The 144,179-nt window shown below is 47.5% G+C and overlaps 1 protein-coding gene across 1 annotated transcript; it reads right to left on the bottom strand.

Moving 5' to 3' along the window:
• Window positions 1-94,355: 94,355 nt before the first annotated feature.
• Window positions 94,356-140,924, bottom strand: LOC140395130 (E3 ubiquitin/ISG15 ligase TRIM25-like). Its single transcript, XM_072482594.1, has 6 exons — window positions 140,324-140,924; window positions 119,649-119,744; window positions 115,619-115,852; window positions 112,532-112,554; window positions 101,726-101,871; window positions 94,356-100,442 (listed from the first exon to the last, which is right to left on the bottom strand). The coding sequence occupies exons 1-6, from the start codon at window positions 140,885-140,887 to the stop codon at window positions 99,865-99,867; spliced, it is 1,641 nt and encodes a 546-aa protein (XP_072338695.1). The 5' UTR covers window positions 140,888-140,924; the 3' UTR covers window positions 94,356-99,864.
• Between the last annotated feature and the right edge of the window lie 3,255 nt (window positions 140,925-144,179).

The following is a 144,179-nucleotide window of genomic DNA, read 5'->3' as shown; positions in this document are numbered from 1 at the left end:
GCAAATGGCGGCACAGAAAGGAAAGGGGAAATTAGATCAAAGAAGGGCAAGGCTAAGGAGTGAAAAGATGGCAGTGAAGAACAGAGAAAAGGAAGATTGAAAGGTAATGAAGGAGAAGTGAGTAAAGAAAGGGAGAAAGGGATACAATTGAAGGGAAGGGGAAAGGAACACATTGAAGCAGAGAGGGAAAGGGAGAGGTGGAGGGTGAGAAATGGGTAACAAAGGGAGGGAGCAAAGGAGAGGACACAATGAAGAGAAGGGGAGAGGAAGAAATTAAGAGAAAAGAGCAATGCATGATAATAATAATCTTTATTAGTGTCACAAGTCGGTTTACATTAACACTACAATGAAGTTACTGTGAAAAGCCCCTCGTCGCCACATTCCGGCGCCTGTTCGGGTACACAGAGGGAGAATTCAGAATGTCCAATTCACCTAACAAGCACGTCTTTCGGGACTTGTGGGAGGAAAACGGAACACCCGGAGGAAACCCACACAGGCACGGGGAGAACGTGCAGACTCCACACAGTGACCCAAGCCGGGAATAGAACCCTGGTCCCTGATGCTGTGAAGCAACAGTGCTAACCACTGTGCTACCGTACCACCCTATCTTGTGACATAAAAAATACCTATTGGTCAGTGTTACCACTCCTGTGGTGCTGTCACCTCTCATCACAGTTTTACAAATTGCAAATAGTTGGGTTCCCATCCTGGATCCTAACAACCGTTCCATCATAACCGCCCGGCACTTATAATCTATGGCTCGGCTAATAAAGGCAAGTATCCCATATGCCCTTTTAACCATCTTATCTACCTGTCCTGCTGCCTTCAGGGACCTCTGGACATGCACCCCAAGGCCTCTCTGTACTGCCTAGCGTCGTACTATTCATTGTGTATTCCCTTGCCTTGTTAGTTCACCAATTCTAGATCACAGGAATCAGAGACTGGGAATAGAGACATCACAGTAAACAACAATTGTCAGCCTGGCACTCCCTGCTCACTCACCTTAAATCGACCCCGGACTGCCTCCTCGATCGGCGTGCGGGCCTGAAGCCAGAACGTGTGGTAATACTCCACCCTGTCCAGCAACTCCAGCCCACCAACTCAAAATGTGTCAAATCGGCACCTGCTGCCATTTTGTTTTCAGAACCTATTCTCCGCTCAGTCGCGTTTCGCGATTTTGCCATCAGTCAACGGAGAATGCCGTCCATTATTTTTCAAATATGAAGACCAAAACTGCAGAAACGAATGAACTGGTCATTCATTACATTTACTGTTTGTGAGACCTTGCTGTGTGAAAATTGGCAACTGTTTTTGCTGATGTAACAACTGTGACTAAATTTCAAAAGTAACTTGTTTGCTGTGAAGCACTTTGGTCCATCCCAGAGATATGAAAATTGCCATATAAGTGGAAGTTTGCCGATGCAAAGATATTTAATCTTTGTGTATCTCAGGCAGGCATCGGCAACATTTGTTACCTGAGGAATCTTTTAAAATATTTATCAAAAAATAACAGCTATCGGGAGCTGCAAGTCAAAATCCCGGCATTTCTAAACCAAATACTTGACAAATTGCCAAGTATCTCTGGTAGAATGCAGAATTTTATATAATCCCATAGAATCCCTACAGTGCAGAAGGAGGCCATTCGGCCCATCAGTCTGCATCGACCCTCCGAAGGAGCACCCTACTTAGGCCAAATCCCCCACCTATCCCTGTAACCCCACATAATCTTTCGGACACTAAGAGGCAATTTAGCATGGCCAATCCACGAAACCTGCACATTTTTTGATTGTGGGTGGAAATTGCACCACCCGGACGAAACCCACGCAGGCACGGGGCGAAAGTGCAAACTCCACACAGGCTATCACCCAAGGTCAGAATCGAACCCAGGTCCCTGCTGCTGTGAGGCAGCAGTGCTAACCACTGTGCCACCGTGCCACCCACATTACACGTATAATAAACAGAGAAAAACATTGAAATTAAAATAGGCCTAACCATGAACTATGATATTTTTTAACAAAAATTTTGTTAGTAAAAGAAATTTTTTAAAGAAACTTTAATTTAAGATGTGTAAAATGAGGCATTAATTCTAGATCACTGGAATTCCACCATTAATTCTCAAAAAAAACAGGGGGCTGGATTTTCCGTTTCTGCAACTATACGACAGGAAATTCGGCGCCGCACCTGCACCGATTCTGCTACCGGTGAGGGGCTAGCACCGGTGCCACGTGGAACACCATCGAATTTCATGAAAAACGGTGCGGGATTCGCCGGGTCAGTGATGGACATTTGCAGGGCTGACAAGCTGCAGCCTTACACTCCCCACACACACACACTGATCGGGGTCGAAAAGATGGGACAGGTTGTGCTGGAGCACCGATACGGCAGATGGGTCGGCTGGGGCCAGAGGGCACCCAAGGGGATGCCCCCGGGGGGTCACCTATATGACCCAGGGCACCAGGTTTGAAGCGGGCTGTTAGCGGCATGCGTAACTGCATGGCTGCCTTGCCGATTGCGGTAATGGTGTTGCATAACCATCCATCCCGACCCCACAGCCCACCTGCTGGCCACCCCTACTACTCCCCCCGGTCCTGGCAGAAGCCCCCCAGCCAGCGGCACGATTGTCGGCGAAGTATGGCTGTGCTGGACCCTGACCGTATGCCCTCTCTCTCAGCAGCCACCACGCCAGGTTCACGATTTCTGAGAGCACATGTGAACCGCGCCGTCGGGAACTTGGCCCTTCGGAGGCGGAGAATCACGGGTCGGCCCTCTAATGATATGCAAATGGTGTTTAAAGTACACGCGGCCTGCATCGCATTGACGCCATTTTCAAGGTGACGGAGAATCGCGCCTGCCGCAATTTTGGCCTCAGAAGCTATTCTCCACCTGAATGCATGCCCCGATTTCGGCTTTGGCTAATAGAGAGTACTGCCCAGGGCTGTTGAGAAGAATTTATCACCAAATTAGAAACCAAATTAGAAACAATGATGACCACAACCGAAGGTGTTATCTATAATCATGATGTACTTATATCACTCAAACAGGGGGTCCTTTCCTTCCGCATGATAAAGGACAAAATATTCACTGGGAAATGTCTTATTTATATTAGTTCTTGAGTATCTGACTGATTATTCTAAAGCAGTGGTGGGCAACCTATGGCCCAGGGGCCACATGTGCCCCATCTGGGTTCTGAGTGCAGCCTATGAAACACTTTTGTTGACCGTTGCCAACGTGCAGGGTTGCCACATTCCGCTGGTTTCCGTCTGCGCAGTTTTTTCCCTACAAGTATGGCTAAAGTGATACGTATGGAAAGCAAGGGCAAGTGAAGTGAGGTGCATGCTGATTGCATACATTGACTGTGAAAGCCGTCCGCTCCCTCGGCTTCCAATCAAAGCGTAAGCGTTTATTTTGCTTTTACTAGTTGAAGTTGATAGTTTTATTAATTTGTGAATGATTAAGCATATTCTATAACTCATTATGAAATATTTGGCAAGTATTAAACGTAGTCCATCTCATTCTTGGGTCATGGTTAGTGAACAAGCCCGATTTCAATCTCACGGCCCACTGAGATGAAGGAGGGTCACTCATGCGGCCCACTCACCAGCCTAAGTTGCCCATCACCGTTCTAAAGTATCCAGCTTGCTTCCTGAAGAAGAATATTGAGTTCACAGAACCCACTTGGGTCTGCGCAGAATTTGATTTTCAGGTTGTCCACTGCGATGTACATTGACGTACCAAGGCCTCGGCAACATTCATTCGACTCTGCACAGTGCTTGGGTGAAAGCCAGGCCAACTTGTTCACAATTGTTTAAGGTGGGCATGTATTGAAAGCTGGATTGGTCCACAGTATCTTGTGCTCTAAGCATGAGTACTGGAAGGTGAAACGGTTCTGGCCTAATATTCCTGCTGATGCACTTTCTTAATCGTAATATCAATCCAGGAAAAGCCAGGCAATCAGACACCCACTGGCATCTTTTATTCCTGAATGAACACAGATAGATCTGAAAGGGAAACAGATCTCTTTCGGGGCAGGATTTTCTGGTAAAGGAAAGTTGAAGAACACTCTGAGCTGTTGGCAATTAATTTCCAAAGCAGATTGGAACACCGTGGCAGCTCAATCACTACCTGAGGCAGAACAAAACCACTATCAGCTGCAAACAGTCACTTGCACAGGCGAACTTAAAGCTCTTAGCCAAAGTGTTTCCTCACTAAACATAAAAGCAGAGTAACAGGAGTGCCACTGCCCATTAAAAAGCACACCAAGGCCCTCACCTAAACCTAAATTTAGGCTGTATCAATCCAATCTCCATTCCAGTGAAAATGGACCTTCTGGCCCAAACCCAATTGTCTAATTATGAGATGTGAAAGCAAACACTGCAGAATGGAGTGTATGAAAAATGTACTAAACAGAGATCAGCTTCCAATGGCTTCACACAAAGTGGACAAACACGCTTCAATCCATTGCTATGCCTGGGATAAAGTCCATGACATCAGCTCAAAGAATGTTACGCATCTCTGCATCAAGCTCTGCTTCTGGCATATTTTTCTTTGTGTTATTTTCTAATTTCAAGCCTTTAATGGATTTTTGATGCAAACTCTGCTGAGCGCACAACATCTTATCAAGTCGAGGGCGAGAGAGAGAGAGAGAGAATTGTGGGTCCTGGCAAGCTAGTTTAAAACTTTGATTTTATCAGTGAGAAAAATCCTTTGATTACAAATGTACAAAATGCAACACTTTTCATTTCTGAATTTAGAATAATCATTCACAGAATAGCATAAACATGTCATTCTTGTTTTCTTAAGGAGCCGAGCAGTTGGAGGCAAGGCCCCCTCAGGCAATCCGGAGAGTCACGATCCTGTGCCTCTCACGGATACCAGTTTGAATCAACAAATCCAACGAATCGACTGAGAAATGACAGGTGGATCTTAACGCAAAGTTAAACATTAGAACAGGAAACATGTGTGTATAGTGAATATGTGTCCATTAGCAAAGGTGGAGAGAAAAAAAAGATTGGTGTGATTGTTCCTCACTCATTAAAGCTTCTAGTCAAAGTAAAGGTGTTTTCAACAATGCAAAGTGCCAGGATGAGTCTGCAGGGTATGTGAATGTGAGTCAAAGGGAGTAACTCTATCCTTTCATGGATTATTGTTGAGCCATGTTTGGCGTATTAGTCTGGAACTGTATTTTGTGATATTGGAATAAATGAAGTGACAACCATGTTCAAACAGTGAAGAAAGGAATGTCAAACAAATGGTTAAGTATTAGTGTGCTATACTGAGGAGTAATTTTTAGATTGTTGTATGTTATATGTACCCTTCTGTCACAAGGACATTAATGCTTTGGTAACTGCTCGTGGCTGAGGTACAAGATTGTTTAAGTAGCTTCATGCTCTAGTCTTTTATATAACAGAGCTTTTTCTCATTGGAGGAAAGATTGAAGAGATATTAAGAGAAGAGTGGATTATAAAAGATTGAGAATTGTGTAGAGGGGACAATTTTTAAATAAATTATGATTCCGTGCTTTTAGGGCGAGGCTCAAATGTTTTCAAATGTTCTTCAGGGATGTAACTGGTGCACTCATATAAATGTAATGTTAGACTCATAATTACACAAATATCATAGAGATTCAAGGAAAGATTTCCTTTGGGATCATTGATGGACTGTTACGGCACTGACTTCAAACAATATAATCATACTTAATTACAGTCACTGTTGAGAATACCACTGGGATCCTTAAACAGATGTCCCATTGCTTGGATTGTTCTGGGTGTCATCCAGTATGTTTCGGTGGGGTGTCTCCCAGTTTATTATAATATGCCATATCCTGCATAGCATTATAATAGTCAGAGAAATCCAACTGGATTATGGGGAAGCCTCCAATTCTGAAAAGGAACACGAGGAAGAAAAAGGAGCCTTGAGAAAGCACAAAGGAACTCGGGCACCAACAGGAGATCTCCTGATGAATACTTTTCCCAGAAGCTCTCATAACGTTTTATAGCTTGATTCAATTCTTGGCCTTTAATCATCCACTACAATGAAAGATACTATAATCATCTGGAAAAGCAATGACACCAGTCCAAGAATAATCATTCCACCAATTGGAAAATCTTCAGATCCCTCAGGCATGAGATGGAAATTACACATGGCATTGGCTAGAGTCACTACATTTATTACACAGTGAGAACCATGTTTTCTGTGTCTGACAAAGTCTTTCCACCACAGTGCTGCCCCTTCCCAACACTGGGAATCTTTCATGCACAATTAACTAATCTTCTACACCTCCTTCGTGGAAGCTTAGGAAGTAGGAACAGGCTTGGGAATGGAGGCTGATTATTGATGTCAAACTCTGGGACCTGAGGTGGATGTCATCCTTTGCCATTCGTGCCTTCATAACCTCGAGACTTGACTATTCCAATGCACTCCTGGCTGGCCTCCCATATTCTACTGTCCATAAATCTGAGGCCATCCAAAACTCTGCTTCCCATGTCTCAATGCACAGCAAGCTCCATTTCGCTACCACCCCTGTGCTCGCTGATCTATACTGAATTCCAGTTAGCAAAGTCTTGGTTTGAAAATTTTCAATCTTGTTTTCAAATCCTCCATGATCTTGCCCATCCCTATCTCTGTAATCTCCTTCAGCCCCACAAGCTTGCAAGATATCTACACACCTCTCTGCATCCCTGATTTTAATTGAAGGCCATGCCTTTAGTTGCCTAGGCTCAAAGCTCAACGAGGCAGCACGGTAGCATTGTGGATAGCACAATTGCTTCACAGCTCCAGGGTCTCAGGTTTGATTCCGGCTTGGGTCACTGTCTGTGTGGAGTCTGCACATCCTCCCCGTGTGTGCGTGGGTTTCCTCCGGGTGCTCCGGTTTCCTCCCACAGTCCAAAGATGTGCAGGTTAGGTGGATTGGCCATGATAAATTGCCCTTAGTGTCCAAAATTGCCCTTAGTGTTGGGTGGGGTTTCTGGGTTATGGGGATAGGGTGGAGGTATTAACCTTGGGTAGGGTGCTCTTTCCAAGAGCCAGTTCAGGCTCGATGGGATGAATGGCCTCCTTCTGCACTGTAAATTCTATGATTCTATGAAAGCTCTGGAATTCTACCTTATTTTCTTCCTTTAAGATACTCTTCAAAACGTACCTCATTGGCCAAGCTTTTGGTCATCTGAGCTAATATGTCCTCACGCAGCTCAGGTGTCACACTTCTTTTTTTTAATTACTTTATGGAACGTGGGTGTTGGAGGGCCAGTATTTTTTGCCCATCCCTAATAGCCCTTGAACTGAATAGGTCTAAGTATTGGGTGGCATTTTCCTGCCGTTCCTGTTGGCAGGAACGTCCGGCCCTGCCTCTGATGACCGCCTGTTGGCAGGTTCCCCGTCTGTGGAAGATCCCGCTGTCCGGCCAATGGCATACTGCCCCCCCACCCAATGGAAGACTCACAACCAGGCTTCAACTGTGAGATATAGCATGGAAGATTGCACTGTCAGCACTCAGGCACCTCTGTCTGCTTTCAATTCTGTGCACCAGACAATCCAGGTTCTGTACTCCAAACCTTCCTGTCGCCATGTTTCGTAAGCTGCTGAGTATATCCCCAAGCAAATGCAACCGTCCATCAGGCTCCAAAAACATTCTTATTTTGGCTGAGTTCCATCAATTGTACTGACTGCACTGAATTCTGCAACAATTCCTCACCTGGACACTCGCCTCCCTCCACATTAATCACCCATTCTTTCAGAATCTCTTCCTGTGAGTCTGTAGTCCCATGGCATTCCATGACTTGCGCCCGACACCACTGAGGCTCCACGCCATTTGTAGAGGCTTGTAAAACCCTTGCAAATGCAAAGGGTCATGTATCCATTGCCTTTAATGAAGTGTAAAGCAAGCATGCAGGCACAGCCCCACTGTTACAGTTATGGAGCAAAATCACAAGATATCTTGTGGAAAAGAAGTTTGAGAGGAGATTTGGCAGAGCTATTCAAAATGATGAGAGGTCTGGACACATCAGATAGGGAGAAATTGTTCCCACTGGTGAAAAGATCGAGAGCGAGGGGGCACAGATTTAAAGTAATTAGCAAAAGACACAAAAAAAGTTTTTCGCCCACAATGTCCGGTTAGAGCCTGGAATGCACTGTCTGATAGTGTGGTGGAGGCAGGTTTAATCAAAGCTTTCAAAAGGGAATTAGACTGGTGTAGTAATATAGGAGACACAGAGATAAAGGTTAAATCAATTTTATTTTAACTCAATGGTAAAGCCGCACCCACAGCATAAAACACTAGTGTTTCAGCCCAGGACTAACAGGAACTCCCAGTCCAGGCCTGGGACAGTATTTAAAAGGCTCAACAACGATCCCAGCTGGGCGGGCCTCAGCCTGTGACCAGTGCTTGAAGAAGTATTCATGTGCCACCAACAGGAGTGTCCAGCGCTGAATCCGAACCGAGGCGATGGGTCCGATCGCCTTGTTCTCCTTTGAAGGCCTTACAGGGGTTTATGGTCCATGATTATCGTAAAGTGTTGGCCGTAGACGTATGGATGTAATTTCTTCACTCCAAATATCACGGCCAGATCCTCTTTTTCGATTAGTGCATAGCCTCGCTCTGCATTTGACAGGGTTTGTGATGCATCTGCAATCGGTCGCTTGGTGCCATCGTCACAACGATGGGAGAGGGCTGCCCCTACCCCGTAGGGAGATGCATCACATGTTAGTACCAGCAGCCTTGTGGGATCATAGTGCACCAAGATATTGGACGACAGTAGCTGTTGCTTCACTTTTGTGAGTGCTTCGTCCTGTGATGCCTGCCACAACCACTTCTGGCTTTTCTTTAGCAACACGTGTAGAGTTGCCAGTAAGGTGACCAGGTTGGGGATAAATTTCCTATAATAATTGATGAGGTATAGAAGCGACTTCAATTCTGTTGTGATTCGTGTGTTGGTGCCCCTTTTATGGCCTTTACCTTGTCCTCTATAGGGTGCAGGCCATCCTTGTCGACGTGGTAACCAAGGTATGTCACATCACCCGCCTGAAACATGCACTTTTCCCACTTAAGGAAGACACCTGCATCTGTGAATCATCGCCCAACTTACTCCATGTTTGCCAGGTGTTTTTTCTCATCACCTTGGTACACTGTCACACTAGGCAGCCCTATTTTCCATTATGTGGAACTAGTGCAATTCCAACTAACGCTGGTGTGTGATTCACCAGGGTCGGGTTCGGCACTGACAAGGAGGAGCTGCATATAGGCACTCTACTCGCCAACACTCTTGTCCCAGCCAAGAAGATGGCACAGGTTGCACTGGAACATAACCATCCCATTGATGGGTCGGCATTGGAGTTGCATTCAAAGTAAAAAAAATGAATACTGAGAAAGGAAGATCTCTCAATATGCAAGCATGTCATAGATGTTCCCAGGTGGGGCATTCTCCGTGAAAACAAATGTTGCAATTGTGGCAAGAAAGGTCACATCACAAAGGTGTACTGGGTCAGACAAAATCTTCAAACCTCGAAGATGGGTAAACACAAGATCGTACCCAAATTCAGAAAATTAATCGACAGAATGACGGAATACACTGAAAATTCACAGGAAGACTGATGTCCATGGAGATCAAAGAACTAAACTCTTCTTGACAACATCGATGAAATCTGAGTCTTTCTACTATGATTAATCGTTTGGGCGAGAAGTGTTACATAGAACAGTACTGCACAGTACAGGCCCTTCAGCCACGATGTTGTGCCGACCATTTATCCTATCGAAGATCTTCAAGGGTCTTTGTTAATTCTTCGTAAGTTATTGTACAGGGACTTCCGGTGACGGCGGACGGGAGGCAGCCACAAATTGGAAGGCTCCCATTCGGGAACGGAATTTTTGGGGTTTAACGCCCGGTCCCAGGGGCAGCGGAGGTGGCAAAAGCAGGGAGAAGGCACAGTGAAAGGAAATATCGAAAATAAGTTTTAAAAGGGTCATGAAAAAAGCAGCTGAACGTCCGTCGGGGAGTGGCTAGGTCACCGCGGGGACGGTAGGAAAAGTGGAGGCTGGGGCACCAGGGGAGGCCGTATTGCTCACAGCTGAAGAAATTACTAAGGTGATGGCCGTGGAACTCGAAAGGCAGTTCACAAAACACATGGAGGCGATGAGGACGGAGGTGGGGGCGGTATTGAAAGTGCTGGTGGAGGAGGCGATTGCCCCGGTGAGGGCGGCGGTATTGAGCGCAGTGGCGGAGGTGCGGGAGCAAGGTGAGACACTGAAGGAAGTAGGAGAGACATTATTGCAGCACAGTGATCAACTTACCTCGATGGGGAAGGAGATGCGGAAGGTGATAGAGATCAACAAGGGTCTGCGAGCCAAAATGGACGACTTGGAAAACAGATCCAGGCGACAGAATCTGAGGATTGTGGGTCTGCCCGAAGGAGTGGAAGGCCCGAGGCTGACTGAGTATTTTGCCACGATGTTGACGAAGCTCTTGGGGGAGGGGGATGATCCCTCCCGATATGAACTGGATCGGGCTCATCGGTCGTGGAGGCCTGTACCAAAGGCGAGTGAGCCGCCAAGAGTAGTGACTCTGTGTTTTCGTAGGTCCTGTGCTGGGCAAAGCAGAAGCGGGTGGTGCAGTGGGCTGGTGCTGGTATACGCATATATCAGGACTTTACGGTGGAGCTGGCGAGGAGGCGGGCTGCCTTCAGCCGGGTGAAGAAGGCACTGTACATCAGTAAGGTGCAGTGTGGCATAGTATACCCAGCTAAGTTGAGGGTGACCTACAAATCCAAGGACTTTTAATTTGGGACGGCGGAAGCAGCGGAGGAGTTTGCAAAGGCAGAAGGACTGTGGCTGAATTGAGAAATAGTCATGTACCGATGTAGCCTCATGTAACTGTATTTTTTCACTGCATGTTGGTGTATGTGCTAAATGAGCCAACGTTGTATATATTTGGACAAGGGAAGAGATGTGACTTTCACTTGCAATGACGGTTCTTTGGGGCTTGGGTGTGTATGCGGGGTTTGTGTGCTGAAGGGGATTTCTTGGTTTTCCTGGGACCGGGCAAGGGGGAAGGAGACCCGGGCGGGGGCCTCCGCGCTGGCCGGTTTAAGCTGGCGAGTGAACGGGAGTGAGGTGGGGGGAGGGGCTGCAGCCATCGGAGCCTGACAGAACAGGTTCCGATGAGTCTAGCCGGGGTGGAAAGTTGGGGGGAAGGAACAGACGTTGGGGGGAGTAGTTTTATAAGAGGAAGTGGAGGGGAGGAGTCGGGGAGGGGGGTGGGGTTTACAATTCATGGGTGTCATTTACGGTACTCTTTCAGGGATTGGATGGCATTGAATGTTAGGGGGAGGGGGGTGTGGTGGACTCTATAGGTCAATGGTGACCACAGGTGATTCCTGATTATTTTTTCTTCTTTTTTTTCCTTTGTTTTTCCCACCGTGGGAGGGTTTGTTTTATTGGATGCTTATATTGTCAGGTGGGGCATTGTTTGGGAGGTGGTGGGAGGATGGGATCGTTGTTGTTAATAAGGGGATTGACATTGTATTTGTTACCGTTTACTGTTTGTTGGTGAGGTGTAAATTCTGAAGAAAATGTGAAAATGGAGAATAAAAATATTTTACAAAAAACGTTATTGTACAGGCTTTGCAGGATGGACAAGACTTTGTTATCGGGTGAAGATGGTCCGTCCTATTACACACAAGAAAGTTGCTACTGTCATTGCATCCGGTATCCTGTTTCAACAAGGTAGAACGGGAATTTCTCTTCACAGGTACTCCGTGATTCCACAATCTCCTCGATTGGTCCCATATCGCCATCGCAATTCTCTGTTCTATCTGTGGTAGTACGTTCTTTAATTTTTCGTCCCCTCCTATTTCTTTCTCTCCCAATTAAATTTGTATTAGTTCTTATGCTGTTTCTTAAAAAATCATATTGGTTGGACTGGGCTTTAAGATTTTTTTTTTTTTGCAAAACATCAAACAGAAGACTTCTTCTGTAATTCTGCATAATCTTGGTTATTATCGTTTTGTTTTTTTCTTTTTGAGCAGTTGTTTTTCCTAAAAGCATGTTTCTCTCTCTCCAAGTTCGAGGATCCGACACTGCTGCCTGCCACTTGCGAAGGCGCACAGATGGAAAAATTCCCCCGCTCGATAAATAACTTGTTTCTTTACAGCCTACCTATTTATTCCCTGGCTTTCTCTTTTCTAGGATGTTTTTTTTTCTTCTGAGCCCACCAGTTGCACAAATTGACCGGCACAACAGTCAACGCTCTGGGTGAAACAATTTTCTCTTTCCCCGCCTCTGACTCTCCAAACGCTCACGCGTCGTGGTCGGGTAGAAACAATGTAATGAGCGGTCCTGAGCGCTTTCCGCCACTTCTGAAATTAACATGCACTCTTAACAAGGCTAAAAACCCTGTTCCCAATGGCCAGTTTTACCGCACATTTATGGATGGTGGCGTGATCTCCCGAAAACCGTTCTTGGCCTCGAGGTCCATGTCTGCCTGGCATTTTTTTCCCTGTCTATTTCACTGGAAAAAACATCCTCGTCTCCAGTTTTTTTTTTAAACTGTTATGTTTTTGGGGGTTTTACTTTTACTCACAGTATAAACAATGGATAACCAATTTGTCACACCGTAGGTTACTTAACCAGTTGTCGGAGTTCATTGTTCGCAGTCTAAGATGGAAGTAGAGGGAAAATGTCCCAAGTGCATCTGATGATGTCCCCATGTAATCATGTGACACACTATACAGAGAGGCATTGGTTACACTACATAATAATAATCTTTATTAGTGTCACAAGTAGGCTTAAATTAACACTGCAATGAAGTTACTGTTAAAATTACCTAGTCGCCACACCTGTTTGGGTACATTGAGGGAGAATTCAGAATGTCCAATTCACCTAACAAGCACGTCTTTTCGTGACTTGTGGGAGGGAACCGGAGCACCCAGAGGAAACCCACGCAGACACGGGGAGAATGTGCAGACTCTGCATAGACAGTGACCCAAGCCGGGAATCAAGCCTGGGTCCCTGGCGCTGTGAAGCAACAGTGCTAACCACTGTGCTACCGTGCCGCCCACACATACAATACTCATCTGTGAGCTTCTTTTATTTCAGCCTGCTTAAATTTTGGGTTTTCATTTTGATGATTTTCTCTACTTCTATTTCTATAGATGAGCTCTCCGCCCCTATGAACGTGAGTATGCCTTTAACTTCCCTACATCTCGTCAAATTGTAGCAGTCCCAGAGTAGTAACAGAAAACTCTATTCACTATATTTTTGCTACTGAATATATTTTGTGCTATCATGTGGTTAACTTCAGAAGAGAGTAGAATAAACACTCCACTAGATTATAAAGTTCAAATGAAACTCCAATACTTAGAGAAGAGAAGGTTGAGAGGAGATTTAATGGAGGTATTCACAATCATGAGATGTCTGGACAGAGTGAACAAAAGAACAAAGAACAAAGAAGAATTACAGCACAGGAACAGGCCCTTCGACCCTCCAAGCCTGCGCCGATCCAGATCCTCTGTCTAAAACTGTCGCCTATTTTCTAAGGATCTGTATCCCTCTACTCCCTGCCCATTCATGTATCTGTCTAGATACATCTTAAATGACGCTATCGTGCATGCCTCTACCACCTCCACTGGCAATGTGTTCCAAGCACCCACCACCCTCTGCGTAAAGAACTTTCCACGCATATCTCCCTTAAACTTTTCCCCTCTCACCCTGAACTCGTGACCCCTAGTAATTGAGCCCCCCACTCTGGGAAAAAGCTTCTTGCTATCCACCCTGTCTATACCTCTCATGATTTTGTAGACCTCAATGAGGTCCCCCCTCAACCTCCGTCTTTCTAATGAAAATAATCCTAATCTATTCAACCTCTCTTCATAGCTAGCGCCCTCCATACCAGGCAACATCCTGGTGAACCTCCTCTGCACCTTCTCCAAAGCATCCACATCCTTTTGGTAATGTGGCGACAAGAACTGTACGCAGTATTCCAAATGTGGCCGAACCAAAGTCTTATACAACTGTAACATGACCTGCCAACTCTTTTACTCAATACCCCTTCCGATGAAGGAAAGCATGCCGTATGCCTTCTTGACCACTCTATCCACCTGCGCAGCCACCTTCGGGGTACAATGGACCTGAACACCCAGATCTCTCTGTACATCAATTTTCCCCAGGGCTTTTTCATTTACCGTAGAGTTTGCTCTTGAATTGGATCTTCCAAACTGCATCACCTCGCATTTGCCCCGATTGAACTCCATCAGCCATTTCTCCACCCAACTATCCAATCTATCTATATTCTGCTGTATTCTCTGACAGTCCCCTTCACTATCTGCTACTCCACCAATCTTAGTGTCATCTGCAAACGTGCTAATCAGACTACCTATACCTTCCTCCAGATCATTTATGTATATCACGAACAACAGTGATCCCAGCACGGATCCCTGTGGAACACCATTGGTCACAGTTCTCCATTTTGAGAAACACCCTTCCACTACTACTCTGTCTCCTGTTGCCCAGCCAGTTCTTTATCCATCTAGCTAGTACACTCTGGACCCCATGAGACTTCACTTTCTCCATCAGCCTACCATGGGGAACCTTATCAAATGCCTTACTGAAGTCCATGTATATGACATCTACAGCCCTTCCCTCATCAATCAACTTTGTTACTTCCTCAAAGAATTCTATTAAGTTGGTAAGACATGACCTTCCCTGCACAAAACCATGTTGCCTATCACTGATAAGCCCATTTTCTTCCAAATGGGAGTAGATCCTATCCCTCAGTATATTCTCCAGCAGCTTCCCTACCACTGACGTCAGGCTCACCGGTCAATAATTACCTGGATTATCCCTGCTACCCTTCTTAAACAAGGGGACAAAATTAACAGTTCTCCAGTCCTCCGGTACCTCACCCGTGTTCAAGGATGCTGCAAAGATATATGTTAAGGCCTCAGCTATTTCCTCTCTCACTTCCCTCAGTAACCTAGGATAGATCCCATCCGGACCTGGGGACTTGTCCACCTTAATGCCTTTTAGAATACCCAACACATCCTCCCTCCTTATGCTGACTTGACCTAGAGTAATCAAACATCTATCCCTAACCTCAACATCCGTCATGTTCCTCTTCTCAGTGAATACCGATGCAAAGTACTCGTTAAGAATCTCAACCATTTTCTCTGACTCCATGCATAACTTTCCTCCTTTGTCCTTGAGTGGGCCAACCCTTTCTCTAGTTACCCTCATGCTCCTTATATATGAATAAAAGGCTTTGGGATTTTCCTTAACCCTGTTTGCTAAAGATATTTCATGACCCCTTTTAGCCCTCTTGATTCCTCGTTTCAGATTGGTCCTACATTCCCGATATTCTTCCAAAGCTTCATCTGTCTTCAGTCGCCTAGACCTTATGTATGCTTCCTTTTTCCTCTTAGCTAGTCTCACAATTTCACCTGTCATCCATGGTTCCCTAATCTTGCCATTTCTATCCCTCATTTTCACAGGGACATGTCTGTCCTGTGAACCTCTCTTTAAAAGCCTCCCACATATCAAATGCGGATTTACCTTCAAACAGCTGCTCCCAATCCACATTTCCCAGCTCCTGCCGAATTTTGGTATAGTTGGCCTTCCCCCAATTTAGCACTCTTCCATTCTGACCACTCTCATATTTGTCCATGAGTATTCTAAAACTTACGGAATTGTGATCACTATTCCCAAAGTAATCCCCGACTGAAACTTCAACCACTTGGCCGGGCTCATTCCCCAACACCAGGTCCAGTATGGCCCCTTCCTGAGTTGGACTACTTACATACTGCTCTAGAAAACCCTCCTGGATGCTCCTTACAAATTCTGCTCCATCTAGACCTCTGACACTAAGTGTATCCCAGTCAATGTTGGGAAAATTAAAATCTCCTATCACCACCACCCTGTTGCTCCTACATCTTTCCATAATCTGTTTACATATTTGTACCTCTACCTCACGCTCGCTGTTGGGTGGTCTGTAGTACAGCCCCAACATTGTTACCGCACTCTCCCTATTTCTGAGCTCTGCACATATCACCTCACTGCTCGAGTCCTTCATAGGGCCCTCCTTCAGCACAGCTGTGATATCCTCTCTGACCAGTAATGCAACTCCTCCACCCTTTTTATCTCCCTCTCTATCCCACCTGAAGCATCAATATCCTGGGATACTTAGTTGCCAATCATGCCCTTCCCTCAACCAAGTCTCAGTAATAGCAATAACATCATACTCCCAGATACTAATCCAAGCCCTAAGTTCATCTGCCTTACCATACTACACTTCTTGCATTAAAACAAATGCACCTCAGACCACCAATCCCTTTGTGTTCATCATCTGCTCCCTACCTACTCTTCCCCCTTAGTCACGCTGACTTCATGATCTAGTTCCTTACAGGCTTTAGTTACTACCTCCTTACTGTCCACTAAACTCCTCATTTGGTTCCCATCCCCCTACCACATTAGTTTAAACCCTCTCCAACAGCGTTAGCAAAAGCACCCCCTAGGACATTGGTTCCAGTCCGGCCCAGGTGTAGACCGTCCAATTTGTAGTAGTCCCACCTCCCCCAGAACCGGTCCCAATATCCCAAAAATCTGAACCCCTCCCACCTGCACCATCTCTCAAGCCACGCATTCATCCTGCCTATTCTTTCATTTCTACTCTGACTACCACGTGGCACTGGTAGCAATCCTGAGATTACTACCACTGAGGTTCGACTTTTTAAACTTGGCTCCTAACTCCCTAAATTCTGCTTGTAGGACTTCATCCCGTTTTTTTACCTATATCATTGGTGCCTATATGCACCACGACAACTGGCTGTTCACCCTCCCCCTTCAGAATGTTCTGCAGCCGATCTGAGACATCCCTGACCTGTGCACCTGGGAGGCAACATACCATTCGGGAGTCTCGCTTTTGACCACAGAACCGCCTATCTACTCCCTTTACAATTGAATCCCCTATGACTATAGCCCTTCCACTCTTTTTCCCTCTCTTCTGTACAGCAGAGCCAGTCACGGTGCCATGAACCTGGCTACTGCTGCCTTCCCCTGGTGAGCCATCTCCCCCAACAGTATCCAAAACGGTATACCTGTTTTGGAGGGAGATGACCGCAGGGAACACCTGCACTGCCTGCCTGCTTTTTCTCTGCCTTTTGGTCACCCATTCCCTTTCTCCCTCAGCAATCTAATCTGTGGTGTGACCAATTCGCTAAACGTGCTATCCACGACCTCATCAGTATCGCGGATGCTCCAAAGTGAGTCTATTTGCAGCTCCAGAGCCATCATGCAGTCTAACAAGAGCTGCAGCTGGACACACTTCCCGCACGTGAAGGAGCCAGGGACATCAGTCATGTCCCTGAGCTCCCACATTGAGCAAGAGGAGCATAACACGGGTCTGAAATCTTCTGCCATTTTTAATCTTAAGCTTAACTTAGTCCAACTATAATATCAAATAATAGATAAATGAAAGAGATAAATTGTTACCAATCACACGATAAAAAAAAGATAGAAATAGAAAAACCCTACCTTATCAACACACCTCATGGAAAAGAAAAACTACTTACAAGTCACCGGCCAATCACTTACCTGCTGGCTGTGACATCACGGTTCAACTTCTTTCTACTTCTACCTGCCCTCGAGTTTCCCTCGTGATCTTTACTTGGCTGGGATCCTCACAGTGATTTTTGTTTTTGGTTAGAGGAGGAGGTAGGGAGGGAAACACTGAAGAAGTGTTTGGGGTTTAACTGTCACTTGACAACAGCTCCTCCACAAACCATCTTCTGGATACAGTGACCGCAATGCACTGATGCAAATTTTCCCCGCAACAGCCAATCAGCATCTCCGCTCTGCTGCCCTCTGCTGGATGGATCGGGAAAACCTGTTTCCATTGGATCCAGAATAAGAGGGCACAGATTGCAGCTAATTCCAGGCAAAAGAAGTAATGGAGACATGAGGTGGAACTTATTCACACAGTGAGTAGATTTTGAATGCACTGCCTGAGAGTGTGGTGGAGGCAGGTTCAGTCGAGGTATTCAAGAGAGAATTGAATTATTATCTGAAAATAAAGAACGTGCAAGGTTATGGGGAGAAGGCAGGGGAATGGCACTAGGTAAATTGTTTGTTTGGAGAGTCGGCAGAGACACAATGTGCCAAATGGCCTCATTTTGTGCTGTAATAATTCCATAGGCCGAATGTTTCCATCTGGGATCAAGTACTGTGGCGGGGATGGCGATTATTTCTTGCTATGGAGGCTGACGGGGATCCAGGCCATTTCTTCCTACCTCAATCTCATTAATTATGTATCAGGGGGTTTAGCACAGTATTCTGTGGCAGGGCAGGATTAATTGTGTGCGTCCCAGCATCATACCTGGATTCCATATTGAAAGGTCGCCCAACATCACAGACCCACCATTGAAGAATGAAGATGGACCTCCAGAAAAAGAAGATGGATGATGGATCTCCAGGAACACTCTGAGGCTGGAAGATGGGCCACTTTGATGACACTGAAGCTAGAAGATCCAACTGAAAGATGGTCCCCACACCCACTGCCGTGGTGCTCCAGGGTCCAGGGTTGCTGGCAGTCTCCATCCCGTATAAGCTGTGTTCTGAACCGGTGAGTTTTCCCGCTGGTGTTGTGGAGAATCGGGAGTGGGGGGAGAGATTCCGATTGTGGGATGAAAGTCAGTTTCACACCAACAGGCACCAGCAGAAGATCCCACGGTAAATTCATGCCGGCATAAAACTAATGTTTGGGCCTCCTGCCGAAATTTCACCCCTGCCCACCATTGATCTCGCTATTGGACGGGTATGGGGGTATTTTGCACTGTGATTCTGTTAAAACAGAAAATACTTAAATTGAAAGCGACCACGGGCGCGATTCGGCGGACTTGATACTAAGTCCACTTTCAGGTGCGTATGGCGGAGTGTTTCTCGGCGGATGCAATGCCAAGATTCACCCCACTATTCACCAGCACGTTGCCAGTTCTTTGGGCCTTGGGGAGTTTCCCCCCACCGAGGCCATACATCAGTCGATTTCCTGCTGGCGAGATCGGGGTACCATTTTGACTGGCAGCCCCGATCTCTGCACCCCCCTTACCCTGCTTTCTGGGCCCCCAACTCTCAAGTCGCCCCTGGAACGCCCCCCCCCCTCAACTCCACTCTAATGGACAAGGCCTCCCCGCACCCGACATCTGACACTCAACCTGGCACCCAGGTGCCATGGCCCTGCCAGCCTGGCAGTGCCACTGGGCACCAGGTGAAAGCGGAGTCCAGGTATATCATAGAATCATAGAATCCCTACAGTGCAGGAGGAGGCCATTCGGGCCATCAAGGTTGCATCGACCCTCTGAAAGAGCGCCCTATCCCACTCAACCTGCACATCTTTAGACACTAAGGGGAAATATAGCGCGGCCAATCCATCCAACCTGCACATCTTTGGACTGTGGGAGGAAATCGGAGCACCCGGAGGAAACCCACGCAGACACGGGGAGAAAGTGCAAACTCCACACAGTCACCCAAGGCTGGAGTTGAACTCGGGTCCCTCGTGCTGTGAGGCAGCAGTGCTAACCACTGTGCCACTGTGCTGACCATTAATGGCTCCTTTAAATATGCTGAGTTGGATCACACCCAGCGAGGGCATGATCCATATCGCGCCGGGCGGAGTGAGTCAGGTGGCTTGCGATCTGTCTGGAGCGGAGCAGCTTTCGGTCTCATGGGATTCATCCATTGCTCTCAACTCTGCGCAGTGCACAACGCAGTGACTGAATCGCACCCCATGATACCCTGCAGATTTATTTTAATTGCTACGGCAGCTAGAAATTAGAGATATTTACTGCACTAACTTATAATATAAACTGGACCAGAAACAAACTTAAATTAAATACAAATCTTTACTTACTACTTTGTTGCCCATTGAGCCTCTCTGGCATTTGTATCATTTCCTGATGGTCTTAGACTGACTGCTTAATTGGAACAAAACAGGCTAAGAATCTATTTGTAGTTTTCCATGTACGAAGCTACTTTTGTGATGGGACATTTCTCTGGGAGTGGACAGGCTTAAGAGGATGGCAAACCTCAGTGACTGCCAACCCTCAGGAAGTACAACGGCAAGTTCTCTTGTCAAATACCCTGGTGGGCGCACCTCAGTCCAGACCTGCGGCTCCTGGGACCGAGCAAGTGGACATGAGATGCCGCAGGTGCATTTCTACCTTCAAAAGAAATTCCTCTTCCTCCCTCAAACTGAGGGCTGCCATCAGAATGCTCCTCGGAATTTCCAGGAAATGCTTGCTGAAAGAGAGCGATCAGCTGGCAAAGGTTGGGGAAGACAATCTTGTATTACACCAGGCATTTTCAAAGTGGGGAAGCGGCCCACGGGTGGGTGGCAGGCGGGTGTCAAGAAGGTCGCGGAGCCGTCCATCGGGTGTTCCCGATCGCGGGAATTCACGTGCAACAGCCGCAGCAGCTGGCTTTTAACAATGCAAGCGGCTTTACAAATGGCGGCCACGATCAGCTAAGAAAATGTGGGCGCTCATAACATTACTCAAATGATCTGGAGAGAGTATATATTCCTCATGGTTTAATCATGGACAGAACTGAATGTTTGGTAAGGGATATAATGAAAGCCCTGAGAAATCATCACATTGTCGCCCTCTGTGTATTGAAGGGTGGCTATAAGTTTTTTGCTGACCTTTTAGGCTACATTAAAGCATTGAATCGAAACAGTGACCGGTCAATCCCAATGACGGTGGACTTCATCCGTTTGAAGAGTTACTGTAATGATCAGTCAACAGGGGAGCTACTCAGTGTTTATGAACTGAGGTACGAAATCCACGCTTTCCTCCTTGAGAAATTGTCCTCGCTAGCTTTCCTGATGAAACTTGGAAACTTACTATGTCTTACCTTGCAGGCATCTTTTCAATTCTAAATGAACTGAACCTCAAATTGCAAGGGCAGGATGATGATTTCCTTCGGCACTGTGAAAAAATCGCAGCTTTCCAAAACTCATTGAAAGTTTGGCAATGGTGAGTGCAAAGCCAAAATTACTACATGTTCTCCACACTGCTGTGACACTTAAAAAAAAACAGCATCAGTAAGGAAACTGTAAATGGACTGGCAAGCCTGACTCCAAATAAAGCTGACTGAACTTCTGCGCCTCAGCTTTGACAGCACATTAAAAACACGGCACAAGTCATTGAAACTGTCAGCATTCTGGAGTAGCGTCTCCGAGGAGTATCCGGAGCTGAGTAAAACAAGCATTTTGTTGCTTTTGTCCTTCACAACAACCTACATTTTCCATACTCACAAAGATGAAGACTGCACAAAGGAACTGACTGAATCCTACACCCGATATGTGCATAGCCCTCTCCTCCTGTGAACCTGATTGGAGTGTGATCGTGAGGACCAAGCAGGCTCACCTCTCGCATTAAAGGTAAGAGAAAATGGTGGGTCACGAATGTCGTCCGGCGTGGATCATTAAGGTCAGCTGGCATGGGTCGCAAAGGTCGACCGGCGTGGGTCGCAAAGGTCGGCCGCCGTGGGTCGCAAAGGTCGGTCGGTGTGGGTCCTGAAGGTTGGCCGGTTGGTAAAAATGGGTCCCCGGAAGAAAAGTTTGAAAAACACTGCATTCCACCAAGGAAACCACCAGAGCAGCAAGGAGAAGTAATACAGCAAGAATGCCGATGTAGGTAACCTAAAGGAACAACAAATGGAAACAATCTTTAAAGCTAATAATACACGATTGGATTGGATTTGTTTATTGTCACATGTACCGAGGTACAGTGAAAAGTATTTTTCTGCGAGTAGCTCAATAGATCATTAAGTACATGGGAAGAAAAGGGAATAAAAGAAAATACATAATAGGGCAACACAACATATACAATGTAACTACATACGCACTGGCATCGGATGAAGCATACAGGGTGTAGTGTTAATGAGGTCAATCATAAGAGGGTCATTTAGGAGTCTGGTGACAGTGGGGAAGAAGCTGTTTTTGAGTCTGTTCGTGCGTGTTCTCAGACTTCTGCATCTCCTGCCCGATGGAAGAAGTTGGAAGAGTGAGTAAGCCGGGTGGGAGGGATCTTTGATTATACTGCCCGCTTTCCCCAGGCAGCGGGAGGTGTAGATGGAGTCAATGGATGGGAGGCAGGTTCGTGTGATGGACTGGGCAGTGTTCACGACTCTCTGATGTTTCTTGCGGTCCTGGGCCGAGCAGTTGCCATACCAGGCTGTGATGCAGCCCGATAGGATGCTTTCTATGGTGCGTCTGTAAAAGTTGGTAAGGGTTAATGTGGACATGCCGAATTTCCTTAGTTTCCTTAGAGGAAGTATAGGCGCTGTTGTGCTTTCTTGGTGGTAGCGTCGACGTGGGTGGACCAGGACGGATTTCTGGAGATGTGCACCCCTAGGAATTTGAAACTGCTAACCATCTCCACCTCGGCCCCGAACACTTTAAGAAACAAACTCCCAAAGGCAGAACAGCAAATTGCAGCAATGGCTGCTTTTTTTTAATGGGGCGGCTGCACAAATTGTGTGACCAGTTGAAAACGGTCAGGGGACTTTGATTTGGGACCGAGGTGCACACAATGGCTGAAGACCACAGACAGAGAGAGAAACTCTCAAATGCAAAACGTTCAAAAGATTTCTGGTTGATGAACTCACCACCTCTTAAATTGTGTGCTCCTTCAGTGACTCAAGCTGGCACCATGTGTGGGTGTGCCCACAGATTGCACTGTTGGTGGGTCAGCCATAGGATAAAGAAGATATTAGAGCAGAACAAAACCCTGAAACAATAGAACTGGGCTCTGTTCACTAGGGATTAATACATGCTATTATCAGAATGTGTGCATCATAGACTCGGACAACCAATAGGACTTTTGGCTGAAACAGTTTTTCCTCTTGAGAGGCTGTAAGGATGATTTGTTTTACTTGGATATCTGCAAGATCCAGTCTGGACAGTTTTGCTGGAGCAACAAACTGCAGGAGAATTTGACAATACGCACAGATAATGCTGAACAATTACTCAGACATTGGCTTCCTGACACATGTTAATGCACCAGCAACATATCATTTCATTCTGCCTCGAACGAAACCACCTCAACTTGATTAATTTCCAGATTAATTAACTCAGCCTGGTTCCAATTAAGAGTTAAACTTGTTTCCTTCACTTGGAGTTATCACAGTTTCCATTTCAACTCCGGCTATTTAAAAAAAATAACATTGTATTCAATAACGACAGAATTTCCCCTGGATGCCAATGCAGAAAGGGAAAAAAAAGAATGATTGAAAACAGCAGAAATGGTGCAGAATCCTCTTCCTGGAAAACCTGCTGTCCACATTCCCCTTCCAGGAATGCAGCGCCGTCTAAAATAATTCTGCCTTCAGCCAACACACACATCCCAGCAAGAATGACTGAAATAGTAATTGAGAGGCTGATATTTTTACCCTCTTCTATTACCTACGGTGAGCAAGTGTCATCCACCATTACCACAACTAAGGTCCTCCAAGGGCAGAAACCATGTCTACCTGAAAAGATTGCTGAGTTTATAATCTCGACTAAAAGATGGCATCACAAAAAACTGAAGCGTTCCTTTGGTCCTGCACATCCGACATACAACCCACCTCAACGTAAACAGGAGTTCTGCACCAACCAACTTAGCTCTCCTTTAATGGAAATTTGTGGCACCATACCAGCCTTTGCATCTCATGTTTGGGCACATTTTATTGCCCCCAAGTGTCTGGCAGTCTGCTGAAGCCTGCAATGTGACAGGGAACCTATCTGATTTTGATGTCAGGGTGGCAGCAGACAAGTGGCATTAGCCTCAGATTTAGTGGCCATGTTCGTAAGTCTCTTATCATTAGCTGCAGAAACACAATCAGGAGATTCTGACCTTGATCTGCAAGTTCTGTACGTCAACCCTCCCCCCCACCCCACCCATCTAACCTGCAGCTTGAGGCCTTGACTCAGCAATTGAGGAGCCTGCTGCAAACTGAACTGCTGCCAGATGTCACAGCGAGTGCTAAAAGATGAAGACATTCTTTTGTTATTGAGACAAGGCCATAGTGAGACTCCAGTAACAAACAGTTTTTGGATATTGAGCGAAAGAGGTAACTCGAGACAACGTCAAATTTATCTTCCTCAGCTCTACCTGAATCATTTATGAAGAGGACAATGCCAGCGCAAGGCAATGTGTCTCTCACAAAACCCTGGCTGTCACTCAGAATGTTTGGCTCATAATACAGTTTTTATCTGCTCTTACTGGGGGTAGGATGAGAGAGAAACATAAGCTAGTTCTCTTTCTCACAGGATATTCTCAAACCCGCAGGCACTACCAACTGAGATGGAAACATAAGAACACAAGAAAAGCCAAGAACATGAAAAGATCTTTAGCTCATCAAAGCTCATCCCTCCAAAATAGTGTCATTTTAGTATTCTGAACGTCCCTAATGATGATGACTGGCAGATTCTCCCAAACATTAATCACCCTTTGAGTTATTCCCAATGCTTGCTTTAAATTTACTTCTTGAAAATTTAAATTTAAACCTTCAGTCTAACTTACTTGCGAATTAACTTTGAAATATTATTCCAAGATTAAGCTCTCTATGCCATTTAACATTTCTATATCGCAATGAGATTTCCTCTTAACTTCTTTCTCTCCATAATGTTGAGTTTAGATTTATTTAATCTTTCCGTACGGTATATTCAATTGCTATTAATCTTGCTACTTTTTCTCTAGCCTTTCCAATGCTTGCAGCTACTTGTGGTGATGTAGCCAGAATTGAATAAAGCACTCTGTGGGCCCTCTGTTACGAAAACCTTCTCTGTCCCTGATACCCCATTCATATGTGCCCGTTTCAGAGTCACAACCATTTTGGAACATATGATCATAGGAATTAGGAGCCCTTCAAGTCTGCTCCACCATTCAATCAGATCATGGCTGCTCACTTTCTGGTCTCAAAGCCAGCTCCCTACCTGTTCCCCATATGCCTTTAACCCATTTTGTATCAGAAATATATCTATCTCCCTCTTGGAACCATTTGATGATTCAGACTCCACCGTACCATGAGGCAGCGAGATCCACAAACTCACCACCATCTGCGAGAAGTAGTGCCTCCTCATCTCAGTTTTAAATCTACCCCTCTCAACCTATATCTGTGACTGCTTGTTCTACATTGCCCCACAAGGGGGAACATTTGCTCTACATTCAATTTATTGTCGTGTTGGGTGTTCCGATACACAAATGAACCAACACGGTTGTAGATGGTACAACTCTGTTTTATTATTCTGTACAATAATAACTATTAACTTCTGTCTGTGGTTCGTACTTCACCAGCTAACCTGTGGACCCAGCCCTATCACTATCTTAGTGAGGCACTCAGCACATGGTCTATGTCTGAGTGGCGCGCTGTGAGCTCTGTGCTCTGAGCTATCTCCTGGTAGAATGAGCGGGAAATGTGGTGTTCCCTGTTTTATAGTGCGTGTGCTCTCACTGGTGATTGGCTGTGCTGTTGTGTGTGTGTTGGTTGGTCCATCTACCTGTCCATCAGTGTGTGTGTGTGATTGCACCATGATATGTTAATATGGATATAATGACATTTATCAATCGCTTTTAGTATTTTATATTCCTCAATCGGATCCCCTCTCATCCTTCTAGACTTCAGCGAGCAGAAGCCCAAACTGTTTAATCTCTCCTCTTATGTCAACCCTTTCATCCCCGGAATCAATCTGGTGAACCTCCTCTGAACTGCCTCCAATGCACCACATCCTTCCTCAAATAAGAAAACCAAAACGGGACACAATACTCTGGATGTGGTCTCACCAACACCCTGTACAATTGTAACAATACTTTGGATTAGATTCTACACTTCCAACCAACCTCATCTCCCCCCAATAATACAAGAACATAAGAAATAGGAACAGAAGGTCATACAACCCATCGACTCTGCTCTGCCCACAATTTGGCTTCAACTCCACTTTACTTCCCACTCCCAACATCTCTTGATTTCCTGAGAGACCAAAACACTGTCTCTCTCAGCCTTAAATATATTAGGACGTTGAAAGATGCCCTCGTACGAATGGGATATGGCACTCGACTCATCGATCGACAGTTCCAACGCGCCACAGCGAAAAACCGGACCGACCTCCTCAGAAGACAAACATGGGACAAAACCGACAGAATACCCTTCGTCGTCCAGTACTTCCCCGGAGCGGAGAAACTACGTCATCTTCTTCACAGCCTTCAACACGTCATTGATGACGATGAACATCTTGCCAAGGTCATCCCCACACCCCCACTACTTGCCTTCAAACAACCGCGCAACCTCAAACGAACCATTGTTTGCAGCAAACTACCCAGTCTTCAGAACAGTGACCACGACACCACACAACCCTGTCATGGTAATCTCTGCAAGACGTGCCAGATCATCGACATGGATACCACTATTACACGTGAGAACACCACCCACCAGGTACGCGGTACATACTCGTGCGACTCGGCCAACGTTGTCTACCTCATACGCTGCAGGAAAGGATGTCCCGAAGCGTGGTACATTGGCGAGACCATGCAGACGCTACGACAACGAATGAACGGACATCGCGCAACAATCACCAGGCAGGAATGTTCCCTTCCAGTCGGGGAACACTTCAGCAGTCAAGGGCATTCAGCCTCTGATCTCCGGGTAAGCGTTCTCCAAGGCGGCCTTCAGGACCCGCGACAACGCAGAATCGCCGAGCAGAAACTTATAGCCAAGTTCCGCACACATGAGTGCGGCCTCAACCGGGACCTGGGATTCATGTCACATTACATTCATCCCCCACCATCTGGCCTGCGAAATCCTACCAACTGTCCTGGCTTGAGACAATTCACACCTCTTTAACCTGGGGTTACCCCATCTCTGGATCTGTAAAGATTTAATCACCTGCTAATGCTCGCATTCCTGGCATCTTTGAATTTGTCTATATATGTGTTTCTGGAACAGACCTCTTCATTCACCTGAGGAAGGAGCAGCGCTCCGAAAGCTAGTGACATCGAAACAAACCTGTTGGACTTTAACCTGGTGTTGTAAGACTTCGTACTGTGCTCACCACAGTCCACGCCGGCATCTCCACATCATTAAATATATTCAATGATGCCACATCCACAAATCTCTGGGGTAGATAATAGATTCACAGCCCTTTGAGTGAAGACATTTCCTCAATTCTAAATGATTGGCCTCTCATCCTGAAACAGTTTCCCCCCCTTCCCCAGTCAGGGAAAACAACACGTCAGTGTCCACTCTGTCAAGCCCTTTCATAATCTTGATTGTTTCAATTAGATCACCTCACATTCTTCCAAACTCCAGAGAACATAAACGCTCTTTTATTCAGCTTCAAAGGACACCCATCTCATATCAGGGACCATACTGGTGAACCTTCACCCTACTGCCTCCAAAGCAAGTATATCCTTCCTTAAATATGGAGACCACAACTGCACACAGTATTCCAGGTGTGGTCTCATCAAAGCCCCTTACTATTTGTAGCGCACAATGACTTACGAGAGAGACGAGTAGAGATGAAGTCGATGAGGCTTTATTAAGCGAGACTTGTCCCCAGCAGTTCAGCAACAGAATGGAGCGGCGGGGAGAAGCTCGGGTTCTTATACTCTGCCTTCAGGGCGGAGCCAGGAGTCAACAGCCAACCAGGACCCGGGATCTGTCAGCCAATAGCATCACGGCTTCACAGTCCCACATGACCCCTAATACATACTACCACACTATTGTAGCAAGACTCCTAACATTCTTGAACCGAACCTGCTTGCAATAAAAGCCACTATGCTATTTGTGTTCCTAACTGCTTGCTGTGCCTGCATGTTAACTTGTTAACGTTCCTTGTATGAGCACACACAAGTCTTTCTGAACATTGACATTTGCAAGTTACACGTTTTTTTTAAAATATTCTGCTTTTCTATTCTTACGAACAAAGTGAACAATCTCACGCTTTCCACGTTATACTCCATCTGCCACCTTTCACATATAACCTGTCCATTACGCTTTGCAGCTTCCTTACGTCCTCCCCGCACCTTGCAATACCCCAGCTTTGTATTGTCAGCAAACTTAGACATATTACTTGTCTCTTCATCTAAGTTATTTATATCGATTGAAAATGATCCTTGCGGCACTCCTTTTGTCATAGCCTGCCAACTTGAAAATGTCTCATTCATCCCTACTCTCTGTTTCATAGAATTCCTACAGCGCAGAAGGAGACCACTCAGCCCATCGAGTCTGCACTGACCCCCTGAAAGAGCACCCCAACAAGGTCTACTCCCTGCCCTATCCCCCTAACCCAACAACCCCACCTAACTTGCACACCTTTGGATATCCGGTCCATAATTCCCTCTACCTGCTAATATAGCACTGGGGATGTGGTGGTGTAATGGTGTTGTCACTGGACTAGTAAACCAGACACCCAGGGTAATGCTCTGGGGACCCAGGTTCGAATCCCACCACTGCAGATTGTGAAATTTGAATTCAATAAAAATCTGGGGCGGGATTCTCTGACCCCCACGCCGGGTCGGAGAATTGCCGGGAGCTGGCGTGAATCCCGCCCCCGCCGTGTCACGAAGTCTCTGCCACCAGAGTTTCGGCGGGGGCGGGAATCGCGCCTTGCTGGTCGGCGAAGGCGGGAATCGCACCGCGCCGGTCGGCGGATCCACCCCCGCCGATTCTCTGGCCCGCGATGGGCCGAAGTCCCGCTGCTGGAATGCCTGTCCCGCCAGCGTGAATTAAACCACCTTTTGAATGGCGGGACAAGGCGGCGCGGGCAGGCTCTGGGGTCCAGGGGGGGGTGCGGGGCGATCTGGCCCCGGGGAGAGCCCCCATGGTGGCCTGGCCCGCGATCGGGGCCCACCGATCCACAGGTGGGCCTGTGCCGTGGGGGCACTCTTTTTCTTTCACCTTCGTCATGGTCTTCACTATGGCAGAGGCAAAAGAGACCCCCTCCCCTGCACATGCACGGGGATGACGTCAGCAGCCGCTGACGCTCCCGCGAATTCGCCGATCTGCGTCGCCCGGGGAAGACCATTCGGCCCCGGCTGGCATGGCGCCAAAGGCCTTTCCCGCCAGCCGGCGGCGCGCAAACCACTCCGGCGCGGGCCTAGCCCCTCAAGGTGAGGGTTTGGCCCCTAAAAGTGCGGAGACTTCCACACCTTTGGGGCGGCCCGACGCCGGAGTGGTTCCCGCCACTCCATTACCTCGGAACCCCCCACCCCGCCGGGTAGGGGAGAATCCCGCCCCTGGAATTAAAAGTGTAATGATAGCCATGGGACTATTGCCGATTGTCATAAAAACCCATCTGGTTCGCTAATGTCCTTTAGGGAAGGAAATCTGCCATCCTTATCTGGGGCAGCACGGCAGCACAGTGGTTAGCACAGTGGTTCACAGCTCCAGGGTCCCAGGTTCGATTCCCGGCTTGGGTCACTGTCTGTGCGGAGTTTGCACGTTCTCCCCGTGTCTGCGTGGGTTTCCTCCGGGTGCTCCGGTTTCCTCCCACAGTCCAAAGATGTGCAGGTTAGGTGCATTGGCCATGATAAATTGCCCTTAGTGTCCAAAAGAAAGGTTAGGCTGGGTTACAGGGATAGGGTGGAAAGTGTGGGCTTAAATGGGGTGGCCTATCCATGGGTCGGTGCAGACTCGATGGGCCAAATGGCCTCCTTCTGCACTGTAAATTCTATGTTCTATAGTCTGGCCTACATGTGACTCCAGACCCACAGCAATGTGGTTGACTCTAAACTACCCCCTCAAGGGCAATTAGCAATTAGCCAGCGATGCCCACGTACTATGAATAGATTCTTTTAAAAGGCAACCTGTCTTGTTTATTAACCTATTGTGTCTTCTGGAAATTTAAGTCTAGTACTCGGTTCTCCTTTACCTATCCTACAATTACATCTTCATAAAACTGTAATAATTTTTCAAACATGATTTCCCATTCGTAAAACCATCTTTATTTGCTTTATTCATACTATGATTTTCTAAATGTTTTATTAAGCCCTTCCTTAATAATAGATTCCACCACTTTCCCGATGACTGATGTCTGGCCAACTAGACTGGAGTTCTTTGATTTTTTTCTCTCACCTTTCTTGAATGACAGTGTTACATTCGCTAACTTCCAATCAATCTGTTGGGACAATTACAGAATCTAAGAAATTTTTGAAAATCATAGCCATCACATCCATTTGGGGTGATTTTGCCATAAGCAGGCCCAAAATATCAGGAGAGTCAGAAAACGAGATTCTCACTGGCGAAATTTTGTTTCACAAATTTCCCCGCCCTTCGCCGTGGACGTAACCAGGGTAATACCCAGACAAGAACCTCATTAAATATTTTTTTTTTTTAAATATTGTATTAAAGGCATTTTCATTATATACATAGAAATATCAGAAAACAAGAAAACCATAGATACAAAAACACAAGTCAATCACTGACACAGGTAACAAACCCACAACTCTCCCTGCCCCATTAGTTTTATCCCCCTTATCTCCCCCCTCCACCCCATTTCCCCACCCCAGCCTTGGGTGACTGTCTGTGTGGGTTTCCTCCGAGTGCTCCAGTTTCCTCCCACAAACCAAAGAATTGCAGGTTAGGTGGATTGTCCGTGCTAATTTGCCCCTTAGTGTCCAGGGATGTGAAGATTACGTGGGGTCATGCAGACAGAGTGGGAGAGTGCGCCTAGGTAGGGTGCTCTTTCAGACAATTGTTTCAGACTAAATGGGCTGAATGGCCTCCTTCTGCACTGTAAGGATTGCAAAAAAAAAAGTTTTTAGATAAGATAAGACTTGATTTGCATAGATGGAGTAGCCTCCTGATATCCCTGGTGGGGAAAGCCATTAACTTGAACATTCTGTCACAGTTTCTACTTTTGTTCTAATGCCTTCCTATCTTTCTCGCTAAATCATTCATTGTCAGGGTGAACAAGTTAGTGAATTGCTTTATATGGGCAGGTAGGCCATTGACAATTTGCAGGGGCCAGCAGTTGGGGGACTTGGCACTGTTCAATTTCCTCATGCATTACTGGATGGCCAGCATAGAGAAGGTATTGGGGTGATACAGAGAAGCAGACACCATATGGGGGAGTATGGAGACAAATATGTGTAAACGGTCGAGCCTCTGGGCCCTAGTAACGGCAACGCTCACACTCTCTCCAATGAGATTTACCTCAAACCCAGAGGTGATCTCCACTTTGAAGATATGGAAGCAGCTCAGACAACATTACAAGCTGAGTCCGATGTCATTACTGGCTCCTATGAATGGTAACCATTTGTTTGTGCCATCGGGTTTGGATTCAACTTTTAAGGCATGGGAAGGGAAGGGACTGGAGTGCTTTAGAGACCGGTTTATAGATGGATGGCTCGTCAGTTGGGAGGAGTTCTCGGCGAAATTCCAACTAGCAGGGGCACACTAATTCCGATATTTTCAACGGCACAGCTTAGTTTGCGGGATTTGCCCTGTGTTTCCCTTAGCGCCACAGCCTTCCCGGTTGGAGGAAATTGTGTGGTTGGCAAGAACTGGAGGGGGGGGGAAGATCGCGAATATCTATGAGCGGATCACCTCATTGGGTGAAGGTGAAATGGGAGGAGTTGGGACCAATCTTAGATGAGGATGTGTGGAATGAGGTTCTCTGCAGTGTAAATTTCACCTCATCCTGAGCACGGTCCAGCCTCATCCAACTCGAGTTGGTTCATAGAGCTCATCTGACCAAAAGTAGGATGAGTGGGTTCTTTGATGGAGTGTGGAACAGGTGAGAACGGTGTTCTCGTGGGCCTGCCAACCATACCCATATGTTCTGGTCTTGTCCAAAGATGGTGGGCCTTTGGGTCTCCTTCTTTAGCACCATGTCAGCGGTTCTTAACATTGATCTGGAGCCTTGTCCATTGGTGGCCATTTTCAGGGTGTCGGACATTCCGGGGCTGCAGACGGGGGTGAAGACGGGTACCTTCTTTGCCTCACCGATAGCCCGAAGGGGAGTTCTGCTGGGATGGGGGGCGTCCGCTCCACCTAGTGCCTCGGCCTAGTTGGGTGACCTTATCGACTTTTAATACCTGGAAAAGGACAAGTATGCCATCAGGGGGTTGGTGGAAGGATTCTACCTGTGGTGGCAGCAATTTATCTCTCACTTCAAAGAGTTAATTACCATCTGCTGTTGCGGGGGAGAGGTAGGGTTTATTGGTGGGGTATGGGTGGTATTGGTTGTAGTCTTTGCTTTGAGTTTTTCACCTCTGATTTCTTGTGTTGTTAACACGACAATTGTACCATGTTTGAACTATTTCCATAGTTGTGTTGTAGTTCAGATCGTGTTTGTAAAATATGGAAATTTCAATAAAATATTATTTTTTAAAAAAGGATGGGCCTTTCTTGCTGAGCTTTTATTTTTCAATGGAATGTCTTTTTGTTGAACATTTTGAATTGTTTTATTAAATGTTTCCCACTGTTTATTAACCAGCATACATTTTAGTCTACTTACCCAATCAACTTTAGCCAGCTCTCCCCTCATACTGATTGCCTTTGTTTAAGTTTAAGGTTCTTGTTTGCTTTCAAACTTAATGTGGAATTCAATTGTTTAATGATTACTATTTCCCAGTGGATCTGTTACTATGATATTGCTAATTAAAGTTGCCTCATTGCACAATACTAGATCTAAAATAGTATTTTCCCTGATTGTTTCCACATCATATTCCTCCAGGAAACTGTCACAAAAGCACTCTGTAACTAATCTTCCGGATCAGCTTTTGCCAATTTGATAGGTCAAAGAACAAAGAACAAAGAAATGTACAGCACAGGAACAGGCCCTTCGGCCCTCCAAGCCCGTGCCGACCATACTGCCCGACTAAACTACAATCTTCTACACTTCCTGGGTCCGTATCCTTCTATTCCCATCCTATTCATATATTTGTCAAGATGCCCCTTAAATGTCCCTATCGTCCCTGCCTCCACTACCTCCTCCGGTAGTGAGTTCCAGGCACCCACTACCCTCTGCGTAAAAAACTTGCCTCGTACATCTACTCTAAACTTTGCCCCTCTCACCTTAAACCTATGCCCCCTAGTAATTGACCCCTCTACCCCAGGGAAAAGCCTCTGACTATCCACTCTGTCTATGCCCCTCATAACTTTGTATACCTCTATCAGGTCGCCCCTCAACCTCCTTCGTTCCAGTGAGAACAAACCGAGTTTATTCAATCGCTCCTCATAGCTTATGCCCTCCATACCAGGCAACATTCTGGTAAATCTCTTCTGCACCCTCTCTAAAGCCTCCACATCCTTCTGGTAGTGTGGCGACCAGAATTGAACACTATACTCCAAGTGTGGCCTAACTAAGGTTCTATACAGCTGCAACATGACTTGCCAATTCTTATACTCAATGCCCCGGCCAATGAAGGCAAGCATGCCGTATGCCTTCTTGACTACCTTCTCCACCTGTGTAGCCCCTTTCAGTGATCTGTGGACCTGTACTCCTAGATCTCTTTGACTTTCAATACTCTTGAGGGTTCTACCATTCACTGTATATTCCCTACCTGCATTAGCCCTTCCAAAATGCATTACCTCACATTTGTCCAGGTTAAACTCCATCTGCCATCTCTCCGCCCAAGTCTCCAGACAATCTAAATCCTGCTGTATCCTCAGACAGTCCTCATCGCTATCCGCAATTCCACCAACCTTTGTGTCGTCTGCAAACTTACTAATCAGACCAGTTACATTTTCCTCCAAATCATTTATATATACTACAAAGAGCAAAGGTCCCAGCACTGATCCCTGTGGAACACCACTGGTCACAGCCCTCCAATTAGAAAAGCATCCCTCCATTGCTACCCTCTGCCTTCTATGGCCTAGCCAGTTCTGTATCCACCTTGCCAGTTCACCCCTGATCCCGTGTGACTTCACCTTTTGTACTAGTCTACCATGAGGGACCTTGTCAAAGGCCTTACTGAAGTCCATATAGACAACATCTACTGCCCTACCTGCATCAATCATCTTAGTGACCTCCTCGAAAAACTCTATCAAGTTAGTGAGACACGACCTCCCCTTCACAAAACCGTGCTGCCTCTCACTAATACGTCCATTTGCTTCCAAATGGGAGTAGATCCTGTCTCGAAGAATTCTCTCCAGTAATTTCCCTACCACTGAAGTAAGGCTCACCGGCCTGTAGTTCCCGGGATTATCCCTGCCACCCTTCTTAAACAGAGGAACAACATTGGCTATTCTCCAGTCCTCCGGGACATCCCCTGAAGACAGCGAGGATCCAAAGATTTCTGTCAAGGCCTCAGCAATTTCCTCTCCAGCCTCCTTCAGTATTCTGGGGTAGATCCCATCCGGCCCTGGGGACTTATCTACCTTAATATTTTTTAAGACACCCAACACCTCGTCTTTTTGGATCACAATGTGACCCAGGCTATCTACACCCCCTTCTCCAGACTCAACATCTACCAATTCCTTTTTTTTGGTGAATACTGATGCAAAGTATTCATTTAGTACCTCGCCCATTTCCTCTGGCTCCACACATAGATTCCCTTGCCTATCCTTCAGTGGGCCAACCCTTTCCCTGGCTACCCTCTTGCTTTTTATGTAAGTGTAAAAAGCCTTGGGATTTTCCTTAACCCTATTTGCCAATGACTTTTCATGACCCCTTCTAGCCCTCCTGACTCCTTGCTTAAGTTCCTTCCTACTTTCCTTATATGCCACACAGGCTTCGTCTGTTCCCAGCCTTTTAGCCCTGACAAATGCCTCCTTTTTCTTTTTGACGAGGCCTACAATATCACTCGTCATCCAAGGTTCCCGAAAATTGCCGTATTTATCTTTCTTCCTCACAGGAACATGCCTGTCCTGTATTCCTTTCAACTGACACTTGAAAGCCTCCCACATGTCAGATGTTGATTTGCCCTCAAACATCCGCCCCCAATCTATGTTCTTCAGTTCCCGCCTAATATTGTTATAATTAGCCTTCCCCCAATTTAGCACATTCATCCTCGGACCACTCTTATCCTTGTCCACCAGTACTTTAAAACTTGCTGAATTGTGGTCACTGTTACCGAAATGCTCCCCTACTGAAACATCTACCACCTGGCCGGGCTCATTCCCCAATACCAGGTCCAGTACCGCCCCTTCCCTAGTTGGACTGTTTACATATTGTTTTAAGAAGCCCTCCTGGATGCTCCTTACAAACTCTGCCCCGTCTAAGCCCCTGGCACTAAGTGAGTCCCAGTCAATATTGGGGAAGTTGAAGTCTCCCATCACCACAACCCTGTTGTTTTTACTCTTTTCCAAAATCTGTCTACCTATCTGCTCCTCTATCTCCCGCTGGCTGTTGGGAGGCCTGTAGTATACCCCCAACATTGTGACTGCACCCTTCTTATTCCTGATCTCTACCCATATAGCCTCACTGCCCTCTGAGGTGTCCTCTCGCTGTATAGCTGTGATACTCTCCTGAACAAGTAGCGCAACTCCGCCTCCTCTTTTACATCCCCCTCTATCCCGCCTGAAACATCTAAACCCTGGAACGTTTAGCTGCCAATCCTGCCCTTCCCTCAACCAGGTCTCTGTAATGGCAACAACATCATAGTTCCAAGTAGTAATCCAAGCTCTAAGTTCATCTGCCTTACCCGTAATGCTCCTTGCATTAAAACATATGCACTTCAGGCCACCAGACCCGCTGTGTTCAGCAACTTCTCCCCGTCTGCTCTGCCTCAGAGCCACACTGTCCCTATTCCCTAGTTCTCCCTCAATGCTCTCACCTTCTGACCTATTGCTCCCGTGCCCACCCCCCTGCCATACTAGTTTAAACCCTCCCGTGTGACACTAGCAAATCTCGCGGCCAGGATATTTATGCCTCTCCGGTTTAGATGCAACCCGTCCATCTTATACAGGTCACACCTGCCCCGGAAGAGCTCCCAGTGGTCCAGATAACAGAAACCCTCCCTCCTACACCAGCTGTTTAGCCACGTGTTTGTCTGCTCTATCTTCCTATTTCTAGCCTCACTGGCACGTGGCACAGGGAGTAATCCCGAGATTACAACCCTCGAGGTCCTGTCTTTTAACTTTCTGCCTAGCTCCCTGAACTCCTGCTGCAGGACCTCATGCCCCTTCCTGCCTATGTCGTTAGTACCAATATGTACAACGACCTCTGCCTGTTTGCCCTCCCCCTTCAGGATTCCCTCTACCCGTTTGGAGACATCCTGGACCCTGGCACCAGGGAGGCAACATACCATCCTGGAGTCTCTTTCACGTCCACAGAAGCGCCTATCTGTGCCCCTGACTATAGAGTCCCCTATAACTATTACTCTTCTGCGCTTTGACCCTCCCTTCTGAACATCAGAGCCAGCCGTGGTGCCACTGCTCTGGCTGCTGCTGTTTTCCCCTGATAGGCTATCCCCCCCGACAGTATCCAAAGGGGTATATCTGTTCGAGAGGGGGACAACCACAGGGGATTCCTGCACTGACTGCCTGCCCTTTCTGGTGGTCACCCATTTCTCTGCCTGCACCTTGGGTGTGACCACACTTACATAACTGCGATCTATGACGCTTTGCGCCACCTGCATGCTCCTAAGTGCATCCAATTGCTGCTCCAACCGAACCATGCGGTCTGTGAGGAGCTGCTGTTGGGTGCACTTTCTGCAGATGAAGCCATCCGGGACGCTGGAAGCCTCCCGGACCTGCCACATCTCACAGTCAGAGCACAGCACCCCTCTAACTGACATTGCGTCAATTAATTAAAATTAAAATTTGTCTTTTTTCTTTTTTTTTTTTTTAAATACTTTTTTTTTTTAAATTACAAAGTTACTGTCAACTATCTGTTTCCTAGCACTAGATTTCTAATAGAAATGCGATAGCTAACTATAATATTCTCCGATCTCTGGCTTAGATATCCTCTAAATTATAATTAAGTTATTATGTTTAATTAGTTCCCAAATACTCAAAAAAATTTAGGTTAGAACCCCAACCAGCCACTCAGGTCACAGCTTTTCTGTGATGTCACTTCAGTTTCCCCCCGACACACACAATTTGAAAAAAAGGTATAAAAGTAAAAATCACTTGCTTACCTTCTGAGATGTTCTCAGGTTCTCTCGCTGACAGAGACTGCTCCTCCACCTCCAATCCTTGACCTGCACAATGCTAATAATATAATAATATAATATGGCACTTACCTTACACCAATGGGTCTTATTATTAGGTTAGAGGAGGAGGGTGGGTGGGAGACACTACACGTGTAGTGTCTCGGGTTTCCTCTCCACCAGAATTTATTGGTGGGGGGGGGGGGGGGGGGGGGGAAACTTGCCAGAGGTCGAACTTCCGGTTCCCGCCGAAATCCAAAGGGCTGCTCCTGTAAAGGTAAGTGGTTTTAAACTCACTACTCACCTCCAAGAAGGCCCCTGCGCACCGCTGCCGCCGAAATCCAAAGGGCTGCTCCTGTAAAGGTAAGTGGTTTTAAACTCACTACTCACCTCCAAGAAGGCCCCTGCGCACCGCTGCCGCCGAAATCCAAAGGGCTGCTCCTGTAAAGGTAAGTGGTTTTTAAACACACTACTCACCTCCCAGAAGGCCCCTGCGCACCGCTGCCGCCGAAATCCAAAGGGCTGCTCCTGTAAAGGTAAGTGGTTTTAAACTCACTACTCACCTCCAAGAAGGCCCCTGCGCACCGCTGCCGCCGAAATCCAAAGGGCTGCTCCTGTAAAGGTAAGTGGTTTTAAACTCACTACTCACCTCCAAGAAGGCCCCTGCGCACCGCTGCCGCCGAAATCCAAAGGGCTGCTCCTGTAAAGGTAAGTGGTTTTAAACTCACTACTCACCTCCAAGAAGGCCCCTGCGCACCGCTGCCGCCAAAATCCAAAGGGCTGCTCCTGTAAAGGTAAGTGGTTTTAAACTCACTACTCACCTCCAAGAAGGCCCCTGCGCACCGCTGCCGCCGAAATCCAAAGGGCTGCTCCTGTAAAGGTAAGGTTTTTAAACACACTACTCACCTCCCAGAAGGCCCCTGCGCACCGCTGCCGCCGAAATCCAAAGGGCTGCTCCTGTAAAGGTAAGGTTTTTAAACACACTACTCACCTCCCAGAAGGCCCCTGCGCACCGCTGCCGCCGAAATCCAAAGGGCTGCTCCTGTAAAGGTAAGTGGTTTTAAACTCACTACTCACCTCCAAGAAGGCCCCTGCGCACCGCTGCCGCCGAAATCCAAAGGGCTGCTCCTGTAAAGGTAAGTGGTTTTAAACTCACTACTCACCTCCAAGAAGGCCCCTGCGCACCGCTGCCGCCGAAATCCAAAGGGCTGCTCCTGTAAAGGTAAGTGGTTTTAAACTCACTACTCACCTATAAGAAGGCCCCTGCGCACCGCTGCCGCCGAAATCCAAAGGGCTGCTCCTGTAAAGGTAAGTGGTTTTAAACTCACTACTCACCTCCAAGAAGGCCCCTGCGCACCGCTGCCGCCGAAATCCAAAGGGCTGCTCCTGTAAAGGTAAGTGGTTTTAAACTCACTACTCACCTCCAAGAAGGCCCCTGCGCACCGCTGCCGCCGAAATCCAAAGGGCTGCTCCTGTAAAGGTAAGTGGTTTTAAACTCACTACTCACCTCCAAGAAGGCCCCTGCGCACCGCTGCCGCCGAAATCCAAAGGGCTGCTCCTGTAAAGGTAAGTGGTTTTAAACTCACTACTCACCTCCAAGAAGGCCCCTGCGCACCGCTGCCGCCGAAATCCAAAGGGCTGCTCCTGTAAAGGTAAGGTTTTTAAACACACTACTCACCTCCCAGAAGGCCCCTGCGCACCGCTGCCGCCGAAATCCAAAGGGCTGCTCCTGTAAAGGTAAGGTTTTTAAACACACTACTCACCTCCAAGAAGGCCCCTGCGCACCGCTGCCGCCGAAATCCAAAGGGCTGCTCCTGTAAAGGTAAGGTTTTTAAACACACTACTCACCTCCCAGAAGGCCCCTGCGCACCGCTGCCGCCGAAATCCAAAGGGCTGCTCCTGTAAAGGTAAGGTTTTTAAACACACTACTCACCTCCCAGAAGGCCCCTGCGCACCGCTGCCGCCGAAATCCAAAGGGCTGCTCCTGTAAAGGTAAGTGGTTTTAAACTCACTACTCACCTCCAAGAAGGCCCCTGCGCACCGCTGCCGCCGAAATCCAAAGGGCTGCTCCTGTAAAGGTAAGGTTTTTAAACACACTACTCACCTCCCAGAAGGCCCCTGCGCACCGCTGCCGCCGAAATCCAAAGGGCTGCTCCTGTAAAGGTAAGTGGTTTTAAACTCACTACTCACCTCCAAGAAGGCCCCTGCGCACCGCTGCCGCCGAAATCCAAAGGGCTGCTCCTGTAAAGGTAAGGTTTTTAAACACACTACTCACCTCCCAGAAGGCCCCTGCGCACCGCTGCCGCCGAAATCCAAAGGGCTGCTCCTGTAAAGGTAAGTGGTTTTAAACTCACTACTCACCTCCAAGAAGGCCCCTGCGCACCGCTGCCGCCGAAATCCAAAGGGCTGCTCCTGTAAAGGTAAGTGGTTTTAAACTCACTACTCACCTCCAAGAAGGCCCCTGCGCACCGCTGCCGCCGAAATCCAAAGGGCTGCTCCTGTAAAGGTAAGGTTTTTAAACACACTACTCACCTCCCAGAAGGCCCCTGCGCACCGCTGCCGCCGAAATCCAAAGGGCTGCTCCTGTAAAGGTAAGTGGTTTTAAACTCACTACTCACCTCCAAGAAGGCCCCTGCGCACCGCTGCCGCCGAAATCCAAAGGGCTGCTCCTGTAAAGGTAAGTGGTTTTAAACTCACTACTCACCTCCAAGAAGGCCCCTGCGCACCGCTGCCGCCGAAATCCAAAGGGCTGCTCCTGTAAAGGTAAGTGGTTTTAAACTCACTACTCACCTCCAAGAAGGCCCCTGCGCACCGCTGCCGCCGAAATCCAAAGGGCTGCTCCTGTAAAGGTAAGTGGTTTTAAACTCACTACTCACCTCCAAGAAGGCCCCTGCGCACCGCTGCCGCCGAAATCCAAAGGGCTGCTCCTGTAAAGGTAAGTGGTTTTAAACTCACTACTCACCTCCAAGAAGGCCCCTGCGCACCGCTGCCGCCGAAATCCAAAGGGCTGCTCCTGTAAAGGTAAGGTTTTTAAACACACTACTCACCTCCCAGAAGGCCCCTGCGCACCGCTGCCGCCGAAATCCAAAGGGCTGCTCCTGTAAAGGTAAGTGGTTTTAAACTCACTACTCACCTCCAAGAAGGCCCCTGCGCACCGCTGCCGCCGAAATCCAAAGGGCTGCTCCTGTAAAGGTAAGTGGTTTTAAACTCACTACTCACCTCCAAGAAGGCCCCTGCGCACCGCTGCCGCCGAAATCCAAAGGGCTGCTCCTGTAAAGGAAAGGTTTTTAAACACACTACTCACCTCCCAGAAGGCCCCTGCGCACCGCTGCCGCCGAAATCCAAAGGGCTGCTCCTGTAAAGGTAAGTGGTTTTAAACTCACTACTCACCTCCAAGAAGGCCCCTGCGCACCGCTGCCGCCGAAATCCAAAGGGCTGCTCCTGTAAAGGTAAGGTTTTTAAACACACTACTCACCTCCCAGAAGGCCCCTGCGCACCGCTGCCGCCGAAATCCAAAGGGCTGCTCCTGTAAAGGTAAGTGGTTTTAAACTCACTACTCACCTCCAAGAAGGCCCCTGCGCACCGCTGCCGCCGAAATCCAAAGGGCTGCTCCTGTAAAGGTAAGTGGTTTTAAACTCACTACTCACCTCCAAGAAGGCCCCTGCGCACCGCTGCCGCCGAAATCCAAAGGGCTGCTCCTGTAAAGGTAAGTGGTTTTAAACTCACTACTCACCTCCAAGAAGGCCCCTGCGCACCGCTGCCGCCGAAATCCAAAGGGCTGCTCCTGTAAAGGTAAGGTTTTTAAACACACTACTCACCTCCCAGAAGGCCCCTGCGCACCGCTGCCGCCGAAATCCAAAGGGCTGCTCCTGTAAAGGTAAGTGGTTTTAAACTCACTACTCACCTCCAAGAAGGCCCCTGCGCACCGCTGCCGCCGAAATCCAAAGGGCTGCTCCTGTAAAGGTAAGTGGTTTTAAACTCACTACTCACCTCCAAGAAGGCCCCTGCGCACCGCTGCCGCCGAAATCCAAAGGGCTGCTCCTGTAAAGGTAAGGTTTTTAAACACACTACTCACCTCCCAGAAGGCCCCTGCGCACCGCTGCCGCCGAAATCCAAAGGGCTGCTCCTGTAAAGGTAAGTGGTTTTAAACTCACTACTCACCTCCAAGAAGGCCCCTGCGCACCGCTGCCGCCGAAATCCAAAGGGCTGCTCCTGTAAAGGTAAGTGGTTTTAAACTCACTACTCACCTCCAAGAAGGCCCCTGCGCACCGCTGCCGCCGAAATCCAAAGGGCTGCTCCTGTAAAGGTAAGTGGTTTTAAACTCACTACTCACCTCCAAGAAGGCCCCTGCGCACCGCTGCCGCCGAAATCCAAAGGGCTGCTCCTGTAAAGGTAAGTGGTTTTAAACTCACTACTCACCTCCAAGAAGGCCCCTGCGCACCGCTGCCGCCGAAATCCAAAGGGCTGCTCCTGTAAAGGTAAGTGGTTTTAAACTCACTACTCACCTCCAAGAAGGCCCCTGCGCACCGCTGCCGCCGAAATCCAAAGGGCTGCTCCTGTAAAGGTAAGGTTTTTAAACACACTACTCACCTCCCAGAAGGCCCCTGCGCACCGCTGCCGCCGAAATCCAAAGGGCTGCTCCTGTAAAGGTAAGTGGTTTTAAACTCACTACTCACCTCCAAGAAGGCCCCTGCGCACCGCTGCCGCCGAAATCCAAAGGGCTGCTCCTGTAAAGGTAAGTGGTTTTAAACTCACTACTCACCTCCAAGAAGGCCCCTGCGCACCGCTGCCGCCGAAATCCAAAGGGCTGCTCCTGTAAAGGTAAGGTTTTTAAACACACTACTCACCTCCCAGAAGGCCCCTGCGCACCGCTGCTGCCGAAATCCAAAGGGCTGCTCCTGTAAAGGTAAGTGGTTTTAAACTCACTACTCACCTCCAAGAAGGCCCCTGCGCACCGCTGCCGCCGAAATCCAAAGGGCTGCTCCTGTAAAGGTAAGTGGTTTTAAACTCACTACTCACCTCCAAGAAGGCCCCTGCGCACCGCTGCCGCCGAAATCCAAAGGGCTGCTCCTGTAAAGGTAAGGTTTTTAAACACACTACTCACCTCCCAGAAGGCCCCTGCGCACCGCTGCCGCCGAAATCCAAAGGGCTGCTCCTGTAAAGGTAAGTGGTTTTAAACTCACTACTCACCTCCAAGAAGGCCCCTGCGCACCGCTGCCGCCGAAATCCAAAGGGCTGCTCCTGTAAAGGTAAGGTTTTTAAACTCACTACTCACCTCCAAGAAGGCCCCTGCGCACCGCTGCCGCCGAAATCCAAAGGGCTGCTCCTGTAAAGGTAAGTGGTTTTAAACTCACTACTCACCTCCAAGAAGGCCCCTGCGCACCGCTGCCGCCAAAATCCAAAGGGCTGCTCCTGTAAAGGTAAGGTTTTTAAACACACTACTCACCTCCCAGAAGGCCCCTGCGCACCGCTGCCGCCGAAATCCAAAGGGCTGCTCCTGTAAAGGTAAGTGGTTTTAAACTCACTACTCACCTCCAAGAAGGCCCCTGCGCACCGCTGCCGCCGAAATCCAAAGGGCTGCTCCTGTAAAGGTAAGGTTTTTAAACACACTACTCACCTCCCAGAAGGCCCCTGCGCACCGCTGCCGCCGAAATCCAAAGGGCTGCTCCTGTAAAGGTAAGTGGTTTTAAACTCACTACTCACCTCCAAGAAGGCCCCTGCGCACCGCTGCCGCCGAAATCCAAAGGGCTGCTCCTGTAAAGGTAAGTGGTTTTAAACTCACTACTCACCTCCAAGAAGGCCCCTGCGCACCGCTGCCGCCGAAATCCAAAGGGCTGCTCCTGTAAAGGTAAGGTTTTTAAACACACTACTCACCTCCCAGAAGGCCCCTGCGCACCGCTGCCGCCGAAATCCAAAGGGCTGCTCCTGTAAAGGTAAGTGGTTTTAAACTCACTACTCACCTCCAAGAAGGCCCCTGCGCACCGCTGCCGCCGAAATCCAAAGGGCTGCTCCTGTAAAGGTAAGGTTTTTAAACTCACTACTCACCTCCAAGAAGGCCCCTGCGCACCGCTGCCGCCGAAATCCAACGGGCTGCTCCTGTAAAGGTAAGTGGTTTTAAACTCACTACTCACCTCCAAGAAGGCCCCTGCGCACCGCTGCCGCCAAAATCCAAAGGGCTGCTCCTGTAAAGGTAAGGTTTTTAAACACACTACTCACCTCCCAGAAGGCCCCTGCGCACCGCTGCCGCCGAAATCCAAAGGGCTGCTCCTGTAAAGGTAAGTGGTTTTAAACTCACTACTCACCTCCAAGAAGGCCCCTGCGCACCGCTGCCGCCGAAATCCAAAGGGCTGCTCCTATAAAGGTAAGGTTTTTAAACACACTACTCACCTCCCAGAAGGCCCCTGCGCACCGCTGCCGCCGAAATCCAAAGGGCTGCTCCTGTAAAGGTAAGTGGTTTTAAACTCACTACTCACCTCCAAGAAGGCCCCTGCGCACCGCTGCCGCCGAAATCCAAAGGGCTGCTCCTGTAAAGGTAAGTGGTTTTAAACTCACTACTCACCTCCAAGAAGGCCCCTGCGCACCGCTGCCGCCGAAATCCAAAGGGCTGCTCCTGTAAAGGTAAGTGGTTTTAAACTCACTACTCACCTCCAAGAAGGCCCCTGCGCACCGCTGCCGCCGAAATCCAAAGGGCTGCTCCTGTAAAGGTAAGGTTTTTAAACACACTACTCACCTCCCAGAAGGCCCCTGCGCACCGCTGCCGCCGAAATCCAAAGGGCTGCTCCTGTAAAGGTAAGTGGTTTTAAACTCACTACTCACCTCCAAGAAGGCCCCTGCGCACCGCTGCCGCCGAAATCCAAAGGGCTGCTCCTGTAAAGGTAAGGTTTTTAAACTCACTACTCACCTCCAAGAAGGCCCCTGCGCACCGCTGCCGCCGAAATCCAAAGGGCTGCTCCTGTAAAGGTAAGTGGTTTTAAACTCACTACTCACCTCCAAGAAGGCCCCTGCGCACCGCTGCCGCCGAAATCCAAAGGGCTGCTCCTGTAAAGGTAAGGTTTTTAAACACACTACTCACCTCCCAGAAGGCCCCTGCGCACCGCTGCCGCCGAAATCCAAAGGGCTGCTCCTGTAAAGGTAAGTGGTTTTAAACTCACTACTCACCTCCAAGAAGGCCCCTGCGCACCGCTGCCGCCGAAATCCAAAGGGCTGCTCCTGTAAAGGTAAGTGGTTTTAAACTCACTACTCACCTCCAAGAAGGCCTCTGCGCACCGCTGCCGCCTAAATCCAAAGGGCTGCTCCTGTAAAGGTAAGGTTTTTAAACACACTACTCACCTCCCAGAAGGCCCCTGCGCACCGCTGCCGCCGAAATCCAAAGGGCTGCTCCTGTAAAGGTAAGTGGTTTTAAACTCACTACTCACCTCCAAGAAGGCCCCTGCGCACCGCTGCCGCCGAAATCCAAAGGGCTGCTCCTGTAAAGGTAAGTGGTTTTAAACTCACTACTCACCTCCAAGAAGGCCCCTGCGCACCGCTGCCGCCGAAATCCAAAGGGCTGCTCCTGTAAAGGTAAGGTTTTTAAACACACTACTCACCTCCCAGAAGGCCCCTGCGCACCGCTGCCGCCGAAATCCAAAGGGCTGCTCCTGTAAAGGTAAGTGGTTTTAAACTCACTACTCACCTCCAAGAAGGCCCCTGCGCACCGCTGCCGCCGAAATCCAAAGGGCTGCTCCTGTAAAGGTAAGTGGTTTTAAACTCACTACTCACCTCCAAGAAGGCCCCTGCGCACCGCTGCCGCCGAAATCCAAAGGGCTGCTCCTGTAAAGGTAAGGTTTTTAAACACACTACTCACCTCCCAGAAGGCCCCTGCGCACCGCTGCCGCGAAATCCAAAGGGCTGCTCCTGTAAAGGTAAGTGGTTTTAAACTCACTACTCACCTCCAAGAAGGCCCCTGCGCACCGCTGCCGCCGAAATCCAAAGGGCTGCTCCTGTAAAGGTAAGGTTTTTAAACTCACTACTCACCTCCAAGAAGGCCCCTGCGCACCGCTGCCGCCAAAATCCAAAGGGCTGCTCCTGTAAAGGTAAGTGGTTTTAAACTCACTACTCACCTCCAAGAAGGCCCCTGCGCACCGCTGCCGCCGAAATCCAAAGGGCTGCTCCTGTAAAGGTAAGGTTTTTAAACACACTACTCATCTCCCAGAAGGCCCCTGCGCACCACTGCCGCCGAAATCCAAAGGGCTGCTCCTGTAAAGGTAAGTGGTTTTAAACTCACTACTCACCTCCAAGAAGGCCCCTGCGCACCGCTGCCGCCGAAATCCAAAGGGCTGCTCCTGTAAAGGTAAGTGGTTTTAAACTCACTACTCACCTCCAAGAAGGCCCCTCCAAAAAGGTCCAGTCAATATAAAGATTAAAGTTCCCCACAACTATTACAATGGCCAGGATTTTCTGGGCCTGCATAGCAGGGCCCACCGTGGGGTATGCGGCGAGCCAACCAAATGTCCCTGATTTTCGGCGGGATCAGACAAACCCAGGGGTGGGCAGGACTAGACAATCCCACCCATTGCCTGTGCTACAAAGTCCAATCATTTCTTGTTTAATGCTTTCTCTAACAGTGTAACTACTGCTAGCAGGGCTATAAACTACTCCCACCAGTTTTTCTGACCCTTGCTATTCCTATTCGCCACCCATACTGACTCTATTACCTGATTTTCTGAGCCAAGATCCTTTCTCAAAATGTCCTGATGCCATCCTTCAATTTCAGGGCTACCCTTCTTTTTTCCGTTCTGCATGTCTTTTTAAAATGTTGTGTACCCTGGAATATTTATTTCCCAACCTTGGTTACCTTGTAAGCATGTGTCTGTAATAATGGTTAGGTCTAAACCATTTATCTCGATTCAGGATTGAATCTCTTCTTATCAAACCCATGAACTTCTCTGTGGTATCCTTCATTGTAGACTTTCCAGTCATACGTATAACTCATCATCTGGTGTAGTCTCCTCATGTCTGAGAATTGACCCATTCCTGTCCCCTTTCAACGGAGTTATCCTTATCCTGGGCTCTTTGTGAGATTTTGCTCCCAGCTCCTTCACTCACTAGTTCCTGACTACCCATCTCCGGCCATCCATCCCTAATGGCACCATTACTATTGTTTGCCTACTGGTGACCTTTTTATTTCATCCCCAATAAGTAACTCACCATTTACCATAGAAGAAAACCATAGAATCCCTACAGTGCAGAAGGAGGCCATTAGGCCCATTGAGTCTGCACCGACCCTCCAAAGGAGCACCCTATGTAGGCCCACTCCTCTATCCTATCCCCATAACCCCACCTAACCTGCACATCTTTGGACACTAAGGAACAATTTTCACACAGTCAATCCACCTAACCTGTACATCTTTGGACTGTGGGAGGAAAACGGAGCACCCGGAGGAAATCCACGCAGACAGAGAATGTGCAAACTCCACACAGTCAGTGACCCAAGGTCAGAATTAAACCCGGGACCCTGGCGCTATGAGGAAGCAGTGCTAACCATTGTGCGGTCCACTGCTGTTCCACCGGTACCATTCCTATTCCTGTATCGTAACACATGATGCCAAAAATATTACACATTAGTACCAAGCCACCCTAGCAACAGCTAAATCTTCCTGGCGGGTAAAGACAATACTGTGCATCATTGTTGACCTCCTGACCTCTAACCTGAAGCACTGCCGTTCACTTCCTGTCCCACACTAGCCCTTCTCACTCACTGCCCTACAGCAGCTCCCTGCCTATCAGTGCTTTGAATTAAAAATTTGGATCACAGCATGGCTTCACCCCATCCAACAAGTGCAATGTTTTCCTGCTTTACGTCCTGCCCTCTGATATTTCGAATTTTACCTTCCCTGCTCACCCCATTCATCCTTCAGCCCTACCACAGACCCTTCAGCTGACTTGATGTTACAATTCCCTCACTTCCCCTATCTCTGCCTTTAAAAATATTCTTCTTCTTTAATAAACATTTTATTGAGGGTTTTTTGGCATTGTAACAGCAGCAACATAAACAATGTACATGAGAATATAAACATAGTGCAAATACCATCTCCCTCCCCCACAGGTCCCACCATTAATTAACCCCCTAATCTACGCTAACCTAACCCCCCCTCCCTTCTGCTGACGATTAATTTTCCGCGAAGAAGTTGACGAACGGTTGCCACCTCCGGGCGAACCCAAACAGTGACTCTCTCAAAGCGAACTTGATTTTCTCCAAACAGAGAAAGCTAGCCATGTCCGATAGCCAGGTCCCCGACTTCGGGGGCTTTGAGTCCCTCCATGCTAATAGTATCCATCTCCGGGCTACCAGGGAAGCAAAGGCCAGAACGTCTGCCTCTTTCTCCTCCTGGATTCCCGGGTCTTCTGACACCCTGAAAATCGCCATCTCTGGACTCAGCGCCACCCTTGTTTTTAACACCGTGGACATGACGTCCGCAAATCCCTGCCAAAATCCCCTGAGCTTCGGACATGTCCAGTACATGTGGACATGGTTCGCTGGTCCTCCCACACATTTTGCACACCTGTCTTCCACCCCAAAGAATCTGCTCATCCGGGCCACTGTCATGTGGGCCCAGTGAATGACCTTGAATTGAATCAGGCTGAGCCTGGCACAAGTTGCGATCGCGTTGACTCCATTCAACGCGTCCGCCCAAAGGCCCTCCTCTATCTCTCCCCCCAGCTCCTCCTCCCACTTTCGCTTCAGCTCCTCGGTCTGCGTCTCCTCTGATCCCATAAGTTCCTTGTAAATGTCCGAGATGCTCCCCTCCCCTACCCACCCTCTGGAAACTACCCTGTCCTGAATCCCCCTTAACGGTAGGAGCGGGAAGGTTGATACGTGTCTACGCAGAAAGTCCCGCACCTGCAGATATCTAAATTTGTTTCCCCTCACCAATGCAAACTTCTCCTCCAGCGCCCTCTTACTCTGAAAGCTCCCCTCTATAAACAAGTCCCCCATCCTCTCAATCCCCACTCTCCGCCATATTCGGAACCCCCCATCCATCCTCCCCGGGGCAAACCAGTGATTATCGCAGATTGGGGACCAGACCGATGCTCCCTCTGCTCCCACATGTCTCCTCCATAGCCCCAGACTCTCAGGGCCGCCACCCCCACGGGGCTGGTGGATTACCGCGCCGGTGGGAATGGCAGAGGCGCAGTTACCAGCGCCCCCAGACTTGTGACTTTGCGTGAAGCCGCCTCCATACGCACCCATGCTGACACCCACCCCCCCACCAGCCACTTCCTAATCATGGCTATGTTCGCCGCCCAGTAATAAATGCTAAAGTTCGGCAGCGCCAGCCCGCCCTCTCCCTGACTCCACTCAAGCATTACCCTCCTCACTCGCGGGGACTTGCCCCCCCACACCTTTAAAAATATTCTGATAACTCATCGGCAGTATCCTCCGTTCCTGAGACTAAGTGTTGACGCCGGGGCAGGAACCGTGGAGTTCCACGACAGCAAAGCTGGCCCCGCACCTGGACTGATTCAGCGATTGTGGAGGGACTAGCACCGTCACCACGTGGAACACAATCGATTCCAATGAGAAACAGTGCCGGATTCTCCGGATTCGCAATTGACATTCAGGAGGCTGACAAGCTGCAGCCGCATATACACACACACCATCCCAGCCAACAAGATGGCAGCAGGGAGAGCAGCCCCAAGATTCACCAACGCTGAGCCTGAGACCCTCCTGGACGCTGTGGAAGAGAGGTGTGGTATTAGAGGTATTACGGTACCTGACAGGCTGGAGCACCATTGGTGGAAACTGTATGCTTTCCATTGGTTAGGATGTATGGTAGCTCCGCCCTGCTGGGCGGGGTATAAGAGCCCGTGCCGTCCCAGCAGCCTTCATTCTGTACCTGAGCTGCTGGGGGAAACATCTAGCTTATTAAAGCCTTCAGTTGGACTACAACCTCACTTTAGTGGTCATTGATCGTGCATCAAGAGGCAGGTCACCTTGTACCCCAGCCTGGGAAGGAGGTTGCCAGTCGCTGCTGTTCGCTGTGCCTGGGCGTGGGTGGCACAGGCAGTAAGCGCCACGCGTAACACCATCTGGACCGGTCTGCAGTGCCGTAAATAAGCTGCACAACCTCTTCAGGGCGGCCAGGGTGAGTAGGCAGCACTGTGCCCCTGACAGCAAGCCTCGTCCCACACAGTGTTTACTCCAGCCACGAACCCGGAGGGCGTCCGAACCTTGCGTCACATGCTGGTACCCATATCGGTAACCATGGCCGGATGCTCTGGCTACAGAAGCCACCAGCTACCCACCCCTGGGCTGCAATGCATCGGACTGTCTAAGACTGTCCACCCCAGGAGCAGGCCGCTCATAACCGCAGGGAGGGGGAGAAGACTGGAGGGGGACCACTGGACCTGTGGCCCCTCACCACGGCAGAGCAGCGGGCCCTGGACGTGGTCGGTGGGCCTGGGGAAAGTGCAGTCGCCAGGGTGGAGATCGGCTCCGGGCGAGGAAATGAGACCCGCTGAGTTGCGGTTCCCCGTTACATTTGTGCCAATCCCCTCCCAACACCACCCTTACCCCCACACCACCCTCACCTGCCTCAACCCCACCCCACCCTCACCCCACCCCACCATCAATTCCCCCCCTCCCCAGCTCACTCCGGTCTAATCATGCATCTCTTCCTCTGTCTTGCAGGAGCTGCTGTTGATGGGCAGGTCCTTCTGGTGTCCCCCAGCCACAGCCAGATCCGGAGTCCCGAGTTCTGAGTAGCGACGAGGATACAGACACGGAGGGACCCATATGCCTGAGACCCAGGAAACCCCAGAGCTTGAGTCCGATGATGACACTGATTTCCTGTCAGAGCTGTCTCCAACACCCTCCACCATCCGAGAGACTCTCGCCTCGGTTGGGCACTTTAGTGAAGAGGCTTCTGAGACACTATCTGGTGCTCATCGCCCAAGTGCACCAGTACATCAGGTGGAGGTAGGAACACCCGAGGGGGCGGACGGTCGGAAGGGCAGGAACCCCAGGGACTAGCTGCCATCCAGGCGGGTTTCGTGTTTCTGGAATGGACAGCCTCATCTATCGTGGAGATGTAGCCACAGAGTCAGGGAATACATGAGGGGCTGTCGGCGAGCATCCAGCACCTCCAGGTGCAGGTGTCGGGAGTTCAACTGCCCGGTCCGGCAGGTCCTCAAATGACAGGCAGTGCTGGAACACAAGAGGCCTCCTGCGGTGCCTCCTTTGCACCTCTTCCTCCTCCTCCTCGGCCTGTTGGGCAGCCGACTCTCCATCCTCAGCGGCTTCCTCCTGTTCCTCTGGGGCATGCTCTGCTGCTGCAGGCTCCACTGTTGCACGCTCTGCTGCTGCAGGCTCCACTGCTGCAGCTTTCTTCTCCTCAAGCTGCTGCCGCTCAGTGCATCCCCAAGGGCTGCGGCAACTAGGAGGAAGGTCACCATTGTAGGTTGAATTCCAATATCCATTGTCTGCAGGGGGAATAAGGCTGACATGTTAGCATGGTGCATATCCTCATGCCCAAACCAGGTCCAACATGCTACATGGGGCCCCGTTTGGCACTGTGGACTCTGCCCTCACATGTCCCCTTCCCCCCTCCTCTCCAGACCCAGAGCCCCATTGGTACCTGGCACCGTGGGAGCCTCTGGATTTTGATCCTGTCTCTGCTGCCAGAGGTACCGTTGACTGGTGTTGCCCTTGCCAGCGGTATGCTCCATGGCTCCCACCCAGCAGCCCCCCTCCCCGCCATAGGGGCTACTGTGGGCGTTGCCCTTTTGTGTGCTGCGTGATTGCCTACAGGTAGACACCGGCCGATTGGCGGGTGGTATGGCGGAGGGTGGAGTGCGCGGGTGGTCGGGGGGGGATGGTCGGGTGGGGGTACCCATACAGCTGGTGCCACTCCGCAGAACCAGGGACCAGGGTGGGTGGTTGGTGGTGTGAGCAGCAAGATGATTACCGCGTAGGCCGTGGCAATGTTGGTCCATGCCTGGCCATCGCCCCAGCCCCATGGGGGGTCGCCCTGCCAACCCCCCCCCCTCCAAGCCAGCCCAGCCAGTGTCAGGACCGGCAACCCACGGTCGCACCTCTCTGTATCCCCCTCATCAGCCACAATGCCTGTTTCACGATTTTTAAAAGCACAAGTGAACCTCGCCCTCGGGAGTTTGCCCGGGCGTAGGTGGAGAATCGCAGAGGCCCTGGAGTATACCAAGTCAGGCCCGTTATTGATATACTAAAAGCATTTACTGTACATGCGGAGTGGAACGCATCGATACTGCTGTCGGGACACCGGAGAATTGCGATTTGGCGTGAAACTGGCACGCGCCACGATTTTGGAGTCAAAAGCGATACTCCGCCCAATCGTGTTTCCCGTTACAGTGTCAGCCGACGGAGAATCCCGCCCCATATCTTTGGTAAAGTTTCCAGTCACCAATCCTAACACTCCCAGAAATGCCTACCATCGGCTTTTCCCTTCCTCTCTCTTCAGCCTGTCCAGTTGTATAACTCGCTTAAATCCTTCTGTCAATTGTAGCTGCATCCTCTGTCTCCACTGTATTTGCTGTGTTAGCATCATCATTATGATTGACAAGCTTACATTCGGTTTTCATACACAGGACTTTAATATAGCTGAGGAAGGACAGAACACTCACCTTCCCCACCTCTAATGGCTACTCCTCGTTCCCAACCTGTTTAACCAACTTCTTATCTAACCATCTGTTCTACTTTGGATTCCTGCGGTTCTTGGTTTTAATAGAAACTTTCCATTGACAAATTTATCTGAAGATATTTGGATGTGCAAATACACAACCCTACAGGGAGTTCTTTGAGAATATTAGAGATGAATCCACTTTCTTAAATCAATAATTGTGTCAAAAGGCATGAAGTTGATGAAGGTTGGCAGGTCTCAGAACAGAGAACTATCCCACCTCCTAAACTCAACCTACTCACTCCACCACTCCACCATGCACAAATATAGAAACATCTGAATGCAATCTCCCTGCTGATATTTACCCACATTCATCTTTCAAGTATTTGTAGCTAAAACTCCATAACCCTTCAAGTGGAAATGAGGGCCATGAGGGCCGGAAGTTAAGGATCTCTGGATCCCAGCCTTACAGTGGAAATCCCTCTTGGTTTTTACAGGGCAGGGCCTCCATTGGCCCTGAGATAGGCCTGTGGCATAGGAGGGCATGGGATCAGGTGTGGGCCCTCCCAGGGGGCCAGCAGAACAGCAGCAGCCAAAATACCTGGTGAAATCACCAGGTTCAGCTAGCTGGGAGCGAGGCCTGGGCCATACAAGGTTTGAGGTAAGAATTCAGAGTCCCTGAGGGTCAGGATGAACTGTCCATAGCCCAGCCTCAGCAAAAAGCACCACAGTATGCAGCCCATAAACTACATACCATAGTAGCAAAATGGTTAGCACTGTTGCTTCACAGCGCCAGGGTCCCAGGTTTGATTCCCGGCTTGGGTCACTCATGTGCGGAGTCTGCACATTCCCCCCTGTGTCTGCGTGAGTTTCCTCCGGGTGCTCCGGTTTCCTCCCAAACACATCCAAAAGATGTGCTGTTAGATGATTTGGACATTCTGAATTCTCCCTCAGTGTACCTGAACAGGCGCCGGAATGTGGTAACTAGGGGATTTTCACAGTAATTTCATTGCAGTGCTAATGTAAGCATACTTGTGGCACTAATAAAGATTATTATTATTATCAAGATGCACCCATAATGATATAGGAAACCGCCATGGGATGGGCAGCACGGCGGCGCAGTGGTTAATACAGCTGCCTCACACCGCCGAGGTCCCAGGTTCGATCCCAGCTCTGGGTCACTGTGCGTGTGGAGTTTGCACATTCTCCCTGTGTTTGCGTGGGTTCTGCCCCACAACCCAAAGATGTGCAAGGTAGTGGATTGACCACGCTAAATTGCCACTTAATTGGAAAAAATTAATGGGATATTCTAAATTCTTTTTAAAAAGGAACCACCATGGGAATGCAAAACAAAGAACCCCTTCTAACTACAGAAAATCAAAGTGGCAGAGATACCACACCACTCATGTCTGGCTATTCATCCTCAGAGACGTTAACAGACATTGCGAGCAATGTTCACAGACAGGTGCTGCACCCGCCTCTGTGTTTTTATGAACTTGTTGAACAGTGAGATGCTCGATGGAACCCAGAGTGTAAAATGTGTTTTTAAACATTGAAAGCAGCTTCATTGCATTATCTACGAAAAAGAAGTTCAGCCCCCACCCATCTCTAGTTCATCCTGTTTCTTTCAGTCAGTCACACCCCACATACTTTCCCCTTCACTCAGACCAACCTCTAACCACAGGAAGATGGGAACACAGGTACCAGGGTCCAGGATGTCTCTGAACGGGTAGCGGGCATCCTGAAGGGGGAGGGCAAACAGGCAGAGGTTGTTGTACATATTGGTACTAACGACATAGGCAGGAAGGGGCATGAGGTCCTGCAGCAGGAGTTCAGGGAGCTAGGCAGAAAGTTAAAAGACAGGACCTCTAGGGTTGTAATCTCGGGATTACTCCCTGTGCCACATGCCAGTGAGGCTAGAAATAGGAAGATAGAGCAGCTAAACAAGTGGCTAAACAGCTGGTGTAGGAGGGAGGGTTTCCGTTATCTGGACCATTGGGAGCTCTTCCGGGGCAGGTGTGACCTGTATAAGAGGACGGGTTGCATCTAAACTGGAGAGGGATAAATATCTTGGCTGCGAGGTTTGCTCGTGTCACACGGGAGGGTTTAAACTAGTATGGCAGGGGGGTGGGCACCGGAGCAATAGGTCAGAAGGTGAAAGCCGTGAGGGAGAACTAGGGAATAGGGCCAGTATGGCTCTGAGGCAGAGCAGACAGGGAGAAGTTGCTGAACACAGCAGGTCTGGTGGCCTGAAGTGCATATGTTTTAATGCAAGAAGTATTACGGGTAAGGCAGATGAATTTAGAGCTTGGATTAGTACTAGGAACTATGATGTTGTTGACATTACAGAGACCTGGTTGAGGGAAGGACAGGATTGGCAGCTAAACGTTCCAGGATTTAGATGTTTCAGGCGGGATAGAGGGGGATGTAAAAGGGGTGGCGGAGTTGCACTACTGGTTAGGGAGGATATCACAGCTGTACTACGGGAGGACATCTCCGAGGGCAGTGAGGCTATATGGGTAGAGATCAGGAATAAGAAGGGTGCAGTCACAATGTTGGGGGTTTACTACAGGCCTCCCAACAGCCAGCGGGAGATAGAGGAGCATATAGGTAGACAGATTTTGGAAAAGAGTAAAAACAACCGGGTTGTTGTGATGGGAGACTCAAACTTCCCCAATATTGACTGGGACTCACTGAGTGCCAGGGGCGTGGACGGGGCAGAGTTTGTAAGGAGCATCCAGGAGGGCTTCTTAAAACAATATGTAGACAGTCCAACTAGGGAAGGGGCTGTACTGGACCTGGTATTGGGGAATGAGCCCGGTGGTAGATGTTTCAGTAGGGGAGCATTTCGGGAACAGTGACCACAATTCAGGAAGTTTTAAAGTGCTGGTGGACAAGGATAAGAGTGGTCCTAGGGTGAATGTGCTAAATTGGGGGAAGACTAATAAGAACAATATTAGGCGGGAACTGAAGAACCTAGATTGGGGGCGGATGTTTGGGGGTAAATCAACACCTGACATGTGGGAGACTTTCAAGTGTCAGTTGAATGGAATTCAGGATGGGCATATTCCTGTGAGGAAGAAGGATAAATACGGCAAATTTCGGGAACCTTGGATAACGAGAGATATTGTAGGCCTCGTCAAAAAGAAAAAGGAGGCATTTGTCAGGGTTAGAAGGCTGGGAACAGACAAAGCCTGTGTGGAATATAAGGAAAGTAGGAAGGAACTTAAGCAAGGAGTCAGGAGGGCTGGAAGGGGTCATGAAAAGTCATTGGCAAATAGGGTTAAGGAAAATCCCAAGGCTTTTTACACATACATAAAAAGCAAGAGGGTAGCCAGGGAAAGGATTGGCCTACTGAAGGATAGGCAAGGGAATCTATGTGTGGAGCCAGAGGAAATGGGCGAAGTACTAAATGAATACTTTACATCAGTATTCACCAAAGAGAAGGAATTGGTGGATGTTGAGTCTGGAGAAGGGTGTGTAGATAGCCTGGGTCACATTGAGATCCAAAAAGACGAAGTGTTGGGCGTCTTGAAAAATATTAAGGTAGATAAGTCCCCAGGGCCTGATGGGACCTACCTCAGAATACCGAAGGAGGCTGGAGAGGAAATTGCTGAGGCCTTGACAGAAATCTTTGGACCCTCACTGTCTTCAGGTGATGTCCCGGAGGACTGGAGAATAGCCAATGTTGTTCCTTTGTTTAAGAAGGGTAGCAAGGATAATCCCGGGAACGACAGGCCGGTGAGCCTTATGTTAGTGGTAGGGAAATTGCTGGAGAGAATTCTTCGAGACAGGATCTGCTTCCATTTGGAAGCAAATGGACATTTTAGTGAGAGGCAGCATTGTTTTGTGAAGGGAGGTCATGTCTCACTAACTTGCTAGAGTTTTTCGAAGCGGTCACAAAGATGATTGATGCAGGTAGGGCAGTGGATGTTGTCTATATGGACTTCAGTAAGGCCTTTGACAAGGTCCCTCATGGTAGACTGGTACAAAAGGTGAAGTCACACGGGATCAGGGGTGAGCTGGCAAGGTGGATACAGAACTGGCTAGGTCATAGAAGGCAGAGAATAGCAATGGAAAGGTGCTTTTCTAATTGGGGGGCTGTGACTCGTGGTGTTCTGCAGGGATCAGTGCTGGGACCTTTGCTGTTCATAGTATATAAAAATGATTTGGAGGAAAATGTAACTGGTCTGATTAGTAAGTTTGCAGACGACACAAAGGTTGGTGGAATTGCGGATAGCGATGAGGACTGTCAGAGGATACAGCAGGATTTAGATCGTTTGGAGACTTGGGCAGAGAGATGGCAGATGGTGTTTAATCCAGACAAATGTGAGGTAATGCATTTTGGAAGGTCTAATGCAGGTAGGGAATATACAGTGAAAGGTAGAACCCTCAAGAGTATTGAAAGTCAGAGAGATCTAGGTGTACAGGTCCACAGGTCACTGAAAGGGGCAACACAGGTGGAGAAGGTAGTCAAGAAGGCATACGGCATGCTTGCCTTCATCGGCCGGGGCATTGAGTATAAGAATTGGCAAGTCATGTTGCAGCTGTATAGAACCTTAGTTAGGCCACACTTGGAGTATAGTGTTCAATTCTGATCGCCACACTACCAGAAGGATGTGGAGGCTTTCGAGAGGGTGCAGAAAAGATTTACCAGGATGTTTCCTGGTATGGAGAGCATTAGCTATAAGGAGCGGTTGAATAAACTCGGTTTGTTCTCACTGGAACGACAGAGGTTGAGGGGCGACCTGATAGAAGTCTACAAAATTATGAGGGGCATAGACAGAGTGGATAGCCAGAGGCTTTCCCCAGGGTAGAGGGGTCAATTACCAGGGGGCATAGGTTTAAGGTGAGAGGGGCAAGGTTTAGAGTAGTTGTACGAAGCAAGTTTTTTACACAGAGGGTAGTGAGTGCCTGGAACTCGATGCCGGAGGAGGTGGTGGAAGCAGGGACGATAGTGACATTTAAGGGGCATCTTGACAAACACATGAACAGGATGGGAATAGAGGAATACCAACCCAGGAAGTGTAGAAGATTGTAGTTTAGTCGTGCAGCATGGTCGGCACGGGCTTGGAGGGCCGAAGGGCCTGTACCTGTGCTGTACTTTTCTTTGTTCTTTGAACAGGAGTAGGCCATTCAGCCCCTCAAGCCTGGTCTACCATTCAATGAGATCATCGCTGATCTGTAAACTGACTGCTAACTCATTCTTCAATAACGTTCTCAAGCAGTCACAGCTCCTTATTTTTTGAAAAATGTGGGTTTTTTTAGAAACCGTGAATTGAAATTCTGGAATTTGAAATGAGACCGAACAAACTGCTTTAAAATACAAGGCCACCTTCCAATGCAAAGGTGAGAAAAGAAAAAAGGGCCCACGCCCACCACTGCCCCCCACCCCATCACTCATCAAGGGAGTGTGAAGAGAGAGACAATTCGGAAACATCTACATTCAGGAAAATATTAACAATGCAAACTGTTGGACTTTATTCAATTGCAATCCTATTAAGATAATGGGAAGCTGCTAGTCACCAAGGATATACAACTGATACTCAAAAGTGGAGGATAAAAGAACTCCATCTCCTGGTGGCTTCTACTGTCTTGAAATATGTCAAACATCCTGGAGATTAATCAGAAAAATGTGATCAACAATAACTACCGCAGTCACAGTAATCAAACTAATTTGGAATACACATCTACAGCAGGGTTTTAAGATCTTGATTTGCCAAGCAAAAGCGAAGGAATCTGGAGAAGCTGCTAATGGAGCATGTGGTAGTCACCACTGATGTTTATATTAGGTGCTTTGTGGTAAGGCCCTGTACTGCAGGTAGGGGGGTAGTTCCGTGCCTGCTGGCTCCGCCCAGTAGGCGAAGTATTAATATGTATGCTCCTCGTACAGCAGCCATTTCGCCAGCTGCTGTAGGAGGCCACACATCGTAGTGTAATAAAGCCTCGATTGCATTCAACTCTCGTCTTTGTGTAATTGATCGTGCATCAGAGCATTATGGAATATCTCTCTCTCTTAAGTAAAGCTCTATCTCCACAGTCTGAAAATCCAACACAAAGAGACAATGAATGTCCATCAGAAATAACCTCAGGAAAAACTCATCGATGTCTGGGAGATGGGTTACGGATCAATAAAAAATGGAAATGGTCTCCAGGAAATGCAGTTACATGGGCTTCAATTCAACGCCAAGATTTTAAAGGAGCCAACTAACTTAAAACGGCCACAACATTCAACAATCTACATCTCAAGGACAAGCAAAGGACTTGAACATATATTCTTATAACATCTCATTTGGGCTCCACTTTCTGGCTTCTGATATCTGCGTGTGTGTAACGCTGCATCTTTTATCATTATTTCCCTCAGGTTCAGCAGTTAATAAACCTTCTCTCTCTTTGGCTCAAGAAAACCTGGTGATTGACTTCTTGTGTTCACTGCATAGAAAAATATAAGTAACCAATACACCTGGATTGGGAAAAGGCACAAACGTGGAAAATAAACTTTCAAAATTATCTGTTGTGAATCAACTGAGGAAGCTGAATAGAGAGAGAGAGAGAGAGGAGTTAGTTTGCTCCTCCTCACTGTTCAGGACTAATCTTTACTAATCAACCTCTATCAATCTCATTTTCAAATTAACAATTGATCCAATATTAATTGCTGTTAGGGGAAGTGAGCTCCAAGCTTCCCCCTTCCTTTTCATGAAGAAGGGTTTCCTAATTTCACTCCTGAAAAGTCTACCTCCAATTTTGCAACTGTCTCCAACTCGTGGATACTGTTTATCCCACAACCTAACCCCGTCTGTTCCTCTTAATATCTTTAAAGCTTCTACTGCCGGACGCAAACACTAATGAGGTAAATATCGAGAAGCAGATTGCTGTTCCTACAGGCAGAAGTGAAGGTTTAATTTGCCTGCGATCTGCAGTCAGATTGTAAATCTCCCCCTCATGAATAGATCTGTGATTTTGCAACAGCAGCACACAACAAGGAAATCGGTGTGTATTTACATAAAAGAAAATTTGCATATTGCTTTCATTCTTTAGCTAAAATACCTGCCGAACAAGCACAAACACATTAAGCTGTACCAAGCAGAGGGCCAAGGTTTTGATATGGTCCACTGACCTCACCTGTAACACCCATTCCAGGCGAGCACGCAACAGCCACATGCTTCAGTCACATTATGGGGAGGCCTCCTGACTTTTTTTTAATATGTTTAGCAAACAATTTTCATTATAAACAAAATAATGTAAAATAATTAACCCAAGTGGCAATATGAAAGAACAAAACAAACCAGCAAAAGCGTTCAACCCCCCATAATTAAACGAAACCCCTTAACAACTGATGGTAACTAGCTCTTTAAAAAATATATGAATGGCTGCCATCTTAGGTAGAACCCTTTTACCGACCCTCTAATGGTGCACTTGACCTCCTCCAAATGTAAGAACAACTGGCACACCTTCCCTCCGCAAACAGGTTCCCAAATCTCTCCAATCCCGTCTCCTCCCATGATATGAACATTATATCCCATGATATAAATCCCATGATATCCCATGATATTTCATTTCATTTCATAAACATCAAGTCATAAACATTCCCAGATAGGCTCCCCTCCCCGGGGGGTTAATCCGGGGAGTATTTGCTCTTATCCAAATTCAATTTATACCCAGAGAAGGAGCTGAAACTCTCAGTAGCTTCATTATCTCATTCATAGTGAATACTGCGCCTGTAACATACAGAAGCAGGTCATCCGTATACAAGGACACCCAATTCTCCACCCCACCCCGACCTATCCCCCTCCACTTACTAGAAGATTTCAGCGCTATGGCAAGCAGTTCTATTGCAAAAGCAAACAAGAGTGGAGACAATGGCCACAGTGCCTTGTGCTCCTATTTATCAGAAAGTATCCAGGATTCAAAGCATTCGTGAGAATACTAGCAGTGTGGACTCTATAGAATCAGCGAATCCAGGATATAAACTTTTATCCAAATCCAAAGCTCCCAAGAATCTCAAAGAGATACTCCCACTCCACTCTAATGAACGCCTTTTCAGTGTCTAGGAAAACAATCACCTCCGGTTCGGAGTGGGAGAGGACAACATTTAACAGACGGCCAACCCTTCATGAAGCCTGTCTGGTCCTCCGAGATCACCGCTGGGAGGCAGGGCTCCAATCGCAGTGCCAGCACTTTAGCAAATAACTTAGTTTCCGCAGTTAAAAGTGAAATAGGTCAGTACGATCCACAATCTGTAGGGACAAAATCTCTTGTCCGCTAATAATGCCGTATCCAATCTCCATGGCGGACACGGTGGTGGTGTGGCGGGGGGGTGCCTGATTCCAGCACCAAATCAACAAAATGTGGGGAATGGTCCAAAATCACAATCGCCAAGTCACCCACCACCTGCACAAAAGGGAGGGGGAACCAATCCACCTCAAAAAAGTCGATATGCGAGTATACCTGGTGGACATGGGAGAAAAAAGAAAAATCTTTATCACCTCGGTGCAAAAAAGCACCTTGGATGTCGTCGTGTCTCCCTCCCACCTGATGTGTTAGGCAGGTTGGTTTGATGTGGACGGCACTCGATGCAGGGAAGTTAGAAACAGAGAACACAGATGAAGATCCAGCAATGTTTTATTCAACTAGATGAACTCCTGTACATATTCAGCTGTGCGTCGACACTATACTGATCTGACTAGTGACCTTGTAGTAGCCTGACCAGACTTACTAGCTACCGCATGGTGTTTGTGCTTGCTAGCTCGTGGACTCTGACTGTCTCAGTAGCTGGGTCCCGAGCGAGCAGGAAACCTAGTGCCCTCTGGCTTTATAGTGGTAGTGTCCTGTCTGGTGATTGGCTGTGCTGTGTTGTATGCTTACTGGTCATCCTATGTGCCAATCACTGCCTGTCTGCATCTCATTATATACATGAGTGGATATTATGACACCACCCACGCCCCCACCCACCATCTGTTCCATGAAAAACAACAATGTCCTGGCAACCCCTGACGGAGTCAGTTATTTAGGTCTGGACCAATCCAGCCTGGGGTCCAAAACACAGTTTAAGGCACCACCTAAACTAAGCTGATGCAAATCCAAATTGAATCTATAGGCCACCAAATAGTAACATTATGGTGGGGCAGGCAATAAACAAAGAAATAACAGATGCATGTAGAAATGGTACAGCAGTTATCATGGGGGATTTTAATCTACATGTTGATTGGTTTAACCAGGTCGGTCAAGGCAGCCTTGAGGAGGAGTTTATAGAATGTATCCGCGATAGTTTCCTCGAACAGTATGTAATGGAACCTACGAGGGAACAAGCGGTCCTAGATCTGGTCCTGTGTAATGAGACAGGATTGATTCAGGATCTCATAGTTAGGGATCCTCTCGGAAGGAGCGATCACAATATGGTGGAATTTAAAATACAGATGGAGGGTGAGAAGGTAAAATCAAGCACTAGTGTTTTGTGCTTAAACAAAGGAGATTACAATGGGATGAGAGAAGAACTAGCTAAGGTAGACTGGGAGCAAAGACTTTATGGTGAAACAGTTGAGGAACAGTGGAGAACCTTCCAAGTGATTTTTCACAGTGCCCAGCAAAGGTTTATACCAACAAAAAGGAAGGACGGTAAAAAGAGGGAAAATCGACCGTGGATATCTAAGGAAATAAGGGAGAGTATCAAATTGAAGGAAAAAACATACAAAGTAGCAAAGATCAGTGGGAGACTAGAGGACTGGGAAATCTTTAGGGGGCAACAGAAAGCTACTAAAAAAGCTATAAAGAAGAGTAAGATAGATTATGAGAGTAAACTTGCTCAGAATATAAAAACAGATAGTAAAAGTTTCTACAAATACATAAAACAAAAAAGAGTGGCTAAGGTAAATATTGGTCCTTTAGAGGATGAGAAGGGAGATTTAATAATGGGAGATGAGGAAATGGCTGAGGAACTGAACAGGTTTTTTGGGTCGGTCTTCACAGTGGAAGACACAAATAACATGCCAGTGACTGATGGAAATGAGGCTATGACAGGTGAGGACCTTGAGAGGATTGATATCACCAAGGAGGTAGTGATGGGCAAGCTAATGGGGCTAAAGGTAGACAAGTCTCCTGGCCCTGATGGAATGCATCCCAGAGTGCTAAAAGAGATGGCTAGGGAAATTGCAAATGCACTAGTGATAATTTACCAAAATTCACTAGACTCTGGGGTGGTCCCGGCGGATTGGAAATTAGCAAACGTGACACCACTGTTTAAAAAAGGAGGTAGGCAGAAAGTGGGTAATTATAGGCCAGTGAGCTTAACTTCGGTAGTAGGGAAGATGCTGGAATCTATCATCAAGGAAGAAATAGCGAGGCATCTGGATGGAAATTGTCCCATTGGACAGACGCAGCATGGGTTCATAAAGGGCAGGTCGTGCCTAACTAATTTACTGGAATTTTTTGAGGACATTAACAGTGCGGTAGATAACGGGGAGCCAATGGATGTGGTATATCTGGATTTCCAGAAAGCCTTTGACAAGGTGCCACACTAAAGGTTGTTGCATAAGATAAAGATGCATGGCATTAAGGGGAAAGTAGGAGCATGGATAGAGGATTGGTTAATTAATAGAAAGCAAAGAGTGGGGATTAATGGGTGTTTCTCTGGTTGGCAATCAGTAGCTAGTGGTGTCCCTCAGGGATTAGTGTTGGGCCCACAACTGTTCACAATTTACATAGATGATTTGGAGTTGGGGACCAAGGGCAATGTGTCCAAGTTTGCAGACGACACTACGAAAAGTGGTAAAGCAAAAAGTGCAGAGGATACTGGAAGTCTGCAGAGAGATTTGGACAGGCTAAGTGAATGGGCTAGGGTCTGGCAGATGGACTACAATGTTAACAAATGTGAGGTTATCCATTTTGGTAAGAATAACGGCAAAAGGGATTATTATTTAAATGATAAAAAATTAAAACATGCTGATGTGCAGAGAGATCTGGGTGTGCTAGTGCATGAGTCGCAGAAAGTTGGTTTTCAGGTGCAGCAGGTGATTAAGAAGGCAAATGGAATTTTGTCCTTCATTGCTAGACGGATGGAGTTTAAGACTAGGGAGGTTATGCTGCAATTGTATAAGGTGTTAGTGAGGCCACACCTGGAGTATTGTGTTCAGTTTTGGTCTCAGTCATCATCAGCAAACTACCCCTATCCCCACCCCCTCCCCCCCTCAGACACTACTACACCTAAATATGCATACAGAAAACAGCAAGGTGAGTATAAACATCTAATCTTACTTCTAATAACCCTAACCCCAAACAGAACAAAAACACTAAGTTCATTATCTAAAGCAGAACAAATATAATGAGTTGTAATCAACCCCTCAGCACCACTCCCGCTAGCTAACTCTGTGGCTAGCAGGGCGGCTCCCACCCAGAGTGAAGAAAAATGCTTACAGAAAAAAAACACAAAGTATAAAAATCCCTTAAAACGTAGAACTCCAACAGGGTGCTGTATATTTTCACAGCAGTTAGAACAAAAACATACATAAAACTAAACCCCAAACCCAAGCTCAGCTTGTGCAACATTTAATCCGAACAAGAACAGAAAAATGCAAACATGAAAAAGGAACTACAACAATTCCACATATGCCCATCCCCAATATCCCAAAACTTCAAGCAACCCGTACCCAATCCATGCTTCTTTACAAAGGAATCCGCCTCCCCCGGCACATCGAAAAAATAGTCTTTCCCCTCAAAAGACGCTCTTAGCCCCGTCGGGTACACCACCCCAAGCCAGACTCCACTTTTGTACAATGCGGCCTTCGCATTTGTTGAACGCGGCCCACCACTTCACCAACATCGCCCCACATCCTGGTAAAACCTGATGGCGTGGCTTTCCCATTTGTAGTTGTGATGCTCCCTCGCTCATCTCAGGACCCGCTCTTCTTCCTTGAAGCTGTGAAATTTCATTATTACTGCTCGAGGTGGTTCGTGAGGATGAGACCTCTGTAGGAATGTCCGGTGGGCTCCGTCCAGCTCAGGAGGGGACATGAATCCACCCTGCTCCACCATCTTCCCAAACATCTCTGCAAAAACCTCTGTGGGAGTTGGGCCTACCCACAATTCAGATGTTTTGCCTCCAAATTTGGAACAATTCTCCAAATCATTCACTTCGGCCTTCAGCGCTTTATTTGCACCAGCCATCAGAGGCATCTCTTCTTCCAGAGAGGCAATCTGGTTATTAAGTCCCGACAGGGCCTCTTCCATGCCTTGTACCGTGGCTCAATGTGCTTTTACCGTTTTGTGGGTCCTCTCCAAAGCCAACAGTTGGGCGCCAAGGCCTCTTCCATCGATTTGCGGAGGACCCCAATACAACCCGCCCGTGTTTGTCAAATTCTGTCACCAAGGTGCTCGTAAGCATCTCAGCTGTTAGTGGAGTGTCCCGAGTCCCAGAGGCTGCCTCCGCCATTTTTATACCCAACAAGTTCTGAGAGGCCTCCAACTCTGTTGACGAACTTCTACTTTCTGCCTTTTTTCCCTTGGGTTTTCTAGCTATTTCACCTGTGTAGATACCTTACCTCACTAAATATGTGGGTTTTTCATCAAATGTACCCTGTGAAACTAAGCAAAAACGGCTAAAAGTGCAGTATCCTAGCGGGAGCCATCTCGTGCACAACTTGCCCCGACATAATGTCACCGGAGGTCCCGAGGGAGGTCTCCTGACTTAATCTATCCTCGGGCCTTAGCACACAGCCCGTAAACAGGACTCCAAGCATACTAGACCTTGATCAGCCAGAGCTTAGAATGCTGAGCACCTTGGGAATACCATAGGTAGCAGGTTTCTGCAATGCTTTATCATAGATTATCATAGAATTTACAGTGCAGAAGGAGGCCATTCGGCCCATCGAGTCTGCACCGGCTCTTGGAAAGAGCACCCTACCCAAGGTCAACACCTCCACACAATCCCCATAACCCAGTAACCCCACCCAACACTAAGGTCAATTTTGGACACTAAGGGCAATTTATCATGGCCAATCCACCTAACCTGTACATCTTTGGACTGTGGGAGGAAACCGGAGCACCCGGAGGAAACCCATGCACACACGGGGAGGCTGTGCAGACTCCACACATACAGTGACCCAAGCCGGAATCGAACCTGGAATCCTGGAGCTGTGAAGCAATTATGCTATCCACAATGCTACCGTGCTGCCCTTTACTGTATTGTCACCAATGGGCCAGTACTCGCCACACCATTAACCTCTTGTGATAGTTAATAATGCAGCAAGCTGCTCAATAGTAACATATTTTAATGAAGTAATTAAGTACAACAGCATGATCTACGGCAATGGCACAGTGACAGGTTTTACGGTGGAGCTGATCACAACAAAAGACTCTGCCAGGGGCCCAGCCTGTACCCGAAATGTACTCTGGCCGAAAATTCAAGAGTACTTCTCCTCCTCGCAAATTCAGGTGTGCCCCTCCTGGCTGGCTTCCAGCCGGTGCTCAAGAAAGAAAAGTTGTTCTATTGTCTTTCGGATGAGACAAACATCTGCCCGTTCGGGTAGATTCTAAAGATCCTGCGCTACTATTTGAAAATGAGGAAGGGGTTCTCATGCTCTCAGTTTAATTGATCATTTATCTCATTTACTGTCTGTGGAATCGTACTGTGCACAAGCGCATTTGTCCACATAAAAACAGTGGCTGACCGTTACAAGAAATTGATTGAAGACCCTTGAAATGAGGACTCTATATAAATCCAAGTTATTTCTTCCTAATAAATGTCCTGATATCAATGTATGATCTCTTTCTACTGGTCTGACTAACTTTAAAACATAGCAATATTCTGGGCTTCCTATATATATATATATATATATATAAAATGTAATCTTTTATTGAAGAAACAAAGCACTTAATTCTCAACTAATTTATTTTTGAACACACCCAACACTGTGGTGACATAAGCAGAGCGGCAGGTAATTTGAGCAAATCTCAAGTACACAAACTGAGTTATTGACCATTGTAGCCATCTGGGATGGCCACTTTCAGTATACAAAATGGACGCTCGCAGAGCCTGTAGGGAAAAATGGACAATACAAAGCAACAAGCAGGCACAGAGCCTGAATGTATATTTGGAAGGCAATCTGCAGACGGAACCGAAACTCTGGGTCGATTTACATATTGATGGCCCATCTCTGGGAAACAAAGAACGAGTGCTCAGGTAGCCGACCCTGTCCCAGACAGTCCGGCGCCACTACCCCAACCAGAAGACACAAACAAAGCCAGGCCAACGGCCACTTAGGACATGCCCAGCCATCAAGGCACCCGCCCCTTTCTTGGCTTAGATCGATGACAATGCTCAAGAAGCGGCCCAATTAATTGGGACCAAGTTTAAGGCCCGCCTAAAAGCGCGCGAAGCCCTTCCAAGTATAAGAAGGAACCCCCGCGAAAGGTTCAGTCTCTTGGATTTGGCTCTCAAGTGGAGAGACCCTTCCACCAGCACCACCAGAAGCAAGTAAGTTCAAGTTCAACGCTCGCTACCAGACGGATGACCTTAACTGTCCTGTTACCTCTTCGAACCCAACAGCCTCAGATTCGAACAACGGCCATTGTTCCTCTGACCTAAGTGGGCACCCGAAGTTAAGTATAGGTGTTAGTGATAGACATAGTTTAGCCTGTAGTGTTATTGTGCAGGAGTAATTTATACTGTGTGTAAATAAAGTAGTATTGGCTTTGAACTAACTAACTGGTGTATTGGCTCTTTGATCGGTATTCGGGTTGAACCTTGTGGCGGTATCGAGAGATACCTGGCGACTCTGAAAGCATACTCATAATTAGGATTAAGAAAGGCAACCTTATTAACTGCCATATTTATCGCAGTAAACAGAGTAACACCATCTAAGCTGTTTCTCATAATGTTGGTAGAGGCAGGAATGCTGGTGAGGACAGCACCCAGCTCTTTTGTCAGCCTTGGCTCAATGGTAATTCTCTCACCTTTAAATCAGAAGGTTGCGCGGGGGCAAGTCCCACTCCAGAGATGTACGTGCATAATCTGGACTGCCACTTCAGTGTAGCATTGGGGAAGTGTTGGAGGTGCCATCTTGTGGATAAGCTATTAAACTGAAGCCTCTTGGCACTGCTCCGTGTAATACCCCATGTCAGTGAATTCATTTGAGGGCTGGTTGGAATTGTCCTGCCAGCCCTGGGAATTATATCATTGGCGCTAGATCAGCTATCATCTTAAAACTCTCTGTTCTGCACTTTTGGTGAAATCAATCCTCATATTTAGACCATTTCTGGTTTTGTTGGATTGGGTCAGTTTGTACCTGGACATTAGCAAACTCCTGTCCCATCTATAGCACAAAATACCCATGAATGGTGTGTTCTTGTCCATGATACCCCACTCTTGCTGGTCTGTGCATCCAAGCAGGGTACGTTGTCTAATCCTTATCCGTCCCGAGTTGAAACAAGGTCACTTTAAGAGTCCAAGCGCGTGACATATTGATGACATCATTGGCTGTTTGCTCGGATAAACGGGCAGTCTATTCTTTTTTTTATAAATTTAGAGGACATAATTAATTTTTTCCAATTAAGGTGGGTGACCAATCCCTGCACATCTTTGGGTTGTGGGGGCGAAACCCACGCAAACACGGGACGAATGTGCAAACTCCACACGGACAGTGACCCAGAGCCGGGATCGGGCAGTCTATCCTAACAGCCTGTGGATGAAACATCTTTCCAATAAAGCTCTTGTTTGTTTATATCTTTGCGGTGTGCAAACCTATCCTTTAAAAACACCACAGGATGCAAATCAGACTAAGAATGCAGCGGCACTAAATAAGAGCATAGGGATGTTTCCTCAGTGCACCAGTATTGCAAATGTACCGACATCAACAATGCGTTCAGCATGGTAAGTCCACCTGACATCTCTAGATTTCTTTTAAAGCCACTCTGTGCTAATTCTATTCCCTTCTATTCCCAGATTCTATTCCCAGACCAAGCTAGAGTCACAGACTAGCGTCACAGACTCTCGGCGGTTGTGGCAAGGCCTAAACAACATAACGGGCTACAAAGCGAAGCCAAGCAGTATAAACCTGTCCCTACTCCACTCCGAGGTCCGCACCTGCTTCAAGAAGACCACCATCATACTGATGCCAAAGAAGAGCCAGGCAACGTGCCTCAATGACTACCGTCCAGTGGCCCTGACTTCAGTTGTAATGAAGTGCTTCGAGAGGTTGGTCATGAAGCGCATCACGTCCATACTTCCAGAACACCTTGATCCACTGCAATTTGCATACCGCCGCAAGCGGTCCACAGCAGACTCCATCTCCCTGGCCCTACACTCATTCCTAGAGCATCTCAACAACAAGGACTCCTACATCAGACTCCTATCTATTGACTACAGCTCCGCCTTCAACACCATAACCCCAGCCAAGCTCACATCAAAGCTCCAAAACCTAGGACTTGGCTCCTCACTCTGCAACTGAATCATTGACTTTCTGGACCACAGACCACAATCAGTAAGAATAAACAACAACACTGTCATAATATCCACTCATGTATATAATGAGATGCAGACAAGCAGTGATTGACACATAGGATAACCAATGAACACACACGACACATAACAACCAATCACCAGACAGGACACAACCACTATAAAACACACAGGGCATTAAGACTTTCCCTCTCTCTACAGGACATAGCTACTGAGATAGTAAGAGTGTACAAGCCAGTGAGCACTATCACCATGAGGTAGACAGTTAGTCTGGTCAAGCCAGTAGGAGGTTATCTGTGAGATTGATAGAGTGTCAACTCACAGCAGACTATGTACAGCAATCAGGAGGTTCAATAAAACAGTGTGGACCATCTCCTGTGTCAGAAGCCTGTTTCTAGTTTCACTGCATCCGTTGCAGTCAACGTTGAACCAACTTACTTAACACATCAAACACCTCTTCCACAATAGTCCTCAATACCGGGGCCCCGCAAGGCTGCGTACTTAGCCCCCTACTATACTCCCTGTACACACATGACTGAGTGGCAAAATTTGGTTCCAACCCCATCTACAAGTTTGATGATGATACGACGATAGTGGGCCGGATCTCGAATAACGACGAGTCAGAATACAGGAGGTAGATAGAGAACCTAGTGGAGTGACAACAATCTATCCCACAATGTCAGCAAAACTAAAGAGCTGGTCATTGACTTCAGGAAGCAAAGTACCATACACACCCTTGTCAGCATCAACGGGGCCAAGGTGGAGATGGTTGACAGCTTCAGATTCCTAGGTGTGCACATCACCAACAATCCGTCCTGGTCCACCCACGTCGACGCTACCACCAAGAAAGCACAACAGCGCCTATACTTCCTCAGGAAACTAAGGAAATTCAGCATGTCCACATTACCTCTTACCAACATTTACAGATGCACCATAGAAAGCATCCTATTGGGCTGCTTCACAGCCTATGGTGGCAACTGCTCGGCCCAGGACCGCAAGAAACTTCAGAGAGTCGTGAACACCGCCCAGTCCATCACACAAACCTGCCTCCCATCCATTGACTCCATCTACACCTCCCGCTGCCTGGGGAAAGCGGGCAGCATAATCAAAGATCCCTCCCACCCGGCTTACTCACTCTTCCAACTTCTTCCATCAGGCAGGAGATACAGAAGTCTGAGAACACGCACGAACAGGCTCAAAAACAGCTTCTTCCCCGTTGTTACCAGACTTCTAAACGACCCTCTTATGGACTGACCTCATTAACACTACACCCTGTATTCACCCGATGCCGGTGTTTATGTAGTTACATTGTGTACCTTGCGTTGCCCTATTATGTATTTTCTTTTCTTTCATTTTTATTTTCATGTGCTTAATGATCTGTTGAGTTGCTCACAGAAAAATACTTTTCACTGTATCTCGGTACGCGTGACAACCCAATATGCATTAGTCAGTCATGCATTCTACTTATCTGTTCAATAACATAACTATTGCAAGTCTATGGAAGTTCGTCAAAAGCAGCTTTTAAAAATCCAAATAAACTACATTTTAAGTACTGTGTTTGTCTGCGTTATTTGCAATGTTGCCAAAGAAGTGGAAGGGGCCTGTCAAGCTAGAGCTTCCCCTCTTAAACCCAGCTTTTCTGATGTATTAAACCATTATCGACAGATAATCCAACAATCTATTCCTTTGTATGGTTCGCATTATCTTATTCAAAGTTGATGTAATTAAAGGGCCTATAGTTATCTTGCCAGGATTATGAAATGAAAGTCACCATAGTCCCCAAGGACCATAGGCTGACTGGTGGTGATTCAACCTGAGGGTCATCACACCTCAAGAAAGGGGCACGGTTGAGACGATCTGGGGGGACAATTCTCCAAGCCGGGCCGGAGAATCGGAGCAATCGCGCCACGACACCCCACGCCGGCGTGCAATTCTCCGAGGTGCGGAGAATCGGCGCCATTTGATCCGGCGCGTTTGGTGCGGCGATGGCCGCGGGCCGCTGGAATTGGCAGGACCGCCGATTCTCTGGGTCGAGCGGCTGCTCCGACACGACAGAGTCCCGCCGGCGCCGTTCACCCCTGGTCGCTGCCGGCGGGAAATCTGCGGGAACGCTCGGGGGGGCGGCCTGTGGGGGTGGGGGGGGGGGGGGGCTCCTTCACCAGGGGGGTGGGCCTCCGATGGGGTCTGGCCCGCGATCGGGGCCCACCGATCGGTGGGCCGGCCTCTCCCCCTCCGGGCCTACATTCCGCCGCGGCCGGCCCCTGAACGCCAATCCCATGTTGGGTCGGGGCCGGCGCGCGTAACCCGCACATGTGCAGGAGGACGCGGCCCAACTGCCTTTTACGCAGCGCCGGGTCTCTGACGCCGTGCCGAGGCCCCGCCCCCGCAAATCACGCCACGTCCCTGCCAGCCCCACGGAGGCCCCGGAATGGGGTCTAGGAACGGGCGCCGATGCCGGAGTAAAACACTCCGGTTTTTACTCCGGCGTCGGCACTTAGACCCCCGTTGGGAGAATCCCACCCGGGGCCTTCATGGATAACCTCAGTCAGTACGGGAATGGAACCCATGCTGTTGGTGTCGCTCTGGATCACGAACCAGCCATCTGAGCTAACCAACCCCCTGTCAGGATTATATGTAGTCCGCCACTATCTGGTGAAACCAGATTGAATCATGTGGAATGTGTTCATTTAGCAACGCAAACCAATTTTCAGACCTTTATTCGCACACGTGAGGCTTTCTCAGTTTCGCAGTAACCCCAGCCACGCCTGTAAGCCTTCCCTCGCATCACTTACGATCTTTTTGCCTTGTAACATTTTTCAACATTGAGGAAGGGGCAGTGTAATCGGGGATCATCACAGAAAACCTTGAGCTTGTACACCAGCTACTAGGAGCCATCAGATGATGTGAACTTGCCTCTCTCTGAAAGGTGGACTGGATACACATTCTGAGGCACAACTTTCACTGAAACTTTGTCAGCAGAAGACTGTGGAAATCCTGTTGTAGAAACAGGACAAATGGCTGTGGTTAGCACTTTTATGCTATTTTTCTTGCTGAAGTTACAGCAGAACACTGAAGGGAATACCAAAGGCTCAGCAAATCAATACAGCTTTCAACCAATAACTGGTGTTTAGATAAGATGGTTGAACAAACACAGTACGCGGTTTAACATAATGAGACATATATTTCTGTGGAACGTTGATATTTAAAACATTATCGACACAATTACTCTCCTATGTTCTCAGGCGCCTTTAAATGGAAATACATTGACCGGGATTCTCCGACTCGGTGCCCCGACGCCGGCTACCTCATTCTCCGGCGCCATATTTTGGGCGCCCACGGGATCGTCGCCATGCTGGTCGGGAGTTGTTGACAACGGCCACCCCCACCCCCCCGGCGATTCTCCGGGACCCGATTGGCCGAGTGGCCGACGCATTTGGCCAAGTCCCGCCGGCGTGGATTACTCAGCTCCCACACGGTGGGACCTGGAAGGTGAGTGTGCGGGGGCCGTCCTGGAGGGGAGGGGGGGGCGATCCGACCCCAGGGGTGCGGCCCCCACGGTGGCCTGGTCCGCAAACGGGGCCTACCGATCGGCGGGCGGGCTGGTTCCGTGGGGGCCTACTTTACTCCACGCCGGGCACATGTAGGGCTCCGACATATTGCCTGGGGGCCGGCACAGAGAAAGGAACCTCCAAGCATGCGCGGAAATACGCGGCCGTTCCGCACATGGGCAAACTCGTGTGGGCCGTTCTGCGCTGGCTGGAGCTGCGGGGACCACTCCGGCGCCAACCTAGCCGCCTAGGAAGGGGAGAATTCCTTACTTTCGGGGGCTGTTGACGCCAGAGTCGTTGGCGCCGGTTTTCACGCCGGCGTGGGGACATAGCCCCATTATTAGAGGATCCCGCCCAAAGACTTCAAACTTTACTGTAACACCCCTCAGTCTCAGCAAGAACTAACCGAGGCGGGCCTCGGTAGAGTGTTTGGAGGGTCAGTGCAGACTCGCTGCACTGTAGAGATTCTATGATTCTAACCAAAGACATGTAGCTTTACGGCTAGTGGCTGCTTTCAAAATACTGGCTACTCTCTGACTGAACTCAGCTAGTGATCTGCCAGTCTGTCTGTAAAATGAACACTCTTCCCACCAAGCTGTCAATCACAGAAGGCTCCATTCAATCAAAGGCCCTGCCCTCTTCTCAAAGGTCTTAGAAGTAGCTGCCAGTGAAAATCTCTACCCCAGGCGGGGGCCTATCTTTTTGATGTGTGAGCAGGGAGGTTTCTGGTGACAGCCGTGCTGGGCAAAGGGAATAAAATGACACCTGAAGCAGATGAGTGTCCGAAAGTAGACATTAGGAAAACATGGGCTGTAAAATGTTTGGGTTTGTGAATAATAATCTCCTAGAGTGATTAACCAATTAACATTTTAAATCATCAAATGTGTGACCATCTTTGTAGAGTCCTTTCTGAGATGATTGGTGTGATTTGAGCTGATAGCTTTCTGCAGCTAAGCTACCTTGGCTGTTAACTCCTTCTATGCCACTTCCAACAATACAACATATCAATCTAAAGTATATTGAAAACCTTTCTGCACTTTGCATTTATAAACTCCTATTTTCCACATTTATAATGAAAACTTGCTCTGCAATTTGTCACTCTCTGCCCCAGTGTAGACCAGGGAGGCTGTGAATACGGTGTAGCAAAGATTGTAACCATTGTATCCCAGGAGTCAGTGAGGTCTTGGTGTATGTCTAAGTACAATTTGGGGTCTTTGTGTATGTCAGTGTGCAATGGTAGATGCAATTTAAGATGGATAAATCTGATGCATTTTGACAGATAAGCAAGGAATGGCAGTAGCTCCATAGGAAGATAGTTAAGGTTGTAAATAAACAGAGAATCCTGATACACAAATAGGTAATGCCCCAAAAGTGGAAGTGCAGGTAAATAAAGGCATAAAAAAGGCAACTTTTGTAATGTTCTTGTTGTCGTGTTGGGTATTCCGATACACAAATGAACCAACACAGTTGTAGATGGTACAACTCTGTTTTATTATTCTGTACAATAACAACTGTTAACTTCTGGCTGTGGTTCGTACTTCACCAGTTAACCTGTGGACCCAGCCCTAGCACTATCTTAGTGAGGCACTCAGCAGATGTGTATGTCTGAGTGACACGCTGTGAGCTCTGTGTTCTGAGCTATCTCCTGGTAGAATGAGCGGGAACTGTGGTGTTCCATGTTTTATAGTGCGTGTGCTCTCACTGGTGATTGGCTGTGATGTGGCGTGTGTGTTGATTGGTCCGTCGATCTGTCCATCAGTGTGTGTGTGATTGCATCATGATATGTTAATATGGATATCATGACATCCGCCCTTTTCACAAGAATATGTGCCGATATGGTAATAAATATTGGTGTGTACTGAGTGCGGCTGAGTATGTGTGTGCAATATTTACAACATGTACATGAGGCTAAACTATATACATAGGAAGGTGTCAGGTGCAACAGAGCAACGAGGTTGTACCACAAACAAAACAAGTGCAATCATCAAATATCGAAAGAGAACTCCTGGAACGACAAAAAGAGAAATACATTAACATTGTTACATACCAATTCAGTGAGTCCAATGCGCAAACAGGCTCATAAGTCCAGTCTAGTAGGTGGGCGACGAATTTGGGTTGACCGCCTCCAGGGTGGGTCAGGATCCACCGGCTGAGGAATGGGCCTGGCCACGGGCGATAGAGGAATAGGCAGAGTGGCAGGAAGCTCCACGAAGTCGACATCAGGGACAACAGGAGGGCGTGGCACCGGTGCATGATCATGTAGCGAGCGCGGAACCAGACGAAGGGCCCACCGATTACGCCGGCGAATGAAGCCATCATTCATGCGACCCAGGAACGAGCGGGGAGCCACGCGGCGGAGAACCTCGGCAGTTGCCGACCAGCCACCCTCTGGCAGGTGTATGCGGACGTTGTCTCCAGGCGCCAGGGCAGGAAGATCAGTTGCCGGAGTGTCATCTGCCACCTTCTACTGAGCACGCTGCTGTCGCATCCTTTACAGTACTGGAGCATGGTCGGGTTTAGGAACATGAATAGACGGCACAGTGGTCCTGAGGGTGCGACCCATCAACAGCTGGGCTGGTGAGAGGCCTGTGGACAGTGAGGCCGAGTGATAGGCCAGCAGGGCTAAGCAGAAGTCAGATCCGGCATCAGCAGCCTTGCAGAGGAGCCGCTTCACGATATGGACGCCCTTTTCCGCCTTGCCATTCGACTGGGGATGCAAAGGGCTGGACGTCAAGTGTGTGAAGCCGTATGAAGCGGCAAAAGAAGACCATTCTTGGCTCGCAAAACAGGGCCCATTGTCCGACATGACGGTAAGCGGAATGCCATGGCGAGCAAAGGTTTCTTTACCAGCGCTGATTACAGCTGATGATGTCAGGTCGTGCAGGCGTATGACCTCCGGATAATTGGAAAAATAGTCAATTATAATAACGTAGTCCCTGCCGAGCGCATGAAAAAGGTCCACACCCACCTTTGCCCAGGGGGACGTTACCAACTCATGGGGCTGAAGTGTCTCAGGGGGTTGCGCCGGCTGAAACCTTTGGCAGGTGGGGCAGTTGAGCACCATGTTGGCGATGTCGTCACTGATGCCCGGCCAGTACACAGCTTCTCGGGCCCTCCACCTGCACTTTTCAACCCCGAGATGGCCTTCATGTAATTGTTCGAGGACAAGCCGGTGCATGCTGTGTGGGATCACAATCCGGTCCAACTTTAGGAGGACACCATCAATGACGGCCAAGTCGTCCCGGACATTGTAGAATTGTGGGCACTGCCCCTTGAGCCATCCTTCCGTCATGTGGCACATCACACATTGTAGAAGGGGGTCAGCCGCAGTCTCACGGCGAATGTGGGCCAGACTTGCATCAGTAGCCGGCAGATTGGCCGATGTGAAGGCTACTTGTGCGTCGACCTGACAAACGATCCCCCCCCCCGATTCGGGCGGTGTGCTCACTGCTCTGGCAGGGCATCCGCGATGATGAGGTCCTTTCCCGGGGTGTAGACCAGTTGGAAGTCGTACCTCCGGAGCTTGAGCAGAATGCGCTGGAGGCGAGGGGTCATCTCATTGAGGTCCTTTTATATGATGCCGACCAGGGGGCGATGGTCGGTCTCCACGGTGAACTGCAGAAGACCATACACATAGTCATGGAATTTATCTATGCCGGTTAACAAACCCAGGCACTCCTTTTCAATCTGCGCATAGCGCTGTTCTGTGGGGGGTCATGGCTCGCGAGGCATAGGCGACCGGGGCCCATGATGCTGTGCCGTCCCGTTGCAGGAGTACCGCCCCAATGCCGGACTGGCTGGCATCAGTCGAGATCTTTGTGTCTCGAGTAGTGTCGAAGAACGCCAATACCGGGGCGGTGGTGAGCTTGATCTTGAGCTCCTCCCATTCCGTCTGGTGTGCGGGCAGCCACTGGAACTCCGTAGTCATCTTTACCAGGTGGCGAAGAGCCGTTGTGTGCAAGGCAAGGTTGGGAATAAACTTCCCCAGGAAGTTGACCATCCCGAGAAAGCGTAGCACTGCCTTCTTGTCTGCCGGCTGCGGCATGGCTGCAATAGCTGCCACTTTGTCGGCATCCGGACGCACACCGACCGGGAGATGTGGTCCCCCAGAAACTTTAGCTCAGTTTGGCCAAAAGAACACTTGACTCGGTTGAGGCGCAGGCCGTGATCTCGTATCCGAGCAAAGACACGCTGGAGACGACTGATGTGCTCCTGTGGTGTGGTGGACCAGATGATGACGTCGTCAACATAGACGCGCATCCCTTCGATGCCCTCCATCATCTGTTCCATGATTCGATGAAACACCTCGGATGCCGAGATGATGCCAAACGGCATCCTATTGTAGCAGTATCTGCCAAAGGGAGTGTTGAAAGTGCACAGCTTCCTGCTGGACTGATCCAGCTGAATCTGCCAAAAGCCCTTTGAGGCATCAAGCTTGGTAAAAATTGTAGCCCAGTCCATTTCGCTCGTGATTTCTTCCCGCTTGGGTATGGGGTAGTGTTCCCTCATGATGTTATTGTTCAGGTCTTTCGGGTCGATGCAGATCCGGAGCTCGCCAGAGGGCTTTTTTACGCACACCATGGAGCTGACCCATGGCATTGGCTCCATGACCCGGGAAAGCACTCCTTGGACCTGCAGATCCTGCAGCTGCTGCTTGAGGCGGTCCTTGAGTGGTGCTGGGACTCTACGAGGTGCATGAATGACCGGAGTGGCGTCCGGTTTGAGCCGTATTCTGTAAGTGTAGGGCAGTGTGCCCATGCCCTCGAAAACCTCCTGGTTGTGGGTGAGGAGCGAGTGGAGCTGTGCCCTAAAGTCTGCATCTGGGAAATCGGACGTGCCTTCTGGAGACAGAGTGTGTATCTGCTGAATGAGGTGGAGGATCTTGCACGCCTGTGCACCTAGCAGAGAGTCCTTCGAGGATCCAACTATCTCAAAAGACAGTGTGGCTGTGTATGAATTGTGTGCAACCTCGAGCTGGCAGGATCCCATGGCCGGGATAACATTACCATTGTAATCGACCAACTGACAGTGGGATGGCCGAATTGGTGGTTTGACTTTCAAGGTGTGGAAAGCTGACCATGCAATGAGATTGGCAGAGGCACCAGTGTCTAAGCGGAATGTGATTGGTGATCGGTTGACCGTTAGGGTGGCACACCATTCATCGCCCGGATTAACGCTGTGCACTGGCATCGGCTGGTGGGTCCTACTTAGGGACATCCGATTTCTGTCTGTCACCGCAACGCGGAAGGGTTCCCGGTCATTGTCATCACCGGTCTGTACGTCGTCAGGGTCTGACTCGGTGTATGGAGGCTGAATGGTCCGCACGTCCCTGCGAGGCTGGCGGAATTGCGAAACGTTGGCAGGTTGAGCTGCTCGACAGCAGGCAGCGTAGTAGCCCATCCTGCCACAGCGGAGGCATTGTCGAGTTTTGGCTGGACATTGCCGCTTTAATTGTGCGGATCCACAGTTGCCACACGTCGTGACGTCATGGCGTTCGTTGTGCCACCGCGCATGCGCGGTGCGGTCCTGCATAGAGCGCGCCTGCGCATCACGCCCCTCTGCGCGCCGTCCCCTCTTTTGGCGCGTACAAGCGCGGGAGGCATCGGAAAGCGCGCAACTGGCCACCCTCGTCCGGGCCGCGGGCCGGGAGGAACTCGATCGACTGGACCCGCTCGGCCTCGTAGGACCCCTGCCGTGCCGATTCGGCCGCCTGGAATTGGGAGTACCGGCTGGTCGCATTTTCGTGGAGGACGCAGGTTTCGATGGCGGTGGCTAGGGTGAGGCGCTTTATTCTGAGGAGCTGCTGGCGTAGGGTGTCCGAGGTGACCCCAAAAACGATCTGATCCTGAATCATGGAATTGGAGCTGGCCTCATAGCCGCAGAACTGCGCGAGGATACGGAGGTGTGTCAAAAAAGATTGAAAAGGCTCATCCTTACCCTGCAGGCGCTGCTGGAAGAGGTGCCTCTCGAAGCTCTCATTCACTTCTACGCTGAAGTGTTGCTCAAATTTTAGAAGGACCGTCTTGTACTTCGTCTTGTCCTCGCCTTCCGCGAATGCCAGGGAGCTGTAGATGTGGATGGCGTGTTGCCCCGCTGTGGAGAGGAGGAGGGCGATCTTCCTGGTGTCGGATGTAGTCTCCCTGTCAGTGGCTTCTAAGAAGAACTGGAAGCGCTGTTTAAACAGCTTCCAGTTGACGCTGAGATTTCCAGCAATTTGGAGCGGCTGCGGCGGGCTGATGGTGTCCATGGCGCAGGATGGCGGATCTCTGAAGAGGTGCAGGTAGGTCTCACAGTCGCTGGCGAGTTTCCAATCCTGGTATCATGTCGTGTTGGGTGTTCAGATACACAAACGAACCAACACGGTTGTAGATGGTACAACTCTGTTTTATTATTCTGTACAATAATAACTGTTAACCTCTGGCTGTGGTTCGTACTTCACCAGTTAACCTGTGGACCCAGCCCTAGCACTATCTTAGAGAGGCACTCAGCACATGGTGTAGGTCTGAGTGGCGCGCTGTGAGCTCTGTGCTTTGAGCTATCTCCTGGTAGAATGAGCGGGAACTGTGGTGTTCCCTGTTTTATAGTGCGTGTGCTCTCACTGGTGATTGGCTGTGATGTTGTGTGTGTGTTGATTGGTCCGTCTCCTGTCCAGCAGTGCGTGTGTGTGATTGCACCATGATATGTTCATATAGATGTCATGACACTTGTTTTATAAATAGGCAAAGAGAACAAGAACAAAGAAGTAATTATAAATTTCACCAAACATTAGTTAAACGGCAGGTACAGTAATGTGTGTTGTTTTGTCCATCCCATTATAAAAGGCACATGAAAGGATAAGAGAAAGTTTGGTATATTCCCCAGGAGGATGTCAGGGATAGGGATTTGGAAGCCTGAAATACAAAAAGTTTCGATAAAGTGAAACAAAGAGCTCATTTTCTCAGGTTAGGAAGTCGATAGTGAAGGTTGGTCACTAAGAAAACCAGAAGGAAAAACTATTTGCACAGAAAGTTGTGGAAGAGTGGAATGCTTTGCTGTGGAGGATGGATGAATCATAGGACAAGACTTGCGATCATTTTTGAAGCAGAGAATCCCTAGACAAGACTACGGCATTTTATGCCCACAAAATGGGTGCAGTGACATCCAATTTCTATCCCTTGAGCTTGACTTACTGTTTCCACGGCTACGACAAATCAGCCAGTGACAAATTAGAAAGGGACATTGTCATTTCCTTTATGCACCTGTCAGACAAGGTCCCGTGTATCTCTAATAACCCTCATGAGGCCTACGGGGATGACCCGATTGATCTCTCCGTGGGGCTCGTGGGATATGAGCTTCCCCGCTGATGGGCGGAGGGACATCAGCCGGGGTTCTTAGAAACAACCCTTAAAAGCTGGCCTGGATTGGGACCGGCATGATTGGCGGCCCCGGTTGGGGCCGATGTGCTGTACTCTGCATTGCCGCCTATTTTTTTTGATTGAAAATAAACATCCATTTTTGATTCACCTTCTCGGGCCTCCGGAACATTTATAGTATCCAGTACGAACTCCTCATTGTGAGGAGCAGACAAACTGTGTTAAGCACATTGCCATAGTTGACAATGCTTTTGAATCCCAGGTGGACTGTGTGAAAATATTCCACTTCATCACAGCACTGACTACACTTCAAAAGCACTTCAGGCATTGTATAAATGAAAAGTCTTTCCTGCTTCCTTTGCATTTGTTGGCTCCTCATGAACTCCTAATCCCCATTTCAATTATGATAGTGCTCAGAACTCTCAAAGGAAAGTCCACACTCATCTGTTTGTAATATGGTGCAATCATAGTCAGCAACCCCCGAGAATAATGAAAAAAGAAACTGGCGAGGAAAAAGCAACATAACTGCTTAAAAGAGACAGTAGATACAAAATTGGCTGAACAATAGGAAGCAGAAAGTAATGATCAATGGATATTTTTCGGGCTGGAGGAAGGCTTGTGGTGGAGTTCCTGGGGTTGGTTTTGGGACCCTTGCTTTTCCCGATACATATCTTGGTGTGAAAGGGAAAAATTTTAAGTTTGCGGATAAAATGAAACTTGGAAGCATGGAAGCATTGTAAACTGTGAGGAGGACAGATCAGAACTTCAAGAGGACATAGACAAGTCAGTGAAGTGGGCAGATAGGTGGCAGATGAAGTTCAATGTGGAAAAGTGTGAGGTGATGTCTTTTGGTAGGAAGAACATGGAGCAACATTATAAAATAAGGGGTACAATTCTTAAGGGGGTGCAGGAGCAGAGGGACATGGATGTATATCTGCATAGATCATTGAAAGTAGTAGGACAGGAGGGGAGAGCAGTTAATACAGTATCTTGGGCTTTCTTAATAGGCACTTAGGGTACAAAAGCAAAGAGATCATGCTGAAGTTAAACAAGACACTAGGTGGACCTCAGCTGTAGTATTCTGTACCAAAAGGTGTAGGGTTTGTATCAGAACACATATCCTGGGACACCTGCTGTATTCAGTATTTGGGGATATGGTTTGGGCTGATATAAAATAAAGCATGGGACTATAATGTTTGCATATTGCAATGGAACCATGCATGCCAGTAGTGTGAACTCCATTTCCTCAAACATTGCCTATGAGATAATTGCACCCCTCCATCAGGCACATGGCCGGTACGCAACTATCCATCCTGTACTGCCCCACATAAAGCTCCACACTGCACAATCCTAGAAAAAGCTTCTGGATGTGAATGGGCTGAGGGAGATGGTGGAAAGGTGGGTAAGTGGGTTTGAGGAATATTGTGGAGTGGATCGGTGGAGGTCATGGGTATGGTGGGAAGGTGAGCAGATGGAGCTGATGAGGGTGTAAGTGGGTGGATTTGAGGGATAGGCCAAGAAGGCAGGTAGCTGAGAGTGAGGGATCTGGTGAAATGATAGTTCAATGGAGGTGAGGGATATTGAGATGATAGAGATGATAGCATCTTTTATTGTTTCCAACAGTTCCTGCCACCTTGCATGCACTGTGGAATCTTTTGGGATTCAACCAAGCGGACACTAACGTTGTCTGTAGCTCCGGAATGGGTTTCAGGTTTTGGCACTCCAGTTCTGGTGTCCCCAAATAAATCTCAACGTTTAGGAAACATTTTGAGTATTTTCAATCAGACACTTACTCAGTGTAATTAATCAGCCATGTCTGGTGTTTGCATCTTTGTAGAGGAAATTTGAAAACAAATTAGCATAGGTTAAATTAAGTTGGTTATTGGTGAATTTTCTCCTTCATTTTTCTAAACTTAAAGTTGATTTAGATTAATTCTCTATTTCGCATCTCGTGGCATGAAGCAATGAAATCCTCTATGAAATTGGCAGCACTTTCACCCCTGCCTACTATTCCTCTGTCTCCATAATCCTTACCGTCGTAATATCAAAATCTACAGATTACCTTTATGTCCCCGTGGGGAATTCACTTTGCAGAGAATTCCGAGAATAATTTTGAAAATGCTGCAATGATGTGACTTGTTTTTAAATGGGGCTTGAAGTTCAGGGCTGTTCCTGAATAGGGTCTTGATAAGACTCATTCTTTGCATGAGGTTTAGACAGTGAGCTTCCATCTCTCAATGTGGTCTTTCCCCCAGTTTTTGTGAGTTCTTTTAATGGCAGTTGTGAAGTGTTTTCATCAGACACTGCACAAAGGAACAAATGGGATCAGGAGGGATTTTTGTGCTGGTGAAGACCTTGCCACCTTGCCACAGATACTCTTCAGCAGGGCATTTTCTGGCAAGGACCCTGAACACTGTTTGAGATACATTTAGGGCTCAAGGAACTGGGGGTAATAGATCAAGCTGCATAGAGGATGGTTAATGGACAGAAAACAGGGGGTTGGGACAAACAGAACATTTTTGGATTGATAGGATTTAATTAGCGGGTTTTTAAAAAATTCATCTACGGGATGTGGGCTTCACTGGTTAGGCCAGCATTTATTACCCAGCCCTAGTTGCCCTTCAGAAGGTAGTGGTGAGCTGCCTTCTTGAACCGCTGCAGTCCTTGAGGTGTAGGTACACCCACAGTGCTGTTAGGGACAGGGTTCCAGGATGTTACCCCAGCGACAGAGAAGGAGCGGTGATATATTTCCAAGCCAGTGTGGTGAGTGACTTGGAGCGGAACTTGGTGGGGTTCCCAGGTATCTGCTTTTCTCGTCCTTCTAGATGGATATGGTCGTGCGTTTGGAAAGTGTGTCTAAGGAGCCTTGGTGTGTTACTGCAGTGCATCTTGTAGATGGTACACATGGCTGCCACTGTTCGTCAGTGTAGTGTTTGAATATTAGTGGAAGCAATCAAGTAGACTGCTTTGTCCTGGATGGTGTCAAGCTTCTTGAGTGCTGTTGGAGCTGCACTCATCCAGGCAAGTGAAGGGTATTCATTACACTCCTGACTTGTGCCTTGTCGATGGTGGTCAGGCTTTGGGGGGTCAGGAGGTGAACTCGCCGTAGGATTCCTCGCCTTTGACCTGCCCTGGTTTCTACAGTATCAATGTGGCTAGTACAGTTCAGTTTCTGATCAATGGTAACCCCAAGGATGTTGATTGTGGGGGATTCAGCGAAAATAATGTCATTGAATGTCAAGGGGGCGGTGGTTAGATCCTCTCTTGTAGGAGATGGTCATTGCCTGACATCTGAGTGGTGCGAATGTAACTTGCCACTTGGCAGCCCAAGCCTGGATATTGTCCAGGTCTTGCTGCATTTGGACAGAAACTGCTTCATGATCTGAGGAATCGCGAATGGTGCTGAATATTGTTCAGTCATCCGCAAACATCCCCACTTCTGACTTTACGATGGAAGGGAGGTCATTGATAATGCAGCTGAAGGTGGTTGGCTCTCGCGGTACCACAAGTGTCAAACTGGGAGGTTATCCACTTGTGTGGGAAAAATAAAAACAGCATAATTTTTACAATGATGGGATTTGTTTTCCTCTTCGTTCTTTCATGGGATTTAGGCGTTGCTGGTAAAGTCAACAATTGTTGCCCATCCCTAATTGCCCTTCAACGGAATGGCTTGTTAGGCCATTTCAGAGGGCAATTAAGAGTCAGCTGCATTTCCGTGGGTCTGGAGTCATGTGGAGGCCAGACCAGATGGATTCTTACAACGATCAAGGATAGCTGCCCTGGTCACAGCTCTTTTTAATTCCAGATTTATTAATTGAATTTAAATTCCGCTAACTGCTGTAGTGGGATTTGAACCCATGTCCCCAGAATGTTAGCCTGGTCCTCAGCATTACTAGTCCGGTGACACTACCGCTACACTAAAGATGCCCCCCTCCGAATGGGCTGTTTAGCACAGGGCTAAATCGCTGGCTTTGAAAGCAGACCAAGGCAGGCCAGCAGCACGGTTCGATTCCCGTAACAGCCGCCGGAATGTGGCGACTAGGGACTTTTCACAGTAACTTCATTTGAAGCCTACTTGTGACAATAAGCGATTTTCATTTCATTTCATTTCCTGATGTCCACTGTACATGATTGACAGGAAGTTAACATGCTGGCACAGAAAATAAATCGAGGGCAAATGGCAAAAGGTGGATCGATTCTTGGCAAGCAAGAGGGTGCTAGGTTATTGGGGTAGGTGGAATTCTGTACCTCAGAGAACTGTGAATGCTTAAGTCATTGAGTATTTTCAAAGATTCTTTGGAGTTATGCCAGTATTTATTGCCCATCTCTAATTGCCCTTCAGAATGGGATGGTGAGTTGAGTATTGTGATAATCCTTACCAGGACCACGGGGAATTACTTACCAATCTCCACATGGGGCTCGCGGAGTACGGGTTCCCATGGCAACGGGCAGGGGCCCACCCAGCTGGGACCCTTTAAATGTCGTCCTAGACCCGGACCGGGATTCCATTAGTCCCGGGCCTAGACACTTGTGATGTACCCCGCTGGTGCGACTTCACTTTTATGTTCAGAATAAACTTGTTTAAACCTTCCTCTTCATGACTCCTGGATTACTACATGTATAAATGGAGTATATTCAAGACAGAGGTTGAGAGGTCTTTGGATACAACGGGAACTGAGGGGAAAATGCTGGAAGGAGAAGTCGAGCTGGCAGATCAACCGTAATCGATGCAACAGGGCTCAAGGGTCAAATGGCCTACCCCAACTCCTATTTCGCATGGTCTTATGTTATGAGACTTCATTGTAATAACTTTGTGACATTTACAGAGGGCAGTATGGCTTAAATGTTTCATTCCTGTTTCGGCACTCTCCACACCCACACCTTTAGCCTTTGATCTGACTTTTCTGGACTGCTCAGTACAATGGGTGACAGCCCTCCAGTCCTTGGGTGACAAGCTATCTCTTTCTCCACGGGTGTCTGGTGTCAAATCTGTTTTGCAGCAGGACCTATGTTATTCCCTTTCAACTGAATCCACCATGATTTGAGCGTGGACCCCTATCCTCCATTTGTCTCTTAGCAACCCAAAAGAAAATACAGGTATATTTATAAACTACATTCACCATCCAGTATTTTTTAATCGCTGCAATATCCTTCCTGTCTGTTACTGGCAGAAAAACAGTCATTATTAACAGTGCCACTTCAAATGATTCTAGCATTCAATCTCCTGTTCTTGGGGCTCTTGTATCGTCTTTATGATAACAATGCATTAATAAGAATCACCATGAATGTGTCTCTCAATAGTTGATGGATTCAAACCTATAATGGGCTCTGTGGTTAAAGCAAATGTTTGCTCTCTGGAATACGGAATGAATCAGAGGGGTTTTGATTGATTCTGGTTTTCATGACACCTGGAGGTGTTAGTGGCTGGGCTAAGAGATGTTTCTGGTGTGAGAGGGAATGTGACTCGCAGCGTAGGTTCACAAAGTGACATCCCTCAGATTGAGGGAGTTCACAAGATCATCCGCTGGCTGAAAGGTCGGCATCAGATTGCACTACTCTTTTCTGCATTTGGAAATGCCTTCTGAATTAATATTGTTTTCCTTTAGTTAGGACAGGAACTCCATTGCTGCAATACTTACAGTAAACGTCTGTAGCCGAACACGTCATTGTGCACGTGTTAATGCCAGATTTGTTGCCCCCTTCACAATTGCAGCCTATACCCCTTTAAGACAAGATGTAGGCTCTAGGCCTACCTCCCCCTGCATGTGCTATCCATATGCAGGGAGTTTGTTCAGTGCATCAATACCTACAGTTGATCTCAGAATTCAATGCACATGGGGCAGCACGGTAGCATAGTGGTTAGCACAATTGCTTCACAGCTCCAGGATCCCAGGTTCGATTCCTGGCTTGGGTCACTGTGCGGAGTCTGCACGTTCTCCCCGAGTGTGCGTGGGTTTTCTCCGGGTGCTCCGGTTTCCTCCCACAGTCCAAAGATGTGCAGGTTAGGTGGATTGGCCAAGCTAAATTGCCCTTAGTGTCCAAACTTGCCCTTAGTGTTGGGTGGGGTTACTGGGTTATGGGGATAGGGTGGAGGTGTGGGCTTGGGTACGGTGCTCTTTCAAAGAGCTGGTGCAGATTCGATGGGCCGAATGGCCTCCTTTTGCACTGTAAATTCTATGAAATCTATGAAAGGGTCATTCGGAATGGGCCATTGGTTACAGGGGATTCCCAAGAATGGAACATTATTTGTAGATTTCCCCAGGATTGTATCAATGCTTAGAGAATTGCATAGGATCTGTCAGTATCAGTAGGGGTAACCATTGCGATGCACCTTGACAGCTACCAAACTCCAATACAGGTCTTCCTGAGGATTCCCAACTCCCATTGCTCCACTGTTGGTGGCCATTCCTTCAGCTGCCCATTCTCTGAGCTCTGCAATTTCAATCCCAAACCTTTCACCCTCTCCACCTTCTCTCCTCCTTTAAGTGGCTCCTAAACCTATCTCCTTGACAAGGCTTTGATCACCTGGTTCCTAATGTAGTTCAGTCTCACCTTTTGTTTGAGAATGTTCCTGTGATATTGCCTTGGGATGTTTTACTGTGCTAAAGATGCTTTATAAGTGCAAGCTGCTGTTGTTATTAGCTCCAATTTTGTAAATTTGGCGAATGAGGGACTGTGCTTGCTTGAAGCCTGGATGGTCTGCCAAATGGAGAAGCTGTTTTCAGCACATTTTGCAAAGCAGGTCCCTTTATTTGAACAAACCCCCTGGGTACAGATTGTGTAGGATACTGCGGATATATTAGAGAAAGTTCAGGTTTGCAGACTAGATTGAAAATAGTTAAAGGAGACCTTGTAGAATTATCTAAAATCTTAAATTACATTGATAGGTAAGGAAAACCTGAATTGTTACTTCAAAGAAAAGCAAGAATATCGAACCAATGAACAAGGATGTGGGTTATCCAACCTACCCTACTTCCCAGCTACAGGAATACCAGCATCTTCCAAACCCTCGGCCATTATCATCGGGCAAGGGCAGCAGATCTGTGGCAACACGACCCATGGACGTTCCCGTCCAAGCCACTCACCATCCTGACTTGGAAATTTATTGCTGTCCCTTCACTGTCGCTGGGTTAAAATCTTGGAACTCCCTCTCTAACAGCACTGTGGCTGCACCGACGTCACATGGACTGCAGCGGTTCAAGAAGACAGCTCACCACCATCTTCTCAAGGGCATTAGCGATGGGCAATAAATACTGGCAAAGCCAGCAATGCCCACATCCCTTGAATGAATTAAGCTAATAATTGACTGATCTGAGGGATCCCAGTTTTTCACTTCCCAAATCAGCACTCAAAGAAGCAACCTACTCCCCAAGTCCTGTCCTCAGGCAATGCCCACTGACTCCCTTTGCCCATGGAAAGGCTCTCAGTGAGCCAGCGTTCATTTCTCAGTGCTGTTGAGATGCACAGAACTTTAAGACCATCACTTTCGGCATCTGTGAGCACCAAGTAATGTGACAGAACACAAGGAAGTGTGGACATTTTACCAAATTCAATGAAATTGCATATAATATAGAGCAGGTGTAGCACAATCAATCACTCACGAGACGAGATGAGAAGGAGTCGAACGATGGCTTTATTACGCAGACTTGTTCCCCAGCAGCACAGTTACAGAATGCGGCTGCTGGGAGAACCCAGGCTCTTATACTCCGCCTTACTGGGTGGAGCCAGCAGGCGGCTGATCCAATCGGGACCCAGTGTCTATCCACCAATAGCCTCTCGGCATCACAGGGTACCTTAAAACCCCTAATACATACCACCACAGCAGGACACTTGCTTTTTTTAAAATTTAGAGTACCCAATTGTTTTTTTTCCAATTAAGGGGCAATATTTTCCCTGCTGTTACCAGACTCCTAAACGACCCCCTTACGGACTGACCTCATTAATACTACATCCCTAATGCTTCACCCGATGCCAGTGTCTATGTGTTTACATTGTGTTGCCCTATTATGTATTTTTCTTTTATTTTTCTTTCATGTACTAAATGATCTGTTTGAACTGCTCGCAGAACAATATTTTTCACTGTACCTCGGTACACGTGACAATAAGCAAATCCAATCTAGCGTGATCAATCCACCTACCCTGCACATCTTTGGGGTGTGGGGGTGAAACCCGCGCAGACACGGGGAGAGTGTGCAAACTCCACACGGACAGTGACCCGAGGCTGGGATTGAACCCGGGTCCTCAGCGCCGTAGGCAGCAGCGCTAACCACTGTGCCATGTGCCGTCCTCAGGTCACCTACTCTTATGTTAACTGGTGACACTATCTGAACTGATGTTGAAATCATGACTTTGCTGGTCTGTTTCACCTATTCAGTGTACGACATCTTAATAATCCATAATGGATCATCATAAGTGTTTTTATAAGAAATTCTCACATTTGCAGAAGGTAAAGTGGATGATGATTTATATGTGCAGTTTAAGATTATGTAATACTGCAGCTTTCGGCGTCATGTGTAACCATCACATAACAGACTAATTGATCCATTTTAAATGTTTTTATCTTATTAACATGGTAACCATAGTTGATTTCTGCCCTATTGGTAAGCAGAAGATTCCAATTAGTGGAACAATTTATTACCACATTCCTGCTCCCCCACCCCTCTCCCAGTCTGAACCTATTGCACAGAAGGGGTTATGTTATAATGTTATGCTGAGAATGCCCAGAGTAACTGTAGAGAAAATGTGTACCCTGCACAATACAGGATCACTGAGCAGTAATAGGCTCATGCCTGACACTAGTCAAGGCTTTCCGATTACTGTACAACTTCATAGTTAGCAACTTTTCAAATCTGTAAGACTGCACACAAATGTTTGATCTTATGTCCTGTGACACTCTACCCTCCCTGAGATTTATTCCCCTCATGCTGGGTCCGTGCTGTGTCTTGTATCAGCGTGCACTGAAAACACCACTGTGTCCGGAAGGAGTATTTCCAGCGGGATCATGTCGATAGGTGCACAGTGACGAGAAGAGTGAATTCTACCAAAGAGCTGTCATCTTCTCCCAGGAGCTGGTTTGTGAATCACAAGCTGATATAGTTATTTCAAAGTAACTTGCGCCAGCAGTGTCAGTGGCTGTTTACTTTGTACGCTGCCAACACCATCATTCCTCCATCATTTTGCTTAGAAAACATCAAAGACACTGAATATGTAAATAGCGTTTTATTAATGGTATCAAGCTTAGAGGTGCTATTGTTTAATATAAAATATAAACAATTTAAAACTGCTAACAGAAAATTCATGCCATGCACAAATCAATCTCTGTTCACCATGTTGTTACTTTTCTACCTTTTGAGTCTCCGATGTTTCATACCTTTCTTTTCCCAGAGCATAGGTGGAGTACCGTTTCCTGATAATAGTGTGGCTGTTCACTGGGAGATGCACATGAGGGAGTAACTAACTATCCTTTGAATTCTCCTCCCTTTCCCCTGCGGATATGTCTGGATTCCATTTGGGAGTTGAGACTTGCTGAAGACTGCAGGCACGGAGCCAATGTGTGGTTCACCTAGCAATCCTAGTACTTACTCCCAAGATATGAGAAATGTTCCGCAGTTCAACCATATCCTGCCATTTCACTTTGAGCAGATCATACCAATCACCAACATGGAAACGTATCTTGCAGTGGCACTGAAACCATCTGCCTAGGGAAAGGCTTCACTTTACACACCTTCCCGTGGGGACATCCCAAGATAATTTACTTTTGATTGCTTTTTGGTCTCGTTGTTTTTATGTTAACGAACAGACCAACTTGCACACAGCAATTCACAAACAGCAGATGAATTGCCTTTGATGGCCTTAGCCCAAAGAGGGATGTAGGCCAAGACAGCAGACTTGTTTTCCCTCAAACTGTGCCCGTGAGACATTCTACATCCAACTAAACATATGAAGCCCCAGATAACTGAATTTCAGACGAAGAATCATCCAGACTCGAAACGTCAGCTCCCTTCCCTCTCCGCAGATGCTACATCATAGAATTTACAGGGCAGAAAGAGGCCATTCAGCCCATCGAGTCTGCACCGGCTCTTGGAAAGAGCACCCTACTTGAGCCCATGTCTCCACCCTATCCCCATGACCTCACCTATCCTTTATGGACACTAAGGGGCAATTTAGCATGGCTAACCCACCTAACCTGCACATCTTTGGACTGTGGGAGGAAACCAGAGCACCCGGAGGAAACCCACGCAGCCACGGGGAGAACGTGCCGACTCCGCACAGACAGTCACTGAGGCCGGGATTGAACCCGGGTCCCTGGAGCTGTGATGCAGCAGTGCTAACCGCTGTGCCCCCCATGACCTGCTGTCAGACCAGCTGAGATTGTCCAGCATTATGGTTTTGTTGTAGATGTAACTTCAGTTTCCTTCCTCGAGTGTCTCCAACAATGCAGCAGTCTGGCAGTATCGCGTTGGTGTTGCCTAGATTTTGAGGTGCTTGAATCCATAACGTTTTAACGCAGGAGCTAAGATGTTGAACCAACTTTTGCTCCAATCCTGAAAACGCCAAACAAATCGTGGTGGCGGGACAAAGATGAAAGGAGAAACACCCCATTTTGGAGTCTCTCGGTACATGAGCGAGCAGCTCAGAACTGAAACCTGCTTTTGTTGTTTACTGAAATATGGTGGGTGCTGCCTGAAGTCGTTACGAAACGGTTGCCTGGGGCTCCATGATGCCATCCACCATCCAGTCAATCACTGCAGCTTTTACTGAGACCCGATGCAGTGAAGTATCAGGTCACAGATGATCATTCCAGTCACTGGATGTGCCAACCCTTTGGTGCACAGTAGCTGCAGTTTTGCTTGCAAAGGTCAATGGAGCTGTCCATGGGGCACTCCAATGATCAAAACTGCCAGAAGATAAATATTCAAGGTGGTTGCAATGTAGCCATGTAGGCACGTGCAGATATGGATGGTAACATCCGGGCAGGGATGGTCAATCCTGCCACACCAGCTGTGGCTAACCCCTGGCATGTCGTACCACCAAAATCATGATGTACAGTGACGGTGTGCTTCCAAAGAAATCAGTCAGGCATTAATGCCTTAGTGCTGTCACCTCCCTCGCGAGAACAGGAGCCTGTGAATGCACTAAATATTTACCACGAGGTGGACGCACTGTGACTACCAGGATAGCAGAATGGAACTTTTTATTTGTCCATCAATTGCTAAGTTTCCAGCATCCTGCCCAGCCTGACGTCCTTCTGTAGAAATACCTCATGTAGGGTTTCACAGAATCCGTACAGAGCAGAAGAAAGCCATTCGGCCCATTGAGTCTGTACCAACCCTCTGAAAGAACACTCTACCCTGGCCCACTCTCCCCCGCCCTATAACCCCGTAACCCTACCTAACCTGGACAATAAGGGGCAATTAAGCATGGCCAATCCACCTACCCTGCACAGCTTTGGATTTCTGTTGGGAAACCCTTCTGTGCCCGCGACGGTGTATTAATTTAAGTGTTTTTCAAACTTTCTCATTCACTTTAAAGGAATGAATTTGCCTCCTAAACATTGTGCTGTGCTCATTGCAGCCTTTGTACATGAAGAGAGTCTGCGAAGTTGGATGTAAAATTGCTTACGGGCACAGTTTGAGGGGAAACAAGTCTGCTGTCCTGGCCTACATCCCTCCGTGGACTTAAGATCACCAAAGGCAATTCATCTGCTGCTTGTGAATTGCTGTACGCAAATTAATTTGTTCACTCACATAAAAATAATGACATGAAAAAGTAATCAAAAATAACTCACTGTTTGTAATATAGACAGCGTACACATATTACAGAGCACAATTCCAAGTAGAGACTTGCGTCGCAGAGAAATATTGATCAATGCTTAGAATGTATTGACAGCGAAAGTTGATGTATTTTTTTGATGTCTCCCATCATGTTTCTCCACAGTTAACAGCCTGTTTACAGTCTACAAGGACAAAAACATTATACAAGCAGAGACTCGGCACAAAGGTCATACTGTGACTGAGGGGAAATTACTAATCGCCACATACACAACTAGCAACCTAGCACAAGTATCTCGACAGCATGTTTATACTTTTAAAAACAAATATATATGAAAATATTTTTGATAGAAAAACTTTCAAAAAAAACGGCACGAGTGGAGTTGCTGATTAACTCATGCTGAGGGGCCCAGATATCGGGCAACAACCACTCAACAAAGTTTACGAATAACTGACTGCAACGTATAAAAATAAAACAAGCTGTAACTTGCGGCCTCTGCAACAGTTAAAGGTTATAAAATGCATTGACGTTTTAAAAATCTTGGGAGAACTGCTGAGAGCGAGGTGCAGTTACGTCATAAATACATCCAAAAGGAACTTGTTCACACAACCCCGCTACACGTAGTGAGAGCAATTCACTCTCTGCTGGTTTGAGATCTGATCAGCCGATTCTCCCAAATAACGTACGGGACATTCCCACGCGGAAATGAACAGGCAGAGCACAGGCTAATTCCTGAGTGAGGAAGATGTGGGTGATTGGCAACTGGTCCCCACGCAATGAGAATGTTGGAGGCATTCGGCCATTCATTATTGGGTTTTAACCTGACCGGGGGGACGGGACGACAAGTTTTGTTGTCTCCTTATCCCCTGAAATTATTTGTTCCAAAGGCCCCTGATTTTCTTGTGGCGACGGTGTGGGATTAGATGTAGCTGGTTGAGTTATGCTAGCGGGAAGCTGTTATGCTTCCTTTATGATTAGGAGTCAGAGAGGATGTAGACCTGGAGACGAGAGACACCACAGATCAACATTGACCGTCGCAAAATCCTGGAGGAGGAATACAGCACCTAATTCATCTGTGATCCTCCAATATGCGTGGAACAACAAAATACTCGGTCTTCAGCTCCGCTAAGGTTGTTCAGGTGAGGATTCCAGCACCTGTGACTATCTTAGGGCAAATCTTTGGTGCAGTAGGTCAGCAAGTGGATATCTCACAAGAGCCTGGGCTTAAATCTAACCCAGACCAGTGAGGTAAAAGCCTCGTCTTGTAAGGATCTTTTCACAACTTGAGATTAGGCAGAAAGGATGTTCTAAAGTTTAATGGGGACATTCAGAAATGCTCAAAGTCTGAAGCTAAATTAACAGTTTCAGTTAGAAAGTCAGAGAGGATGCAGACCTGGGGACAAGAGACACCACGGATCAACATTGATCACATGTAGCGACAACAATCTCTCCCTCAATGCCAGCAAAACTAAAGAGCTGGTCGTTGACTTCAGGAAGCAAAGTATCGCACACACCCCTGTCAGCATCAACGGGGCCGAGGTGGAGATGGTTAGCAGTTTCAAATTCCTAGGGGTGCACATCACCAACCATCCGTCCTGGTCCACCCACATCGACGTTACGACCAAGAAAGCACAACAGCGCCTATACTTCCTCTGGAAACTAAGGAAATTTGGCATGTCCAGACTGACTCTTAACAATTTTTACAGGTGCACTATAGAAAGCATCCTATCTGGCTGCATCACAGCCTGGTATGGCAACTGCTCGGCCCAAGACCTCAAGAAACTACAGAGAGCCGTGAACACACCTCCCATCCATTGACTGTCTACACCTGGGGAAAGCGGGCAGCATAATCAAAGACCCCTCCCACCCGGCTTACTCACTTTTCCAACTTCTTCCATCGGGCAAGAGATACAAAAGTCTGAGAACACGCACGAACAGATTCAAAAACAGCTTCTTCCCCGCTGTTACCAGACTCCGAGACGGCCCTCTCATGGACTGATCTGATCTGTTCACACATCTCCTGTAAGCTTCACCCGATGCCTGTGCCTATGTATTTACATTGTGTATTTATGTATGTCCTGTGGGTTTTTTTTTTCGTGTATGGAACGATCAGTCTGGACTGCTCGCAGATAATACTTTTCACTGTACCTCGGTTAACGTGACAGTGAACAAATCCAATCCAAAGGCAAAAATGAAGATTTCAGGCTGGAGCAGCGCGCTACAGGACTAAGACCAGAGGGAACACTGCACTCGTCATCAGGTTCAATTGCAAAACTTAAATCTGAGACGTTGACTCGTGCCGTGAACATGGTAAAAGGATTAAGCTGCAAGAGTCACGCGAATTTCTGTGTTGGAGTCACATAGAATTGGGAACCGCTGCTGTGACCCATCACCATTTCCTTCAAATATATTATAATCCCTAGCAAAATCACCGAAGCCTTCAATACCAAATGTGTGCGTTCACTTTCAGAATACATTCTTGATCCTCTAACCTCCTGGGGATCATCACCTGACTTTGTTCTCAGGTACGCCATGTTAAAAGCATGTAAATGGCATTAATCATGGGGTGGTACAGGATCCTCTCGACCCAGAAAGGTTCCTACTTCAATTAAAATGAGATTACTGCTAGTGTCCACAATCTCAGCATTTAGTTTGGACACCATTTATCACAGGGAATGAAGGAGAGGAGTTAGACGTCCCACCTGCTCTTCCGGTTGAGAGGAGTGGCTCTTACTGGTTGCCTGGATGCTGAGAGGTTGTTTCCTCGTGTGGGAGAGCCTAGGACCAGAGGGCATAATCTCAGAGTAAGGGGGTGGCCCATTTAAGACAGAGATGAGGAGGGATTTCCTCTTTCAGAAAGTAATGAAACTGTGGAATTCTTTACCGCAGAGATGCAGAGGCTGGGTCCTTAAGCATGTTCAAGGCTGAGATAATCAGTAAGTGAATCAAGGGTTATAGGGCTAAAGCGGGAAAGTGGAGTTACGGGTTATATCAGATCAGGCATGACCTCATTGTATGGCGGAGCAGACTGGATGGGCCGAATACTTTGGCTCATGACCTTGTTACCATAGGTCTGTATTATTCCGGTGGTGAGGGCAGTGTGGAGTCAGTAATATTAGATGTTATAAAACCTAAGAATCATTTTGCAAGGACAACACTGCCCTCTGCTGTTCAATTGACAGCATGACAGACAAATTACTTTTAAAGAAAATTAAAGGGCCCAATTTAACCAAACGGGAACATTCTCCCATAGCGAGGGCATTTAGCCACGTGTTTCCCGGCGTTCGCAGCGCCAAGATACACCCTGCTAGCGCCCATCCAGTAAGATACGGGGCCTCAGCGGGGTATGCACGCCCGAGGCCGCAATCAGCCCCGTTTTCTGCACTGAGCAGCTCCGCTCGCCAGAACTCCTCAGTGCAGCGAGCGATCGGGATGCCATTTCTAAATGGTGCCCCAATCTCCCGAGCTCCCAAACCACCCCCAAACCCCACCTCACTATAAGGGGGTCCCCAGGTCCTTCTGCACCCCCCCCCCCCACACCAACGCAGTGCACCCCCGACCCAATCACCACCACGCCAGATTGGCACCTTCGCAGTGCTCGCATTGCACCCTGGCAGTGATCCTGCCAGCTGGCACCTAGGTGGCACTGCCAGGGTGCCCAGGTGGCACATGCAGTGCCAGACTGCCACCCTGCCCAGTGGGCAAGTACCTGGGGCCTCCAATCCCCGGGAGACCCCCATAAGTGCTGTTCCAGTTGGTCCCCATTTGTGGAGACCAGTACTGAACGGGACTCGCCCCAGGTCTCCGAGGTAATTGGGATAAATCCCAACGCCTTGGTTACCTCAGGGAACTGCACATCGCTAGTCTCGCTCAAATGTACAGATTTGCTCAAAAGTAATCCCACCAATGGGCATCTCGCAAGATCGCGTTAGATCTTGCAAGGCATAGCGAACTGGGTAGATCCCGGAGCGGGGGTCTCCCGCCATTTACTGGCACGTTGCACCACCACGTGCTGCTTTTGGGGTGCAGCGTGACTGGTAGATTGCGCCCAAATATCAAATCTTCAATGTGCCTCAAAGCAGGTGAAAATGACCCTGCAGTTTCTCCCCTTTGCTCAGCAAATATAATCAAATAATCGGTCAATATATTTAAATCAATCCAAATTCTAATCATTGATTACATTTGGTTCAAGTATTTTATCTTTTGTCAATTTTCTCCCATGTCTACCTCCTCTGTGATAGGTCTACCTCCTCTGGCTCCTTGACAGAGATTATTTCTACAAGTTACAGATCACCTTCCGCTACCTCTCTCATGTCCAGATTAATATCAGGAGGTTATTTACTATTTGAGATGGAATAACACAGACGTGCTCATCCTGCTTTGACACACAATGTCTACACAACACACTCTTAGTCACAGAATCAATACAGTGCAGGAGGCCATTTAGCCCACTGGGTCTGGCCCCGACCCTCTGCACCCACTCCCCCACCCTATCCCCATATCCTCACCTAACCCTTTTTTTGGGGGTGCACTATGGAGCAATTTAGCGTGGCCAATCCTCCGAACCTGCATCTTTAGACTGTGGGGGGAACTCCGCGGAGCACCTGGAGGAAATCCATGCAGACACGGAGAGTGCAAACTCCACACAGTCACCCAAGACCGGAATTGAACCCAGGACCCTGGCCCTGTGAGACAGCAGTGCTAACCACTGTGCCACCAATGTCCGTGATGATATTTCCTTTTCTAATTTGGGGTACTGAGGCCAACTATAACTTGGTATTGCCTGCCACCCAGCTGAAACCGATTCATTCAGCACATACAGGGTAACAAATTGGGACTTTCCTGATGTGTCCTCTCCCACTGAATTAGATCTGCCTGTTCGATGAGCCAGCACATCTTACTGGCACTGAAACTGAGGCCTCCAACAGTCCTCACCAGCGCATCTTACTGGCACTGAAACTCAGGCCTCCAGCAGTCCTCACCAGCAACTACACAGCTAAATTTTATATCAGCAAACTTCTTCATAATTTCCCTACATTTAAGTCTAAACCATTGATATATATCCCAAAAAGTAAGGCGCCTAGTACTAATCTCTATGGAACCCCATTCCTGTCACAAAAACACCAATCAACCATTATCCTTCATTTCCTGCCACTGAACCAGTTTTGGATCAAACCTGCCACTTTTCCTTATCTCTCGTGAACTTTATTTTTCTGTCAGGTGGGACAAAGCACAGGGTCACGGAATTGTTACAGCACAGGAGGTCATTTGGTCCGTTGCGTCTCCGCCCACTCTCAAAATGAGCACTGCACCTAATGCCATTCCCAATGCCTTCTCCCCATTACCCAGTCCATTCGTCCTTTCCAAATGATCCAATTCCCTCCTGAATGCGCCAATTGAGCCGACTTATAGAATCACAGAATTTACAGTGCAGAAGGAGGCCATTCGGCCCATGGAGTCTGCACCGGCCTTTGGAAAGAGCACCCTACCTGAGCCCATACCTCCACCCTATCCCCGTAACCCCACTAAACTTTTTTTTGGACACTAAGGGCAATTTAGTACAGCCAATCCCAATCCACCTAACCTGCACATCTTTGGACTTCAACCGCACTCTCAGACAGCGCAGTCCAGATCTACTCGTTGCCTGAAAATCATTTCTCCTCATGTCTCCATTGCTTTGTTTGCCAATTTACTTAAGTATGTCTCCTCTCATTCTCGATCCTTCCATCAATGGGAACAGTTTTTCCCTAACCAGACCCCTCATGATTTTGAATATTTCTGTCAAACCTTCTCTCCTCCAAGATCATTCCTAGCTTCACCAATTTATCCATGTAACTGAAGTTACACATCTCTAATAATAATCTCTAATTCCCCTCCAAGCTCCACACCATCTTGACTTGGAAATATATTCCCGTTCCTTCACTGTGGCCGAGTCAAAACCCCGGAAACTCCCTCCCTAACAGCACAGTGGGTGTGCCTACACTACATGGACTGCACCGCCACCTTCTCAAAGGCAATTAGGGATGGGCAATAAATGCCAGCCTATCCAGCACTGCACACATCCCTTGGATGAATTTTTACAAATTTGATATGAACAAATCATTCACCTGCAGGCACAGAGGCAATGGGCGGGATTCTCCCCGACCCGGGGGGGGGGTCGGAGAATCCCGCCCCATATTATTGGTCCCACTGAGTAATCCCAAGGAACATCAGGGAAGTGATTGAAATATTAATGAAATGAGAGAGTACTGTTCACTGGAATAATAAGAGTGCATAAAACCTATCTTCACCTCAGTCAACATCAGAAAGAATCCACACTCTAAGTGGAAACATTCATTCTGACATGGGCAAAATTCTCCGGTATCGGAGCGATGTCCACCGACTGGCGCCCAAAACGGCGCAAATCAGTCGGGCATCGCGCCGCCCCAAAGGTGCGGAATGCTCCGCATCTTTGGGGGCCGAGTCCCAACCTTAAGGGGCTAGGCCCGCGCCGGACGGATTTCCACCCCGCCAGCTGGCGGAAAAAGCCTTTGGTGTCCCGTCAGCTGGCGCGGAAATGACATCTCCGGGCAGCGCATGCGCAGGAGCGTTAGCGGCCGCTGACGGCATTCCCGCGCATGCGCAGTGGAGGGAGTCGCTTCCGCCTCCGCCATGGTGGAGACCGTGGCGGACGCGGAAGGGAAAGAGTGACCCCACGGCACAGGCCCGCCCGGGGATCGGTGGGCCCCGATCGCGGGCCAGGCCCCGGGGCCAGATCGCCCCGCGCCCCCCCAGGACTCCGGAGCCTGCCCGTGCCGCCTTGTTCCGCCGGTAATGTAGGTGGTTTAATCTACGCCGGCGGGACAGGCGTTTTAGCGGCGGGACTTCGGCCCATCCGGGCCGGAGAATCGCGGGGGGGGGGGGGGGTGCCAACCGGCGCGGCGCGATTCCCGCCCCCGCCGAATATCCGGTGCCGGAGACTTCGGCAACCGGCGGGGGCAGGATTCACGCCAGCCCCCGGCAATTCTCCGACCCGACGGGGGGTCGGAGAATCTCGCCCGTGATAACAAGTTAAAATTTTCATCGAATGAAATTAAGGCTCAAATTGATTGTATGTGCAGCTTCTGATAACAGTTGAATAAAAGGAATTTGGAAAGAAGATTAAAATATGGAAAAACCCATCATCTGGAAAGTTTGTGAAAATTCTATCATCATTGGGCAGGATTTCTTATATCTTGGGCTGGATTCTCCGGTCGCCGACGCCGAAATCGCGTTCGGCGATTGGCCAGAGAATCACAGTTACCGACCAAATCGGGGCGGCGCCGCTTTCGGGATGCCCCACCCCCTTAAAAGTGGCGTACGCGGAGAGGCGTGGTCTCATCCGTCGGGAACTCGGCGTGGTGGTTGCGGACTCATTCCAGCGCCGCCACAGTCGGGGGAGGGGCGATCCACGGGCAGGGTGGACTCTATTAGGGACTGGGGGCACTATGGGGGGGGGGGGTGGTCCAGGGCAGGCTGAGCCGGCCAAAGGGGGGGCACTATTTTGTGGGCTGGGTGCGTGAGAGGCCGCTGCAGGGCGCCGCCGTGCCATGCATGGGCACGGACCCGGCAATTCTCCGGGCCGTATCGGCAACTAGAGCCAGGTGCTCTACGCTGCCGGCATGCTAGCCCCCAGCCAAACGGAGGATCGGTGGCCGTTTCAGATCATTTTGTCTGTCGTAAAAGGCCACCGTTCACATGCCGGCGTGGGGAAAGAGCCCCAAATATCTGATCATGAGAGAACGTGCAAACCCCTCACTCGAGGCCGGATTTGAACCCGGGTCCCTGACGCTGTGAGGCAGCGTCGCCCCTGATGTCGCACCCAGGAGACCAGCATGGCAAAAGGCATCAAAACAGCCCAAGGGAACCAGCAGAGGACATCCGGGGAGGAGCAACCTCTGCTCCGTAGACAGTGAAAAAAATTGCCCTTAAGCCTAGTGCACTTCAACCCAACTTAAAGGTTCAGTGAAAGACGGGGTGTGGATGTCCCCAAAGAGATTTCAAAATTGTGGCTGACTAGCAGGCCCAGAGCTGATTCACCTGCGCTGTGACGAACTGTGATAACACTGCTGTTTGATGGGGAGGAAGTTGACGGTCAAGATCTACGGCAGTGTCACGGCAGAAGAAAAAAAATCAGCCAGCCCAGTAACCAGTATCCTGGCAGTGGAGATGGTGAATTTGCAAGGACAGCCAGGTCTGAAGGTCCTCGGATGATTGAAATACACAATTCAGATGGGTGGAGAGGCAATAACCTTGGACTAACTTGGAAAGCTTGAAAAGCTACCCCAGGGTGCGATAGGCAAGAGCATAGTGACTCAGGAACTGAGACCGGGTGAGCAAGGACGATGATGGATAGGAATGGCTACCGGAAAGAGGAATTCAACATGGAGCTCCCATCGCTGGTGATAGTTGGAATATCTTGCCAAGCTTTCAGCCTAGCACACAAAACCGGGCTGTGGCAATGAAAGTCCAAACCAACACTCATATGCTGGGCAATCTGCCTCTCCGGTATAAAATGGGAGAGTCGATGGAATAGGAAATTGTGTGTGTGTGTCTGTGTGCGTGTGTGTGTCTGCGTGCGTGTGCTTGTGTTTGGGGGGGGAAAGAGAAAGTGGGTTATTTATTCATTATTGCTGGTTCTATGTACCAACCACCCCTGCCCCCACACACACACTCAACTCCCCCAAGACCAATTTCACTACTTTTTGTAGAATTGGAGATTTTTCTTGAGCTGGATTCTGCTTCTTGATTAAGTTGATGCAGCCTCCACCATTTTTGCATATTTGAGTATTGATTACTGGGCTCAGCTCTCGTTTTCCAGTTAATGGGAGCCTACTTCAACTGGTCAGTTGACTGCTCCTGCAGAGGTCTTAACAAGGCCAACCCATCTTACTGTGTACTGGCATAACCTCAAAATCACAAGTATTTGGGGGTTATGATATCAAAGGGAACAACTATGGTTAATCATCCCAATTTGTGTTCTTAATTTTGAGGGAAGTGTTCTAAGAATAAAATGTGTGCAGAATATAAAACGGAATTCAGTTGAGGGAACATAGGGACAGGGATGTGTTCCAATCGCCAACTCTCAATGCTAGGTAGAGAGCCTCAGAGAATGTTTGTTGCTGGAATGTGCAGATCAAGTTTAGCTTGCTGCCTGACACACTGTAAAAGGAGATTATTCCAGCATCAAAATCCACAAACACTCCCACTCGAGAGGATATTCGAACAGTAAGATCTGTGATATTTCCGCTGTGCTGGGCTAAAACGGAGCGGGACCCTGATAAGTAGCTCCACAAATTACTGCTACTCCCTGAGCACACAATCCAGGACTTACTGCTCCCCCCCAGCAAGCACTCTGTATCCCGACCCTTCCGCTTTATGCTGCCATAGCAGACCCCAACTGCCCATTTGCCGCGGACGCCTGCAATCTCCACCTCCCAATAAGAGCGACCACCATTGGTTCCTTCAGAGCAGAGCACCTGCCCCCAGCTGTCAAATCTCTTGCGACTGGCAGGATAGGGCTGTCTGAACTGGGATCCAGACGCTACCCTCTTATCGTCTGACAGAATGACACTACGATGAGCGGTGTCCACATCCAGAGTTGGTGTCTGTCCATCTGTGAATAAAGCAACGTGTGAGTGAATACCTTGTCCTCAGCTATGAAGCTCTTCCTTTATCAATGCCAATTCGCTTGCTTTTAACAGCTGTCTCAAGTGCACTTATAGTCACTTCAGCTTTTGCTGTTTATGAGCTAAATTTGCTTTATACAATCTTCATATCAACTTTGATGCATGACTTACAGGAAGCAGGATATGACTATGCTTGTGGATTTGGTGTGGTTTACACTGATATAGTCAAAGGCCCAGAAGGATGAAAATCCATGCTGGGCACAAGTGCTTGAATGCAACAAAGTAAGCAGGGTCAGGCATAGGTCATTGGATTTAAATACTGCCCACACCGCATCTCAAACCATGGCAGATCTACGGTTAGTACTGCTGCCTCACAGCACCAGGAATCCAGATTTAATTCTGGCCTTGGGTGACTGTGTGAAGTTTGCACTTTCTCCCAATCTGCGTGGGTTTCCTCAGGGTGCTCCAGTTTTCTTCTACAGTTTCCTTCCACAGCCCATAGGTGTGGGTTGGGTGGATTGGCCATGTTAAATTGGCCCTTAGTTTCCAAAGATCGGTGGATTGGCCAAGATCAATGGGTTACAGGGATAGGGAAGTGGATCGGGCTTAGGTAGAGTGCTCTTTCGGGGGGTCCGCGCAGACTCGATGGGCCAAATGGCCTCGTTCTGCACTGTAGGGATTCTATGGATCTATGGAACATGCCAGCTCTGGGGGAAGGAAACATACAAAAGTTACAGAGCTCCTTCTCCAGAAAGAGGATAAGGCTGTCCTCATTGGCTTTCTGAGTAAGGGAATGAAAAGTCCCAAGCTAAATCCCAGTCCTAGACCCCCAGCTGTGCCCCACATTTCTCATTCCAGTGGCTGCATGCTTGTTTCCACTCATCACCATAGCCCAATGTATCCCAGGCCAGGCCAAGCCACGGAAACCTGCAGCCTGGCAAGCCTCTACTTTGACAACACCGTCTCCTATCACATAAACCTTGTCTGGCTCCACTGCAACAAGGCCCAATGGAAAATCCCGTGAAAGACCAGTCGTTAGCTTCATTTGCAACTCCTCTGCTACAGCTCCGTCTGTGCTACAACAAGACTCAATTGGAAGTGCCACAGAAATACAACCCTAATGTTTTTAGTGCAGCAAGCTGTTTAAGCTTGATATGCGAGGTGCCTTGAGTTACAGTTTTAATTAGATAGACACTTTTATTGGAAAGCCTTGATGCAGTTTGGTTAGTGACACAGTGGAGTAAAACAGGATGGACAGTGTTGTACTTACACACTGTGGCCATTATGTCTCGATCCCTCTCGAGCTGGGAAACCGCTTCGTACTGTTTCTGTACCCAGTTGATCTTATCCGTCGTTATCTTATTGACGTCGGGAGGAGGTGGCTGTGGTGCCAGCGGTTCAGATGCTTCTTTAATTCTACAGAAAATTGTACGCCACGTTAAATTACATGTAGCGTTGCTGCATAAATAAAAACAAATCTACTCACAGTAAATGATAACGGTCTCTCCTGGAAAATGAGCCTATTACAATAGACTGGCAGATAGAATGAACTGTTACATTTAAAGTGAAAGGGCTCGCAGTGAAGGAACGGCCAAGCTACAGCTTAGGCTGAAATCAAGAAGAGAGATGGACCAGCCACCGCAATACGACCATAAGACACAGGAGCAGAATTAGGCCACTTGGCCCATCGAGTCTGCTCCGCCATTTAATCATGGCTGATATTTTCTCATCCCCATTCTTCTGCCTTCTCCCCATCACCCGTATTCCCCTTATTAATCATGAACCTATCTATCTTTGTCTTAAAGACACTCAGTGAATTGGCCTCCACAGCCTTCTGCGGCAAAGAGTTCCACAGATTCACCACCTTCTGGCTGAAGAAATTCCTCCTCATCTCTGTTTTAAAGGATCGTCCCTTTCGTCTGAGATGGTGTCCTCCGGTTCTAGTTTTTCCTACAAGGGGAAATATCCTCTCCACGTCCACTCTATCCAGGCTTCGCAGTATCTTGTAAGTTTCAATAAAATCCCCTTTCATCCTTCTGAACTCCAACGGGTACAGACCCAGAGTCCTCAAATGTTCCTCATACGACAAGTTCTTCATTCCAGGGATCATTCTTGTGAACCTCCTCTGGACCCTTTCCAAGGCCAGCACATGCTTCCATAGATACAGGGCCCAAAACTGCTCACAATACTCCAAATGAGGCCTAATGCAGCCTCAGAAGCACATCCCTGGTCTTGTATTCTAGCCCTCTTGACATTGCATTTGCCCTCTTAACTGCTGACTGAACCTGCACATTAACCTTAAGGGAATCGTTAACAAGGACTCCCAAGTCCCTTTGTGCTTCTGATTTCCGAAGCATTTCCCCATTTAGAAAATAGTCCATGCCTAAATTCCTCCTTCCAAAGTGCATAACCTCATACGTTTCCACATTTGTCACTTCATTGCCCACTCTCCTAGCTTGTCCAAGTCCTTCTGCAACCCCCTTGCTTCCTCAATACTACCTGTCCCTCTACAAATCTTTGTATCATCTGCAAACTTAGCAACAGTGCCTTCAGTACCTTCTTCCAGATCATTAATGTATGTTGTGAAAAGTTGTGGTCCCAGCACCGACCCCTGAGGCACACCACTAGTCACCGGCTGCCATCCTGAAAAAGACCCCTTTATCCCCACTCTCTGCCTTCTGCCAGTCAGCCAATCCTCTACCCATGCCAGGATCTTTCCCTTAACACCATGGGCTCTTAACTTATTTAACAGTCGCCTATGCGGCACCTTGTCAAAGGCCTTCTGGAAATCTAAATAAATCATGTCCACCGGTTCTCCTTTGTCACCTCCTTGTTAGCTCCTCAAAGAACTCTAACAGATTTGTCAGACACGACCTCCCTTTGACAAAGCCATGCTGACTCAGTCCTATTTTACCATGCACTTCCAAGTACTTTGCGATCTCATCTTTAATAACAGGCTCTAAAATCTTACCAATGACCAAATTCAGGTAACCGGCCTATAATTTCCCATCTTCTGCCTCCCTCCCTTCTTAAACAGTGGTGTTACATTAGCCACCTTCCAGTCCTCTGCGACCCCTTCTGCCTCCAGTAATTCCTGAAAGATCACTAATGCCTCTACAATTTCCTCAGCTATCTCTTTTAGGACCCTGGGGTGTAGTCCATCCGGTCCAGGTGACTTATCCACCTTCAGACCTTTCAGTTTCCCCAGAACCTTCTCCTTAGTAATGGTCACTGCACTCACCTCTGCCCCCTGGTTCTCCTGGAGCTCTGGCATCCCACTGGTGTCTTCCACTGTGAAGACTGATGCAAAGTAACTATTCCGTTCGTCTGCCATTTCTTTGTTTCCTATTATTACATCTCCAGCCACATTTTCTAGTGGTCCAGTGTCTATTTTTGCCTCTCTCTTATATATTGAAAAAATCTCTTCCTATCTTCCTTTATATTACTAGCTAGCGTGCATTCATACTTCATCTCCTTCCCCCTTTTATTGCTTTTTTAGTTATCCTCTGCTCGCTTTTAAAGGCTTCCCAATCCTCTGGTTTCCCACTAATCCTCGCCACTTTGTACGCTTTTTCTTTAGCCTTTATGCTGTCCTTGATAACCCTCATCAGCCATGGATGCCTTGTCCTCCCCTTAGCATGTTTCCTCCTCCTTGGGATGAATTTCTGTTGTGCCTCCCTAATAACCCCCAAAAACTCCTGCCATTGCTGTTCCACTGTCTCCCCTGCTAGGCTCCTTTTCCAATCAACCCTGGCCAGCTCCTCCCTCATGTCTTTGTAGTTACCCTTATTTTATTGTAATACCATTACATCTGATTGGAGCTTCTCTCTCTCAAACTGCAGGGTAAATTCTATCACTGCTCCCTAAGGGTTCCTTCACCTTAAGTTCCCTAATCAAGTCTGCCTCATTACACATCACAATCCAGAATTGCCTGTTCCCTAGTAGGCTCTGTCACAAGCTGCTCCAAAAAAAACATCTCTTAGACATACCACAAATTCCATTTCTTGGGATCCACTACCAACCTGATTTTCCCAGTCCACCTGTATATTGAAGTCCCCCATGATTATTGTAATATTGCCTTTTTTACATGCCTTTTCTATCTCCTGACTTATTTTCTGCCACACATCCTGACTACTGCTAGGAGGCCTGTACATAACTCCCATCAGGGTCTTTTTACCTTTGCGATTCCTCAACTCAGAGATTCTATGCCTTCTGATCCTATATAGCTCCTTTCTATCGATTTAACTTAATTCCTTACTAACAAAGAAACCCGCCCCCTTTACCCATCTGCCTGTCCTTTCGATAGGACGTATATCCTTGGATATTGCGATCCCAGCCCTGATCCCCTTGCAGCCATGTCTCTGTGATGCCCACAACATTGTACCGGCCAATTTCAATCAGCGCAACAAGCTCATTTACCTTGTTCCGTATACTGCGCGCATTTAGGTACAACACCCTCAATCCTGCATTGACCACCTCCCTTTTCACACTCTCCAGTCACTGTACCCTGTACTGTGGCCCTTTTTGATTTTTGACTATGGCTTCTCTGCCTTACACTTTCCTCCTTACTGCTTTTTGTTTCTGGCCCCGTTTTACTTCCCTCCGACTTCCTGCATCGGTTCCCATTCCCCTGCCGCATGTAGCTACTCGAATGTTACTTTGAAGTGAGAGTAAAAGTCAATTGATTCAGTCGAGGAATTTTCCTCCACTATCCTATCCAATATCGAGAGGAATAGAGGGGGGAAAAAATGAGAAATTGGCTGATGAGATCTACTATCTCACTACCCAAGCCTTGACTTCATTCCTCCTACCTCGGTCAGGGTTATTATTGCTGCCCTGTCAATGTTTGCCACTTGTAGGCTCAGCAGAGGGTTTCAATGGATGGCTTTGGGTCCAACAACTGTTCAAAATTATTTTCAGCAAAACCGTATTAGTACAAGCAAAGGAATAATTGGAGAATTATTTTGACGTCCTGGCTTGTACTCCGCTCCTTAAACAACCACCAGAAAATAGATTATCTGTACATTTATTTTATTGCTTTTTGTAGGTCCTTCCTATGCACAGACTAGCTGCTGTGTGTGCCTACCTGATCATCTCTGTAGATCTGCAATCCCAGGTATGGCAGAAACTTGACTAAACAGCTCTGCAACTCAACCACAGGCCAGGAATCAGAAATCAACCTCCAGTTGGGGATTGAACAGGAAATTTAATGACTGGAGAAGAATTTGGGAGGACATAGAAGGAATATATAATATCCAGACCAAACCACGAGGAGGCATTATTAATACGCCCGCAGGTTAAATTAATGTATGATTAGGGAGATGGGCACTGTGTGTGCATTCCTGAACAGAAGACACAGGGGTCACTCACAAGTGTAGCAAGTAATGCTGAAATGGAAAGAATATTCAAAGTTGGCCTGAAATTTGTAAGGGGCTGAGCAAACCTGATTAATGAGGTGACTATGCACACACTCTGGTATAATTTAATCAGATGATTATACACACATTCACTCCTTGATTAGTAGCGTAATCTTGAAAATTCAGGGGTCAATTTTAACTGTTCTCAGCAGACAGAAAATGTGCAGATCAGCTGTCCATTTCCTATTTGGTGGTACTGAGAAACGGGGTGAATTTAGATTAACTCGGGTGCTGAGTTAATGGAGTGATTATACATCCATTCAGATCCCTGGAAAATGTATAATCAAATATGGCTTCTGGTGGCAGCTATGAGGTAAACATGCGCATACATGTGGTGGTTCCGCCTGGGGATTTGTTTCTTTGGCCCTTTCTGCCCGGTTGACGGATGATTTTTGGGACGAAATTAGTCTAGTTTGTTAGAATAAGATCCCCTCTTGCAAATTATGTCTTGTGGATACAGTACAAGGCAGAAGTCGGGCAAGGGATCCTCGTCAGATTCAGAAGGTCCTCGAGCCTCAGAAGGGGAGAAAATGGCGGAGGTCTCTGTGGCACCGATGCCCCCTCGGTGGACAACCGAGAAATTGGTGGACTTCTTAACAAGTGAATTTAAGAAGCAGCGACAAGTGGTTGCTGAGGATCTGATGAAGGTGATTGAGGGGCCGTGGCACCTATTCTGACATCCTTGGTCAAGCTGAATCAGCGGAAAGCGGTACAGGAGGCACCAATCAATAAGGTGGGTGAGGCGCTCACCAACCATAATGATCAGATTGTCTCTTTGGAGGCAGAGATGGTGGGCACGATTCTCCACTCCCACGCCGGTTGGGTGAATCGCCTGGGCCGCCAAGATTTCCGGGAACGGCCCGGTCGAGTTTCGCGGGCCGCAGGCCGGAGAATCGCCGGATTCACCCAAAATGGCGATTCTCCAGCACCCCCGCTATTCTGAGGCCCGGGTCGGCCGAGCGGCCAGGCCAAAACGGCGGGTTCCCCCCGGCGCCGTCCACACCTGGTCGCTGCAGACGTGGGCGGTGCGTGAATGCTGGGGGGGCGGTCTGTGGGGGGGCAAGGGAGGGATCCTGCACCGGGCTTCACCTGGATGTGACGTCCTCTCTGAAGGAGGACCTCCTTCCTTCCGCGGCCCCGCAAGATCCGTCCCCCATCTTCTTGCAGGGAGGACTTAGAGAGGACGGCAACCAAGCATGCACGGGTTGGCGCCGGCCAACCCGCGCATGCGCGGATGACGTCCGTTATGCGGCGCCGGCCGCATCATTTATGCGGCGCCGCTTTTACGCGGGCGACAAGGCCTGGCGCGTGTAGATGACGCGGCCCCGATACTGGCCCATTGTCAGGGCCTGAATTGGTCGGGACCGGGGCCGTTCCGCGCCGTCGTGAACCTCGACGGCGTTCACGACGGCGCGGCCACTTCGGCGTGGGAGTGGAGAATCCCGCCCGGTGTTTCAGGCAGAGGAGCGAGGGGAGGGCATTAAAGGCCAAAGTTGATGATCTGGAGAATCGCTCTAGATGGTAGAATTTAAGAATTGTTGGGCTGCCGGAGGGCGTGAAAGGTACAAACGGCACGGGTTACATCTCTAATAGGTAGAGAGAGGTGGTATAGCGGATCTTTCCAACCCAGCCTGACCCTTCCTGAGTTGGACCAGGCCCATCGATCATTGAGGCAGAAGCCCAGATCAGGGGAGCCCACCATGGGAGATCGTTGTCAGATTCCATAGATACCTGGACAAGGAGTCCTGAGGTAGGCGAAAGACCACCGAGCTTGTAGATGGGAGGACCATGCCATCAGAATATACCAGGACATCGGGGCAGAGCTGGCAAGAAAATGTGTGGCATTTAATAAGGCCAAGGTTGCGCTCTATAAAAGCAATGTGCGATTTGGGATCGTGCATCAGGCTCATCTTCGGGTCACCTACAAGGACAGAAACGATTATTTCAATGCACCGGAGGAAGTGAATTACTTTGTTAATAGACACGGACTGGGGAGGGATCTGAAGTGCTCGAGGACTGTGGTCTTTACTGTTTGTTCATTGTTAAGTTCTTTTGTATCTGTATTTTTTGTGTGGAATTGTTGTAAAGTGTGGGAGGATGTGGTGTTGTTATGGGGCTTGTAGCTGGGTGAAATTGGAGGTTGTTTATTGTACTGTTGGAGCTGTTTGGGGGAGAGAATTTGGGTGTGGTTTTCCACTCTTCCTATAATGTTTGGTATTAAAGTTGGGCATGGGTAGAGGTGGGGGGGGAGGGGGGGGGGTGACTGTTGATTCAATATTTGAAAGACTTTGGGTGGGATCTACTGGTCGTGTTGCACCCGAAAAGCAGCGGGGTGGAGCGCAACATAACCTGGGATAAAGCTGGGAAGGTGGAGAAGTAGAGGCTGGTGGATTCCATCCTTGAGGTAGACCACCAATACTCGGTTGCTTTTGGCAGAGAGAAAGAAATTGCAGATGGATTTCGATTTGTTGCCAATGGGGAAGGCAGCGGGACAGCTGCGTCGCTCGAGGAGGACTTTTTAATGAGTATGGGGAGAAGACCAGCCATCTGTTAGCTCACCAGCTGAGGGGACAGACTGCCTGCCAGGCAATAGATCAGGTTCAGGACTCGGGTGGCAGGTTGGTTTCTGCCCCAGGAAAGGTTAATGAGGTGTTTGAGACCTTTTACCAAGGGCTATATAAGTCGGAACCTCCGGAAGAGGTTTTGATAATGTTACAGTTTTTGGATGGGTTGACCTTCCCGGGGGTGGAACCGGAGGGAAGGCAGAAGCTGGAGGTGCTGATTGGGCAGAAGAAGATCGTGAATTGTATTCGATGGCACCGGGTCCGAATGGATTCCCTGTTGCATATTATCAACAATGTGCTCGTCTGTTGGTTCCAGTTCTGCGGGATATGTTCGGTAATCCTCTGTCTCAGAGGGTGTGGCCGGCCATGCTGATGTAGGTGTTGATTTCCTTGAATCTGGAAATGATGAGGATCCCAAGGAGTGTGGGTCGTGCCGACCTATTTCCCTGCTAAACGCTGATGCTAAGTTGTTGGCTAAGATGTTGGCAACTCGTTTGGAGCCCTGCCTGCCGGGGGTGATTTCCGAGGAGCACGCAGGATTTGTTAGAGGCTGGCAGTTGTCGGTCAACATAGGAGATTGTTGAAAGTGGTTTTGTTGTCCTCCGCATTGACCAAGCCAGAGGTGATTATTACAATGGGATGTGAACAAAGTGTTCGACAGGGTTGAGTGGGGGCATCTCTTCCAGATGTTGGGGTGGTTTGGCTTTGAGCCAAAATTTATATCTTGGATTAGACCTTTGTACAGGGCCCCCACTGCGAGTGTCCGTACAAATGCTCTGAGCTCAGGGTACTTGCAACTGAACAGGGGTTCAAGGTAAGGGTGCCCATTATCTCCGCTGTTGTGTGATTGAGCCACTAACCATTGTGGTGAGGTCATCTACCAGTTGGAGTGGAATAGAGTATGGAGGGAGGGAACATAGGGTGTCGTTATATGTGAATGATTTGCTATTCGACACCACGCGCCTACTCTACAATGTAGGGGAGATAATGGAGGTTTCTCGTGCCAGCCTCCCCGAACAGGCGCCGGAATGTGGCGATTAGGTGCTTTTCACAGTAACTTAATTGAAGCCTACTTGTGACAATAAGCATTTTATTTATTTATTAAGGGAGTTTGGCTCTTTTTCAGGGTCAGGGTATAAGCTAAACCTGGGCAAGAGTGATTTTTTTCCCGGTGCCCCCCCCCCCCCCCCCTTTCCCGGGAGGGGAGGGGATCTGGGAGGCTACTGTTTCATCCAGCCAGGACTAGTTTCTGCTATCTGGGAATCGGATGGCCCATGATTGGTCCTCACTTGCCCGGTGTGGTGGATGGGGTGAAGGCTGATTTGAAGAGATGGGATGCCCGCCCTCTGACCTTGGCAGGGTGATTACAATCGCTGAAGATGAATTTTCTCCCAAGCTTTCAGTTTCTGTTCCACTGTCTCCCAGACTTTCTTTCTAAGGCTTTCTTTGATAGGGTCAATAAGTTAATATCTACTTTTGGATGGGTGTGTAAGACCCCTTGGTCTTATCCATTCTGCAAATGGATAATCGGGTGATTGGCACTACCTAATCTGCTGTAATATTACTGGGTGGCAAACATTGAAAAGGCGTGGTGGTGCGTTAAGGATCCGGACTCTATATGGGGGTGGATGGAGGAGGCTTTGTATATAGGATCGAGTCTGAAGGCCCTTGTTACTGTCCCACTCTCCTTCGCTCCAGTGAAATTTTCGTCAAGCCTAGCGGCAACAGCCTCTTTGAAGATTTGGAATCAATTTAGGCAGCATTTTAAATTAGGATCTATGTCGCTGTTGCCTCCGATTTGGGGAAACCATAGGTTTGTGCTGTCTGGTTTAGAGTCAACATTCAGGGCATGGGAGGGGAAGGGGTTGGAGAGGTTTAGGGATATGTTTCTGGAGGGTAGGTTTGTTGGTCCAGATCAGATCTTGGAGAAGTTCGAGCTCCTCAGATACAACGTATTCAGATCCTTTCTGGTGCGTGATTTTGTATGTAAGGAGCTTCCTTTGTTTCTCCTGGTACTGGCGTCCTTGCTTGTGGATAGGGTCCTGTCCTTGGACAAGCTAGGGGAGGGAAGGATGTCAGACATTTATGAGCAGTTGCTGGTGAGGCATCACTGGAAGAAGAGGAAATGGGAGGATGTCTTTGGGGGGGGGCGGGGTGTGTGGAGTGAGGCACTTCACCAGGTTAACTTTACCTTCTCGTGTGCAAGGTTAAGTCTGATACAGTTCAAGGTGGTGCACAGGGCACACCTCACCAGGGGGCACATGTTCTCGTCCTGCTTGTTAATTTTTGGGTCTCCTTTTTTGAAACAATGTCAGGGATTCTGGGTGTTACGCTGGAGCCGTGCCCACTGGTGGTCATTTTTGGAGTGTCGGACTTGCCTGTGCTGCAGGCGGGGACGAAGGAGGATGTCTTGGCCTTCACCTTGTTAATAGCCCAGAGGCGAGACTTGCTCGGGTGGAGGTCTCCGGTGTCGCCTAAGGCTTCGGCCTGGTATGGGGACCTGGTGGAATTTCTGTACCTGGAGGAGATCGAGTATGCGATGAGGCAGTCGGCGGACGGGTTTTACTCAACGTAGCAGCCGATCATTTTCGTTTTCGGGGAGCTGGTTACCGTCAGCTGTTAGGGGGATGGGTGAGGGTTGGTCAATCTATTAAGGTCTTCTTTGCGGGGGGCGGAGGGGGGGGAGACGGTCTTGGGAGGGGTTAGGTTTGGCTTGGTATAAAACTGGTTTGTGATGGGTTGTGTGGTGATGGGTTCTCTTTGTAATATTGAAAATTTTGTTTGAATAAAATTATTATTAAAATAAATAAATTCACATACTCCGTTTATGGATTATTTACTCATGTGCTCAGTATCTCATTTATTGGATCATTTATTCACACCCACTATCCCATTTAATGGACATACCCACAATCATTCATTGGTGCAACAGAGAAAAAGCCTTGAAGCCAAATTTGACAGTATGACTGCTTCATCATATTTACAGATATTCTCCAGATGCAGAACAGTTCCAGATTACTTCCAGAATTTTCTGTCCCACATTCTCCATGCCACATGATCATATTTTCTATCAATATGAATGTGGGTAAAATTGCAGGTTAGCAAGATCCATTCATAAGATTTAAATATTTCACCATTTTAAAGTGTGTTCAAAGTCACCTCGGGAAGAATCTATTTGATAAGCAGAGACGGTAACGAATGCTTTATATCATTTGAGGAGATCTCTCTTCAGTTATTCATTGAATAAATAAAGAATTTGCATTTATGTGGGGACTTTCGTATTCTCATGTTGTTCCATGACATTTTGCAACTAATAAAGTTAATTAAAATGCAATTAGTGTGATGTAGATACTGTAGCAGCCTAATCGTACACTGCAAAGTCGCATTAACAGCAATCAGGAAACAACAACTTAATCTACTTTGATGGGGTTGGTTCAGAGACAAATGTCAGTTCGGGCATGTTATGAACTCTGTGCCCCTCTTTAAATCGCGGCATGGCATTTTTTTTATACCCCTCTCGAGGACAATTATGGATGGGCAATACATCTTAGCCAGCGACGCCCACATCCCATTAATAACTTTTTAAAAACCCAATCGGCAGCTTGGTTTAACACCTCATCTGAAAGGTAGCTCCTTCAACAATGCAGCACTCCCTCAGTACTCCACTGAAGTGGCAATCAGGATACCTGGGCTTAAACTCACGACACTCTGATCACTGCTGTCGAAGCTTTCCGTCTTGAACTCGTCAAGGCAGAACGTGCGAGACTGCCAATCATACAGGCAACAACAATTTAGACTGCGCGAGAGGAGAGTGCGGACTGGTTGGAAAGTGGGTTCTCTGCTTCATCAACAATAACAATTTGCATTTATGTAGCCTCTTTACAGTGCAGTAAAAAAAGGTCTTTAGTCAGATCCAGAAATGAGGGTGTAGCCATTGAGCCAAGCTGAAACGATTATTTTAAAAGTCCAACATGTAACGTAGCACACACTGCAGCAGCAGAAACAGATAAAGGTACATTTAAATTAAGGTCTACACCATACCTGCTGCAGTTTTAATCAATTTCAGTGAATTATGGCAAACTTAATTTCACTTACCTCAATCCCATTGAATTAAATCCCTGAAATAATGAGATAAAACAAATAATATGAATATTGTATAAGATATAAGTGCATTAAATATCAGTAATACTGTTGGAGAATAATTGCTGAGATTCATTGGTATTCTATGGCAAACATTAACTAGGGCTTCTTGTGGATCTAATAATTGCAAAGCAAACAAACTTTTTTTTAAAATTTAGAGTACCCAATTCTTTTTTTTCCCAATTAAGGGGCAATTTAGCGTGGCCAATCCACCTAACCTGCACATCTTTGGGTTGCGAGGGTGAGACCCACGCAGACACGGGGAGAATGTGCAAATTCCACACAGACAAGTGACCCGGGGCCGGGATCGAACCTGGGACCTCGGCGCCGTGGTGCAGCAGTGCTAAAATCACAGGTCGTTAGATCTCGTGAGGTGTCCCGAGCATTGTAAGTCTTGCGAGAGGCCTCTCACGAGATTTAATGGCCTTGTCACATCCCGGGTCGAACACAACGAGGCTGTTTGATTGGCCCAATATTTCCACTTGAAATGAAAGGTATGACACCTCCATCAGGCACTCATCTTCAGGCAAGCCAATTAGTTGTTCTGGAAAGGGAGTGAGGAAGAATGCCCAAGCTGTGAGGAATCTCACTTTCTGTCAACACATGGTCAAAGAAAAACAAGGCATCACACCAATGATATTCCAATAATTGCTGGCAGGAAATGATGTTCCTCATCACCAGTCAGTAGCGAGAAAATTGAGGATTTGATGTAGTTTGTTTTAGATCCTTAGGTACCATGACAACCTTTTTTTTAAAGTTACTACCTCATTAAATCTTACACCAATGTGCACTCACTTTTAAACTTCTGGGAAAAGGACATTTATAACGGTTTACAGAATTCATTTTCCTTGAACTCTCCCTCTTAAGAATAGTGCCATATCTCAGCTCCCCCAACACAGGACATTCACCACGATAGTACAACACCATCACCCTTCCCAATTATCCTGGATTCTAAACTCTTTCTCCCCAATCATTCCTCTCATTACAACCTCCTCCGCAGGTCTGCATTGCCTGACACATCCACCTCACCTACAGGCAGTGACCCCGCCTCTCCTAATGGTCTAAAAACCATTTGCGATAGTCTAGACTCGACTACTTCAACACATTCCTGACTGTTCTCTCCTCTTGACATCATCTAAAACTCTGCTGCCTATGACTTAACTTTCAGTAAATCTCATTCTGCTATGAGCCTGTGCCCACACACACAAGTTCACACTCAAGCAACATCGTGATTTTGAAATCCTCATCCTTATTTGCAAACTCTTACCCCTCCCTAGCTCTGTAATCTCTTCCAGACCCACAATCCTTCAAAATATCTGTCCATCTCTAATTCTGGCCTCTTGTGCATCTTCAATTTTAACTGCTCCATCATAGGTGGCCAAACCTTCAGATAACTAGGTCCCAAGCCCTGGATTACTTTCTCTACACCTCCCCATCCTCCTTGAAGACATTCTTTAAAACCTACCCACTGACCAATATTTTAGTCATCTGACCTAATGTCTCCTTATGAGGAGAGTGAGTAATGGGGAGGTGATGGCGTAGTGGTATTATAACTGGACTAGTTTGGTTTTGAATATTTATGCATTCACATGCATACCACTGAATCCCGACACCAGTGGTTTGGGACAGTGTATGTATTCTATTCCTTGTCCCTTCCCCAGCAGTTTGTTTTATCCAAATATAATTGATCACTGCTACAATCCCTCACTCCTTACCTTCCTCCTCCGGTAATATTTTTCCGATCATTTAATTCAACTGAGCCCTTGGTCTTCCATTCAAGCTCACAGTCGCTGCAGTTCATACCATTCTCCGGAAGTATTGCAACGACTCACCAGACTGACTTCAACAGCATCTCCTAAACCCCATGACTTCTCCCACTGAGGACAGCAGCAGCAGTATCGCAGGAACACAAATCATCCCCAAGTTCCCCTCCAAGACACACAACATCCTGACTGGGAGATGGATTGCCATTCCTTTATCACTGCTGTGTGGGAATTCTGGGAATCGAATCATCACTGTGGGATCATCAAGAGCCCAAGAACTGATGCACCCAAGACAAGGTCCACAAGATAACTAGGAATGACCAATACTGTAGCCTTCCTGGGGAGGCGGTGGAGTAATGCTATTGTGACTGGACTAGTAAACCAGAGACCCAGAGTACTGCTCTGTGGACTGAGGTTCAAATCCCATCACAGCATTTGGTGAAATTTGAATTCAGTAAAAAAAAATCTGGAATTTTAAAAAAAAATTCTTGTCAACTGTCATTCAAACTCATCTGGTTCATGAGTGTCCTTTATTCTGCCATATTTACCTGGCCTGGCTTACATGTGACTCCAGACCCACAGCAATGTGGTTCACTCTGAGTGCCCTAGCAAGCTACTCAGTTCAAGGGATAGGCAACAAATTCTGGACTTTCCAGCGATATCTACATCCCATGAATATATTTTAAAGTGAGGTTTGATGTCATACTTTGGTTTATAGTGCTCCTGTGAAGCACCTTGGGAAGTTTCATTACATTTAAGGTGGCGTATAAGTATAAATTGTTGCTGGTGTTTTAGTCCTTTTCCCAATGCTCCCAGAGACAAGCTTGTCCTCTGCTCCCAATCCATGCTCGATTGCTTACACATCCCCAAGGAACAACTCCCAGGGCTAGAAGACCTTACAGCACACCTTCCTGGAATTTTTAATATTCCCACATTGAACAAATTCTCCAATACCTTGCCAGCACTCCCACACCCCAAAATCAACCTTTCCCTCCCAAAGCCTGCAGCTTCCCCGCTCCCAAATTCCAGAAGTTCCCATTAATGATACCTCGGTTCCATGGCCTTTCCCCAATTGTCTAAAACTTCAACACTTCCTCTCACTGCTCCCATATCCCCAGACCAACACCCTCCTCAACCCAAACCTCCCCATACACTTCCTATCGACCTGCAACCTGGAACATCTTCCTCTGAATTTTGGATTGAAAAAAAGCTAAGACGTAAAATTCCACAGGTTAAAAAGAGTTCTCGACAGGAGAGGCTGCAGTGCAAAACACGTTACCTGTATGAAAATCAGTTTGTCGTTCTTCGTTAAGAGATCACTGAAATCAGACAGATTTTTCTCAAATGCTTCCATTTTGTTTTCCAGTTCAAGAATCTGGGCATCGATTTCTCCAGTCACATGTCTCTGTACTTTGTCGAGGTATTTAAATGCTTCTTTTTCTTCATTTTCAAAATACTTCCGTATTGCAGTACATTTCTCCTGAATTTGGATTTTGGTCTCCCTGATCAGTGTCTGTTAAATGGAAACACTCTGGTTATTACACTGCAGCTCACTCAACTGCAAGTTGTTTCACTGGCTGAACCTAGACAGGCATTATCTACTTTAGTGCTCCGGAGAACATGAGCTGGATTTTCCGGTAACCCAGCTGCGAGTTTCTCTTTTATTTTTAAAATATTTTTATTCAGGTATTTGAAAATTTTTATAATAATAACAATGACATAAACATGGTTTAATAAACATTGCCACACCCAACCCAATCTTCACAAACCCCAACCTTCTCTTCCCCCCACCCCCCCGGCACCCTTGGAATACTGCTTCTGCTGACATTTTAATTTTCCCCGAGAAAGTCGACGAGCGGCTGCCACCTCCGGGTGAACCCGACCATTGACTCGCTTAAGGCGAACTTTATCGTCTCGTGACTGAGAAACCCAGCCCTGTCACTAACCCAGGTCTCTACACTCAGGGTCTTCGAGTCCCTCTATATTAGCAGGATCCATCTCCGGGCTACCAGGGAGGCAAAGGCCAAGACGTCGGCCTCTCTCACCCCCTGAATTCCCGGCTCTTCCGACACTCCAAAGATCACTACCTCCGGACTCGGCACCACCCGTGTTTTTAGTACCATGGACATTGCCTTCGCAAAACCCTGCCAAAATCCTCTAAGCTTCGGGCATGCCCAAAACATGTGGACACGATTTGCTGGGCTTCCCGTGCACCTCGCACACCTGTCCTCGACCCCGAAAAACTTGCTCATCCGGGCCACTGTCATGTGTGCCCGGTGGACTACCTTAAATTGTATCAGGCTAAGCCTGGCACATGATGAGGAGGTACTAACCCTGCTTAGGGCATCCGCCCTTCGATCTGCCTCTGTCTCTCCTCCTAGCATGTCCTCCCACTTGCCCTTAAGCTCCTCCACTGGGGTTTCCACCGCCTCCGAAAGCTTCTGGTAAATATCCGATACCTTCCCCTCTCCCACCCAGGTACTGGAGACTACTCTATCCTGTATCCCCCGTGGCGGCAGCAGGGGAAAGGCCGGGACCTGCTTTCTCAGGAAGTCTCGCACCTGCAAATACCTAAACCAATTCCCTGCGGGCAATTAAAATTTATCCTCCAAGGCTTTCAAGCTGGGAAAGCTCCCGTCTATAAATAGATCCCCCATCCTTCTGATTCCTGCCCCCTGACGCCTCCGGAACCCACCATCCAGCCTACCCGGTACAAACCGATGATACTTATAAATCGGGGTCCAAATCGATGCTCCCTCCCCTCTCTTATGTCTCCTCCACTGCCTCCAGATTCTCAGAGCCGCCACCACCACCGGACTTGTGGAGTATCGAGCCAGCGAAAACGGAAGAGGTGCCATTATCAGTGGTCCCAAACTTGTGTCTTTACATGACGCCGCCTCCATCCGCTCCCACAACCGACCCCTCCCCCGCTACCCACTTCCTAATCATGACTATATTAGTTGCCCAGGAGTAATTGCAGAAGTTCGGCAGCGCCAACCCACCCTCCCCCCCGACTACGCTCCAGCAACACTTTCTTCACTCACGGGGTTTCACTCGCCCACACAAAGCCCAAAATAATCTTATTCACCCGCTTGAAAAAGGCCTTGGGGATGAAGATGGGGAGGCACTGAAAGACTAACAGAAATCTGGGGAGGACCGTCATTTTCACGGTCTGAACCCTCCCCGCCAGTGATAGCGGGAGCATGTCCCATCTCTTAAAGTCCCCTTCCATTTGCTCTACCAGCCGGGATAGGTTTAACTTGTGCAGTGTCTCCCATTCCTGGGCCACCTGGATTCCCAGATACCGAAAGCTCTTTCCTACCATTCTAAGCGGCAGCTCTCCCAGTCTCTTCTCCTGTCCTCTTGCCTGGATCACGAACATCTCGCTTTTCCCCATGTTCAACTTATACCCCGAAAAATTGCCAAATTCCCCCAGGATTCGCATTACTTCCTCCCAACCCCTCCAACGGGTCTGAAATATACAAGAGCAGGTCATCTGCGTAAAGCGAGACCCGGTGCTCCACTCCACCCCCCCCCCCCCCCCCCCCCCTCCCCATATCAGCCCTTTCCAGTTCCTAGAGGCTCTTAACGCCATGGCCATTGGCTCTATGGCCAGCGCAAACAGTAACGGGGAGAGGGCATCCTTGCCTTGTCCCTCGGTGTAGTTCAAAATACCCCAACCTCAGCCGGTTCGTACGGACACTCGCTACTGGTGCCTGATAGAGCAACCGCACCCAGTCAATAAAGCCCTCACCAAACCCAAACCTTCCCAGCGCCTCCCACAGGTAATTCCACTCCACCAAATCAAAAGCCTTCTCCGCATCCATCGTTACCACTACCTCCACCTCCTCTCCTTCTGAGGGCATCATAATAACATTCAAAAGCCTTCGAACATTGGCCTTGAGTTGCCTGCCCTTTACAAATCCCGTCTGGTCTTCCCCTATCACCCCCGGGACACAGTCCTCTATCCTTGTAGCCAGTATCTTAGCCAGCAGTTTGGCATCCACAGCTGCGTGTTTCTCAGTGGCACACCGATCGCTCATGCCGGGATTCTCCACACCCGCCGCTTGTCAGTGGGATTTACCATTGGAGCCACCCCACGCAACCGGGAAACCCCCGGGCGGAGGTGCGCTGCTGGCGGAAACAGAGAATCGCAATGGCCGGAGAATTCCAGCCCATATTTCATGCTCATTTATTCTCACGTGTATTTTAATCCGATAGACAATGAACCTGAAAGGAAATAGCAGAGAACCAAGAGTCTGAGTAAGCATCACTTTCGGCTGAATTTACTGAAGCCCATCAGAGCCGGCACGATGGTGAGGTGCTGGGAAAATTGGGCAAGAGTACCCAGATCCAATTCCCAGCTTCAAGAAAACCATCCCCAATTAAGCCCAGGACACGAAGGGTCCTATGGAGGAATCTTGCCTATTAGCCACTTAAAGCCATTTAACCCTGAGTCCACCAGTACTTAGTGGGATTCAACAGGGCTTGTATGGGTCTCCCGTGGCTCCCGAAATGCCCCAGCAAACTTTAAAAGATTTGCCAGAAGCCTACTTGGGGGTCCCTCATTGACTGGCACTCAGTGCCCGATCAAGGAATCCGGTATCGGAAAGCCACCTCGTACCCTTGCCACGGAACCCCTCGCCACCCCATCTCCAAGAACCCCATCCCACCCATTCACCTGATTCCAGGGATCCAGTGTCAATCCTCAGAGCATTCTCAGCACCAACCATCACTACTGGTGGCACTGTGAGCAATAGAGAATTTATGGCCTCTGATTGGCCATTAACTGCTCTGAGAAGTGTTAAAGCATGACTATCAAGCATGTTCGGATTATCTGAGCGTTTCCACACATTAATTTTTTCCTGCAGGAATCAAGATTTTTCAATTTGGTGGCTTTGTAAATCAGGCACTTTACATTTTTCATGAAAATAATTTTGGTCCCACTAACAAGGTTAACTCTGTAAAACTTGTGCTCCATTTGGTCTGACAGTACTTGAGCCTGGAGTGTAGAAAGAATCTTACTCTGTACATAACCAATAATATATCAGACTCAAAGACGGTGCAGAGGGAATTTAGTTTTGCATTTGAACTGGATAGTAAATGATTTACCTTGGAATGTAACCTGATCTGTGTCTGATAGAAAAGTGCTTGACACTGACACTGGATATCAATCCTAGAACTGACAACTCTCATATGATAAGCACCAAGAGTCCTCACTAAACAAAAGTCAATGTAAAAGAAGCAGACCTGATCTGTTTAGGTAAAGAAACAGCCCGTGGATAGTGACGGTCAATATTCAAACTAACCTGGGTGCTTTCCTTCTGTGTCTGGAGATGGTCAAGGGCAGCTTGAATGGAGGTTGTATTTGTCCTGACCTTTTCGATTTGTTGTTGCAAGTGGTCCTTAAAATCAATCAAAATAGTTACTGTAATCTGGCAATTGTAACAAAGGGAGAGAACCCAGAGAGAGAAATACAGGTGACACCGAATGGCATCTCTGAGATGGAGACAGTGAGGCTCGTGAGATAGATGAAGTCAGAGAATGAGAGGTAGAACTGAAGACAGACAAATTGAGGAGGCAGAGTGATAGAACTAAAAATAGGAATAAATAAACTAATACACAGAACAATAGAGCAATGTTGTACAGAGATGTGTAGTGACATATCAAGAGATGCGTATTGAGCTACAGAGATGCATGTTGAACGATGGATAGCTGCATATTGAGCTATTGTAAGGGCCTTCCTGTTGTTTCCCTTATTTCACATTTCTTTTACCTTGTCATTATCATTTTTGATCCATGGATATTTAACGAACATATATCTTTAAATCGAGCATTGGAAGTGAGGGACTCAAAAATTGCAAAATAATACACTGTGTTATTCGGGATTTTACTTTTGAACAGCAAAATGCAGACTTTCTGGCACCCGAGTAATCGGAGGGATTCGGTTCAATTGGTTGGCTGGTGGTCAATGAATTGGCTAAAGGCCGTATTCTGCCCGGCGACTGGCGGTGATTGGGTCCTGCCTGTGTAAGATGGTTTTCCGAGAATCCAGAAAGGGACTGTTGGGCCCTGGACGCAGAGAGAAGAAGCTGCTGTCTCTTTCTCTCTCCCTCCTTCCCTCTCTCTCTCTTTTCAGAAATGTTGCCTACCTGCTGTTTTTCTGAACCTGCAGAGAAATTCTTGGGACCTGGATGAATCTACAGTGAAAACCAATACAGGCTGAAAACAAAAACCTCCAACTAAAGGTCTAGACTGAAATGGGTGCACTGGAAGGCATCCATTTAAAAATAGACTTTTATCCTTTTTACTTATTTTTTTTCTTTACACCCCTCTTTACACAGAAGGTGGGGCAAGTTAAACTAGGGTATTAGGAATTAGATAATAGTTAACCAGTTTTATTTGCTGCATGCTTATTGAGTTCTTTGAGTAGGTGACCAAACAGGTGGATGAGGGTAAAGCAGTTGATGTGGTGTATATGGATTTCTGTAAAGCGTTTGATAAGGTTCCCCACGGTAGGCTATTGCAGAAAATACGGAGGCGTGGGATTCAGGGTGATTTAGCTGTTTGGAAATTGGCTAGCTGGAAGAAGACAAAGGCTGGTGGTTGATGGGAAATGTTCAGACTGGAGTCGTTACTAGTGGTGTACCACAAGGATCTGTTTTGGGGCCACTGCTGTTTGTCATTTTTATAAATGACCTGGAGGAGGGCGTAGAAGGATGGGTGAGTAAATTTGCAGATGACACTAAAGTCGGTGGATTGTGGACAGTGCGGAAGGATGTTACAAGTTACAGAGGGACATAGATAAGCTGCAGCGCTGGGCTGAGAGGTGGCAAATGGAGTTTAATGCAGAAAAGTGTGAGGTGATTCATTTTGGAAGGAATAACAGGAAGACAGAGTACTGGGCTAATGGTAAGATTCTTGGCAGTGTGGATGAGCAGAGAGATCTCGGTGTCCATGTACATAGATCCCTGAAAGTTGCCATCCAGGGTGAGAGGGTTGTTAAGAAGGCGTACGGTGTGTTAGCTTTTATTGGTAGAGGGATAGAGTTTCGGAGCCATGAGGTCATGTTGCAGCTGTACAAAACTCTGGTGCGGCCGCATTTGGAGTATTGCGTGCAATTCTGGTCGCCACATTATAGGAAGGATGTGGAAGCATTGGAAAGGATGCAGAGGAGATTTACCAGAATGTTGCCTGGTATGGAGGGAAGATCTTATGAGGAAAGGCTGAGGGACTTGAGGCTGTTTTAGTTAGAGAGAAGAAGGTTAAGAGGTGACTTAATTGAGGCATACAAGATGATCAGAGGATTGTATAGGGTGGACAGTGAGAGCCTTTTTCCTCGGATGGAGATGTCTAGCATGAGTGGACACACCTTTAAATTGAGGGGAGATAGATATAAGAGAGATGTCAGAGGTAGGTTCTTTACTCAGAGAGTAGTAAGGGCGTGGAATGCCCTGCCTGCAACAGTAGTGGACTCGCCAACACTAAGGGCATTCAAATGGTCATTGGATAGACATATGGACGATAAGGGAATAGTGTAGATGTAAGACTTCTGTCCTATATCTATCAGGTGCATAATGAACGACAGAGCGATGGGTATTGATCATCAAAGAGATACATATTGAGCGATACAAAGATGCATACTGACCTATAGAGGTGTGTTCAGCAACAGAAATGCATATTGAGTGACATGCATACTGACCTATAGACCTGAGAGATGCATACTGATCTATAGAGAGATGCGTAATAAGCTGGAGAGAGATGTGTAATGAGCTATGGAGAGTTGTATAATGAGCTATAGAGAGATGCATATTGTGCTACGGTGAGAAGCGTACTGAGCTACAGAGAGATGCGTATTGAGCTATAGAGAAGCGTACTGAGCTAGAGAGAGATGTATATTGAGCTATAGAGAGACGCGTACTGAGCTACAGAGATGTATATTGAGCTATAGAGAGAAGCGTACTGAGCTACAGAGAGATGCATCTTGAGCTATAGAGAGAAGCGTACTGAGCTACAGAGAGATGCGTATTGAGCTATAGAGAGAAGCGTACTGAGCTACAGAGAGATGCATATTGAGCTACAGAGAGAAGCTCTGAGTACTGAGCTACAGAGAGATGCATATTGAGCTATAGAGAGAAGCGTACTGAGCTACAGAGAGATGCATATTGAGCTATAGAGAGAAGCGTACTGAGCTAGACAGAGATGCATATTGAGCAATAGAGAGAAGCATACTGAGCTACAGAGAGATGCATATTGAGCTATAGAGAGAAATGTACGGAGCTACAGAGAGATGCATATTGAGCTATAGAGAGAAGCGTACTGAGCTACAGAGAGATGTATATTGAGCTATAGAGAGAAGCGTACTGAGCTACAGAGAGATGTATATTGAGCTATAGAGAGAGGCATACTGAGCTACAGAGAGAAGCATACTGAGCTACAGAGAGATGCATATTGAGCTGTAAAGAGAAGCGTACTGAGCTACAGAGAGATACATATTGAGCTGTAGAGAGAAGCGTACTGAGCTATAGAAAGAAGCGTACTGAGCTACAGAGAGATGCATATTGAGCTATAGACAGAAGCGTACTGAGCTACAGAGAGATGCATATTGAGCAATAGAGAGAAGCGTACTGAGCTAGAGAGATGCATATTGAGCTGTAGAGAGAAGCGTACTGAGCTACAGAGAGATGCATATTGAGCTAGAGAGAGATGTATATTGAGCTATAGAGAGAAGCATACTGAGCTACAGAGAGATGCATATTGAGCTGTAGAGAGAAGCGTACTGAGCTACAGAGAGATGCATATTGAGCTATAGAGAGAAGCGTACTGAGCTACAGAGAGATGCACATTGAGCTACAGAGAGAGGCATACTGAGCTACAGAGAGATACATATTGAGCTGCAGAGAGAAGCGTACTGAGCTATAGAGAGAAGCGTACTGAGCTCGAGAGATGCATATTGAGCTGTAGAGAGAAGCGTACTGAGCTACAGAGAGATGCATATTGAGCTATAGAGAGAAGCGTACTGAGCTAGAGAGAGATGCATATTGAGCTGTAGAGAGAAGCGTACTGAGCTATAGAAAGCGTACTGAGCTACAGAGAGATGCACATTGAGCCATAGAGAGAAGCGTACTGAGCTACAGAGAGATGTATATTGAGCTATAGAGAGAAGCGTACTGAGCTACAGAGAGATGCATATTGAGCTATAGAGAGGCATACTGAGCTGCAGAGAGATGCATATTGAGCTATAGAGAGAAGCTCTGAGTACTGAGTTACAGAGAGATGCATATTGAGCTATAGAGAGAAGCGTACTGAGCTACAGAGAGATGCATATTGAGCTATAGACGGAGGTGTACTGAGCTACAGAGAGATGCATATTGAGCTATAGAGAGAAGCGTACTGAGCTACAGTGAGATGCGTATTGAGCTATAGAGATAAACTCTGAGTACTGAGTTACAGAGAGATGCATATTGAGCTATAGAGAGAAGCGTACTGAGCTACAGAGAGATGCATATTGAGCTATAGACGGAGGTGTACTGAGCTACAGAGAGATGCATATTGAGCTATAGAGAGAAGCGTACTGAGCTACAGAGACATGCATATTGAGCTATAGAGAGAACGTACTGAGGTACAGAGAGATGCATATTGAGCTATAGAGAGAAGCATACTGAGCTACAGAGAGATGCATATTGAGCTATACAGAGAAGCGTACTGAGCTACAGAGAGAAGCGTACTGAGCTAGAGAGAGATGCATATTGAGCAATAGAGAGAAGCGTACTGAGCTACAGAGAGATGTATATTGAGCTATAGAGAGAAGCATAGTGAGCAACAGAGAGATGCATATTGAGCTATAGAGAGAAGCGTACTGAGCTACAGAGAGATGCATATTGAGCTATAGAGAGAAGCGTACTGAGCTACAGAGAGATGCACATTGAGCTACAGAGAGAGGCATACTGAGCTACAGAGAGAAACATATTGAGCTGCAGAGAGAAGCGTACTCAGCTATAGAGAGAAGCGTACTGAGCTCGAGAGATGCATATTGAGCTGGAGAGAGAAGCGTACTGAGCTACAGAGAGATGCATATTGAGCTATAGAGAGAAGCGTACTGAGCTAGAGAGAGATGCATATTGAGCTGTAGAGAGAAGCGTACTGAGCTATAGAAAGCGTACTGAGCTACAGAGAGATGTATATTGAGCTATAGAGAGAAGCGTACTGAGCTACAGAGATGCATATTGAGCTATAGAGAGGCATACTGAGCTACAGAGAGATGCATATTGAGCTATAGAGAGAAACTCTGAGTACTGAGTTACAGAGAGATGCATATTGAGCTATAGAGAGAAGCGTACTGAGCTACAGAGAGATGCATATTGAGCTATAGACGGAGGTGTACTGAGCTACAGAGAGATGCATATTGAGCTATAGAGAGAAGCGTACTGAGCTACAGAGACATGCATATTGAGCTATAGAGAGAACGTACTGAGGTACAGAGAGATGCATATTGAGCTATAGAGAGAAGCATACTGAGCTACAGAGAGATGCATATTGAGCAATAGAGAGAAGCGTACTGAGCTACAGAGAGATGTATATTGAGCTATAGAGAGAAGCATAGTGAGCAACAGAGAGATGCATATTGAGCTATAGAGAGAAGCGTACTGAGCTACAGAGAGATGCATATTGAGCTATAGAGAGAAGCGTACTGAGCTACAGAGAGATGCGTATTGAGCTATAGAGAGATACGTACTGAGTTACAGAGATATGCGTATTGAGCTATAGAGAGAAATGTACTGAGGTACAGGGAGATGCATATTGAGCTATAGAGAGAAGCATGCTGAGCTACAGAGAGATGCATATTGAGCTATAGAGAGAACGTACTGAGCTACAGAGAGATGCATATTCAGCTAGAGAGAGATGTATATTAAGTTACAGAGAGAAGCGTACTGAGCAACAGAGAGATGCATATTGAGCTGTAGAGAGAAGCGTACTGAGCTACAGAGAGATGCATATTGAGCTAGAGAGAGATGTATATTGAGCTGTAGAGAGAAGCGTACTGAGCTACAGAGAGATGCATATTGAGCTATAGAGAGAACGTACTGAGCTACAGAGAGATGCATATTGAGCTATAGAGAGAAGCGTACTGAGCTACAGAGAGATGCATATTGAGCTACAGAGAGAGGCATACTGAGCTACAGAGAGATACATATTGAGCTGTAGAGAGAAGCGTACTGAGCTACAGAGAGATGCATATTGAGCTATAGAGAGAACGTACTGAGCTACAGAGAGATGCATTTGAGCTACAGAGAGAAGTGTACTGAGCTACAGAGAGATGCATATTGAGCTATACAGAGAAGCGTACTGAGCTACAGAGAGAAGCGTACTGAGCTAGAGAGAGATGCATATTGAGCTATAGAGAGAAGCGTACGGAGCTACAGAGAGATGCATATTGAGCTATAGAGAGAAGCGTACTGAGCTACAGAGAGATGTATATTGAGCTATAGAGAGAAGCGTACTGAGCTACAGAGAGATGTATATTGAGCTATAGAGAGAAGCGTACTGAGCTAGAGAGAGATGCATATTGAGCTATAGAGAGAGGCATACTGAGCTACAGAGAGAAGCATACTGAGCTACAGAGAGATGCATATTGAGCTGTAAAGAGAAGCGTACTGAGCTACAGAGAGATACATATTGAGCTGTAGAGAAAAGCGTACTGAGCTATAGAAAGAAGCGTACTGAGATACAGAGAGATGCATATTGAGCTATAGACAGAAGCGTACTGAGCTACAGAGAGATGCATATTGAGCAATAGAGAGAAGCGTACTGAGCTAGAGAGATGCATATTGAGCTGTAGAGAGAAGCGTACTGAGCTACAGAGAGATGCATATTGAGCTAGAGAGAGATGTATATTGAGCTATAGAGAGAAGCATACTGAGCTACAGAGAGATGCATATTGAGCTGTAGAGAGAAGCGTACTGAGCTACAGAGAGATGCATATTGAGCTATAGAGAGAAGCGTACTGAGCTACAGAGAGATGCACATTGAGCTACAGAGAGAGGCATACTGAGCTACAGAGAGATACATATTGAGCTGTAGAGAGAAGCGTACTGAGCTACAGAGAGATGCATATTGAGCTATAGAGAGAAGCGTACTGAGCTAGAGAGAGATGCATATTGAGCTGTAGAGAGAAGCGTACTGAGCAATAGAAAGCGTACTGAGCTACAGAGAGATGCACATTGAGCCATAGAGAGAAGCGTACTGAGCTACAGAGAGATGTATATTGAGCTATAGAGAGAAGCGTACTGAGCTACAGAGAGATGCATATTGAGCTATAGAGAGGCATACTGAGCTACAGAGAGATGCATATTGAGCTATAGAGAGAAACTCTGAGTACTGAGTTACAGAGAGATGCATATTGAGCTATAGACGGAGGTGTACTGAGCTACAGAGAGATGCATATTGAGCTATAGAGAGAAGCGTACTGAGCTACAGAGACATGCATATTGAGCTATAGAGAGAACGTACTGAGGTACAGAGAGATGCATATTGAGCTATAGAGAGAAGCATACTGAGCTACAGAGAGATGCATATTGAGCTATACAGAGAAGCGTACTGAGCTACAGAGAGAAGCGTACTGAGCTAGAGAGAGATGCATATTGAGCAATAGAGAGAAGCGTACTGAGCTACAGAGAGATGTATATTGAGCTATAGAGAGAAGCATAGTGAGCAACAGAGAGATGCATATTGAGCTATAGAGAGAAGCGTACTGAGCTACAGAGAGATGCGTATTGAGCTATAGAGAGTAACGTACTGAGGTACAGGGAGATGCATATTGAGCTATAGAGAGAAGCATGCTGAGCTACAGAGAGATGCATATTGAGCTATAGAGAGAACGTACTGAGCTACAGAGAGATGCATATTGAGCTAGAGAGATGTATATTAAGTTACAGAGAGAAGCGTACTGAGCAACAGAGAGATGCATATTGAGCTGTAGAGAGAAGCGTACTGAGCTACAGAGAGATGCATATTGAGCTAGAGAGAGATGTATATTGAGCTATAGAGAGAAGCCTACTGAGCTACAGAGAGATGCATATTGAGCTGTAGAGAGAAGCGTTCTGAGCTACAGAGAGATGCATATTGAGCTATAGAGAGAAGCGTACTGAGCTACAGAGAGATGCATATTGAGCTACAGAGAGAGGCATACTGAGCTACAGAGAGATACATATTGAGCTGTAGAGAGAAGCGTACTGAGCTACAGAGAGATGCATATTGAGCTATAGAGAGAACGTACTGAGCTACAGAGAGATGCATTTGAGCTACAGAGAGAAGCGTACTGAGCTACAGAGAGATGCATATTGAGCTATACAGAGAAGCGTACTGAGCTACAGAGAGATGTATATTGAGCTATAGAGAGAAGCGTACTGAGCTACAGAGAGATGTATATTGAGCTCTAGAGAGAAGCGTACTGAGCTAGAGAGAGATGCATATTGAGCTATAGAGAGAGGCATACTGAGCTACAGAGAGAAGCATACTGAGCTACAGAGAGATGCATATTGAGCTGTAAAGAGAAGCGTACTGAGCTACAGAGAGATACATATTGAGCTGTAGAGAGAAGCGTACTGAGCTATAGAAAGAAGCGTACTGAGCTACAGAGAGATGCATATTGAGCTATAGAGAGAAGTGTACTGAGCGACAGAGAGATGCATATTGAGCTAGAGACAGAAGCGTACTGAGCTATAGACAGATGCATATTGAGCAATAGAGAGAAGCGTACTGAGCTAGAGAGATGCATATTGAGCTGTAGAGAGAAGCGTACTGAGCTACAGAGAGATGCATATTGAGCTAGAGAGAGATGAATATTGAGCTATAGAGAGAAGCATACTGAGCTACAGAGAGATGCATATTGAGCTATAGAGAGAAGCGTACTGAGCTACAGAGAGATGCACATTGAGCTACAGAGAGAGGCATACTGAGCTACAGAGAGATACATATTGAGCTGTAGAGAGAAGCGTACTGAGCTATAGAGAGAGGCGTACTGAGCTACAGAGAGATGCATATTGAGCTGTAGAGAGAAGCGTAATGAGCTATAGAAAGAAGCGTACTGAGCGACAGAGAGATGCATATTGAGCTAGAGAGAGAAGCGTACTGAGCTACAGAGAGATGCATATTGAGCAATAGAGAGAAGCGTACTGAGCTAGAGAGATGCATATTGAGCTGTAGAGAGAAGCGTACTGAGCTACAGAGAGATGCATATTGAGCTATAGAGAGAAGCGTACTGAGCTAGAGAGAGATGTATATTGAGCTGTAGAGAGAAGCATACTGAGCTATAGAAAGAAGCGTACTGAGCTACAGAGAGATGCATATTGAGCCATAGAGAGAAGCGTACTGAGCGACAGAGAGATGTATATTCAGCTATAGAGAGAAGCGTACTGAGCTACAGAGACATGCGTATTGAGCTATAAAGAGGCATACTGAGCTACAGAGAGATGCATATTGAGCTATAGAGAGAAGCTCTGAGTACTGAGTTACAGAGAGATGCATATTGATCTATAGAGAGAAGCGTACTGAGCTACAGAGAGATGCATATTGAGCTATAGACGGAGGTGTACTGAGCTACAGAGAGATGCATATTGAGCTATAGAGAGAAGCGTACTGAGCTACAGAGACATGCATATTGAGCTATAGAGAGAACGTACTGAGGTACAGAGAGATGCATATTGAGCTATACAGAGAAGCGTACTGAGCTACAGAGAGAAGCGTACTGAGCTAGAGAGAGATGCATATTGAGCAATAGAGATAAGCGTACTGAGCTACAGAGGGATGTATATTGAGCTATAGAGAGAAGCATAGTGAGCAACAGAGAGATGCATATTGAGCTATAGAGCGAAGCGTACTGAGCTACAGAGAGATGCATATTGAGCTATAAAGAGAAGCGTACTGAGCTAGAGAGATGCATATTGAGCTATAGAGAGAAGCGTACAGAGCTACAGAGAGATGCGTATTGAGCTATAGAGAGAAACGTACTGAGTTACAGAGAGATGCGTATTGAGCTATAGAGAGAAGCGTACTGAGGTACAGGGAGATGCATATTGAGCTATAGAGAGAAGCATACTGAGCTACAGAGAGATGCATATTGAGCTATAGAGAGAACGTACTGAGCTACAGAGAGATGCATATTGAGCTAGAGAGAGATGTATATTAAGTTACAGAGAGAAGCGTACTGAGCAACAGAGAGATGAATATTGAGCTGTAGAGAGAAGCGTACTGAGCTACAGAGAGATGCATTTTGAGCTAAGGAGAGATGTATATTGAGCTATAGAGAGAAGCATACTGAGCTACAGAGAGATGCATATTGAGCTGTAGAGAGAAGCGTACTGAGCTACAGAGAGATGCATATTGAGCTATAGAGAGAAGCGTACTGAGCTACAGAGAGATGCATATTGACCTACAGAGAGAGGCATACTGAGCTACAGAGAGATACATATTGAGCTGTAGAGAGAAGCGTACTGAGCTATAGAGAGAGGCGTACTGAGCTACAGAGAGATGCATATTGAGCTATAGAGAGAAGCGTACTGAGCTACAGAGAGATGCATATTGAGGTATAGAGAGAACGTACTGAGCTACAGAGAGATGCATATTGAGCTACAGAGAGAAGCGTACTGAGCTACAGAGAGATGCATATTGAGCTATAAAGAGGCATACTGAGCTACAGAGAGATGCATATTGAGCTATAGAGAGAAGCTCTGAGTACTGAGTTACAGAGAGATGCATATTGATCTATAGAGAGAAGCGTACTGAGCTACAGAGAGATGCATATTGAGCTATAGAGAGAAGCGTACTGAGCTACAGAGAGATGTATATTGAGCTATAGAGAGAAGAGTACTGAGCTACAGACAGATGTATATTGAGCTATAGAGAGAAGCGTACTGAGCTAGAGAGAGATGCATATTGAGCTATAGAGAGAGGCATACTGAGCTACAGAGAGAAGCATACTGAGCTACAGAGAGATGCATATTGAGCTGTAAAGAGAAGCGTACTGAGCTACAGAGAGATACATATTGAGCTGTAGAGAAAAGCGTACTGAGCTATAGAAAGAAGCGTACTGAGATACAGAGAGATGCATATTGAGCTATAGACAGAAGCGTACTGAGCTACAGAGAGATGCATATTGAGCTAGAGAGAGATGTATATTGAGCTATAGAGAGAAGCATACTGAGCTACAGAGAGATGCATATTGAGCTGTAGAGAGAAGCGTACTGAGCCACAGAGAGATGCATATTGAGCTATAGAGAGAAGCGTACTGAGCTAGAGAGATATGCATATTGAGCTATAGAGAGAAGCGTACTGAGCTACAGAGAGATGCATATTGAGCTATAGAGAGAAGCGTACTGAGCTACAGAGAGATTTATATTGAGCTATACAGAGAAGCGTACTGAGCGAGAGAGAGATGCATATTGAGCTATAGAGAAGCATACTGAGCTAGAGAGAGATGCATACTGAGCTATAGAGAGAAGCGTACTGAGCTACAGGGAGATGCATATTGAGCTATAGAGAGAAGCGTACTGAGCTACAGAGAGATGCATATTGAGCCATAGAGAGAAGCGTACTGAGCTACAGAGAGATGCATTTTGAGCTATAGAGAGAAGCGTACTGAGGTACAGAGAGATGCATATTGAGCTATCGAGAGAAGCGTACTGAGCTACAGAGAGATGCATATTGAGCTATAGAGAGAAGCGTACTGAGCTACAGAGAGATGCATATTGAGCTATAGAGAGAAGCGTACTGAGCTACAGAGAGATGCATATTGAGGTATAGAGAGAACGTACTGAGCTACAGAGAGATGCATATTGAGCTATAGAGAGAAGCGTACTGAGCTACAGAGAGATGCATATTGAGCTATACAGAGAAGTGTACTGAGCTACTGAGAGAAGCGTACTGAGCTAGAGAGAGATGCATATTGAGCTATAGAGAGAAGCGTACTGAGCTACAGAGAGATGCATATTGAGCTATAGAGAGAAGCGTACTGAGCTAGAGAGAGATGCGTATTGAGCTATACAGAGAAGCGTACTGAGCTACAGAGAGATGCATATTGAACTAGAGAGAGAAGCGTACTGAGCTACAGAGAGATGTATATTGAGCTATAGAGAGAAGCATACTGAGCTACAGAGAGATGCATATTGAGCTATTGAGAGAAGCGTACTGAGCTACAGAGAGATGCATATTGAGTTCTTGAAAGAAGCGTACTGAGCTACAGAGAGATGCATATTGAGCTATAGAGAGAAGCGTACTGAGCTACAGAGAGATGTATATTGAGCTATAGAGAGAAGAGTACTGAGCTACAGACAGATGTATATTGAGCTATAGAGAGAAGCGTACTGAGCTAGAGAGAGATGCATATTGAGCTATAGAGAGAGGCATACTGAGCTACAGAGAGAAGCATACTGAGCTACAGAGAGATGCATATTGAGCTGTAAAGAGAAGCGTACTGAGCTACAGAGAGATACATATTGAGCTGTAGAGAAAAGCATACTGAGCTATAGAAAGAAGCGTACTGAGATACAGAGAGATGCATATTGAGCTATAGACAGAAGCGTACTGAGCTACAGAGAGATGCATATTGAGCTAGAGAGAGATGTATATTGAGCTATAGAGAGAAGCATACTGAGCTACAGAGAGATGCATATTGAGCTGTAGAGAGAAGCGTACTGAGCCACAGAGAGATGCATATTGAGCTATAGAGAGAAGCGTACTGAGCTAGAGAGATATGCATATTGAGCTATAGAGAGAAGCGTACTGAGCTACAGAGAGATGCATATTGAGCTATAGAGAGAAGCGTACTGAGCTACAGAGAGATTTATATTGAGCTATACAGAGAAGCGTACTGAGCGAGAGAGAGATGCATATTGAGCTATCGAGAAGCATACTGAGCTAGAGAGAGATGCATACTGAGCTATAGAGAGAAGCGTACTGAGCTACAGGGAGATGCATATTGAGCTATAGAGAGAAGCGTACTGAGCTACAGAGAGATGCATATTGAGCCATAGAGAGAAGCGTACTGAGCTACAGAGAGATGCATTTTGAGCTATAGAGAGAAGCGTACTGAGGTACAGAGAGATGCATATTGAGCTATCGAGAGAAGCGTACTGAGCTACAGAGAGATGCATATTGAGCTATAGAGAGAAGCGTACTGAGCTACAGAGAGATGCATATTGAGCTATAGAGAGAAGCGTACTGAGCTACAGAGAGATGCATATTGAGGTATAGAGAGAACGTACTGAGCTACAGAGAGATGCATATTGAGCTATAGAGAGAAGCGTACTGAGCTACAGAGAGATGCATATTGAGCTATACAGAGAAGTGTACTGAGCTACTGAGAGAAGCGTACTGAGCTAGAGAGAGATGCATATTGAGCTATAGAGAGAAGCGTACTGAGCTACAGAGAGATGCATATTGAGCTATAGAGAGAAGCGTACTGAGCTAGAGAGAGATGCGTATTGAGCTATACAGAGAAGCGTACTGAGCTACAGAGAGATGCATATTGAACTAGAGAGAGAAGCGTACTGAGCTACAGAGAGATGTATATTGAGCTATAGAGAGAAGCATACTGAGCTACAGAGAGATGCATATTGAGCTATTGAGAGAAGCGTACTGAGCTACAGAGAGATGCATATTGAGTTATTGAAAGAAGCGTACTGAGCTACAGAGAGATGCATATTGAGCTACAGAGATGCATATTGAATGTTAGAGAGATGCATATTGAATGTTAGAGAGATGCATATTGAATGTTAGAAAGATGCATATTGAATGGTAGAGAGAGAAGCGTACTGAGCTGCAGAGAGATGCATATTGAGCTGGAGAGATGCATATTGAATGTTAGAGAGATGCATATTGAATTATAGAGAGATGCGCATTGAGTAATATAGACATGCCTATTGAGCTGTGGACAAATGTACTGAGCTATAGAGAGATGCATATTGAGCTGTAGAGATCTGAGTTGCTGTATGGAGAGATGGATATTGAGCTTTTGGACTTCCGGAGATGGCCATGTGGTTGCACATGTGGCAGCTCCTGCTCGAGGCGGTTTTATCCGATCCTTTTCCCTGTATGCTGGGCAGATGTTTTGGTGAAAAAGGTGGAGAGGTGGTGAAGCAAAGTTAAACTCCACTGGTCGTGCCAGTGGATGGATTTGTGGACCAGAAGTGGGTTGAGAAGGAAGGAGCTGCAAGAGCAAGAAACTCTTCATGCCTCACAGGGCAAGATGGCGAAGGGTAAAGGGTCGACCCTACCAGCTCAATGGTCGACGCAGCAGCTGGTGGACTTCCTCTATGAGAGTTTTAGCCAGCAGAGAAGGGAGGCTCAGCAGGACCTGGCGAACATGGTGGACCCGCGGAAAGCGGGGATCGAGCGGGTGGATGCGATTCTGCGGGTTGATAGGAGGTACTCGGAGGCCCCGGTGGCAGGGTTGTTAATAATAATAATAATAATAATAATAATAATAATCGCTTATTGTCACAAGTAGGCTTCAATGTAGGTACTGTGAAAAGCCCCTAGTCGCCAATTTCCAGCACCTGTTCGGGGAGGCCGGTACGGGAATTGAACCCGTGCTGCTGGCCTTGTTCTGCATTACAAGCTAGCTGTTTAGCCCACTGTGCTAAACCAGCCCCAGCTAAACCAGCTCCTGTTGACGGAACGGCAGACGTTCCAGGTGGAGTTCGGGTTGGTGTCAACGGGGAAGGCAGTGGGGCAGTTTGGGGCCATTACGGAGGGCCAGGGGATCAGTGTATGAATATGGGGAGAAGGCAAGTAGGATGCTGGCTCACCAACCTAGGAAGCAGGAGGCGGCGAGGGAGATCGGTAAGGTAAAAGATGGGAGGGGAAGAGCAGTTCTGGTCCCGGTGGGGGTGAATAAGAGGCTCTATGAATCGGAGTCCCCGACCGGGGGAGGGAATGCGGCGATTCCTAGACGGGTTGGAGTTCTCCAAGATGGAGGAGGACCTGATAGAGAGGTTGTGGCCCCCATGGATAGGTGGAGGTAATGGAGAGTATGGGAGTGATGCAGGCAGGGAAGGCCGCGGGCCCTGTTGGGTTCCCGGTAGAATTGTACAAGATGTTTTCTGGGGATCTGGGGCCCCAGCTGGTAAGAGCATACAACGAGACGAGGGATATGGGGGAACATCCCCCTACATTATCGCAGACTTCGATATCCTTAATTTTGAAGAAGGATAAGGACCTGGGGCAGCGTGGGTCCTACCTCCTGATATCGCTGCTGAAACTTGGCCTCACGGATTGAGGACTGTGTGCTGGGGGTGATAGGGGAGAACCAGACGGGGTTTGTAAAAGGGAGGCATCTGTCGGCTAATGTTAGACGGTTATTAAACATGATAATGGTGCCCCCAAAGGGACAGGAGGTGGAGGTCCTTTGGACACGGAGAAGGCGTTTGATTGGGTGGAATGGGAGTATCTGAGGGAAGTTCTGGGACAGTTCGGGCATGGGTTTGTGGACTGGGTCAGTTACTTTAACGGGTGGCGGTAGCGAGTGTAAGAATGAATCGGGTGAGCTCTGGGTATTTCGGTCTACACCGTGGGACAAGGCAGGGGTGCCCACTCTCCCTGTTTGTTTTTATCTTGCCGATAGAGCCACTGGCAATGGCGCTTAGAACGTCAAGGAGTTGGAGAAGATAGTGCAGGGGTGTGGAGCACAGGGTCCCACTATATGCAGACGATCTGCTGCTTTACATATCGGATCCACTGGAGGTTTTGGGGGAACTATGAATATTTTAGAGGATTTTGACGGGTTTTCCAAATATAAGTTGAACATGGGGAAGAGTGAGGTCTTTCCGATCCAGGCAAGGGGGTAGGAGAAAAGGTTAGGCAAGCTGCCGTTTAAAGTGGTGGGGGCGAGCTTTAGGTATTTGGGCATCCAAGTGGCGCAGGGATGAGAACGACTACATAAACTGAATTTGGCGCGGTTGGTGGAACAGATGAGGGGGGACTTTAAGAGGTGGGACGTGCTCCCGTTGTCGCTGGCGGGGCGGGTGCAGACAGTGAAAATGACGATACTCCAGAAGCAGAGAGTTTGAGAGATATTAGGATGTGGGTATAGCTCATTGTTATATTCCAACATGATATATTTCTGCTAACTGTCACAGGTTTTTAATCTTTTATCCTTTTAGTTATACAAATAATTTTCTGCTTTCCCAACTTTGGAAAGAAACTGCACAAATACATTCAAGTTCTGTAGCATATTAATGTAAGAAAGATTTGAGAGACGAATGGCTATTTGGCCCATTGAAGTTTGCCACTTCTATACTTCAGCATAACTCATTCAGCATAACACCCAACTGCATCTGGAACATCTGTAATATCTTTTTATCTTTCTTGATGGAGCATTCCAAATATTTCAGCTTGATGGATTTCATTTCAATGCTGGAACCGTTTTCAAAATGTTTTAGTTATTTGCCAAACCAGTCATCTCATTCTACGGGATAGTCTTATTTCAAAGCAGTATTGTCAATAAATGTCAATACTTTATATGCTCCAACTTTTTCTATCCCCACCTCCTTCTACAATTATATTTTTATTGTTCTTCTTTGTACCCAGTCCCCTTAGAAAAAGGGTACATATGTCCCCTTTGAAACAGGGGGACTATAATGCATGCCATATGGCAGCACGGTAGCACAGTGGTTAGCACGGTTGCTTCACAGCTCCAGGGTCCCAGGTTCGATTCCCGCTTGGGTTACTGTGTGGAGTCTGCACGTTCTCTCCATGTCTGCGTGGGTTTCCTCCAGGTGCTCCAGTTTCCTCAAATTCCTTGGATGCCCAAAGATCTGCAGGTTAGGTGGATTGGCCATGCTAAACTGCCCTTAGTGTCCAAAAAGGTTAGGTGGGGTTATTGGGTTACAGGGATAGGGTGGAGGATGCTCTTTCCAAGGGCCGGTGCAGACTCGATGGGCCAAATGGCCTCCTTCTGCACTGTAAATTCTATGATCTAAGCTCTTATTTGTTTTCCAGAACCACCCGTTCTTCATTCCAAAGTCTTTTTTCAGGAAAATTAATGCTCTGATTTTGGCTTTGTGTGGGCGGGGAAATCTCCACAGGTAATGAAGGTGTTGTTGAAACGGGGACGCCGGGCGTGGGGGGGGGGGGCTGGCCTTGCCAAATATAAGGAATTATGATTGGGCAGCAAATATAGCCATGGCAGCCTCTTGTAAGGGCACAACTTAGGGGCATTGTTGACGCCGTTTCTGCCATTCTTGCCGGCCAATTACTCCACGAGCCCTGTGGTGGTGGTGGCCCTGAGGGTGTGGGGACAGTGCCAGCAATATCTGAGGCTGGAGGGTGCCTCGGTGTGGGCACCGATCTGCGAGAATCATAGATTTGTACAGGTGGGGTTGGATGCGAGGTTTCTAGGGTGGCGGCTTGCAGGGATTGAGCGGTTTAGGGATATTTTTGTGGGGAGCAGCTTTTCGAATTTAGAGGAATTAGAAGAGGAGTATGAGCTGCCCAATGAGAATGGGTTCCAGTACTTACAGATGCGGGTTTATGTGAGGAAGCAAGTGCTGTCCTTTCCCAACCTGCCGTCCCCGGGGCTGCAGGACAAGGTGGTATCGAAAGCAGGAGTGGGTGAGGGTAAGGGATCCGAGACTTACAAGGAGTTAATGGACTAGGAGGGAGCCCCAATAGAAGTTAAACCGGAATTGGGAGGATGAGCTGGAGGGGTGGGGGAGTGGAAATGGAGGCTGGGTTGTGGGAGGAGGCTTTGAGGAGGGTGAACGCCTTATTCAATTCAAGGTCATGCATAGGGCACATATGACTGTGGCCAGGATGAACACATTCTTTGAGGGGGTGGAGGGTAGTTGTGGACAGTGCGCGGGGAAGCCTGTGAACCATTTCAACATGTTTTGGGCATGTCCGAAGCTGAATGGGTTCTGGCAGAGATTCGCGAATGTTATGTCTGAGTGCAGGGCAGCACGGTGGCACAGTGGGTTAGCACTGCGGCCTCACGGCTCCGAGGTCCCGGGTTCGATCCCGGCTCTGGGTCACTGTCCGTGTGGAGTTTGCACATTCTCCCCGTGTTTGCGTGGGTTTCGCCCCCACAACCCACAAATGTGCAAGGTGGATTGGCCACACTAAATTGCCCCTTAATAAAAATTAACAAATTAAAATTTTAAAAAAATGTCTGAGGTGCTGCAGGTGAAGGTGGCCCCTAGTCCAGATGTGGCGATATTCGGAGTGTCGGAAGACCCGGGAGTCCATGGGGCGAGAGAGGACGATGTTTTGGCCTTTGCCTCCCTGGTAGCCTGGAGATGGATTTTGTTGGAGTGGAGGGACTTGGGGCTGCTGAAGCCGGGGGTGTAGGTGAGCAACTTGGTGGAGTTCCTTAGGCTGGAAAAAATTAAGTTCCCCTTGAGATGGTCAGTGGATGGATTTGCCTAGAGATAGGAGCCGTTTATCGACTTCTTCAAGGACAGTTACGATGTCAGTATGGTGGGGATAGAGGGGTTAAAATGTAGGAGGCAGGATGGGTGGGGGGGAATGGCAGGGAGTGTGAGGCGGTTGGGTGTTATTTATTTGTTATGAGATTTCCTGTTTGTTCTTATTCTGGTTTTGGTTGTGTTTAATGTATTTCGCAGTGCCTTAATAAAAAAATTTTTTTTAAAAAAAATCTTGAGCTTTGGCGAATTTGGAATCGAGCTCTATAGATGAGTATTGAGTTATGGAGAGTTTGGTATCGAGCTATAGAAAGTTCTATAATGGAGTTCTAGCGGTGGGTATTGAGCTATGGAGAGTTGGGTATCGAGCTACAGAGTTTGTAATGGAGTTCTATAGTTGGGCATCAAGCTATAGAGAGTTGACTATGGGGCAAAGAGAGATGCATATTGAGCTATAGAGAGAGATGAGTAACTGAGGTATAGAGGGATGGGTATTGAGCTATAGAGAGAGAGATGGGTAACTGAGGTATAGAGGGATGGGTATTGAGCTATAGAGAGAGATGAGTAACTGAGGTATAGAGGGATGGGTATTGAGCTATAGAGAGAGAGATGGGTAACTGAGGTATAGAGGGATGGGTATTGAGCTATAGAGAGAGAGATGGGTAACTGAGGTATAGAGGGATGGGTATTGAGCTATAGAGAGATGAGTAACTGAGGTATAGAGGGATGGGTATTGAGCTATAGAGAGAGAGATGAGTAACTGAGGTATAGAGGGATGGGTATTGAGCTATAGAGAGAGATGAGTAACTGAGGTATAGAGGGATGGGTATTGAGCTATAGAGAGAGATGAGTAACTGAGGTATAGAGGGATGGGTATTGAGCTATAGCATGGTGCATATTGAAGAAATAACAATGTCCAAAATATTATTGTTACGCTTCCAGTTGTTTCTAGGGTGAACATCAGCAACGACTAACACCCTGGAGGAATTTATATTTCACAGAACAACCAATGCAAAAGTAATTAACGTCAGAGCTACCAATATCTTTAAAAAGATGATGCCTTGTCAGAAGCTGCCTGACATCCTCTGTATTGCCCCAATCTTCTGTTTTTATTTCAGATTCCCAGCATCTGCAATATTTTCTTTTTGTGTTTTTGTTTTAAAGAAGACCGAATCACTTACGGCATATGTGTGATCTAGCTTCGGGCAAGGTGGGACACAGCTTGCAAATTGACAAATGAAGGGGTGCAGCCCCATGAATAATACCAAAATTATTAGGTAGGTAGAGGTGCGAAAAGCAACAAAACAAAAACGAGCAAAGAACAAGAAGGGTTTGAACAAAGAAAATGCTCCAAGGAAGGTGGCTTTACCCAGAATGTGTCCCTGTATACCAGAACCTAATAATCAGTAACTCCCCTTATACACAGGATATATATTTTGGAGACAGGTTACATATTCAAAAACAGCTTCTTCCCCGCTGTTACCAGACTCGTAAACGACTCTCTCATGGACTGATCTGATTAATACTACACTCCTGTATGCTTCACCCGATGCCGGTCTCTATGTATTTACATTGTGTACCTTGTGTTGCCCAATTATGTATTTTCTTTTCACGTACTAAATGATCTGTTTGAGCTGCACGTAGAAAAATACTTTTCCCTGTACCTTGGTCCACATGACAATAAACAAATCTAATCCAAGGTGATTAAGGCAAAGGGATTTAGCGCTGCACGTCTGGACGTCGTTTTTATGGGTGGTACAGTAGCACAGTGGGTAACACTGTTGCTTCACAGCTCTAGGGTCCTAGGTTCGATTCCCAGCTTGGGTCACTGGCTGTGTGCGGAGTCTGCACGTTCTCCCCATGTCTGTGTGGGTTTCCTCCGGGTGCTCCGGTTTCCTCCCACAAGTCCCAAAAGATGTTCTGTTAGGTAATTTGGACATTCTGAATTCTCCCTCTGTGTACCCGAACAGGTACCGGAGTGTGACAACTAGGGGCTTTTCACAGTAACTTCATTGCGGTGTTAATGTAAGCTTACATGTGACAAAAAGTTTATCATAAAGTGTTGGGTCGTTTTACCATGTTTAAGGCACTAGAATATATCATGTTGCTGTTTGCATCAGAATTGTTTGCCACAGGAGGGAAAAAAGAAGTGTCAGGAATTAAAAGATCAACAATCCCCCCCGGTAAGTGTGCAATTATATTATTGAGATAGGATTTGATTGGAAATCTGAATTCCATGCATGAGATTCCTTCTGAATGCTCCAGAGGTCCAGGGGAGGTGTAAACTTGCTTAAACCAGCATTATTAGCTAACTTTTCAAACTTGCTTGTTTGATTTTTATTCTGGCGATGGCGAATCCCACAGGTGTGCGGCGTACAAGGGCAAACGCGCACACTCACCTGATGAAGGAGCTACGCTCCGAAAGCTGGCGATTCCAAGTAAAACCTGTTGGACTTTAATCTGGTGTTGTAAGACTTCTAACTGTGCCCACCCCAGTCCAACACCAGCATCTCCACCTCACAGGAAAAAAAGATGCTCGAGATAGTGTTTAACAAAAAAAGACATACCCTCAGCTCCTGTTCCCCCTCGCTGATACTGACACAGTTGTGGTTCTTGTGTTTGCCCACGACAGGGCAGAGACAGCAGATGCACACTTTATCATCCTTGCAGTAGATCTCCAGGAGCTTCTTGTGCTCTATGCACTTCCAAGTAGACATGTCTGCAGTGGGGTCAATGAGTGGGTGGTTTTTAAACACAGCATTCTCCCTGTGATGTTTGAGGTGCTTGGAGCACATCGAGGCTTCACATTTCAGGCAGGTTTTGACAGCTGTTAGCTTCTTCCTGGTGCAGTAGTTACAGGGTAAAGCAACCGGGGTCCCGTTCACTGCCTGGTATTTCAGGGCGATGTTGGCCAGCTTGAAATTCCTCTTCAGAACAGGCCTCTCGCTGTAATTTGCTCGGCACTCCGGGCAGGAGTAAGTGCCTGACTCTGGGTCCCTCCAGGACTCCTCAATGCAAGCACGGCAAAAGCTGTGCTTACAGTTCAGTATCACCGGGTCGGTGTAGATTTGGAGGCAGACAGGGCATGTTAGCTCTTCCTCCAGCCACTCCGGGGGGAGAGCAGCCGCCATCGCCTCGCCAGGAAGAATAGAAACTGAAACTGAAACCGTGGCACTCCTGGCACGGAACATAATCGCCTCGGAGAGACCATTGCAAATGAGGGAGAGGACAGTTTTTCTTTCAAAGCGGAGCCTCTGTTATCTCAATTGCAATTTCATCCAATGTTTCAAATTGGGGCACTTTTTTTCTTGCAGAGAATGAAAGGCGTCGCTTTCTTCAAAACTGTGACTGTGCCTGGGATGAATAAAGCTGGTTGTACTCCCAGTCTCCCCTGTTTGTGTGAACAGAGCGAGCACAGCCACTGCCTATCCATCTGACTGTGTATTTTTGAAAAGATTTCAGTGCCTTGCCAAAGTCCCCTGGTGGGTTCAGGCAAATCAGGACCAATCTGTTGAATCATTAGCCAACAAAAGCTTTCATTTTAAAAAAGACGAGTCCCACCCCAACCGCGCAAATCAAACGTGATTCCTAACTGACTCCAGTCAAGCTTCCTGACCAAAAAAGGCTACATATTTTTTTTAGCAGGATGCCAGCAGGAATCTCTCCTGCACTTGCTCTTTGACCAACCCCCTGCAACTTCTTAAAAGGGGAGTTAGCAGAAGGTTTCCCCTAACCAGACAGAAACAGAACTGCATGTACCCAGTTCATTTATAATCCTCTTTGGTCCTCAGCCTTTTCCATATGATCCTTACAGTACAAGGAGGAGGCCATTTGGCCCATCGAGTCTGCATCAACCCTCTGAAAGAACACGCTACCTCGGCCCACTCCCCTGACCCATCCCCATATCCCACCTAATTGCAAATTTTTGGACACGATTCACTGATGAACTATCAATTACGATGAGACGAGAGTAGAGAATAATCAAGGCTTTATTGTGGAGATGCCGGCGTTGGACTGGGGTGAGCATAGTAAGAAGTCTTACAACACCAGGTTACACCAGGTCTACCCCCGTACCTGTAGTACAGGGGCCTTACTGTAATACCCCTCGTATGCGGTATATACAATACAACAGTGGTGACTACCACATTCACCCTCTGTTAAAAAAGAGTCCAGCGGGGGTGGTGGAAAACTATTTACATTCGGGTGTTTAACATTTTAAGGATACATACTCGTGCGACTCGGCCAACGTTGTCTACCTCATACGCTGCAGGAAAGGATGCCCCAAAGCGTGGTACATTGGCGAGACCATGCAGACGCTGCGACAACGAATGAACGGACATCGCGCGACAATCACCAGGCAGGAATGTTCCTTCCAGTCGGGTAACACTTCAGTAGTCAAGGGCATTCAGCCTCTGATCTCCAGATAAGCATTCTCCAAGGCGGCCTTCAGGACGCGCGACAACGCAGAATCGCCGAGCAGAAACGTATAGCCAAGTTCCGCATACATGAGTGCGGCCTCAACCGGGACCTGGGATTCATGTTGCATTACATTCATCCCCCACCATCTGGCCTGGGCTTGCGAAATCCTACCAACTGTCCTGGCTTGAGACAATTCACACCTCTTTAACATGGGGTTACCCCTATCTCTGGATCTGGTAAAGACTTAATTACCTGCAAATGCTCGCAGTCTAAGCATTGTCTTCCATCTTTGAATCTGTCTATATATATGTTTCTGGAACATACCTCTTCATTCACCTGAGGAAGGAGCAGTGCTCCGAAAGCTAGTGTTTGAAACAAACCTGTTGGACTTTAACCTGGTGTTGTAAGACTTCTTACTGATGTGTTGGGTAAGCTCGGTCTGCGAGGACTGCGTTTACTGTAGCAGAGAGAGAGAGACAGGCTTCCAACACTTAAAGAAATGCAACTCGATTTTATTAAACATGCTTGGACTGTGGGTTGACACTATGCTGAGTTGACTGGAGACCTGAGGCTAACCTGACCAGACTATCTTACTGCCACATGGTGGATGTTCTAGTTGTTGCTCACAGGCTCTGAATGTCTCAGAGGCTGGATCCCAAGAGAGCGGGAAACTAGTGCCCCCTGGTTATATAGTGGCCATGTTCTGTCTGGTGATTGGCTGCTGTGTTCTGTATGTTCATTGGTCATCCTTTGTGTCACTCACTGTCTGTCTGTGCACCATCATACACTTGTGTGTATATTATGACACGAGGCTTTATTATGCAGAGATGTGGAGCCTCCCGCAGCTGCTGCCGAAATGGCTGCAGCTCGGAGAGCCCACACATTTATACTCTGCCTACTGGGCGGAGCCAGCAGGCAGGGATCTACCCCCGTACCTGTAGTACAGGGGCCTTACCGTAATACCCCTCGTATGCAGTATATACAATACAACAGTGGTGACTACCACATTCACGACGTCCTATGCTGCTCTTGCTCATGTATTTGCTTTGTTTCGCCCTTTGTTCCGCACTGTAACCGGGCTGGCTTTTAAAGCAGGCCAAGAGAGGCCAGCAGCACAGTTCAATTTCCGTACTAGCCTCCCCAAACAGGCGCCGGAATGTGGCGACTAGGGGCTTTTCACAGTAACTTCATTTGAAGCCTACTTGTGACAATAAGCGATTTTCATTTCATTTCACTGTTTGTCAATGTACCATTTGTCAATGTACTCTGTCGATGATTCTTTTTTGTCTACTATGTACATACTGTGTACGTTCCCTTGGCTGCAGAAAAATACTTTTCACTGTACTTCGGTACATGTGACAATAAATCAAATCAAATCACTAAGGGGAAAATTTAGCATGGCCAATCAACCTAAGCTGCAAATCTTTGGACTGTGAGAGGAAGCCACATATGAGGAATGTACATGCTAAATGAAAATCGCTTATTGTCACAAGTAGGCCTCAAATGAAGTTACTGTGAAAAGCCCCTAGTCGCCACATTCCGGCGCCTGTTTGGGGAGGCTGTTACGGGAATTGAACCGTGCTGCTGGCATGCCTTGGTCTGCTTTCAAAGCCAGCAATTTAGCCCTTAAATAGAACATAGGAGCAGGAGTTGGCAATTCAGCCCTTCGAGCCAGCTCCGCCATTAAATACAATCATGGCTGATCTCATCTCGGCCTCAGCTCCACCTTCCTGCCCACTCCCGTAACCCTTTATCCCACTACTAATTAAAAACCAATTTAGCTCCTTAAATTTGTTCAGTAAAAGTAATGTCGCCATAGTCCCAGATGACCAAAGGCTGCTTTCCCCTTTGAGGGGAGAGCTGACCGGTGGTGATATAAAAAAATATTTTTTTCCAATTTAGGGGCAATTTAGTGTGGCCAATCCACCTACCCTGCACATCTTTGGGTTGTGGAGGTGAGACCCACGCAGACACGGGGAGAATGTGCAAACTCCACACGGACAG

This window comes from Scyliorhinus torazame, chromosome 18, assembly GCF_047496885.1.
Source record: "Scyliorhinus torazame isolate Kashiwa2021f chromosome 18, sScyTor2.1, whole genome shotgun sequence".
Taxonomy (NCBI): domain Eukaryota; kingdom Metazoa; phylum Chordata; class Chondrichthyes; order Carcharhiniformes; family Scyliorhinidae; genus Scyliorhinus; species Scyliorhinus torazame.
This window is presented reverse-complemented; position numbering and strand designations above follow the sequence as displayed.

Bases quoted from the DNA above. Each gene is read 5' to 3' on its own strand.
- LOC140395130 (XM_072482594.1), bottom strand. From the start codon at position 140,887: ATGGCGGCTGCTCTCCCCCCGGAGTGGCTGGAGGAAGAGCTAACATGC. The intron at 119,745-140,323 runs GTATGTCTTTTT...ATTGATTTTAAG, and splicing joins AGGGGGAACAGGAGCTGAGG to GACCACTTGCAACAACAAAT. The intron at 115,853-119,648 runs GTTAGTTTGAAT...TCCATTTAACAG, and splicing joins CACAGAAGGAAAGCACCCAG to ACACTGATCAGGGAGACCAA.